The 128,079-nt window shown below is 48.5% G+C and overlaps 2 protein-coding genes across 2 annotated transcripts; one reads left to right on the top strand and one right to left on the bottom strand.

Annotated features, from left to right (window-relative positions):
• Nucleotides 1–7,923: 7,923 nt before the first annotated feature.
• Nucleotides 7,924–93,249, top strand: LOC144602743 (uncharacterized). Its single transcript, XM_078415881.1, has 31 exons — nucleotides 7,924–7,974; nucleotides 9,754–9,807; nucleotides 9,986–10,093; nucleotides 10,605–10,694; nucleotides 11,590–11,643; nucleotides 13,024–13,131; nucleotides 21,076–21,183; nucleotides 24,235–24,288; nucleotides 25,838–25,891; nucleotides 26,053–26,160; nucleotides 32,042–32,095; nucleotides 32,275–32,328; nucleotides 32,424–32,477; nucleotides 38,748–38,801; nucleotides 40,038–40,145; nucleotides 42,269–42,322; nucleotides 48,056–48,109; nucleotides 48,210–48,263; nucleotides 52,611–52,664; nucleotides 55,750–55,857; nucleotides 57,360–57,413; nucleotides 60,635–60,688; nucleotides 62,639–62,746; nucleotides 63,410–63,463; nucleotides 68,207–68,242; nucleotides 70,959–71,012; nucleotides 76,840–77,110; nucleotides 81,333–81,445; nucleotides 86,289–86,357; nucleotides 89,538–89,771; nucleotides 92,070–93,249. The coding sequence occupies exons 3-31, from the start codon at nucleotides 10,010–10,012 to the stop codon at nucleotides 92,214–92,216; spliced, it is 2,502 nt and encodes an 833-aa protein (XP_078272007.1). The 5' UTR covers nucleotides 7,924–7,974; nucleotides 9,754–9,807; nucleotides 9,986–10,009; the 3' UTR covers nucleotides 92,217–93,249.
• A 10,117-nt stretch (nucleotides 93,250–103,366) lies between these two features.
• On the bottom strand, nucleotides 103,367–117,422 carry LOC144602914 (zinc-binding protein A33-like). Its single transcript, XM_078416035.1, has 6 exons — nucleotides 117,012–117,422; nucleotides 111,576–111,671; nucleotides 107,195–107,425; nucleotides 106,341–106,363; nucleotides 106,137–106,246; nucleotides 103,367–103,911 (listed from the first exon to the last, which is right to left on the bottom strand). Exons 1-6 carry the CDS (start codon nucleotides 117,420–117,422, stop codon nucleotides 103,367–103,369), a joined length of 1,416 nt encoding a protein of 471 aa, XP_078272161.1.
• Between the last annotated feature and the right edge of the window lie 10,657 nt (nucleotides 117,423–128,079).

The raw sequence follows: 128,079 nt of genomic DNA, 5'->3' as shown, positions 1-128,079 counted from the left end.
GAAAGGAAGCATGCAGGTACAGCAGGCAGTGAAGAAATCCAACGGAATGTTGGCCTTCATAACAAGAGGAGTTGAGTATAGGAGCAAAGAGGTCCTTCTACAGTTGTACAGGGCCCTAGTGAGACCGCACCTGTAGTACTGTGTGCAGTTTTGGTCTCCAAATTTAAGGAAGGATGTTCTTGCTATGGAGGGCGTGCAGCGTAGGTTCACTAGGTTAATTCCCGGAATGGCGGGGACTGTCGTATGTTGAAAGGCTGGAGCGATTGGGCTTGTATACACTGGAATTTAGAAGGATGAGGGGGGATCTTATTGAAACATATAAGATAATTAGGGGATTGGACACATTAGAGGCAGGAAACATGTTCCCAATGTTGGGGGAGTCCAGAACAAGGGGCCACAGTTTAAGAATAAGGGGTAGGCCATTTAGAACGGAGATGAGGAAGAACTTTTTCAGTCAGAGAGTGGTGAAGGTGTGGAATTCTCTGCCTCAGAAGGCAGTGGAGGCCAGTTTGTTGGATGCTTTCAAGAGAGAGCTGGATAGAGCTCTTAGGGATAGCGGAGTGAGGGGGTATGGGGAGAAGGCAGGAATGGGGTACTGATTGAGAGTGATCAGCCATGATCGCATTGAATGGCGGTGCTGGCTCGAAGGGCTGAATGGCCTCCTCCTGCACCTATTGTCTATTGTCTATTGTCTATTGGCAGAGGTGTGGGTGACAGAGGTGTGGGTCACAGAGGAGGTGTGGGTGGCAGAGGTGTGGGTGGCAGAGGGGGTGTGGGTGACAGAGGAGATGTGGGTGACAGAGGTGTGGGTGGCAGAGGTGTGGGTGGCAGAGGAGATGTGGGTGACAGAGGTGTGGGTGACAGAGGAAGGCTACCAAAGAATCCGGCAGGATTTAGACTGCTAGGGCCAATGGGCAGAGAAATGGCAGATGTAGTTTAACGTGGACCAATGTGAGGCATTGACCTTTGGCAGTTCCAGATCAGTCTTGTTTATTGTCACGTGTACCGAGGTACAGTGTAAAGCTTTGGTAGCGTTCTATCCATTCAGCGGAAAGACAATGCATGATTGCAATCGAGCCGTTCACAGTGCTCGGATACGTGATAAGGGAGTAAAGTTAGTGCAAGGTAAAGCTAGCAAAGGATAGTCCAAGGGTCATCACAGAGGTAGATTGTAGTCCACATTCAAATGTTTGCAGTAAATGGCAGAGCCCTTAGGAGTACTGAGATACAGAGGGATCTTGGGTGTAGCTCTTTAAAAATGTTAACGCAAGTGGATATGGTGGTCAAGAAGGCTTGCTTTCATCGGTCATGGCTTTAGTTTAGTTTAGTTTAGAGATACAGCGCAGAAACAGGCCCTTCGGCCCAACGAGTCCGCACCGACCAGCGATCCCTGCACACTAACACTGCCCTACACACACCAGGGACAATCTCCAATTACACCAAGCCAATTAACCGACAAACCTGCACATCCTTGGAGTGTGGGAGGAAACCGGAGATCCTGGAGAAAACCCACGCAGGTCACGGGGAGAACGTACAAACTCCGTACAGACAGCGCCCGTAGACAGGATCGAACCCGGGTCTCTGGTGCTGTATGCAAACAGCTCCATCGCTGTAGAGTTGCTGCCTTACAGCGCCAGAGACCCGGGTTCAATCCTGACCACGGGTGCGGTCTGCGTACATTCTTCCCATGACCTGCGTGAGTTTTCTCCGGGCGCTCCAGTTCCCCCTCCACACTCAAGGACTTGCAGGTTTGTTGGTCGATTGGCTAGGTACAATTGTAAATTATCCCGAGTGTGCGTGGGTTAGTGTTAGTGTGCGGGGATCGCTGGTCGGCGCGGACTCGGTGGGCCGAAGGGCCTGTTTCCGCGCCGTATCTCTACGCTAAACTAAAACTCCTCATGTAGCAGGGAGTGGCCTGAGAGACATCAGTGGCTGACCAGTTAATAATGCTTCTCTCCTTTAACCTTTGCCAGGGACCGAGAGGTCAACGTGGACCAAGGGGAACGACTGGCAAACCGGGATCAAAGGTGAGGATGGTGGGGGGGGGGGGGGGGGGGGGGGGGGGGAGGGAGAAGGAGGTGGGGGGGGGGGAGGAGAGGGGATGGGGGGGGGGGAGGGAGAAGGAAGTGGGGGGGAGGGAGGGGAGGGGGTGTGTGTGCCTGTGTGCATATGTACGTGTGCGCACACCTGCGTGTGCACCATGTGTACGCGCGCATGTGTGTGTGTCATGTTATAATGGAGACAGAGTCATGTTATAATGGAGACAGACACAAAATGCCGGAGTAACTCAGCGGGTCAGGCAGCATCTCTGGAGAGAAGGAACGGGTGACGTTTCGGGTCGAGACCCTTCTTCACCCTGAGAGTCGGAGAGAGGGAGACACAGAGATAAGGAAGTGTACGATGTGAAAACGAGACATCAAAGGGGATTGTCAAGGAAAATGTAGAATAGATTGTTAGCTCGGAGAAGGTGGCACCAAAGCGTACAGAGATCAAATTTAATCAGGAGCACAGTCAGTCTGGTCGGAGAACTAGGAAGGAGGAGGGATGGAGAGGGAGGGAAAGCAAGGGCTACTTGAAGTTAGAAGTCAATGTTCATACCGCTGGGGTGTAAGCTGCCCAAGCGAAATATGAGGTGTTGTTCCTCCAATTTGCACTGGGCCTCACTCTGACAACGGAGGAGGCCCAGGACAGAGAGGTCAGTGTGGGAGTGGGGGGGGAGTTAAAGTGTTGAGCAACCTGGAGATCAGGTACGTTGAGACGGACTGGTAACGGGCGGCGCGGACACGATGGGCCGAAAGGCCTCTTTCTGTGCTGTAGGACTCTGTGACTCTGACTCTATGACTCTATGAGGTGTTGAGCGAAGCGATCACCGAGACTGCGCTTGGTCTCGTCGATATACAGTCCGCACCTGGAACAGCGGATTCAGTAGATGAGGAGTGTGTAATGTAACTGGGAGCTTTACTCCAGGGGTAAGACCAGTAACACTGGCATTCCCTGTGTTGGGATAGCATCCATGTGCCCAAGAGTAATAGCTGTGAGCATCATACTTGGCACAGTGCCTTAATGGTGAGATAATGGTGTGTATCAGCATGTAATAACTGTGGATCTGATCTGAGGTGACAAGTTGTAACAGTGTGCTTTGAGTGGAGATGTAATGGGTTGTTTTCATTAGCGACTTTAAACCGGTCAGTGGGAAGGATGGGACAGAAGGAACTGCAGATGCTGGTTTACAAAGAAAGGCACAAAGTGCTGGAGTAACTCAGCGGGTCGGGCATCATCTCCGGAGAATAGAAGGGCCCCGATCCGAAATGTCACCCATCCTTTTTCTCCGGAGATGCTGCCTGACCCGCTGAGTTACTCCAGCACTCTATGAAACGTTACCTATCCATGTTCTCCACAGATGCTGCCTGACCCGCTGAGTTACTCCAGCACTCTGTGAAACGTCACCTATCCATGTTCTCCACAGATGCTGCCTGACCCGCTGAGTTACTCCAGCACTCTGTGAAACGTCACCTGTCCATGTTCTCCACAGATGCTGCCTGACCCGCTGAGTTACTCCAGCACTTTGGGTCTATCTCTGCAAATGTGGATAGGTGACCTTTCGAGTTGGGACATTTCTTTAGTTGGGATGGAGGGAGGAATGGAAGGAGGGAGGGAGGGATGGGGGGAGGGAGGGTTGGAGGGAGGGATGGAGAGAGGGAGGGATGGAGGGAGGGATGGATGGAGGGAGGGGGGGATGGAAGGAGGGAGGGAGGGTTGAAGGGAGGGATGGAGGGAGGGATGGAGGGAGGGATTGGGGGGTGGAAGGAGGGATGGAGGGAGGGATGGAGGGAGGGAGGGAAGGAGGGATGGAGTGAGGGAGGGAGGGAAGGATGGAGGGGTGGAGGGAGGGAGGGAGGGATGGAGGGAGGGAGGGAGGGAGGGAAGGAGGGAGGGGTGGAGGGAGGGATGGAGGGAGGGAGGGGTGGTGTTACTGAGGTCCTACACTGGATGTGTAGCCCTGTGTCGTATCAGCAAAGACCCTGCAGCAGACCAACCCCAGGCCAGAATCTGTAGCCACTCACTTTGATCTTTCCTCTTCCAACAGGGAACCTCAGGGACTGATGGACCTCCTGGTCCTTCTGGAGAAAGGGTGAGTCCGTCTTCCTCCATCAGTTAATGCCAGCCGGTGCCGGCACATCGGGAAGGGGGCAGCGGTCCACTGTTGTCACAGCTACTCGGGCAGCACGGTGGCGCGGCGGGTAGAGCTGCTGCCTAACCTGGTTCAATCCTGTCCACGGGTGCTGTCTGTGTGGAGTTTGCACGTTCTCCCTGTGACTGCGTGGGTTTTCTCCTGGAGCCATACAGTGTGGAAACAGGCCCTTCGGCCCAACTTGCCAACACCAACCAACATGCCCCATCCACACCAGTCACACTTGCCTGCATTTTGCACGTATCCGACTAAACCTGTCCTATCCATGTACCTGTCTCACTGTTTCTTAAACGTTGGGATAGTCCCAGCCTCAACCACCTCCTCTGGCAGCTCATTCCATGCACCCATTTCTCTTTGTGTTACCCCTCAGGATCCTATTGAATCTCCAACCCCCCACCCGCTTACCTTAATCCTATGGTCCTCGATTCACCTACTCTGGGCAAGAGTGTGCATCTACCCGATCTATTCCTGTCATGATTTTGTGCACCTCCATATGATCACCCCCTCATCCTCCTGCGCTCCAAGGAGCAGAGACCCAACTTACTCAACCTCTCCCTGTAGCTCAGGCCCTCCAGTCCTGGCAACATCCTGGTAAATCTTCTCTGCACCCTTTCCAGCTTGACAACATCTTTCCATTAACATGGTGCACAGAACTGAACGCAATGCTCTCAATGTGGCCTCTTGACTGAATGAAAGAAATGAATGAGTGAATGAATGAGTGAATGAATGAATGAATGAATGAATGAATGAATGAATGAATGAATGAATGAGTGAATGAATGAATGAATGAATGAATGAATGAATCAATCAATCAATCAATCAATCAATCAATCAATGAGTGAATAAATGAATGAATGAATTAATGAATGAGTGAACGAGTGAATGAATGAATGAATGAATGAATGAATGAATGAATGAATGAATGAAGGAATGAATGAATGAAGGAAGGAAGGAAGGAAGGAAGGATGGAAGGAAGGAAGGAATGAATGAAGGAATGAATGAATGAATTACTGAATGAATGAATGAATGAATGAATGAATGAATGAATGAATGAATGAATGAATGAATGAAGGAAGGAAGGAAGGAAGGATGGAAGGAAGGAAGGAATGAATGAATGAATTACTGAATGAATTACTGAATGAATGAATGAGTGAATGAATGAGTGATGGAACGAGTGAATTAATCAATTAATTAACGAATCAATTAATTAATCAATTAATTGATCGATTAATTAATTGATTAATTGATTGATTAATTGAATAATTAATTAATTGATTAATAATTAATTAATGATTGAATGAAGGAATGAATGAGTGAATGAATGAGTGAATGAATGAATGAATGAATGAATGAATGAATGAATGAATACTTTGTTGTCACATGTGATGTCACAGTGAAATTCTTTGCTTGCCTGCCCAAGGTATGTAAATAGCCGCTACATAAAGGGCGCCGACAAAGTTACAAAGTACCCCCCGCACCTGGTCCCCCTTTATTCTCCACCACCTCCCTCACCCCCACCTCATGCCAGATCCTCCATTGCTCTCCCCCCCCCCCTCTCGGCGGACCCCCTTGCCAGGTCCTCCATTGTTGCTTCCCTCGGCCGCAGCGTCCGCGCTTCCACGTGTTCGTCCTCGTCCTTCGCCATGATCGACCGCCACACTGACCTCTCCACCATCGCCGCCGGCCCCAGCCGCGGGCTCCGACCCAGGACCCAGCCCTGTCGATCCGCAAGGCTCCAGCTCCGACCCGCGAGGCTCTTCAATGTCTCATGTAACTGCGGCCTGACATCCCAACTCCACCTGATCAACCTTTCCCTGTAGCCCAGCCCGTTCAACCTCTCCCTGCAGCCCAGGCCCTCGAGTCCTGGCAACATCCTCGTAAAAACCCCAGCCTAATCAACCTCTCCCTGTCGCTCAGGCCCTCTAGACCTGGCAACATCCTCATAAAAATGCCAGCCTAATCAACCTCTCCCTGCAGCTCAGGCCCTCTAGTCCTGGCAACTCCTTGTAAAAATGCCAGCCCACTCAACCTCTCCCTGCAGCTCAGGCTCTTGTGTCCTGGCAACATCCTGGTGAAGAGTTAATGTCCACGTTAGGTTTGAGGGTGGGCATGTGAGGGATTGGGTTGGGGGGTGGGTGGTCCTTGTGTCGGGTGGCTTTAGCTTGCTTCAAGGGGTGTCTGGGTGTTGGTGAGGCAGGTGGTTCTCACCGACTGTGTGTGTCTTGTTTTAAAGTTGTAATCCTCTTCTCCTCTGTCCGATTCCACACAGGGACTTCCTGGACCTCAAGGACCAACTGGATTCCCCGGACCTAAGGGACCACACGTGAGTGAATCACATCCGTGACCAGATCCTACCGTGTGCTACTCATGCCTGTGACACGCACACACACGCATGCATACACGCACATGAAAATGCACGTATGCACACGCACACACACACTGCGCACTTATACATGCACACACGCACGCACACACATGCATGCACACATTTTTGCACACACAGGCCTGTCCACTTATACATACACATATACGTACAAACACATACAGACCTGCATACTTATACATGCACACGCATGCACATTTTTGCACATACCTGCGCACATACGCGCGCACACACACACACACACACACACACACACACACACACACACACACACACACACACACACACACAATGAGGTGAAGGCAGGAGAATGGGGTTAGGAGGGAGGGATAGATCAGCCATGATTGAATGGCGGTGTAGATTTGATGGGCTGAATGGCCTAATTCTGCTTCTAACATTAATGAATCTTTGAACGTGTGTGTGTGTGTATGCGCATACTTGTTCTTTCACATTGACACGTAGGTATGTGTGGGCACAGATGCACATGTGCACATGCATGTCCATATTCTCTCTCGCACTCATGCACACACACACACACATAATACCACTCACATTCTCAAACACGGATACACACACTCTCGCACGCACCCTCTCACACACATACACACATGAGACGTGCAGGCAGAAGGCAAGGAGCAGCCCCTTTAGATATTGAAACAGGGGCTGCAACCTCACACACTCCATGTACACGTGGTACACAGACTCACACACTCCATTTACACGTGGTACACAGACTCACACACTCCATGTACACGTGGTACACAGACTCACACACTCCGTGTACACGTGGTACACAGACTCACACACTCCATGTACACGTGGTACACAGACTCACACACTCCATGTACACGTGGTACACAGACTCACACACTCCATGTACACGTGGTACACAGACTCACACACTCCGTGTACACGTGGAACACAGACTCACACACTCCATGTACACGTGGTACACAGACTCACACACTCCATGTACACGTGGTACACAGACTCACACACTCCATGTACACGTGGTACACAGACTCACACACTCCATGTACACGTGGTACACAGACTCTTCCAGCCCGCAAACATGGCAGGCGGCTGGCGAGTCTGTGAACCGCGAGAGACACAGGTTGCAGGGGACTATGGGTGGGACTGGTGGTGAGCACCCACCATTGTTTGGACGGCTCAGGAACCATTAGGGATGTCAGTATCACGCAGTTGCCTTTCAGTTTATTGTCACTTTCAGTGTAAAGCTTTTGTTGCGCGCTAGCCAGTCAGCGGAAAGACTAGACGTCAGTACCAGGGAGGGCTGGCCACACTCTGTCTGTCCCAGATTAACTCCGATCCCTTCCATCAACAGGGACCACCAGGAAAGGACGGACTACCAGGACACCCCGGGCAGAGAGGGGAAGTGGTGAGTAGATCCTGGATGCAGCGTTCCCGGGACCGGAGCAATGGGCTGGGAACTGGGTTGGTTCATGTGTTTCTTGGGACGTGGGTTGGTTCCTATTCAAATCAAAATAGGACGTACAGGGTAAATGGTAGGGAATTGAGGAATGCAGTGGAACAGAGGGATCTGGGAATAACTGTGCATTGTTCCCTGAAGGTGGAATCTCATGTGGATAGGGTGGTGAAGAAGGCGTTTGGTATGCTTGCCTTTATAAATCAGAGCATCGAATATAGAAGTTGGGATGTAATGTTGAAATTGTACAGGGCATTGGTGAGGCCGAATCTGGAGTATGGTGTGCAGTTCTGGTCGACAAAATGGGGAGGGTACAGAGGAGATTTACTAGAATGTTGCCTGGGTTTCAGCACTTAAGCTACAGAGAGAGATTGAACAGGTTGGGTCTTTATTCTTTGGAGCGTAGAAGGTTGAGGGGGGACTTGATAGAGGTTTTAAAAATTTTAAGAGGGACGGACAGAGTTGACGTGGGTAGGCTTTTCCCTTTGAGAGTGGGGAAGATTCCAACAAGGGGACATAACTTCAGAATTAAGGGACAAAAGTTTAGGGGTAACATGAGGGGTAACTTCTTTACTCAGAGGGTGGTGGCTGTATGGAATGGGCTTCCGGTGGAAGTGGTGGAGGCAGGCTCGATTTTATTATTTAAGAGTAAATTGGATAGGTATATGGATGGGAGGGGATTGGAGGGTTATGGTCTGAGAGCAGGTAGATGAGACTAGGTCAGAGAGAGTGGTCGGCGTGGACTGGTAGGGCCGAACGGGCCTGTTTCCGTGCTGTAATTGTTATATGGTTATATGGGTATATGTGTTTCTTGGATAGGGTGTTTCTTGGGACAGTTATTTACAATAGAGTAACATTTCATCAGGTTAGCTAAGATGCCGGGATTAGAGGATTTACCTTGGGTAGTAACAAACGGCTGGAGTAACTCAGCGGGTCAGGCAGCATCTCTGGAGAGAAGGAATGGGTGACGTTTCGGGTCGGGACCTTTCTTCAGATGTGAAAGGGAAACGAGAGATATAGAACCAATGAATGAAAGAAATGCAAAAAAAAAGTAACACTGGTAAAGGATGCAGGGCATTGTTAGCTGTGGGCTAGGTGAAAAACGAGTTACAGACAATGAGACTCAACAAGACGACTTTGAATGATGGCTCGGATGGGGAGGGGATGGAGAGTGAAGGAAAGGAAGGGTTAAGTGAAGTTAGAGAGGTCAATGTTCGTACCGCTGGGCTGTAAGCTGCCCGAGCGAAATATGAGGTGCTGTTCCTCCAATTTGAGCTGGGCTTCACTCTGACAATGGAGGAGGCCCAGGGCAGAGAGGTCAGTGTGGGAATGGGAGGGGGAGTTAAAGTGTTTGGCAGCATTCCCGGAATCTGGCATTGGGAAGCCATTGGGTTGTGAAGTGTGTACGTTCTCCCCGTGACCTGCATGGGTTTTCTCCGAGATCTTCGGTTTCCTCCCACACTCCAAAGACGTGCAGGTTTGTAGGTTAATTGGCTTGGTGTAAATGTAAAATTGTCCCTGGTGTGTGTCGGACGGTGTTAGTGTGCGGGGATCGCAGGTCGGCGCGGACTCGGTGGGCCGAAGGGCCTGTTTCCGCACTGTATCTCTAAACTATGGTAAAGCTGAGCGTACTGGGCTGGGATGGGTGGGATGTGTTGCTGGTTGTTACTAATGGCTGACTTCTCTCGTCCCCACATGTCCATGGGCAATGTCCACTGATGTGTTGTCCAGGGTTTCCAAGGCAAGACCGGCCCATCTGGGCCACCGGGCGTAGTGGGACCACAGGCAAGTGCAAGTCCCACCCTTCAACGTCGCTCTCCCTGTTCGCCGCGCTCCTCTCCCCCCTCCCCCCACCGTCCCACCCCTCCCTCCCCCTTCCCCCACCGTCCCACCCCTCCCTCCTCCTTCCCCCACCCCCGCCGAAGGTTTGGATGTTAATGCGACTTTTTGACTCTGAACACAGGGCTCCAGTGGGGAGTCGGGACAGATGGGGGAGAGAGGACATCCTGGGCCTCCTGGACCACCTGGAGAACAAGGACTATCCGGCCCGTCAGGGAAGGAAGGCACCAAGGTGAGCAACGTTGGGCCCCGTATCTGAGGAAGGACGTGCTGGCTCTGGAGAGGGTCCAGAGGAGGTTTACAAGAACGATCCCAGGAATGAGTGGGTTAACGTACGATGAGCGTTTGTCAGCACTGGGCCTGTACTCGCTGGAGTTTAGAAGAACGAAGGGGGATCTCATTGAAACTTACAGAATAGTGAGCGGCCTGGATAGAGTGGATGTGGAGAGGATGTTTCCACCGGTGGGAGAGTCTAGGACCAGAGGGCACAGCCTCAGAATTAAAGGACGTTCTTTCAGGACGAAGATGAGGGGGAGTTTCTTTAGCCAGAGGGTGGTGAATCTGTGGGATTCTTTGCCACAGATGGCTGTGGAGGCCAAGTCCGTGGATATTTTTAAGGCAGAGATAGATCGATTCGTGATCAGTTTGGGTGTCGGGGGTTATGGGGAGAAGGCAGGAGGATGGGGTTAGGGGGGAGAGATAGATTTGCCAGTCGGTGACTCCCTCCCTCTTGTCTCCCACAGGGTGACCCTGGACCGCCCGGGGGCCCCGGCAAAAATGGACCCCCTGGACTGAGAGGCTTCCCTGGTGAGACCGGATTGCCCGGAACGCCGGTGAGTAACGGTGGAGTCAACCGCGTCACGGTCGGGAATAGAGGTGGGAATGACACACAGAAGTCATGGCTCCTCCACCCCAACTCCCCCCCCCACAACTCTCTCCCCCCACATCTCCCCCCCCCCCCAACTCTCCCCCCCAACTCCCACGACCAACTCTCTCCCCCACAACTCTCTCCCCCAACTCGCTTCCCCCCAACTCTCCCCAACTCTCTCCCCAACTCTGCCTCCAACTCTTTCCTCCCAACTCTTTCCCCCCAACTCTCTCCCCCTAACTCTGCCCCCAACTCTCACCCCCAACTCTTTCCCTCCAACTCTCTCCCCAACTCTCACCCCCAACTCTCTCCCCCTAACTCTCCCCCCAACTCTCCCCCCAAATCTCCCCCTAAAACTGCACACAATACTCCAGATGTGGTCTCACCAGGGTCCTGTACAACTGCAGAAGGACCTCTTTGCTCCTATACTCAACTCCTCTTGTTATGAAGTCCAACATGCCATTAGCTTTCTTCACTGCCTGCTGTACCTGCATGTTTACTTTCAGTGACCGGTGTACAAGGACTCCAAGGTCTTGTTGCACTTCCCCTTTACCTAATCTGACACCATTGCGATAATAATCTGCCTCCTTGTTTTTGCCGCCAAAGTGGATAACCTCACATTTATCTACATTAAACTGCATCTGCCATGCATCTGCCCGCTCACTCAACCTGTCTAAGTCACCCTGCAACCTCCTAGCATCCTCTTCGCAGTTGTCATTGTAGTTGCCTGAACTTCTTCCTCGGTTCTATAAGGCTGGTGCATTTGACGTCCGATCACCAAAGTATGGTTTGCCCCCGTGGCTATAACCTGTGTGATTTTCCTACACTTCACCTTACTCTCTCTCTCTCCGCTCCTGCAGGGTGGCACTGGATTGAAAGGCAGCCAAGGACCCCCAGGCCCACCCGGATCGGCGGTAAGTACCCGACGTTGTCACCGGCCGCGGTGCCACGGTTAAACTCACCGCTCACGTAACCCAGAGACGTGGGTTCAAACCCCACGCTTGCTGAACCCCGAACAAGCTCTCAAACGCGCACAGACCAGACTCCCCGCCACTGACTCCATCTACACTTCATGCTGCCTCAAGAGCTAAGAGTGTTTTATTGTCATATGTTCCAGATAGAACAGTAACATTCTTATTTGCAGCAGCACAGCAGAAAATGCAAACATCATACACCGTAAACGCTGTAATAAATCAGATTTAAAAAGTTCAGTGTGTGTATACACACACACACGCACACACGCACAGACGCGCACACACACACACGCACACACACGCACACACACACACATGCACGCATGCACACATACACACACACGCACACACACGCACAGACACACACACACACACACAAGCACACACACATGCACACACTCACCCGTAAATGGTGTAATAAATTAGATTAATAAAGTTCAGTGTGTATGTAAACACACACACGCACGCACGCATGCATGCACGCACACACGCACACGCATGCTCGCACGCACGCACACACACACACGCGCACACACACACGCACACACACACACACGCGCACACACATACACACACGCACACACACACACACACACGCACACACACACACGCACACACACACACACACACACGCGCACACACACACGCGCACACGCACACACACACACACGCACGCACACACGCACACACACACACACGCACACACACACGCACACACACACACACACACGCACACACTCGCACACACACACGCGCACACATACACGCACACACACACACGCATTCGTACACATAAAAAACTAACAAACAATAATAGTGCAATAATACACTATTACCCATAATGCACCCAATCCAGATCTATCCTGTTTCAGAACAGCTTCTTCCCCACTTTTATCAGACTCCCGAAGAGACCTCTCAGAAGCTAAGGATGTATTTCCGATCTTCCAACCTACCACATTGCAGCCCTTGTGCTTTTAAAAGAAAAATCTGCACTTTCTCTGTAGTTGAGGCACCATATTCTGCAATCAGTTTATTTTCTCTTCTGCACAACCAGATGTACTCACCGATGGTCTGATCTACCAGGTTGATAGGCAAAAGTCTGTCGATGTTTCTCGGTCCACTTGACATTAATAAGCCAACACTAAGTGTCCCGTGTACGTCAGAACATCTGCATGAAGGCACAGCCATTGACCGTTCCTCTGTGCCCAACTGCAAGGGGAAGGATTGAAGGGTGCCGTTGCCCATTGCTCTGTCGCTGCCCCTACCCCATCCCCTCCTGCCTCCTCACCTCACCTCTCCCTCCTCCTTTGTTTCCACCAGGGCTCCCCAGGCATCCGTGGCAAGTCAGGTCCAGGTGGTCCCATCGGCCTGCCAGGACGTCCCGGACCCCAGGGGCCACCCGGGCCCGCCGGAGAGAAAGGAGTGCCGGTGAGTGTTCGTGTTGATTCCAGACATGGTCATCGGGGAGGGGCATAGCCATTGGTATGGTGGGTGGGTGCCCATTGGTATGGTGATGTGCCCATTGGTATGGTGCTGGGTGCCCATTGGTTTGGTGGTGGGTGCCCATTGGTATGGTGATGGGTGCCCATTGGTATGGCGATGGGTGCCCATTGATTTAATGCTTGGTGCCCGTTGGTTTGCTGGTGGGTGTCCATTGGTATGGTGATGCGTGCCCGTTGGTTTGGTGGTGGGTGCCCATTGGTATGGTGATGGGTGCCCGTTGGTTTGGTGATGGGTGCCCATTGGTATGGTGATGGGTGCCCATTGGCTTGGTGGTGGGTGCTCATATTTTTGTGGCGGGTGCCCATTAATTTGGTGGGGGGTGCCATTTGTTTGACGGTGTATGCCCATTGATTTGTTGGGTGTGTCCCCATGATTTGCTGTTGGGTGCTCATTGGTTAGTTGCATGTGTCCCCATGATTTGCTGTTGGGTGCTCATTGGTTAGTTGGGTGTGTTCCCATGATTTGGTGTTGGGTGCCCATTGGTTTGTTGGGTGTGTCCCTATGATTTGGTGTTGGGTGCCCATTGGTTTGTTGGGTGTGTTCCTATGATTTGGTGTTGGGTGCCCATTGGTTTGTTGGGTGTATGCCCATTGGTCTGGTGGGTGTGTGCCCATTCGTTTGGTGGTGGGTGCCCATTGGTCTGGTGGGTGGGTGCCCATTGGTCTGGTGGGTGTATGCCCATTGGTCTGGTGGGTGTGTGCCCATTCGTTTGGTGGTGGGTGCCCATTGGTCTGGTGGGTGGGTGCCCATTCGTTTGGTGGTGGGTGCCCATTGGTCTGGTGGGTGGGTGCCCATTGATCTGGTGGGTGTATGCCCATTGGTCTGGTGGGTGGGTGCCCATTCGTTTGGTGGTGGGTGCCCATTGGGTTAGCCCTGCACCCATGGAAATGGGGGGGGGGGGAAGGGGATGTGCCCATTTCTTTAGAGGAATGCACATATTGGTTTGGGCATGGATATTGGTGTAGGGTGCACCCATTGGTTTGTTGGTGGTGAACAGCCTCTGATGTGGGGGTGCATCCATTGGTTCAGTAGGAGCCCCTCGGTTTGCGGTTGGGGCATTCTCATTGGTTGGGTTGGTGCGTTCCTATTGGTTCGGTGGGAGGTGTGTTCCTATTGGTTCAGTGGGAAGTGCGTTCCTATTGGTTGAGTAGGGTGTGTTCCCATCGGTTCAGTGGGAGGTGTGTTCCTATTGGTTGAATGGGAGGTGTGTTCCTGTAGGTTGAGTGGGAAGTTTGTTCCTATTGGTTGAGTGGGGTGCGTTCCCATTGGTTCAGTGGAAGGTGTGTTCCTATTGGTTGAGTGTGGTGCGTTCCTATTGGTTAAGTGGGAGGTGTGTTCTACGGGTTGAGTGGGGTGTGTTCCCATTTGTTCAGTGGGAGGTGTGTTCCTATTGGTTGAGTGGGGTGCGTTCTCATTGCTTAAGTGGGGTGTGTTCTATTGGTTGAGTGGGGTGCATTCTCATTGGTTGAGTGAGGTGCGTTCCTATATGTTGAGTGGGAAGTGTTTCCATTGGTTGAGTGGGGTGCGTTTCTATTGGTTGAGTGGGGTGTGTTTCTATTGGTTGAGTGGGAAGTGTGTTTCTATTGGTTCAGTGGGAAGTGTGTTTCTATTGGTTGAGTGGGGTGCGTTCCTATTGGTTGAGTGGGAAGTGTGTTTCTATTGGTTGAGTGGGGTGCATTCCCATTGGATGGGTGGGAGGTATTTCCTTTGGTTGCGTGAGCGGTGTTCCTATTGGGTCTGATGGAGTTCCCCTTAGTTTGGTGGGGTGTGTTCCCATTGTTTCTTGGGAGGCTGAGCTTGGATCCCTTGGGCAGCTCACGGCCCAGCACCCAACACTGAAAGGAAGCATGCAGGTACAGCAGGCAGTGAAGAAAGCTCATGGCATTCGGGCCTTCATAACAAGAGCAGTTGAGTATAGGAGCAAAGATGTCCTTCTGCAGTTGTACAGGGCCCTGGTGAGACCGCACCTGGAGTACTGTGTGCAGTTTTGGCTCCAAATTTGAGGAAGGACATTCTTACTATTGAGGATGTGTGGCGTAGGTTCACCAGGTTAATTCCCGGGATGGCGAGACTGTCATATGTTGAAAGAATGGAGTGACTGGGTTTGTATACACTGGAATTTAGAAGGATGAGAGGGGATCTTATTGAAACATATAAGATTATTTAGGGATTGGACATTCTAGATGCAGGAAACATGTTCCCAATGTTGGGGGAGTCCAGAACCAGGGGCCACAGTTTAAGAATAAGGGGTAGGCCATTTAGCTCGGAGATGAGGAAAAACGTTTTCACCCAGAGAATTGTGAATCTGTGGAATTCTCTGCCTCAGAAGGCAGTGGAGGCCGATTCAAGAGATGCTTTCAAGAGATAGTTAGAAAGAGTTCTTAAAGATAGCGGAGTCAAGGGATATGGGGAGAAGGCAGGGGTATTGATTGTAGATGATCAACCATGATTACAGTGAATGGTGGTGCTGGCGCGAAGGGCCGAATGGCCTCGTCCTGCACCTATTGTCCTATTGTCTATTGTCTATAAACATAGACTTCTCTAACTTCAAGTAGCCCTTGCTTTCCCTCTGTCTCCGTCCTTCCCTTCCCAGTTCTCCCACCAGTCTGACTGTCTCTGACCACATTTTATCTCTGTTTGCTTTGTAGTTACCTTCTCCCAGCTAACAATGATCTTTTCTACATTTTCCTTGATCCCTATTCCCTTCGTCCTGTTTTCACATCTTCACACTTCTGTATCTATGCATCTCCCTCTCCCCTGACATCAGACTGAAGAAGGGTCTCGACCCGAAACATCACCCATTCCTTCTCTCCAGAGATGCTGCCTGTCCCGCTGAGTTACTCCAGCCTTTTGTGTCTATTTTCGTTTCATGGGAGATTTGGGGTTGGGGTGTTCTCAATGGTTGGGTGGTCATTGGTCTAGGGTGTTGCCTACTGGTTTGGTGAGGTCTTCCCATAGGCTTGGCGAAGGGGGTTAACTAGAGGTTTGGTGTAGGGGCAGGACATGGATACTGATTTGGAGTGCACCCATTGGTTTGGGGAAGGGGGCTAACCAGTGTTTAGTTTGGTTTAGTTTATTGATACAGGCCGGAAACAGGCCCTTCGGCCCACAGGGAGTGTGGCCGACCAGCGATCCCCACATATTAACCCTCTCCTGCACACACCAGCGACAAATTTTACATTTACCAAGCCAATTAACCTACAAACCTGTACGTCTTTGGAGTGTGGGAGGTAACCGAAGATCTCGGAGAAAACCCACGCAGGTCACGGGGAGAACGTACAAACTCCGTACGGACAGCACCCGTAGTCAGGATCGAAGCAGGTAACTGGGGCGGCAAGTGTTGCAAAGCAGCAACTCTACCACAGCGCCACCGTGCCGTGGTTTAGTATAGGGTTAGGACAAGGACATTGGTTTGGAGTATGCCCATGGGGGTGCTGGCGCCCACTGATGTGGGGGTGCACCCATTGGTTTGCTTGGGTGCCCATTGACTCAATTAAAGATGTTCCCATTGGTTCAGTGAAAGATGTTCCCATTGGTTCAGTGAAAGATGGTCCCATTGGTTCAGTGAAAGATGTTCCCATTGGTTCAGTGAAAGATGTTCCCATTGGTTCAGTGAAAGATGTTCCCATTGGTTCAATGGGAGGTGCGTTCCCATTGGCTGAGTGTGAGGCATTCCCATTGGTCTTGGGGTTCCCATTGGTTGGGAAAGGTGGGCACCCATTTATTTTGGAGCTATATCCACTGGCTTGGTTGGAGTGCACCCATTGGTTTGCTGGGCATTGACCAATGGTTGGTTCAGGGAAGAGCTATGGGTATTGAAGACAGACACAAATTGCTGGAGTAACTCAGCAATGTAGGTTAATTGGCTGGGTAAATGTAAAAATTGTCCCTAGTGGGTGTAGGATAGTGTTAATGTACGGGGATCACTGGGCAGCACGGACTTGGAGGGCCGAAAAGGCCTGTTTCCGGCTGTATATATATGATATGATATGATATGAACAGGCAGAATGTCTTGATCGATGGGAAGACGGTGGCTTTTCGGGTCGAGACCCTTCTTCAGACTGGGTATTGATTGGGGAAATTGCCCATTCATTGGGTGGGTTGCCCATTGTTTGGTTTGTGGGGAGTCTCCTGCCACTGTGGAGAGGAGACCTTTCTACGTGTCCATCATCCATGTTTCAAATGTAACATCACTGTCATCGTCCGGCCTGAAAAGGGCACAGGCTTCCGGCGACAATCAGCGGGAGCCATCACTTGTGCAGTAGATAGACAATAGACAATAGACAACAGGTGCAGGAGTAGGCCATTCGGCCCTTCGAGCCAGCACCGTCATTCAATGTGATCATGGCTGATCATTCTCAATCAGTACCCCGTTCCTGCCTTCTCCCCATACCCCCTGACTCCGCTATCCTTAAGAGCTCTATCTAGCTCTCTCTTGAATGTATTCAGAGAATTGGCCTCCACTGCCTTCTGAGGCAGAGAATTCCACAGATTCACAACTCTCTGACTGAAAATGTTTTTCCTCATCTCTGTTCTAAATGGCCTACCCCTTATTCTTAAACTGTGGCCCCTGGTTCTGGACTCCCCCAACATTGGGAACATGTTTCCTGCCTCTAATGTGTCCAACCCCTTAATAATCTTATAGGTTTCGATAGATGATGGTGGCAGCAGAATTAGCTCAGGGCACTTCCAGTTTCCAGCCCCGCGATGTGGACGCTTCTGCTATGGGGCCCCTACATTTGATTGCAAGCCCACGGCAGAGTCATGAGGTTGCGATGCTGAATGGGATGTTGATCTCAGGTGGAGCCTGGCTATCCAGTCTGCTGAGATCGGGTTAAATTCCACTACCTCATGGGTGTGGGATGGGTGGCGGGTGGTGACCTTGCCCCCGACAAAGAACTCCAGCTGTTTGCAGCTGTTCCGCGCACTGGGGGAGGTGAAGCCGGCAATATTGGTCCCCTTGCCAACAGCCAGTGTAGACGTAAGGAATCTCAGACGATGGAGTAACTCAGCGGGTCAGGCAGCATTTGTGAAGCACATGGGCAGGTGACGTTTCGGGTCGGGACTCTTAATTTACTTTAGAGAAACAGCGCAGAAACAGGCCCTTCAGCCCACCGAGTCCACGCCGACCAGTGATCGACGCACACTGACAGTATCCTACACACCCTCACTAGGGACAGTTTTACCAAGCCAATTAACCTACCAACCTGTGGGTGTTTGCAGTGTGGGAGGAAACCGGAGCACCCGGAGGAAACCCATGCAGGTCACGGGGAGAAGTTACAAACTCCATACAGAAAGCGCCCGTAGTTTGTACTGAGTTTGTACGTTCTCCGCGTGACCTGCGTGGGTTTTCTCTAAGATCTTCGGTTTCCGCCCACACTCCAAAGACGCACAGGTTTGTAGGTTAATTGGCTGGGCAAATGTAAAAATTGTCCCTCGTGGGTGTAGGATAGTGTTAGTGTGCAGGGATCGCTGGTTGGCGCGGATCCAGTGGGCCGAAGGGCCTGTTTCCGCGCTGTATCTCTAAACTAAACAAAACTAAACTAGTCAGGATTGAACCCGAGTCTCTGACGCTGTAAGGCAGCAACTCTACCGCTGTACCACCTTCTTCAGGCTGATTGTAGTTGGGGGGACAAAGCTGGAAGAGATGTGGGCAAAGATGAAACCTGGCAAGTGATGGGTGGATACAGAAGGGGGTTGATGATCAGATGGTCGGACAAAGGTGAGAAATGAAAAGATTAAAAGTGTGAGATATGGATAGGAGACCTGAAATGTGAAGCCAGAGAAGGAATGTAGGTGGAAGGGGCTGTGGAGAGTGGAGGGAAGGGGGAATGGAGAAATGGGTGCACATCCAGGTAGGACAGAGGGGGGGGGGGGGATATGTAAAGGATGGTGAAAGGAGAAGTTTGTGGAGGCCAAGTCAATGGATATTTTAAGGTGGAGATTGAAAGGTTATTGATTGGTACGGGTGTCAGGGGTTATGGGGAGAAGGCAGGAGAATGGGGTTGAGAGGGAAGGATAGATCAGCCATGATTGAATGGCAGAGTAGGCTAGATGGGCTGAATGGCCTAATTCAGCTCCTATAATTTCTGAACTTATACAGGATGGATGGTTTGTAGGTTAGAGAACTCAATAATCGGTGAATCTGAAGAAAGGGCCCCAACCAGAAATATCACCTATCCACGAGTTCCGGAATTGCTGCCTGACCCACGGAGTTACTCCAGCACTTTGTATCTTTTAAAAAAAACCAGCATCTGCAATTCCTTGTACCTCGACGTTCTTACCGCTGGGTCGTTTCACTGACCACCTCCGCTCGGTCCGCCTAAACCTACCTGGTCTCCCGGTTGCTCAGCACTTCAACTCCCCCTCCCACTCCCACACTGACCTTTCTGTCCTGGGCCTCCTCCAATGTCAGAGTGAGGCCCAGCGCAAATTGCAAGAACCACATCTCATATCTCGCTTGGGCAGCTTACACCACAGCGGTATATAAATATTGACTTCTCTAACTTCAAGTAAACCTTGCCTTCCCTCTCTCTTTGCATCCCTCCCCCCTTCCTAGTTCTCTGACTAGTCTGACTGTCCTTGTTTACATTTTACCTCTGTTTGCTTTGTTGTTACCTTCTCTGAGCTAGCAATGATCTATTCTAGTTTCCTTCATCTCCATCTCCTTTGTCTTGTTTTCACACCTTGCTCTTCATGCACTCTCTATCTCCCTCTGTCCTGACTCAGTCTGAAGAAGGGACTCGAAGCGAAACGTCACCGATTCCTTCTCTCCAGCGATGCTGCCTGTCCCGTTGAGTTACTCCGGCACTTTGTGTCTATCCGATGGGTTGTAAGCTACACAAGTGGAATTATGAGGCGTGTTCCCCCAGTTCCTCCAGTGGCCTCACTCTGGCAATGGAGAAGATCCACGACAGAGAGATGGTGTGGGAACCGAAAGGGGAGTTAAAGTAGGGGAGCAACAGTAAATGTCAGAACTCCAGCTGTGTTCAGGCAACTGAACCATCTTACCACAACTAGAGAGCAGTGCTGAACTACTATCTACCTCATTGGTGACCCTCGGACTATCCTTGATCGGACTTTGCTAGCTTTACCTTGCACTAAACGTCATTCCCTTATCATGTATCTATACACTGTAAATGGCTCGATTGTAATCATGTAAGGTATTCCTGCACGCAACAAAATGTTTCTTCACTGTACCTCGGTACACGTGACAATAAACTAAACATAGAAACATAGGAAATAGGTGCAGGAGGAGGCCATTTGGCCCTTCGAGCCAGCACCGCCATTCATTGTGATCATGCCTGATCATCCACAATCAGTAACCTGTGCCTGCCTTCTCCCCATATCCCTTGATTCCACTAGCCCCTAGAGCTCTATCCAACTCTCTTTTAAATTCATCCAGTGATTTGGCCTCCACTGCCCTCTGTGGCAGAGAATTCCACAAATTCACAACTCTCTGGGTGAAAAAGTTTTTTCTCATCCCAGTTTTAAATGGCCTCCCCTTTATTCTTGGATTGTGTGGCCCCTGGTTCTGGACTCCCCCAACATTGGAAACATTTTTCCTGCATCTAGCTTGTCCAGTCCTTTTATAATTTTATAGGTCTCTATAAGATCCCCTCTCATCCTTCTAAACTCCAGTGAATACAAGCCTAGTCTTTCCAATCTTTCTTCATGTGACAGTCCCGCCATCCCGGGGATTAACCTGGTGAACCTATGCTGCACTGCCTCAATAGCAAAGATGTCCTTCCTCTAGCTGATCTGGAACTCCACATTGCGGGATGCAGAATAAACTCTCTCTGCCCATCTTCCCAATATGAAACTAAGGCTTTACAACGTTTGTGAGTCATCTTTGCCGTTTGTTCACAGGGCGAGAAGGGGCCGATCGGACCCGCTGGTCGTGATGGTTCCCAAGGCCCAGCTGGTCTTCCTGGAGCCGCAGGGACTCCCGGAGGTCCCGGTGAGGACGGTGACAAGGTAAGACCCTCGTCAGAGCTCCCCCCCCCCCCCCAAATCCCCAAGACCACATCTCCACCAGGATCCCACCAGTGCTCCAGAGCACACAGGGCCATCCTGTGCTTGGTGGTAGCAGAACCATCCTGTGCTTGGTGGTCCTGTACGGGAGGATGCTCTTCGTGGTCGTGTGCCGGGGCAGCAGGGCGAAGGTCGCGGATGCCAACCGGATCAACGAACTCATCAGGAAGGCTGGCTCCGTCCTGGGGGCGGAGTTGGGTTCACGGGAGGGGGTCTTGGAGGGGAGGATGCTCGTCAAACTGCGGAGCATCCTGGACATTACAGCTCACATTGGCCAACCTGAGGAGCACCTTCAGCAACAGACTGGTCCCACCAAGATGCAGCACAGAACGCCACAGGAGATCCTTCTACCCTGTGGCTATCAAACTGTACAACTCCTCCCCCTTCTGTCGTGGGGTAGACTGAGACTGAGACTGACTCCCCTCCACCTCTCCCCCCCCCCTCCCCAATCCTTGCACATCCCCAAACCTTTCCACACATCACTTTAATGTCATGTTTCATATATCTTGTGTTTTATGACCGTTGGCAGATCAATTTCCCTCCTGGGATCAATAGAGTTGTATCGTATTGCATCGCATCGTATACTCGGCGATGGGCTGGCACCTTGGGCATTGAAGGAGGCTGATGGCTCATTCATAGTAGAGTAGAGTCTGCCCGGTTTAGTGCTGGCACCACACTGGGCTGGAGGTTAGGCTAAGAACACCTCAGACGTTCAGGGTCTGCTTGCTGATGTGCGTTGGGGGTGGGTTGCCTTGAGTTTATGGGGTGCAAGGCAGAGGGTTCCAGCCACGTTTTAAATTTTTATTAATCAGAAATATTTATTCAAATATTAAAATAATAATGCAATACAATAAAACCGAAACAGAACCCATCGCCATAATGCAAGACCGGCAATGAACTATTATACAACCATCTTACACATCTTGTCCACGATGCATTCCACCCCCCACGGTCCCGGAAACCCCCCAGGGTGCCCGTGGACAGCACGTAGTCCCTCTCGAACACCACCCGGGCGCAGATGTAACGACGGAAAAGGGGTAGGCAGCCGGCTCGGGCAGAGCCCTCTACCGCCTGGCGCCGTGACTCGCGGATGGCCAGCTTGGCCCGGCCCAGGAGCAACCCAACCAGGACATCTTTGGCCCCACCCTTTCCCCTACGCACAGGGGGTCCAAATATGAGGGCGGTGGGTGAGAAGTGCAGCCAAAAAGCAAGGAGCAGCCCCTTTAGATGTTGAAACAGGGGCTGCAACCTCACACACTCCGTGTACACGTGGAACACAGACTCACATACTCTATGTACACGTGGTACACAGACTCACACACTCCATGTACACGTGGTACACAGACTCACACACTCCATGTACACGTGGTACACAGACTCACACACTCCATGTACACGTGGTACACAGACTCACACACTCCTTGTACACATGGAACACAGACTCACACACTCCATGTACACGTGGTACACAAACTCACACACCCCATATACACGTGGAACACAGACTCACACACTCCATGTACACGTGGTACACAGACTCACTCACTCCATGTACACGTGGTACACAGACTCACACACTCCATGTACACGTGGAACACAGACTCACGTACTCCATGTACACGTGGTACACATACTCTTCCAGCCCGCAAACGTGGCAGGCGGCTGGCGAGTCTGTGAACCGCGAAGAGTACCAGGCACTGGTTGGGTTGTGAGCTGCCTGGTGGAAACCAGCCTTGCCCAGAGTCCTGGGGAAACTGAATAGGCATTGCACTCCCAGCCCAGCGAGGACAAAATGTGATGAAGGAGGACTTGAATATACAAAAACATTTATTTCTGGAGGACTTGAATATACAAAAACAGGGATGTAATGCTGAGGCTTCACGAGGTGCTGGTCAGACTGCATTTGGAGTATTGTCAGCAAGTCTGGGCCCCATAATCTGAGGAAAAATGTGCTGGCACTGGAGAGGATCCAGAGGTGAATGATCACAGGAATGAGTGGGTTAACATACGATGAGCGTTTGAAGGCACTGGGCCTGTACTCGCAGGAGTTTAGAAGGGTGAGGTGGGGGGAACCTCAGTGAAACTTACCGCATAGTGAAAGGCCTGGATAGAGTGGATGTGGAGAGGACGTTTCCACTATTGGGAGAGTCTAGGACCAGAGAGCACAGCCTCCGAATAAAAGAACGTACCTTACATCCCCAAGGTATGCGAATAGTCACACATGAAGGGCGCTGACAAAGTTACAGAGTATCTGCGCCAGGTCCTCCTTTGTATCCCCCTGGTGGTCCCTCCACGCCAGGTCCTCCATTGTCCATTGTTCTCCCCCCTCCCTCAGAATGCCCCCCCACACCAGGCCTCCATTGTCCATTGGTCTTCCCCCTCACTGCGGCCCTCCACGCCAGGTCCTCCATTGTCCATTGTTCTCCCCCCTCCCTCAGAATGCCCCCCCACTCCAGGCCTCCATTGTTCATTGTCCTCCCCCCTCCCTCACAGTGCCCCCCCCCCCCCGCCGGGCCTCCATTGTGGGCAGAGTTGTACACATCGCACACAATGCCCTGTGAGATTGCAGTTGTGTAGTTTAGTTCAGAGATACTGCGCGGAAACAGGCCCTTCGGCCCACCGTGTCTGCGCCGACCAGCGATCCCTGCACATTAACACTATCCCACACACACTAGGGACAATTTTTACATTTATTAAACCAATTAACCTACAAACCTGTACGTCTTTGGAGTGTGGAAGGAAACCAAAGATCTCAGCAAAAACCCACGCAGGTCACGGGGAGAACGTACAAACTCCGTACAGACAGCACCCGTAGTCGGGATCGAACCCGGGTCTCCGGCGCTGCATTCGCTGCAAGGCAGCAACTCTACCGCTGCGCCACCGTGCCACCCAAAGCAGAGTATTCACACACCTTGATGTCCGAGCAAAACTGATGGGTTGATTGTTCCCACCATCATTGGGAACTGACGTCTTTGTCTCTGTCTTCTTTCTCAGGGTGAAGTCGGGGAATCAGGACACAAAGGAAGGAGGGGCGATAAAGGTGAACATGTGAGTATCTATCTATCTCAACCCTACTTCATTACCCAGACGGTCACTTCAAGTATCAACTACCCGTGGGACTGGATGCAGATGGGACACTGTAACCATTGTCACTGGAAAGGGCGCAGAGAAGATTTACAAGCATTTTGCCAGGGTTAGAGGGACTGAGCTGTGGGGAGAGGTTGAGTAGGCTGGGACTTTATTCCTTGGAGCGCAGGAGGATGAGGGGTGATCTTATAGAGGTGCATAAAATCATGAGAAGAATAGATCGGGTAGATGCACAGAGTCCCTTGATCAGTGTAGGGGAATCGAGGACCAGAGGACACAGGTTTAAGGTGAAGGGGAAAAGATTTAATGGGAATCTGAGAATTCACACAAAGGGTGGTGGGTGTATGGAACAAGCTGCCAGAGGAGGTAGTTGAGGCAGGGACTATCCCAACGTTTAAGAAACAGTTAGACAGGTACGTGGATATGACAGGTTTGGAGGGATGTGGACCAAACGTGGGCAGGTGGTACTAGTGTAGCTGGGACATGTTGGCCGGTGTGGGCAAGTTGTGCCGTAGGGCCTGTTTCCACACTGTATCATTCTATGACTAGTGTAGATGGGACATGTTGGCCGGTGTGGGCAAGTCGTGCTGAAGGGCCTGTTTCCACACTGTATCACTCTATGACTCTATTGTCATTAACGTAAAGTCATACAGCGCAGACACAGAAGTGCTTCGGCCCGCCAAGTCTGGGCCAACCATCAACTCCCCCCAGATTCTACCACAAGCCTGGACATTCAGGGCAATTTCTAGCGGCCAATTAGCCTCCAAACCCTGCTCATCTTTGGGATGAAGGAGGGAACCGGAGCACCCGGGGCAAACCCGCGCGGTCACAGGGAGAACGGGCAAACTCCAGCTGCGAGCTGCCGGAGGAGGTAGTTGAGGCAGGGACTGTCGCAACGTTTAAAAAGCATGGATAGATCAGGTTTGGAGGGATGTGGGCCAAACGCGGGCAGGTGGGACTAGTGCAGATGGGACATGTTGGTTGGTGTGGGAAAGTTGGGCCGCAGGGCCTGTTCCCATGCTGTACGACCCAATAACAGTCGATCTAAATGAAATTATATCAACAAAAAATGGAAAACTGGGTCTTGGATAAAAGAAATGTCAATGTGCATAATGGGCGAGATACTTAGGTGGCTGTGATTAGTTTAGAGATACAACGCGGAAATAGGCCCTTTTGGCCCTCCTGATCCGCGCTGACTGGCGATCCCTGCACATTAACACTATCCTACACCCACTAGGGACAATTTTTAAAAAACATTTACCAACCCAATTAACCTACGTACCTGTACGTCTTTGGAGTGTGGGAGGAAACCGAAGATCTCGGAGAAAACCCACGCAGGTCACGGGGAGAACGTACAAACTCCGTACAGGCGGCGCCCGCAGCCGGGATGGAACCCGGGTCTCCGGCGCTGCAACTCTACCGCTGCGCCACCGTTGTTGAAGTTTGTGCTCTCAGTGTTGAAGTTATTTGTTTGGTCGTGACGGTTTTGTGTTTTTGTGATCCTCTGCAGGGTCCGCCTGGACCTCCTGGTCCCATCGGTCCTGTTGGCCAACCCGGTCCCGGTGTAAGTATTGTCTCCGTGGAGTCCGCACGACACAATCTCCCCCTTCGCTCGCCTGTCCACTGTGCCGAGTTGGGAGGGATTTCCGAGCTGGCGGGGTAGGGGGTGATAACTGGGTTCCAGCATTGAACGTCGCCTCACCGTTGCTTGTGGTCTTTCCACAGGGGGCAGACGGTGAAACCGGAGCCAGAGGCCAACAAGGTCACTTTGGGCAGAAGGGAGATGAAGGTCCACGAGGCTTCCCGGGTTCACCTGGTCCAATTGGCCTGCAGGTGAGTGTGTCCGACCTGCGCGGTCTACGGCCGGCGATCCTCGACGCCGGCGCTCCCGGGGCCGGGGTGACGGGAGTGGGAATGTGGTGAAGTTGGATTGCGATGGGGATCTATGCTGAGTTGGTGGAGGAGGTGGGTTTGACGAGGGCAGACTGGGTGAGGACCCAGAGCTAAATTGGAGCAAGACTCTAAACAGGAGATTGGGGAGGTGAGATAGCGACTGGGTGGTGCAGGAGAGGAGACAGGATGTACTCCAAAGACAAAATGAAGAAATGTTCACAGTCCATAAGTGATAGGAACAGAATTAGGCCATTCGGCCCATCAAGTCTTCTCTGCCATTCAACCATGGCCGATCTCTTTCCCTCTCTACCCCATTCTCCTGCCTTCTCCCCATAACCCCTGACTCGTGTCAGATTTGGAAGGGAAACGGATGTACCGGCAAAGCTGGGAAGGGGGAGTGGGATCGGAGACCCTCTGGGGAGGGAAAAGGTTGATAAGGACTGTGAGGAAGTAAGTGAGTCTTCCTGAAGGCAAAATACCTAGATGTTAGATGGGAAAAGGTGGATTGAGTGTTGAACCCATAACTTGCAGTGTCTGTCCTCTGTCTGATGGTCAGTTCTTTTATTTAAGGGTTAGATTTATTATTGTCACATGTACCGAGGTGCAGTGAAAAGTTTTGATTTGCATGCTCTCCACACAGATCAGATATGCCAAATGTAAATACAGTAAACCTCTTTTGGTTATAGTAAGAGTATAGGCTGTTAATTACACTGCGGAGGCTATTGAAATTGTCCAGGCATTGGAATTGGCAAGGCATTGAAATTAACAAGGCATAGAAATTGACAAGGGATTGAAATTGACAAGGCATTGAAATTGACAAGGCATTGAAATTGTCACGGGATTGAAATTGACAAGGTATTTAAATTGACAAGGGTTTGAAATTGTCACATTGACAAGGGATTGAAATTGGCAAGGCATTGAAATTGACAAGGCGTAGAAATTGAGAAGGTGTTGGAATTGACAGGGCATTGAAATTGACATGGCATTGAAATTGACATGGCATTGAAATTGACAACACATTGAAATTCACAAGGGTTTGAAATTGTCACATTGACAAGGGATTGAAATTGGCAAGGCATTGAAATTGAAAAGGAATTGAAATTGACAAGGCATTGAAATTGTCGAGGAATTGAAATTGACAAGGTATTGAAATTGACAAGGCATTGAAATGGACAAGGCATTGAAATGGACAAGGCATTGAAATGGACAAGGCATTGAAATTGACAAGGCATTGGAATTGACAAGTCTTTGGAATTGACAAGCAATCGCTTTGGTCAACACTTAACTCTGTTAAACAATGTAACAAGCCTTCAGTATTTTTAGCTTGCAGTGACAAAAATACATTTTTAGCTTTTAAGAAAGAACTTTGTAATTGAAAACAACTAATTTCACAGAGTGACTGCCAGGTGGGCCAAATGGCCTAATTCTACTCCTATCACATAAACTTATCCATGAATGACATGGATAAGTGACGTTTGGGTTGAAAACATTCTTCAGACTGGACCCCACCTGAAAAGTTGGACCCGGAAGGTCATTTATCCATGATCTCCATGGATGCTGCCCAACTAAGCTGAATTACTCCAGCACTTTGTGTCTTTCCTTGTTATACCACCATCCGCTGTTCCTTGTTGCTACCTACCAACTAATCTACTTCATCCAGCAGCCTGGGACTGTGCTGCAAGGTGTCAGGGAGGAGAAACGAAGGGGTAAATATTTCACACATAGAATAGCTGTCGGCTGGAATGAGCTGCCAGAGGAGGCGGTACGATTAGGCTTGTATCCACTGGAATTTAGAAGGATGATAGGGGATCTTATCGAAACGTATAAGATTATTAAGGGGTTGGACACATTAGAGGCAGGAAACGTGTTCCCAATGTTGGGGGAGTCCAGAACAAGGGGCCACAGTTTAAGAATAAGGGGTAGGCCATTTAGCTCGGAGATGAGGAAAAACTTTTTCCTCAACCCAGAGAGTTGTGAATCTGTGGAATTCTCTGCCTCAGAGGGCAGTGGAGGCCAATTCTCTGAATACATTCAAGAGAGAGCTGGATAGAGCTCTTAAGGATAGCGGAGTCAGGGGGTATGGGGAGAAGGCAGGAACGGGGTACTGATTGAGAATGATCAGCCATGATCACATTGAATGACGGTGCGTACAGGCTCGAAGGGCCGAATGGCCTCCTCCTGCACCTATTGTCTATTGTCTATTGATACGATACGGTAGGATATGATAGAACTTTATTCATCCCTGGAGGGAAATTGCTCTGCAAACAGTCACAACACACAAACAACGCAAACTTGAAATTACAATTAAATTAAAAGTGAAAACAAAAGAAAAAGACAAGCGAGTTGGCTGGCTGCCGTGTGCACAGCGCCTGAACCGGAACAAACGATCAAACAAACGCAGGCTTATCCTCTGGGCAGAGAATTCTAAAACTAGAGTACAGCAGGAAGAGTAACAACATCTGAGAGGCATCGGGACAGCAACTTGAATGAGTAGGGGCAGAGGGATTCGGAATTAATGCAGGCTAGTGGAATTAGTAGGTCAACGTGATGGTCAACATGCACATAGAAAAAAATAGGTGCAGGAGTAGGCCATTCGGCCCTTCGAGCCTGCACTGCCATTGAATATGATCATGGCTGATCATCCAGCTCAGTAACCTGTACATAGAAACATAGAAACATAGAAACATAGAAAATATGTGCAGAAGTAGGCCATTCGGCCCTTTGAGCCTGCACCGCCATTCAATATGATCATGGCTGATCATCCAGCTCAGTAACCTGCACCTGCCTTCTCTCCATACCCCCTGATCCCTTTAGCCACAAGGGCCACATCTAACTCCCTCTTAAATATAGCCAATGAACTGGCCTCAACTACCTTCTGTGGCAGAGAATTCCACAGACTCTCCACTCTCTTTGTGAAGAAATGTTTTCTCATCTCGGTCCTAAAAGACTTCCCCCTTATCCTTAAGCTGTGACCCCTGGTTCTGGACTTCCCCAACATCGGGAACAATATTCCCGCATCTAGCCTCTCCAACCCCTTAAGAATTTTATATGTTTCTATAAGATCCCCCCTCAGTCTTCTAAATTCCAGCGAGTATAAGCCTAGTCTATCCAGTCTTTCTTCATATGAAAGTCCTGCCATCCCAGGGATCAATCTAGCGAACCTTCTCTTTACTCCCTCTAAGGCAAGAATGTCTTTCCTCAGATTAGGAGACCAAAACTGTACACAATACTCCAGGTGCGGTCTCACCAAGGCTCTGTACAACTGCAGCAGAACCTCCCTGCTCCTATACTCAAATCCTCTTGCTATGAATGCTAACATACCATTCGCTTTCTTCACTGCCTGCTGCACCAGCACGCTTGCTTTCAATGACTGGTGCACCATGACACCCAGGTCACGTTGCATCTCCCCTTCTCCCATTCGGTCACCATTCAGGTAATACTCTGCTTTCCTGTTCTTGCCGCCAAAGTGGATAACCTCACATTTATCCACATTATATTGCATCTGCCATGCATTTGCCCACTCGCCTAATCTATCCAAGTCACCTATCCATGTTCTCCAGAGATGCTGCCTGACCCGCTGAGTTACTCCAGCACTCTGTGAAACGTCACCTATCCATGTTCTCCACAGATGCTGCCTGACCCGCTGAGTTACTCCAGCACTCTGTGAAACGCCACCTATCCATGTTCTCCACAGATGCTGCCTGACCCGCTGAGTTACTCCAGCACTCTGTGAAACGTCACCTATCCATGTTCTCCACAGATGCTACCTTCTTCCCGATGGTAGCAGTGAGATGAGAGCGTGGTCAGGGTGGTGTGGGTCTCTGATGATGCTGGCTGCCTGTAGTTCCCTTCGATGGTGGGGAGGTCAGCACCAATGATGGACTGGGCAGTATCTACCACTCACTTCGTGCCTGGGTGCTAAGGTGGTGGAGAGGGCACTAATTAACTGGGCTGTTTTGTCCTGGCTATTGGTGCATGCCATTTGATTAGGTTTAGACTTACGAGCCTTGGAGTCAAATGCTTCTGATGCTGAGCTACTACAGCATTCTGTGTCTATTTACTTCTGATGATACATCCCTTCACACAAAGGGTGGTGGGTGCATGGAACAAGCTGCCAGAGGAGGTAGTTGAGGCAGGGACTATCCCAATGTTTCAGAAACAGTTCGAGAGGTACATGGATAGGACAAGCTTAGAGGGATATGGGCCAAACGCAGGCAGGTGGGACTAGTGCAGCTGGGACATGTTGGCTGGTGTGGGCAGGTTGGGCCGAAGGGCCTGTTTCCACACTGTATCACTCTGTGACTAGTGTAGCTGGGACATGTTGGCCGGTATGGGCAAGTTGGGCTGAAGGGCCTGTTTCCACACTGTATCACTCTGTGACTAGTGTAGCTGGGACATGTTGGCCAGTGTGGGTAAGTTGGGCTGAAGGGCCTGCTTCCACACTGTATCACTCTATGACTAGTGTGGCTGGGACATGTTGGCCAGTGTGGGCAAGTTGGGCTGAAGGGCCTGTTTCCACACTGTATCACTGTATGACTCTATCTGGCCCAATGCCAGCATATAGGATCAGTGTGGATGAGATGGAACATAAGGGCCGTGACTATGCTGTATCATTCTATGACTATATGGCCTCCATCACCCTGGCTGGGAGGGGGTGCAGAGAATTCCAGAGATTCACTGCCCCCTGTGAGAATAAACATTGCAGGAAGCTAGCAACTTGAAGTAAAAATTCTGGACACAAAGTGCTGCAATAACTCAGCGGGTCAGGCAGCATCTGTGGAGAACATGGATAGGTGACGTTTCACAGAGTGCTGGAGTAACTCAGCGGGTCAGGCAGCATCTGTGGGGAACATGGATAGGTGACGTTTCACAGAGTGCTGGAGTAACTCAGCGGGTCAGGCAGCATCTCTGGAGAACATGGATAGGTGACGTTTCACAGAGTGCTGGAGTAACTCAGCGGGACAGGCAGCATCTGTGGAGAACATGGATAGGTGACGTTTCACAGAGTGCTGGATTAACTCAGCAGGTCAGGCAGCATCTGTGGAGAACATGGATAGGTGACGTTTCGCTCGGCACCCTCCTGCAGACCTACTGTGGTTGGGTTTGGTGTGGAGGGACGAAAGCTGGGGCAGTACAAAGCCTGGCGAGTGATAGGTGGATACAGGTTGTTGATGGGCAGAGAGTTGGACAGAGATGAAAAGACAAAAGGTGTGAGAGATAAGGATGGAAGAGGTGAGAATTGTGAAGCCAGAGGAAGGAATATCAGAGGAAGGAGAGGAAAATGTGTGAGTCCAGGTTGAGCATGAGGAAGGATTGGGAGGGAGGAGCAGGGGGAGAAGGCAGGGCAGGAATTGTGCTTTTAGGTCAGTTACCTAGAATTGGCAAATTTAATATTAGTACCATTATGTTGTAAGCTGATACGGTTTGTAGCTGACGAGGCCTGTGTACAATTGCTCCTTGTGGGTAGGGAGTGTGTTGGTTGACACAATGGTGCAGTTGGCACATCAGCTGCCTCACGGCGCCAGAGACCTGGGTTCGATCCTGACCTCGGGTGCTGCCTGTGAACAGTTTGAACGTTCTCCCCGTGACCCGCGAGGGTTTCCTCCGGGTGCTCCGGTTTCCTCCCACACTCCCAAGGACGCGTGGGGTTTTTGTGTGTTAATTGGCCCTCTGTAAATTACGTCTAGTGTGTAGGGAGTGGATGATAAAAGTGGGATAACGTAGAACTATTGCGAATGGGTCGGCGTGGACATGGTGGGCCGAAGGGCCTGTCTCCGTGATGCATCTGTCAGCCATAGTCAATGCGTGCTTTGTGTTGCAGGGAATGCCTGGACCATCAGGGGAGAAGGGTGAAACGGGTGACGTCGGCCCCATGGTGAGTATCTTCGTTGCCGCACTGGTGAGATTTGGGATCTGACCCCCACTGTCAAACACCATGTGGTCAGAGCATCGGTTATGTTGAAGGTACGGGCTTTAGATGCCCTGCTAACCTTCGAGCGCACTGCCCTGAGTGATTGTCCATTGACTTCTCTTTCTTCTTCTTCTTCTTCACAGGGTCCACCAGGTCCTCCAGGACCGAGAGGTCCAGCCGGTCCATCAGGAGCAGACGTGAGCTCAGCTTCTCTTCATTATCTTCAATTGAACTTGCCACTCCCTCAACCCCCCACCCCCCAAACTCATGCTTCCCATGTTTTCTCTTGCAGGGTCCCCAAGGTGGTCCTGGGGGGGTCGGAAACCCGGGGTCCATCGGCGAGAAGGTGAGCTATCAGCAAACGGAGTTCAGTGATGGCACAGACCAACGTTCTCACTTGTAGACATAGACCATCAAACCGTACAGCACAGCAACAGGCCCTTCAGCCCAACTTGCCCACAAAGTCCAGAGGGAGGTTGAGCAGGCAGGGACTCTATTCCTTGGAGCGCAGGAGGTTGAGGGGTGATCTTATGGAGGTGTACAAAATCATGAAAGGAATAGATCAGGTAGAGGCTCTTGCCCAGAGTGAGCGAATCGAGGACCAGAGGACATATGAGCATAATTAAAACGTATAAATTGTGCATAAAATCACGAGAGGAATGGATTGGGGAGATGCAAAGAGTCTCTTGCCACAGTGTAGGGGAATCGAGGACCAGAGGACATAGATTTAAGGTTAAGGGAGGAAGATTTAATAGGAATCTGAGGGGTAACTTTCTCACACAAAGGGTGGTGGGTGTATGGAACAAGCTGCCAGATGAGGTAGTTGAGGCTGGGACTATTCCAATGTTTAAGATACTGTTAGACGGGTACATGATTAGGACAGGTTTGGAGGGATGTGGGCCAAACGTGGGCAAGTGGGACTAGTGTGGCTGGGACATGTTGGCCGGTGTGGGCAAGATGGGCCGAAGGGCCTGTTTCCACATTGTATGACTATGACTCCATGCCAAACATGATGTCAAGATAACCGATCTCCTTTTCCTGCACCTGATCCACATTCCCCCATTCCCTGCATGTCCATGTGCCGATCTAAAAGCCTCTTCAAACATCATCATCGTACCTGCCTCCACCGCCAACCTTGTGGAAAGCTTTTATTCCTCCGTGCTAACCAGTCAGAGGACGGGATGGAACTGAGACCACTGGTGCTGGGTGGAAGCGGTGTGAAATGCCAAGCCATGGATGGTATTCAACTTAGACAATAAGTAGGAACAGGAGAAGGCCATTCTCCCCCAATCTCTTGCTCCACCATTCATTAGGGACATGACTGATCTCCCATCACTCGCCCAGCCTATCCATAGATTCCCTCACTGATTGGAAACCCACCTCTCTGAGACTTAACGTACCCATAGGCCTACCCTGCCCCACATCCCCCCTCCCCTCCCCCCCCTCCCCCTCCCCTCCCACCCCTCCCCCCCTCCTCCACCCCCTCACTGCTCTCCTTGTCATAGAATTCCAAAGACCGTCAAACTCTTGAGAGGAAGAATCGTTCCTCAAGGAGAGACTGGGCAGACTGGGGTTGTTTTCCCTGGAGCAGAGAAGGCTGAGAGGGGACATGATCGAGGTGTACAAGATCATGAGGGGCATAGATAAGGTAGATGGCGGGGAACTTCTTCCACTGGTGGAAGGTTCAACAACGAGGGGACATAGATACAGGGTAAGGGGAGGGAGGTTTCGGGGGGATGTGAGAAAGAACTTTTTCACCCAGATGGTGGTTGGAGTCTGGAACTCACTGCCTGGGGTGGTGGTGGAGGCGGGAACACTCACAACGTTTAAGAGGCATTTGGATGGGCACTTGAAATGCTACAACATTCAGGGCTACGGTCCAAATGCGGGAAAATGGGATTAAAATTAGACTGTGTTTGGTAACGGGCGGCACGGACACGATGGGCCGAAGGGCCTCTTTCTGTGCTGTAGGACTCTATGATTCTATGATTCTATGCCAAGAGAGGCACGGTGGCGCAGCGGGTAGAGCTGCTGCCTGACAGTGCCAGAGACCCGGGTTTGATCCAGACTATGTGTGCTGTCTGCACGGAGTTTGTGCATTCTCCCCATGACCTGCGTGGGTTTTCTCCGGGTGCTCCGGTTTGCTCCCACGCTCTAAAGACGAATGGCTTTGTAGGCTAATTGGCTTTGGTAAAATTGTAAATTGTTCCCAGTGTGTGTAGGATAGTGTTAGTGTACAGACTCAGTGGTAAATGGGCCTGTTTCTGTGCTGTATCACGAAATTAAACTAAACCCAACTAAAAGAAATGAAATTAAACTAAACCACACTAAACTCAATTTAATTAAACTAAACGACACTATACTGTACTGTACTACACTACATTACAGTACACTACACTACACTATACTACACTACACTACACTACACTACACTACACTACACTACACCACACTACACTACACTACACTACACTACACTACACTACCCTACACTACACTACACTACACCACACTACACTACACTACACTACCCTACACTACACTACACCACACTACACTACACTACACTACACTACACTACACCACACTGCACTACACTACACTACACTGCACTGCACTACACTACACTACACTGCACTGCACTGCACTACACCACACTACACTACACTACACTACACTACACCACACTACACCACTCTACACTACACTACACTACACTACACTGCGCTACACTACACTACACTGCACTACACTACACCACACTACACTACACTACACTACACCACACTACACTACACTACACTACACTACACTACACTACCCTACACTACACTACACTACACCACACTACACTACACTACACTACCCTACACTACACTACACCACACCACACTACACTACACTACACTACACTACACCACACTACACTACACACTATACTACACTGCACTACACTACACTGCACTGCACTGCACTACACTACACTACACTGCACTGCACTGCACTACACTACACTACACTACACTACAGTACACTACACTGCACTGCACTACACACTATACTACACTACACTGCATTACACCACACTACACTACACCACACTACACTACACTACACTACACCACACTACATTACACCACACTACACTACACGACACTACACTGCACTACACTACACTACACTGCACTACACTACACTACACTGCACTACACTGCACTACACCACACGACACTACACCACACTACACTACACCACACTACACTACACTACACTGCACTACACTACACTGCACTGCACTACACCACACTACACTACACTACACTACACTGCACTGCACTACACTACACCACACCACAGTACACTGCACTACACACTACACTACACACTACACCACACTACACCACACTACACTGCACTACACTGCACCACACTATACTGCACCACACTACACTACACTACACTACACTACACTACACTACACTACACTACACTGCACACTATACTACACACTACACCACACTACACTACACTACACTACACTGCACCACACTACACCACACTACACTACATTACACTACACCACACTACACTACACTACACTCCACTACACTACACTACACTACACTACACTACACTACACTACACACTACACTACACTACACTACACCACACCACACTACACCACACACTACACCACACTACACTACACTACACTACACTACACTACACTACACTACACTACACTACACTACACTACACTACACTACACACTACACTATACTACACTACACCACACCACACTACACTACACACTACACCACACTACACTACACTACACTACACCACACTACACTGCACACTATACTACACACTACACCACACTACACTACACACTACACCACACTACACTACACTACACTACACCACACTACACTACACTACACTCCACTACACTACACCACACTACACCACACTACACTACACTACACTACACTACACTACACTACACTGCACACTACACTACACACTACACCACACTACACTACACTACACTACACTACACTACACTGCACACTATACTACACACTACACCACACTACACTACACACTACACCACACTACACTACACTACACTACACCACACTACACTACACTACACTCCACTACACTACACTACACTACACTACACTACACTACACACTACACTACACTACACCACACCACACTACACCACACACTACACCACACTACACTACACTACACTACACTACACTACACTACACTACACTACACTACACTACACTACACTACACTACACTACACACTACACTACACTACACTACACCACACCACACTACACTACACACTACACCACACTACACTACACTACACTACACTACACTACACTACACTACACCACACTACACTACACTACACTCCACTACACTACACCACACTACACCACACTACACTACACTACACTACACTACACTACACTACACTACACTGCACACTACACTACACACTACACCACACTACACTACACTACACTACACTACACTGCACACTATACTACACACTACACCACACTACACTACACACTACACCACACTACACTACACTACACTACACCACACTACACTACACTACACTCCACTACACTACACTACACTACACTACACTACACTACACACTACACTACACTACACCACACCACACTACACCACACACTACACCACACTACACTACACTACACTACACTACACTACACTACACTACACTACACTACACTACACTACACTACACTACACTACACTACACACTACACTACACTACACTACACCACACCACACTACACTACACACTACACCACACTACACTACACTACACTACACTACACTACACTGCACACTATACTACACACTACACCACACTACACTACACACTACACCACACTACACTACACTACACTACACCACACTACACTACACTACACTACACTACACTACACTACACTACACTACACTACACTACACTACACTACACTACACTACACCACACTACACTACACTACACTACACTGCACACTATACTACACACTACACCACACTACACTACACACTACACCACACTACACTACACTACACTACACCACACTACACTACACTACACTACACTACACTACACTACACTACACTACACCACACCACACTACACTACACTACACTACACCACACTACACTACACCACACTACACTACACTACACTACACCACACTACACTACACTACACTACACTACACTACTACACTACACTACACCACACTACACTACACTACACTACACTACACTACACTACACTACACCACACTACACTACACTACACCACACTACACCACACTACACTACACTACTACACTACACCACACTACACCACACTACACTACACTACACTACACCACACTACACTACACTACACTACACTACACCACACTACACCACACTACACCACACTACACCACACTACACCACACCACACCACACTACACCACACTACACCACACTACACTACACTATACTACACCACACTACACTACACTACACTACACTACACTACACCACACTACACTACACCACACTACACTACACTACACTACACTACACTACACTACACTACACTACACTACACTACACCACACTACACTACTCTACACCACACTACACTACACTACACTACACTACACTACACACTACACTACACTACACCACACCACACTACACTACACACTACACCACACTACACTACACTACACTACACTACACTACACTACACTACACTACACTACACTACACTACACCACACTACACTACACCACACTACACTACACTACACTGCACTACACTACACACTACACTACACTACACCACACCACACTACACTACACACTACACCACACTACACTACACTACACTACACTACACTACACTACACTACACTACACTACACTACACGTCACTACACTGCACTACACTGCACTACACTACACCACACCACACCACCCACTACACTGCACTACACTGCACCACACTACACTGCACTACATTACACTACACTACACTGCACTGCACTACATTACACTACAGCACATTACACGACACTACACTACACTACACCATACTACAGCACATTACATGACACCACACTACACTGCACTGCACTGCACTGCACTACACCGCATTACACTGCACTGCACACTACACCGCACTACACTGCACTAGACTACACTACACACTGCACGACACAACACTACACTACACTACACAAAGCCGGGCTTTGGGTCTCACGAGGCTGGGGTCTCGGAGCAGTGTCTCAGTGACTTGGAGCTCGAGTTTATGGGTAAGCAGCTCCATGGACAGTCATGTGTTGACGGGGTTTGGGGGCTGGGCTTTGGGTTTTGCGAGGCTGGGGCTTGGTGTGGGGCCCTGGTGACGTGGAGCTCAGGGTTAAGGGTAAGGAGCTCCATGGTCTTGGTCATGTATTGACGGGGGTTTTGGGGCTGGTATCGTTGACGGGCTGGTGTAATTCTTGCTCTCCTCACCCTTCCCCTTCCTTCCAGGGTGAGTCTGGTGAATCCGGTGCTCCGGGGATCCAAGGCATTTCAGGCGGCAGGGTGAGTATAAGGCCCGGAATTTCATCCAGTCATCCGATACTGGCGCGCGGAAACGATGGAGGAATAGATTTAGATGCCGGTTGATCGCCAGCTCAGTCTAATTTATTTCAGTTCAGTTTTGTTTATTTTTGTTTATCACAATTATCAAGGCATCTGTAAATTTCCCCGGTGTGGGACAATTAAAGGGATATATTATTATTATTATTATTATTATTATTATTATTATTATTATTATTATTATTGTTATTATCCACTGAATACAGATAAGTGATAAGGGGAATAACATGAATAACGTTTAGTGTAAGATAAACTCCAGTGAAGTCTGATCAAATATAGTCTGAGGGTCTCCAATAAGATAGATAATAGTTCAGGACCCCTCTCTAGTTGTTGGTAGGATGGTTCAGTTGCCTGATAACAGCCGGGAAGAAACAGTCCCTGAATCTGGAGGTGTGCGTTTTCACACTTCTGTACCTCTTGCCCGATGGGAGAGGGGAGAAGAGGGAGTGGCCGGGGTGAGACTGGTCCTTGACAATAGACCATAGGTGCAGGAGTAGGCCATTCGACCCTTTGAGCCAGCACCACCATTCAATGTGATCATGTCTGATCATTCTCAATCAGGAAGTACCCTGTTCCTGCCTTCTCCCCAGACCCCCTGACTCCGCTATCCTTAAGAGCTCTATCTAGCTCTCTCTTGAATGCATTATGCTGCTGGCCTTGCCGAGGCAGCGTGAGGTGTAGATGGAGTCAATGGAAGGGAGATTGGTTTGTGTGTTGGTCTGGGTTGCGTCCACAATTCACTGCAATTTCTTGCCAATAGAGGCAGCTTTTGATTTGATCGCTTTACTACTTTGTATGTTTGTTTTTGTTTTGGCATAAAGTATTTGTAAATAAAAACAATTATTTAAAAAAAAGAAAACTCCTTTCCCAACACAATGAACCTTGACCAAGTCGTTCTGACTTCCCTTGGTGTCATTTCTCCCTCCGGATATGTTGCTCGGAAGGTAATTTTAAAGGCCATTTCAAGGTTGAAATCCTGTCCCGCTCATTCCACCGGGAAACCTGCTTCCCAATCCCGGGAAGGCACAGGTGGCTGGGCAAGTGCCCGTTGGTCCCGTAAACCGGCAACTGGGGTCCTCACAAGAAGAGAGACAAATACTCTGAAGCTAAAGTGAGAATGTGAGACTGTCACGGTGCGATAAGCTGCCCGCTCATATATTTTCTTTTAAAAATAAACAGGGTCCAAAAGGTGAAAGAGGGGAGAGAGGAGAGACCGGGCAACCAGGCGCCGCTGGGCCGCCTGGAACCAAAGGACCCACTGGAGACGATGGACCCAAAGGCAATCCTGTAAGTAGTCTGCAAATCTGCCCGATTGTTTTAATTTCAATTTATTTCAGGGACGGTATATTTAATTCACAAAATGCTGGAGTAACTCAGCAGGTCAGGCAGCATCTCAGGAGAGAAGGAATGGGTGACGTTTCGGGTCGAGACCCTTCTTCAGACTGATGTCAGGGGGGCGGGACAAAGGAAGCTTTTTGGGTAGGAGGTAGAATCAGGCCGTGTGGGGCTGGGGAACTATAAGTTTGGATTTTAGGGTAGGAGGTAGAATAATTCAATCAGTACCATACCAACTCAAAGCATAGAGAGATAACATTTAGTCAGGGGGACAGTCAGACTGGTCGGAGAACTAGGAAGGGGGAAGGAGATTAATGTTATGTCTGTATGCTTTGTTGCCACTTTCTAGCTAACAATGATCTATTCTACATTTTCCTTGAACGGCATCCCATTTGATGTCTCATTTTTACACCTTACACTTCCTTATCTCCGTGTCTCTTTCTCTCCTGACTCTCAGTCTGAAGAAGGGTTCCGACCCGAAAGGTCATCCATTTCTTCTATCCAGAGATGCTGCCTAGGGTTTCCAACTGTCCCGTATTAGCCGGGACATCCTGTATTTTGGACTAAATTGGTTTGTCCCGTACGGGACCGCCCTTGTCCCATATTAGAACCGGACAGCATTGTAGGCCCGGACACTGCAGGCCCGGACACTGCAGGCCCGGACACTGCAGGCCCGGACACTGTAGGCCCGGACACTGTAGGCACGGACACTGTAGGCCCGGACACTGTAGGCACGGACACTGTAGGCCCGGACACTGTAGGCCCGGACACTGTAGGCCAAGGGTGCGGCCGTAGTCCCGGACAGTGTAGGCCCGGACACTGTAGGCCAAGGGTGCGGCCATAGTCCCGGACAGTGTAGGCCCGGACACTGTAGGCCCGGACACTGTAGTCCCGGACACTGTAGTCCCGGACACTGTAGTCCCGGACACTGTAGGTCCGGACACTGTAGGCCCGGACACTCTAGGCCCGGGGGTGGCTGTCGTCCCGGACAGTGTAGGCGTGGACACGAGAGGCCCAGACACTGTAGTCCCGGACAGTGTAGGCCTGGATAGTACAGGCCCAGACACTGTAGGCCCGGACACTGTAGGCCCGGACACTGTAGGGCTGGACACTGTGGGCCCGGGGGCCGCTGTAGTCCCGGACAGTGTAGGTCAGGTTGCCGCCTAATGGAGGTTGCGTAGCAACCCGCCTCCGGGCGGCCGCCATTGGTGGAGCTGGAGCACATGGCCACTGGTTGGGTGAGGTCACGTGGGGCGCGGGGTAGTGACGTCACCTTGTCCCTTATTTGGCAGTGAGGAAGTTGGTGCCTGACCCGTTGATTAACTCCAGCATTTTGTGTCCATCTTCGGTGTAAACCAGCATCTGCAGTTCCTTCCTCCACATAATACCTGGTTTGTCTAGTGAGGTTGGGTTGGACAGGGTGGACTTGCATCTTCTGGACTCTCTCGACCAGTAACACGGCCTTGGGTGAAGAGCAGAGCATCGCTGACCAATCTGAGCCGCAGATAGGACAGAGAGCTGACGGTTGGTTAATGCACAAGATGCAAACAAAATGGCGTTCTTTGTGCATATCATCCTCCCCACACTGGGCAGCATTCAATAACACTGGGCCTGTATGGGCTAGAGTTTAGAAAGATAAAGGGGGGCCTCATTGAAACTTACCGAATAGTGAAAGGCCTGGATAGAGTGGATGTGCAGAGGATGTCTCCACTAGTGGGAGAGTCCAGGACCTGAGGGCGCAGCCTCACAATAAAAGGACGTACCTTTAGAAAGGAGATGAGGAGGAATTTCTTTAGTCAGGGGGTGGTGAAACTATGGAATTGTTTGCCACAGAAGGCTGTGGAGGGCAAAGTCATTAGGTATTTTAAGGCAGGGATAGATAGATTCTTGATTAGTACGGGGCATGAGGAGTTTTGGGGAGAAGGCAGGAGAATGAGTTTGAGAGGGAAAGATGGATTGAATGGCGTAGTGGGCTTGATGGGCCTCTTGGGCTAATTATTCTCCTACAACTGATGAACGTATGCAGATGATGTTGCTGGTTTGCTGACCTGCTCGTTGTTCTTCTTGTCCCCTAGGGTCCAGTTGGCTTCCCCGGCGATCCAGGGCCTGCTGGCGAAGTCGGCCCACGTGTGAGTATTAGCGGCCTTTACCAAAACCTGCTCCTGTTACTGTTCGTCGGCACGTTGCTAACCTTTCCCCTTCCTGCAACGAGCATCGCAAGCATGGATCATTCACCGCTCAGCTCTTCTTCGGGAAGCTTTCATACTCATGCTCAAACTCTATTAGCCAAGTATGTTTTGCAACATACGAGGAATTTGATTTGCCATACAGTCAGACCAATTAAAAGCAACAGAACACACAAAATACATTTTAACACGAACATCCACCAAAGTGACTCCTCCACATTCCTCACTGTGATGGAAGGCGGAAAAAAAAAGTCCAATCTCTTCCCTGCTTTGTTCTTCTGCGGTCGGGGGCCTCGAGCCGGCGGTCGGGCCCTCCGCATTGGGGCGATCAAGCTCCTGCATGGGGGGGATCTCAGCTCCCCCACACCGGGCGATCGGACCCCGGGCCGGGGCTAGTCGGAACCTTCTGCGGCTGGAGCTACCCGACATCAGTCTCTACCCGAGACTGTGAGCTCCTCGATATTGAAATCCGCAGGCCGCAGTTGGAGCGTCGATCCCAGGCAAGGGATCGCAGGCTCCCATTGTAAATCCATGGCCCCCGCGGTGGGGCTCAAAATCAGTCCCGGGCAAGGCCGCCAGCTCCGTGATGTTAGGCCGCAGAGCGACCGGAGATACGATCCGGAAAACAATCACATCTCCGGCAAGGTAAGAGATTGAGAAAAAGTTTCCCAGACCCACCCCCACATAAAACAAACCAGAGAACATTCACACAAACTTTTAAACCACACTAAAAATAACAAAAAAGACGAAACAACAGACAGTTGGCGAGGCTGCCATCGCTGACGGCGCCACCCGGTGGAGAATGATGCTCCCATACTGAACACCCTGGGAGATGTGGTGGTTGCATTATGTAAGACTTCAAGCCAGTTGTGATGAAGAAATGGCCATACGTGCATTTTAGTTTAGTTCATTGTCACGTGTACCGAGATACGGTGAAAAGCTTTTTGTTGCGTGCTAACCACTTTAGACTTTAGACTTTCGAGCTACAGCGCGGAAACAGGCCCCTCGGCCCAGCGGATCCTTGCCGAACAGCCATCACCCCGTACGCTAGCACTATCCTACACGCACCAGGGACAATTTGCAATTTACAGAAGCCAATTAACCTGCAAACCCACACGTCATTGGAGCGTGGGAGGAAACCGGGGCACCCGGAGAAAACCCACGCAGGTCACAGGGAGAACGTACAAAAATTTACATATGGATAAATATATTATGGATAATGGATAATATATAGAGTCATAGATTCATAAAGAGATACAGGGTGGAAACAGGCCCTTCAGCCCAACTTACCCACACCGGTCAAAATGTCCCAGCTACACTATTCCCACCTGCCCGCATTTGGCCCATCACCTGTCATCCAAGACCCATCACCTGTCATCCAAGACCCATCACCTGTCATCCAAGACCCATCACCTGTATACCGGCACATAACCCGGCAAGGTGGTGCAGTGCAGAGTTGCTGCCTTACAGCGTTTGCAGCACCAGACACCCGGGTTCGATCCCGACAACGGGTGCTGTCTGTACGGAGTTTGTACGTTCTCCCCGTGACCGTGTGGGGTTTTTCCGAGATCTTCGGTTTCCTCCCACACTCCAAAGAGGTACACGTTAATAGGTTAATTGGCTTGGTGAAATTGTAAATTGTCCCTAGTGTGTGTAGGATAGTGTTAGTGTGCGGGGATCGCTGGTTGGCCCGGACTTGGTGGGATGAAGGTCCTGTTTCTGCGCTGTATGTCTAATCTAAACTACATTAGTGGGAGAGTCTAGGACCAGAGGGCCCAGTCTTAGAATAAAAGTACGCTCCTTTGGAATGGAGATGGGGAAGAGTTTCTTTAGCCAGAGAGTGTTCGTGTACACGGATCATTGGTCGGCTCGGACTCGGTGGGCCAAAAGGCCTGTTTCTGTGCTGTATCTAAATTACACTAAACTAAACTAAACCTATTCACATAGATAGACATAGACATAGAAAATAGGTGCAGGAGGAGGCCATTTGGCCCTTCGAGCCAGCACCGCCATTCATTCGATCATGGCTGATCATCCACAATCAGTAACCCGTGCCTGCCTTCTCCCCATATCCCTTGATTCCACTAGCCCCTAGAGCTCTATCTAACTCTCTTTTAAATTCATCCAGTGAATTGGCCTCCACTGCCCTCTGCGGCAGAGAAGTCCACAAATTCACAACTCTCTGGGTGAAAAGGTTTTTTCTCACCAGTTTTAAATGGCCTCCCCTTTATTCTTAGACTGTGTCCCCTGGTTCTGGACTCCCCCAACATTGGGAACATTTTTCCTGCATCTCGTTTGTCCAGTCCTTTCACAATTTTAAACATCTCTATAAGAATATATACCCTGCATATCCACGTGTCTATCCAAAAGGCAGATCTCGGGTGGTCTTTGGAGAGGGACTACGGGCTGTCCAAAAGGCAGATCTGTTAATGGCATCCTCAGTGTAAACAGAACAAGCCTTTAAACTTTGCCCCTCTCACCTCAGAACTGTAATGCTGCCTGTTATAAGCAGAGCTTTGTCCTGCACCACAGCGCCATTTATCGCCTGTGCCCCATCTATCTTCACTGTTCGCTATTGATTAGTTCTAGCATGGTGAGAGATATTGATCCCTTTTAAAAAAATATGTAATCAAAACATAATTTATTCAAAATTACGATACGATAGGAAACAAAACCGTGGTAACACACCCACACCACCACAGTACAAAATCACCAAATTATCTAAGATACAAAATTTTCAAATAACTATAATACAGTCCTTATTGAGGATACATTCCACCCCCCCGTCCCCCCCACCCCCACAATGCCCAACGGTCCCTGAAATCCCCCAGGGTGCCTGTGGACAGCCCGTAGTCCCTCTCTAAAGACCACCCGGGCACGGACGTAACCCCGGAAAAGGGGCAAAATATATTGATCCCTTCTCACCTGGAAAGGAGTCAGATTGTTTTGGATGAGAGCATTCCCATGAAGGTAGACACAGAGTGCTGGAGTAACTCAGCGGGTCTGGCAGCATCTCGGGAGAGAAGGAATGGGTGACATTTCGGGTCGAGACCCTTCTTCAGTCTGAAGAAGGGTCTCAACCCAAAACGTCATCCATTCCTTCTCTCCCGAGATGCAGCCTGACCCACTGAGTTACTCCAGTATTTTCTGTCTACCTTCGATGGAAAGCAGCATCTGCAGTTTTTCCTCCTTCCCATAAAGCTGCTGGGTGGGGTAATCTGCCATTCATAGACAGTGTTTATTCACAAAGTGCTGGAGTAACTCAGCAGGTCGGGCAGCATCTCGGGAGATTCACAAAGTGCTGGAGTAACTCAGCAGGTTATGCCAGAGATGCTGCCCGACCTGCTGAGTTACTCCAGCACTTTGTGAATAAATACCTTCGATTTGTACCAGCATCTGCAGCTATTTTCTTATATATTCATGGACAGTGTTTAGATACAGCGCAGAAACAGGCGCCTTGGCCCACCGAGTCCGTGCCGACCAGCGATCTCCGCACACTAACACTACCCTAAGGACAGGGACAATTTTACATTTATACCAAGCCCTATAAATGGGCTGGGCGGTGTAATGTGCCATTTACGACAGCATTCTGGTTGAGCATTTCTCGTACAAACCTGTGCATCTTTGGAGTGTGGGAGGAAACCGAAAATCTCGGAGAAAACCGGGGAGAACGTGTAAACGCCATCCAGACAGCAGCCTTAGTCGGGAGTCTCTTGCGCTGTGAGACAGTAGTTCTACTGCTACGCCACCGTGCCGCCCTTAAATGAATGAATGAATGAATGAATGAATGAATAAGTTTATTGGCCAAGTATGTGCATATACAAGGAATGTGCCTTGGTGCTCCGCTCACAAATGACAACACAAACATACAGTTAACAATTAAGAACAAAGCATAACCACTTCAAAACAATAAGGGTACAACATTACGGTCTAAACATGTGGGTGAAAATAAAGCAGAGCAAAAAAGAGACTACAGACTTAAAACTGGGAGATTTAAGCGTGGTCCTCTTCACTAGAAGTTCCTGCAACATTACGTTATTTATTGTGCACATCTCCTTTAAACTTTGCCCCTCTCACCTTAGTGCTGCACTGCTGTCTGTTATAAGCAGAGCTATGATAGACACAAAATGCTGGAGTAACTCAGCGGGACAGGCAGCATCTATGGAGAGAAGGAATGGGCGACGTTTCGGGTCGAGAGCCGTTCTTCGTCTTCCAGTCTGAAGAATGGGTCTTGACCCGAAACGTCCCCCATTCCTTCTCTACAGAGATGCTGCCTGTCCCGCTGAGTTACTCCAGCACTTTGTGTCTATCTTTGGTTGAAACCAGCATCTGCAGTTCCTTCCTAGACATAAGCAGAGCGATGTCCTGCACCACAGCGCCATCTATCGCCTGAGCCGTGTCTATCCCCACTATAAGCTATTGATTAGTTCCAGCACTGTGAGAGATATTGATCCCTTCTCTCCTGGCATGCAGTCAGACTGTTTTGGATGAACACAGGCCTGTAAATGGCCTGGGCGGGATAATGTGCCAGCATTCTGACTGAGAATTCCACGCACAGATTCCTCACCCCCATTCCTGCCCAATTTAAACAGCTTTCTGAGTTATTATTTCCTCCTCCCAGGCCAATATTCCACCTGCCCATCATGGTCCCATGGTTCAATGTTCCTAGCTCTCCAGGTTCCCTCCATGACGGAGTCATAGAGCTTACACAGCATGGAAGCAGGCCCTTCGGCCCATTTTGTCCATGCCAAACAAGGTGGCACTCTGGGTTAGTCCCATTTGTCTGAATTTGGTCAACAGCCCTCTAGAAACATAGAAACATAGAAAATAGGTGCAGGAATAGGCCATTCGGCCCTTCGAGCCAGCACCGCCATTCAATGTGATCATAGAAACATAGAAACATAGAAAATAGTTGCAGGAGTAGGCCATTCGGCCCTTCGAGCCTGCACCGCCATTCAATATGATCATGGTTGATCATCCAACTCAGTATCCCGTACCTGCCTTCTCTCCATACCCCCTGATCCCTTTAGCCACAAGGGCTACATCTAACTCCCTCTTAAATATAGCCACTGAACTGGCCTCAACTACCTTCTGTGGCAGAGAATTCCACAGACTCACCACTCTCTGTGTGAAGAAATGTTTTCTCATCTCGGTCCTAAAAGACTTCCCCCTTATCCTTAAACTGTGACCCCTTGTTCTGGACTTCCCCAACATCGGGAACAATCTTCCTGCATCCAGCCTGTCCAACCCCTTAAGAATTTTGTAAGTTTCTATAAAATCCCCCTCAATCTTCTAAATTCCAGCGAGTCATGGCTGATCATCCAAAATCAGTGCCCCATTCCTGCTTTCTCCCCATATCCCTTGATTCCGTTAGCCCGAAGAGCTATATCTAACTCTCTCTTGAAAACATCAAGTGAATTGGCCTCCACTGCCTTCTGTGGCAGAGAATTTCACAGATTCACAACTCTCTGGGGGAAAAAGCGTTTCCTCATCTCAGTCCTAAATGGCCGACCCCTTATTCTAAAACTCTGACCCCTGGTTCTGGACTCCCGCAACATCGGGAACATTTTTCTTGCATCTAGCCTGTCCGATCCCTTAAGAATTTTATATGTTTCTATAAGATCCCCATTGTTCGTTTTTAAACCAACGTGTTTTTTTTCTCCTCCCTTGTTTTAGGGTCACGATGGTGCCAAAGGTGAACGAGGAGAAGACGGAGAGCAAGGGCAACCTGTAAGTGGCGATGGAAGGGGTGTTGGGTGCCTGTTGGGTTGGGGTTGCCTTGTTCAACGATTGACCTCTTTCTCTCTCCCACTTTTGTCTGACCACACAGGGATCTCCAGGTCCTACCGGTGAAGTGGGCCCACCAGGTCCTCCTGGGAAGAGGGTAAGTCAGCGTTTATTCCAACTTCGTTCACCGGCTGCATGGCCTCATGTGAAACTGGGGACTGGGAGCAGTGTGCATCAGTGCAAGGGCCGTAACGAGGCAGATTTGGAGATCAATAGACAATAGACAATAGGTGCAGGAGGAGGCCATTCGGCCCTTCACGCCAGCACCGCCATCCACTGTGATCATGGCTGATCATCCACAATCACTACCCCGTTCCTGCCTTCACCCAATATCCCTTGACTCCGCTATCTTTAAGAGCTCTATCTAACTCTCTCTGGAAAGCATCCAGAGAATTGGCATGGTCGACTGCCTTCTGTGGCAGAGAATTCCACAGATTCACAACTCTCTGACTGAAAAAGTTCTTCCTTACCTCAGTTCTAAATGGTCTACCCCTTATTCTTAAACTGTTGCCCCTGGTTCTGGACCCCCCCAACATCGGGAACATGTTTCCTGCCTCTAACGTGTCCAAGCCCTTAATAATCTTATATGTTTCAATAAGATGCCCTCTCATCCTTCTAAATTCCAGTGTATACAAGCCCAGTCGCTCCAGTCTTTCAACATATGACAGTCCGGCCATCCCGGGAAATTAACCTGGTGAACCTACGCTGCACGCCCTCAAGACCAAGCATGTCCTTCCTCAAATTTGGAGACCAAAACTGCACACAATACCCCAGGACCCCTAGTTTGTTCTCGAGTCTGATAACAGCAGGGAAACAAGCCGTTCTTGAGTCTGGTGATGGTTGCTCCATGGTTTTGTACCTTCTCTCTGATGGGAATGAAGAGGGGTGTGAGCGGTAATTGATTATGTTGGCTGCTTTCCCGAGGCAGCGTGATGTGTAGATGGAGTCGAAAGAAGGGTGGCTGGAGTTTATTGTCATGTGTACCGAAGGCACAGTGAAAAGCTTTTGTTGCGAGCTAGCCAGTCAGCGGAAAGACTATACGTGATTACAATCAAACCATCCACAGTGTACAAATACAGGATAAAGGGAATAACATGACTAACGTTTTGAGCAAGATAAGGTCCAGGAAAGTCCGATTGATGATGGTCTGGGTGTGTCCACAATTTTAGACTTTATACACACAGCGTGGAAACAGGGCCGTCGGCCCACCGAGACCTACTGGCGATCACCCTGTACACTAACACTATCCTACACACACTAGGGACAATTTACGATCTTACCAAAGCCAATTCACTTATAAACCTGCACGTCTTTGGAGTGTGGGTGGAAGCCGGAGCAGGTGGGGAAAACCCACGGGGAGAACGCACAAATTCCGTGCAGGCAGCACCCGTATTCGGGATCGAACCCGGGTCTCTGGCGCTGTAAAGCAGCAACTCAACACATAAAGGGTGGTGGGTGTATGGAACAGGCTGCCAGAGGAGATAGTTGAGGCAGGGACTATCCCAACGTTTAAGAAACAGTCAGACAGGTACATGGATAGGACAGGTTTGGAGGGATATGGACCAAACGCAGGCAGGTGGGACTAGTGTAGCTGGGACATGTTGGCCGGTATGGGCAAGTTGGGCTGAAGGGCCTGTTTCCACACAGTATCACTCTATGACTCTATGACTGCCATCTGATACTGAGTTGGATGATCAGCCATGATCATATTGAATGGCGGTGCAGGCTCGAAGGGCCGAATGGCCTACTCCTGCACCTATTTTCTATGTTTCTATGTTTCTATCCCTAGAGGGTTGAGACCCTTCTTCCGACTGATGACGGAGAGAGGTGAGGGGGGTGGGGGGGGAAGGTTTGCAGAACTCTCTGCAATTTCTTGCGGTATTGGCCAGAATAGTTGGCAAATCAAGTTGTGATGAATCCCAATAGGATGCTTTCAGCGGTGCATGTGTAAAAATTGATAAGAGTCGTTTGAGACAGGCCGAATTTCATGAATTTCTGAGGAAGTAGAGGCATTTCCCTGGTGTGGGACGAACAAAGGAATATATTATTGATGTGCGTCCTTGGCCCGAGGCTAATGTGGTAAGTCCAGGACAAATTGTTGGTGATAGTTATGAGCAGGAACTTGAAGCTCTTGACCGAGTGACTGAGAGTCAAGAGTCTTTTATTGCCAAGTGTCCCAGATAGAGCAATGAAATTCTTACTTGCAGCAGCACAGCAGAATATGTAAACATCGTACTCTGTAAACAATATAATAAATGTCCAAGTGGTCCAGTGCGGTGTGGAGAGCCAGTGAGATCGCAACCTCCTCCTCTTATAAAAACATATAAGATTATTAAGGGGTTGGACACGTTAGAGGCAGGAAACATGTTCCCAGTGTTAGGGGAGTCCAGAACAAGGGGCCACAGTTTAAGAATAAGGGGTAGGCCATTTAAAAGGGAGACGAGGAAAAACTTTTTCAGTCAGAGAGTTGTGAATCTGTGGAATTCTCTGCCTCAGAAGGCAGGAACGGGATACTGATTGAGAATGACCAGCCATGATCACATTGAATGGTGGTGCTGGCTCGAAGGGCCGAATGGCCTCCTCCTGCACCTATTGTCTATTGTCTATTGACCTGTTGTGACGGTAGGCAAACTGTAGTGGGTCGAGCGAGGTTGTTGTTGGGGTAGGAGTTGATACACACCACAACCAACCTCTCAAAGCACTTCATCACCAGGGACGTCAGTGCCACTGGTCGATGGTCAATGGTCGTCACCTTAGTCTTCTTGGGCTCCGGTATTATTGATGCCCTCTTAAAGCAGGTGGGAACCTCAGACCTCAGTAATGAGAGGTTGAAAATGTCCGCAAAAACTCCAGCCAGTTGGTCTGCACGGGTTTTGAGAACTCGACCGGGAATACCATGAGGTATATCACATTAGATGGAGCTCTAGGGGCTAGTGGAGTCAAGGGGTATGGGGAGAAGGCAGGCATGGGTTACTGATTGTGGATGATCAGCCATGATCACAATGAATGGCGGTGCTGGCTCAAAAGGCCAAATGGCCTCCTCCTGCACCTATTGTCTATGTTTACCATCAGGAGAACAAAAAGAGATACGGAGTGGGGAGGAAGGAGGGGGGGGAGGGGGAGGGGGGGGAGGGGAGAGAGCAGAAAGAGCACAGGGATGATTGGGACTGCATTGAACACTGTGTAACTTTGTTGGTGCCCTTTATGTGGCGACTCTTTGCATACCTTGTATATGTTAGAAACATAGAAATATAGAAAATAGGTGCAGGAGGAGGCCATCCGGCCTTTCGAGCCTGTACGCACCGCCATTCATTGTGATCATGCCTGATCATCCAACTCAGTATCCTGTACCTGCCTTCTCGCCATACCCCCTGATCCCTTTAGCCACAAGGGCCACATCTAACTCCCTCTTAAATATAGCCAATGAACTGGCCTCAACTACCCTCTGTGGCAGAGAATCACCACTTGTGCAAAACAAAGAGTTTCACTGTGGCATGTCACATGTGATAATAAAGTATGAATCAATCTATCAACACTCAAGAGAGAGTTAGACTTAGCTCATATGGTTAACGGAATCAAGGGATATGGGGAAAAAGCAGGAACGGGACACTGATTATGGATGATCAGCCATGATCATATTGCATGGCGGAGCTGGCTCGAAGGGCCGAATGGCCTCCTCCTGCACCTATTTTTTAATGTTTCCACTGCAGCACCGTTGCACAGACTGGTTCAGTGTAGTTGCTGCTAGTGAGAATGTGGAGTGCTGTACCGATCCACCGATAGGAGTAAAGAGGTTCTTCTGCACTTGTATAGGGCCCTGGTGAGACCGCATTGTATACAGTTTTGGTCTCCTAATTTGAGGAAGGACATCCTTGTAATTGAGGCAGTGCAGCGTAGGTTGCACAAGATTGATCCCTGGGATGGCGGGACTGTCATATGAGGAAAGATTGAAAAGACTAGGCTTGTATTCACTGGAGTTTAGAAGGATGAGAGGGGATCTTTTAGAGACATAAAATTATAAAAGGACTGGACAAGCTAGATGCAGGAAAAATGTTTCCAATGTTGGGGGAGTCCGGAACCAGGCCATTTAAAACTGAGGTGAGAAGGAACTTTTTCACCCAGAGAGTTGTGAATTTGAGGAATTCTCTGCCACAGAAGGCAGTGGAGGCCAATTCACTGGATGAACTTAAAAGAGAGTTAGATAGAGCTCCAGGGGCCAGTGGAATCAAGGGATATGGGGAGAAGGCAGGTACGGGTTACTGATTGTGGATGATCAGCCAAGATCACAATGAATGGCGGTGCTGGCTCGAAGGGCCCTATTTTCTATATTTCCATGTTTCTATTACTGGGTCAACACTGTCCTCAGAAAGGCTGGGACTGGGAGCTGTCCCAACTCAACAGTCTGCAGTTTTAACATCCCGTTCTCTCCGTTGTCCTCCCACAGGGTCCAGCCGGAACACGAGGTCCCGAGGGGCGAGAGGGAGACAAAGGCAAGAAGGTAAAGAGTTTGGTTTACGATGCTATGCGACGCGAGATAACGTTCTTTATCCCAGCAGAGAAATGCCGTGGAAACAGCCTCTTCAGCCCATCCCACCGAGTCCACGCCAACCAGCGTACGCAAGTCCTATCCTACACCATCAGGGCAATTTACACAAGCCAATTAACCCACAAATCATGTTCCCCAGCCAACAATGGGCCATTGTGGGCTCCACCCTTCCTTGTTCATCTGTTGCCGGTCCTGATTCGTTCTGGCTTCCTCTTACCTCCAGTCTCCCCACCCCCACCACTCTATTTTCAGTCTGTAGAAGGGTCTCGACCCAAAACGTCACCTATTCCTTTTCCCCAGAGATGCTGCCTGGCCCGCTGAGTTACTGCAGCGTTTTGCGTCTATCTTTGCCATAAACCAGCATCCACAGTTGCTTTTTTATTACATTATGTAAACGTGGTACCCTGTAAACATCATAGTCAACAACAAAAAGAGGTTGAATATATACAAAGCATCCAACAATATAATGCAAAGCCCAAAGCAATGCCCTCCAAGCCCCGAGTGCAATCAAGGTGGTTTGTAGTTTAGACATTAGTTGCAGTTTATGGTTCCACCTCTTCACCAGCCAACAATGGACCATTGTGGGCTCTGCCTTTCCTGAGTCTGATTTCCTCCATAGCCTTTCTTACCTCTAGTTTCCCTCCCCCCCACTCTCACTCTGAACCCAAAACGTCACCTTTTCCTTCTCTTCAGAGATGCTGCCTGACCCGCTGAATTACTCCAGCTTTTTGTGTCTGTCTTCTTGCTTCAATAAGCCTGTTGGTTTAGCTTACTTTAGTTTGGAGATAACGCGCGGAAACAGGCCCTTTCGGCCCACCGAGTCCGCCCCAACCAGTGATCCCCGCACACTAACACTACCCTGCACACACGATAGGGACAATTCTGCATTTACACCAAGCCTATTCACCTGCAAATCTGCACGGAGTGTGGGAGGAAACCGAAGATCTCGGAGAAAACTGGGTCATCGAATGTAAAAGTAGGGGGGTAATGATGGAATTGTACAGAACACTGGTGAGGCCACAGCTGGAGTATTGTGTACAGTTCTGGTCACCACATTATAGAAAGGACCACATCAAAGGACCCAAACATTCTTTCCAGGTGAGACAGAGGTTCACCTGCACCTCCTCCAACCTCATCTATTGCATCCGCTGCTCTAGATGTCAACTCATCTATATCGGCGAAACCAAGCGCAGGCTCGGCGATCGCTTCGCTGAACACCTGCGCTCGGTCCGCATTAACGCAACTGATCTCCCGGTGGCCCAGCACTTTAACTCCCCCTCCCATTCCCAGTCTGACCTCTCTGTCATGGGCCTCCTCCAGTGCCATAGTGAGGCCCGCCGGAAATTGGAGGAGCAGCACCTCATATTTCGCCTGGGCAGTTTGCGGCCCGGTGGTATGAACGTCGACTTCTCCAACTTCAGATAGTTCCTCTGTCCCTCCCCTCCCCTCCTCCTTCCCAGATCTCCCTCTATCTTCCTGTCTCCACCTATATCCTTCCTTTGTCCCACCCCCGACATCAGTCTGAAGAAGGGTCTCGACCCGAAACGTCACCCATTCCTTCTCTCCCGAGATGCTGCCTGACCTGCTGAGTTACTCCAGCATTTTGTGAATAAATCGATTTGTACCAGCATCTGCAGTTATTTTCTTATAGAAAGGATGTGATAGCTTTGGAGAGGGTGCAGAGGAGATTCACCAGGATGCTGCCAGGGATGAAGGGCCTCGGCTATGAGGAGAGACTGAGCAGACTGGGGTTGTTTTCCCTGGAGCAGAGAAGGCTGAGAGGGGACATGATCGAGGTGTACAAGATCATGAGGGGCATAGATAAGGTATATGGCGGGGAACTTCTTCCACTGGTGGAAGGTTCAACAACGAGGGGACATAGATACAGGGTAAGGGGAGGGAGGTTTCGGGGGATGTGAGAAATAACTTTTTCACTCTGAGGGTGGTTGGAGTCTGGAACTCACTGCCTGGGGTGGTGGTGGAGGCGGGAACACTCACAACGTTTAAGAGGCATTTGGATGGGCACTTGAAATGCTACAACATTCAGGGCTACGGTCCAAATGCGGGAAAATGGGATTAAAATTAGACTGTGTTTGGTAACGGGCGGCGCGGACACGATGGGCCGAAGGGCCTCTTTCTGTGCTGTAGGACTCTGTGACTCTATAAAAACCCGCGCAGGTCACGGGGAGAACGTGCAAACCCCGTAAAGACAGAACCCGGGTCTCCGGCGCTGTCTGGCAGCAACTCTACAGCTGCGCCACCGTTGTTGGGAAGACGCTGCTTGTGAAGCTGGATGTTAACGGTTTTCAGGCTGCACCTTCGTCCAAGTCAAGTCAAGTCAATTTTATTTGTATAGCACATTTAAAAACAACCCACATTGACCAAACTGCTGAACATCAGTTCAGGTACTAAGAAACGAACATACAATGGCACACAAACATAACAGCACATACATAAACAGTTCACAGCGCCCCCTCAGAGGGCCTCGAAACACCGTGTGCTTAGAGGAGAGGGTAGGGGCGAAGATGTCCTGGTCGGGTTGCTCCTGGGCTTGGCCAAGCTGGCCATCTGCGAGTCACGGCGCCAGGCGGAAGAGGGCTGTGCCCGAGCCGGCTGCCTGCCCCTTTTCCGGGGTTATGCCCGCGCCCGGGTGGTGTTAGAGAGGGACCACCGGCTGTCCACGGGCACCCTGGGGGGTTTCCGGGACCCCTGGGCACCGCTGGGGATTGGATGTATCCTGGATGGGGATTGTAATATAATTGCATAATAGTTCCAATTGGTATATTTCTTTGTATAGTATTCCGGTGGTGGTTTCTGTTTTGGTTTATTGTATTGTATATATTATTTTAATATTTGAATAAATATTTTTGATTTTTTTAAAAACCAGAGGGCCTCAAACGCTAGGGAGTAGAAATAGGTTTTGAGCCTGGACTTAAAGGAGTGGATGGAGGGGGCAGTTCTGATGGGGAGAGGGATGCTGTTCCACAGTCTCGGAGTGGGAGCCAGCTGTTCACCTGCTCTTCCCTCTTCATTCCAGGGAGAATCCGGAGCAGTGGGACCTCACGGGAAGACTGGACCTGTTGGACCCCAGGGTCCCGGAGGGAAGCAAGGTCCCGATGGACTCCGCGGAATTCCCGGAGCAGTGGTAAGTCCAGTAGGATCGCACCGAGAAAAGCCACAGGGTCCTTTCCTCTCGACTGCAGATTAGTGGAGGCCGACATCCTGAAATTTCTCCTTTGTTCTTAGTTTTAGTTTTCTCGTTTTAGTGATACAGGGCAGCCCCAGGCCCTTCGGCCCACCCACTAACACTACCCCACACACGCTGGAGACAATATCACCGAACCTACAAACCTGTGTGGGGGGAAACCAGGGCACCCGGAGAAAATCCACGCTGTCACAGGGAGAACGAACGAACTCCGCACAGACAGCACCAGACGTCAAGACCAAATCCAGGTCGCTGGCGCTGTGAGGCAGCAACTCTACCACGGCACCACCTCTCTTCCTTTACAGATTCCTGATTAGTACAGGTGTCAGGGGTTATGGGGAGAAGGCAGGAGAATGGGGTTGAGGGGGAAGATAGATTAGCCATGATCGAATGGCGGGGTAGACTGGAATCGCCGAATTCTGCTCTTATAACTTCTGAACTTTCTCTGAAGATCAATGTTAACATAGAACAGGCCTTTAACATAGGACTGTATGTTAATATAGAACAGTGCAACACCGTTAACAGGCCCTTCGGCCAACAATGTCAGTGCTGAACATGATGCAAAGTTAAACTAATCTTCTCTACCAGCATGTGATCCATATCTCTCCATCCGCTGCATATCCATGGCACTAAATGCCACTATGGTGTGGGCCTCCATCACCACCCCTGGCAGTGCCTTCCATATGTTCACCACCCTACAGGCCATAGATTGAAGGTGGGGGGTGGGTGGGGGGGGGAGGGGGGGGAGATTGACTAGGTCCCCAAGGGGAATCTTTTTTACACTAAGGGTGGTGGGCATTTAGAACGAGCGGCTGGAGGAGGTAGTTGAGGTAGGTACTATCATAACGTTTGAGACATTTGATTTAGATTTAGAGATACAGCGCGGAAACAGGCCCTTCGGCCCACCAAGTCCGCGCCGCCCAGCGATCCCCGCACACTAACACTATCCTACACACACTAGGGACAATTTTTCACATTTTACCCAGTCAACTAACCTACATACCTGCACGTCTTTGGAGTGTGGGAGGAAACCGAAGTTCTCGGAGAAAACCCACGCAGGTCACGGGGAGAACGTACAAACTCCGTACAGACGGCGACCGTAGTCAGGATCGAACCTGAGTCTCCGGCGCTGCATTCGCTGTAAGGCAGCAACTCTACCGCTGCGCCACCGTGCCGCATTTGGACAGGTACATGTATAGGATAGGTTTAGAGAGATATGGGCCAAGCGCAGGCAGGTGGGGCTGGTGTAGATGGGGCATGCTGGGAAAGTTGTGCTCTGTTTTTGTGCTGTATGACTTTATGAGGGCAGACCCAGAGCCATCAAACACGCTTCATACGTTAACCCAACCTTACCGTACCTCAATATGTTGACCCAGTCACACCGTGTTGTACACAGTGATCTCCAGATGATGATGCTGTCTCCTTGTCTCTCTCTCCTACAGGGCGAACAAGGAACCCCCGGAGTCCCAGGACAGGTCGGCCCACCTGGCCCAATGGTAGGTGCATCTTGGTGCCTTCCCCGCTCTGTCTCTCCTTGGCTGGAGATGAGATCTGATCCGACAGGAGCCGTCCGACAGTCAATCCCTGCTGCTGAGTGAAACGTAACATGAAGGCCTCCAGCCCACCGAGACCCTGCAACCTTTGAGGCCCTTCCTAATCAACAACCTATCCATCTCCGCTTTAAAAACACCCACTGACTTGGCCTCCACAGCCTGTTGCAACAAATTCCACAGATTCACCACCCTCTGGCTAAAGAAATTCCTCCTCATCTCCATTCTAAAGGAAAGGTCTTTTATTCTGAGACTGTGCCCTCTGGTCCTGGACTCTCCTGCTAGTTTAGTTTAGAGATACAGGCTTTTGGCCCACAGAGTCCGCACCGACCATTGATACCTGTGCACGAACACTAGCCTACACACACTAGGGACCAAAGATACTAGAGGAACAAGATGGACCACTACGTTGATATCGCCTATACTGAAGTGTAGTACGCAAAGGAGCGTAACGTCCGCCATTTTAGTAAGCAAAGTTCGCTCTGCCTCTCGCAGAGTAATCAGTGTTTTGGGGGAACAGTATGTGTGATGATACCATAAAAATGCAGAATTTCTCTCATCTTTCAATTTACAGATTTTTGTTATTTTTCTTTTAAAATGTTTCTGCAAGTTTCTGCCTACTAAAATGGCGCCATGACGTACTACGGTTTTTAGGGTCGAGTGGTCTATCTTGTTCCTCTAGTATCTTTGTTAGGGAACCTCTGGCTGAATAAATTCTTCCTCATCTCCATTCCAGAGGAATGTCCTTTTATTCAGAGACTGTGCCCTCTGGTCCTAGACTCTCACGCTAGTTTAGTTTACTTTAGAGATGCAGCGCGGAAACAGGCCCTTCGGCCCACCAGGTCTGCGCCGACCTGCGATCCCCGCACACGAACACTATCCTACACACACTCGGGACAACTTACAATTTTATCAAGCCAATTCGCCTACTGGTCTTTGGAGTGTAGGAGGAAACTGGAGCAAATGGAGAGAATGTACAAACTCCGTACAGACAGTACCCGTAGTCAGGATCGAACCCGGGTCTCCGGTGCTGAAAGGCAACAACTCTACTGTTGCGCCACCTACTGGAAACACCCTCTCCACATCCACCTTATCTCGGCCTTCCATTATTTGGTAGATTTAAATGAGTTCCAACGGTATGCAGTCTCCTCTTTCTAATACGGAGAGACCCAGACAACCCAATAGCACCAGTGTACACTGCTCCCCTTCCACCCCACTCCCACCTCCATAGCTCCAAGCCTTTCAGCACTAATCAAGGACCAGTCGCACCCTGGCCACTCCCTCGTCTCCCTCTCTCATCGGGCAAAAGGTATCGAAGTGTGAAAATGCACACCTCCAGATTCAGGGTCAGTTTCTTCCCATCTGTTATCAGGCAACTGAACCATCCTACCACAAGCACAGAGCAGTCCTGAACTACTATCTACCTCATTGGAGACCCTCAGACTATCTTAGATTGGACTTTACTGGACTTTATCTTGCACTAAAAGTTATTCATGCTATTCCCTTTATCATGTATATCAGTAAACAGTGGACGACTCGATTGTAATCGTGTATTGTCTTTCCGTTGACTGGTTAGCACGCAACCAAAGCTTTTCTCTGTACCTCAGTACAAGTCAAGTCAAGTCAAGTCAAGTCAAATTTATTTGTCACATACACATACACGATGTGCAGTGAAATGAAAGTGGCAATGCCTGTGGGTTGTGCACAAAAAAGAATTACAGTTACAGCATATAAATAAAGTTAATAAGTTACTATTAGTGTCGACAAAAATTTAGTCCCTGGGGTTATAAAAGTTGACAGTCCTGATGGCCTGTGGGAAGAAGCTCCGTCTCATCCTCTCCGTTTTCGCAGCGTGACAGCGGAGGCGTTTGCCTGATTGTAGCATCTGGAACAGTCCGTTACTGGGGTGGCAGAGGTCCCTCATGATCTTGCTTGCTCTGGATCTGCACCTCCTGATGTATAGGTCCTGCAGGGGGGCGAGTGTAGTTCCCATGGTGCGTTCTGCCGAACGCACTACTCTCTGCAGGGCCACCCTGTCCTGGGCAGAGCTGTTCCCAAACCAGACTGTAATGTTGCCGGACAGGATGCTCTCTACAGCCCCAGAGTAGAAGCAATGAAGGATCCTCAGAGACACTCTGAATTTCCTCAATTGTCTAATTGTCTACACGTGACAATCAGCCTCCGGATGCTCCCAACTCACTGTAGTCCCTCCGATTTCGAAGACCCAACACCAGCACCCTGAAAACTCACTGGTAATGAACCTCGATCTCCTGACAACCTTGAACCACCCTGGTTCCCACTAAAGGCAGACACAAAATGCTGGAGGAACTCAGCGGGACAGGCAACATCTCCGGTGAGAAGGAATGCGTGACGTTTCGGGTCAAGACCCTTCTTCAGACGCACGAAACGTCACCCATTCCTTCTCTCCAGAGATGCTGCCTGTCCCGCTGAGTTACTCCAGCATTCTGCGTCTATTGAGCAAAGGTTGGCGGGACTAATGAGAGAATTTCGGAGTAAGGGGGTAAGAGGTTTAGATTTATTCATACAATGCATGCTGGGAGGAGGCTTCAGGTCCAACGTTGATTGTTTGCGAGGGTATCAGTGGCATAGACGGTTGGACAGAGACCCACTGATAACCTAACAACCAGCTCTGAAGAAGGGCCTTGACCCGAGACGTCACCCATTCCCTCTCTCCAGAGACGTCACCCATTCCCTCTCTCCAGAGATGCTGCCTGACCCGCCCAGACACTCGCATCTTGTGTCGTATCTTCAGCTCTACCAGCTGCACCACTGACTCTCATTGACAATATTGCCCTTGTACCATTCTCTCTCCACATATACCATATTTGATGTGCCTGGGATTTGTAATCAACCCTGTTTGCTGCCTTATTGACCCTGCTCTGACTCTCTGCAGATTTGCCCTTTCGTCTCTCCATAAGACTATAGACACACAGGAGCAGAATCAGGCCATTCGGCCCATTGAGTCTGCTTCACCATTCGGCAGCGGTCTACCCCTGAAGCCACAATCTGCCGGTTGTACGGTTCGGCTGCTGAAGGCCCGAAGCCTTCTGCGAGAGTCCTGCACAGGGCATGCCCACGCTGTTTCACTGTGAGCCGTGCACTGCTCTGACAACGTTAATCTTAACTCTTTACTCCTCTGTCTACAGGGTCCCCCTGGTTTGCCTGGATTGAAGGGAGATGGCGGGGTCAAGGGAGAGAAGGTAAGACTGACCATACCATACCACACTATACCATACAATACCACACTATACCATATCATACCACACTATACCATACCACACTACCCCATACCATGCCACAGTATACCATACCATACCACACTATACCATACCACACTATACCATACCACACTATACCATACCACGCTACACCATACCATACCATACCATATCATGCCACACTATACCACACCATACCATACCACACTATACCATACCACACCACACTATACCACACCATACCACACTATACCATACCATGCCATACCACACCACACTATACCACACCACACCACACTATACCAAAGCATACCACACTACACTATACCATTCCACACTATACCATACCATGCCATACCACACCACACTATACCACACCACACTATACCATACCATACCGCACTATACCATACCATACCACACTATACCATACCATACCACACCACACTAAACCATACCACACCACAATAACCATACCACACCATACCATACCACACCACACCATACCATGTCACCATACCATACCACACCACACTACACTGCACTACACTACACCACACTACACTACACTGCACTACACTACACACTACACTGAAGAAGGGTCTCGACCCGAAACGTCACCCATTCCTTCTCTCCCGAGATGCTGCCCGACCTGCTGAGTTACTCCAGCATTTTGTGAATAAATCGATTTGTACCAGCATCTGCAGTTATTTCCTTACACTACACTACACTACACTACACTACACTACACTACACTACACTACACTACACTACACTACACTACACTACACTACACTAAACTACACTACACACTACACTACACTACAGTACGCTACACTACACTACACTACAATACACCATACCATACGATATGATAGAACTCTACTCATCCTAGGAGGGAAATTTGTCTGCCAACAGTCGTAAAAACAGAGAATCAAATAATATAGGTGTAAGAGTAGGCCATTCGGCCCTTTGAGTCATCAACGCCATTCAATATGATCACGCCTGATCACCCAAAATTAATACCCCTTTCCAGCTTTCTCCCCATTTTCCTTGATTCCATTAGCCCTAAGAGCTACATCTAACTCTCTCTTGAAAACATCCTGTGAATCGGCCTCCACTGCCTTCTGTGGCAGAGAATTCCACAGATTCACAACTCTCTGGTTGAAAAGGTTTTTCCTCATCTCAGTCCTAACTGGCCTAGGCCTTATTCTTAAACTGTGACCCCTGGTTCTGGACTCCCCCCAACATCGGAAATATCTTTCCTGCATCTAGCCTGTCCAATCCCTTAAGAATTTTATATGTTTCTACAAGATCTCCTCTCATCCTTCTAAATTCCAGTGAATCCCAGATGATCTATTCTTCTTTCATCATATGAAGTGATGAAATTAACCTGGGAATTAACCTGGTTAAACACCACAAGATACATAAAACATGAAATTGAAGTGACAAGTGGAAAGTTCAGGATCGGGGATGTGCAAAGTCTTCCCAAGGTTTAGTTTAGTTTACAGACACAGTGTGGACACAGGCCCTTCAGCCCACCGAGTCCGCACCGACCAGTGATCCCCGCACATTATCACTATCCTACACACACCAGAGACAATATTTTAAAAACAATTACACCAAGGCAATTAGTGTACAAACCTACACATCTTTGGAGTGTGAGAGGAAACCGAAGATCCCGGAGAAAACCCATGTGGTCACGGAGGGAACGTACAAACCCTGTACAGACAAGCACCACGGTCAGGATCAAATCACAAGACCATAACACACAGGAGCAGAATCAGGCCATTTGGCCCATTGAGTCGGCTCTGCCATTCAATCCTGGCTGATCTATTTTTCCCTCTCAATCCCATTCTCTTGCCACCTCCCTTCAACCCTTGACGTCCTCACTAATCTCGCGTGTTTCTCTCCTCTGTGTTTCTCCTTTAGGGTCACCCTGGTCTCATTGGGTTGATCGGACCACCGGGTGAACAAGGCGAGAAGGGAGATCGAGGAGCTTCTGGTCGGTCGGGGCAAGGAGGTGTCAAAGGCGACGACGTAATTACCTGCAACCTTTACTCTTTGCAACGTCTCAGCAGTGGGGTCAACCACTGATGGAGTCAGCCTTGTGAAGTTGCTCCCACACGCTGTGTTCCAACTTCCATCCGAACCCGTACCATAGAAACATAGAAACATGGACAATAGGTGCAGGAGGAGGCCATTCGGCCCTTCGAGCCAGCATCGCCATTCAATATGATCACGGCTGATCATCCAAAATCAGTACCCCGTTCCTGCCTTCTCCCCATATCCCTTGATTCCGTTAGCCCTAAGAGTTAAATCTAGCTCTCTCTTGAAAACATCCAGTGAATTGGCCTCCACTGCCTTCTGTGGCAGAGAATTCCACAGATACACAACTGTCTGGCTAAATAAGGTTTTCCTCATCTCAGTCCGAAATGGCCTACCCCTTATTCTTAAACAGTGACCCCTGGTTCTGGACTCCCCCAACACCAGGAACCTCCCGAGGCAGAGTGTGTCATACCCACTTGCCACCAGACGCAAGGGCAATGAAATACATTGATTACAATGTTTGTGTTTATTTGCTTGGATCCACAAGCAGAATTGAAATGAATGGAGATATGTTTGAAAGGTGACTCCATCAGTGGACTAACAGAAGTGTACACACACACACAGATTTTCTCATTATCTTCTCTTTGCCCCTAGGGTATTGCTGGTGGAACCGGTCCCATCGGCCCAGGAGGCCCACCAGGTTTACCGGTAAGCTTCACCGCCGGTGAAAGGCGGTCATTGATGCATCCAAACCCCAACCCTCCCAGTTCCTGCTATCTGAAGGGGGGGGGGGGAGGCGTGGGTGGGGTGGAGCGTGTGTTGGGTTGGGGCATGTGTTGGGTTGGGTGCACGCTGAGATGGGACCTTTGCTGAGGTAGTTTTCTCTTTGACATACCTTGAGGCGGTTTCGCTTTGCCATGCATTTGGGTCATCTAAGGACCTGCCCCTCCCCCAACCTCATGTATTGTATCCGCTGTTCCAGCTGTCAACCTCTCCACATCTACGATCCCCGCACACTAACACGGTCCTGCACATACCAGGGGCAATTTGCAATTTTGCCAAGCCATTTAACCTACGAACCTGTACGTCTATGGAGTGTGGGAGGAAACCGGAGATCCCAGAGAAAACCCACATAGGTCACGGGGAGAACGTACAAACTCCGATTAGACAGCACCCGTGGCCAGGTTCGATCCCAGGTCTTTGTCACTGCAAGGCAGTAGCTCTAATGCTGTGCCCATTAATTCCCATCTTTAGGTTAGGCACTATATTCCCTCTCTTCCCCTCCCCCTTCCCAGATCTCCCACTGTCTTCCTGTCTCCACCTATATCCTTCCTTTGTCCCGCCCCCCTGACATCAGTCTGAAGAAGGGTCTCGACCCGAAACGTCACCCATTCCTTCTCTCCCGAGATGCTGCTGAGTTACTCCAGCATTTTGTGAATAAATACCTTCGATTTGTACCAGCATCTGCAGTTATTTTCTTACATATTCCTTTAACAAATTCTTGCTGGCTTTGCAGTTTATTTAATCTATTATTTAATTTAATTATTTAATAAGCTATTAGATCTACCGAATTCACTCTTCAAGTGACTGCATTCTGTCGCTCGATATACTAAACAAGGTTATACCTCGATATTTCAGTTTATAAAGTGAACTAAACTCAACTATTGATGTTTGACTTAGCATTGATCTCCTGTTAATCCTAGAAAATATAGAAACATAGAAAATAGGTGCAGGAGGAGGCCATTCGGCCCTTCGAGCCAGCACCGCCATTCATTGTGATCATGGCTGATCATCCCCAATCAGTAACCTGTGCCTGCCTTCTCCCCATATCCCTTGATCCCACTAGCCTCGAGAGCTCTATCTAACTCTCTTTTAAATTCATCCAGTGATTTGGCCTCCACTGCCTTCTGTGGCAGAGAATTCCACAAATTCAAAACTCTCTGGATGAAAAAGTTTCTTCTCACCTCAGTTCTAAATGGCCTCCCCTTTATTCTCAGACTGTGGTCCCTGGTTCTGGACTCCCCCAACATTAGGGACATTTTTCCTGCGATCCTTCGGGAGAAATGCCATCTTCAGAAAGGCCAGCATGAGCTCAAGAACTCAATGAAATGGGAGCAGGAATAGGAATTTTGAGTTTCTTAAAAAAAAAACTTCTTCCTCAACATTAATCGCACAATGCTGGAGTAACTCAACGGGTCAGGTGCCATCTCTGGAGAGAAGGAATAATGTTTCGGGTCAAGACCCTTCGTCAGACTGATGTCAGGGGAGTGGGTCTCGTCATTCTGAAGAAGGGTCTCGACCCGAAACGTCACCCATTCCTTCTCTCCAGAGATGCTGCCTGACCTGCTGAGTTACTCCAGCATTTTGTGACCTTCTTCGATTTAAACCAGAATCTGCAGTTCCTTCCCACACTCCTCAATATTAATATGTTTCATCTCATCAAATATCCATTTTGATGTCCATGTATATTAAATCAACTCACACTTCCATATTCAACCTTCCCTGTTCATTGTTAATTCTTATCTGTAGGTTAGACATGATATTCCTTTAACATCATCTGCCTCCACTTTAATAGACAATAGACAATAGGTGCAGGATGAGGCCATTCGGCCCTTCGATGTGATCATGGCTGATCATTCTCAATCAGTACCCCGTTCCTGCCTTCTCCCCATACCCCCTGACTCCGCTATCCTTAAGAGCTCTATCTAGCTCTCTCTTGAATGCATTCAGAGAATTGGCCTCCACTGCCTTCTGAGGCAGAGAATTCCACAGATTCACAACTCTCTGACTGAAAAAGTTTTTCCTCGTCTAAGTTCTAAATGGCCTACCCCTTATTCTTAAACTGTGGGACCTTGTTCTGGACTCCCCCAACATTGTGAACATGTTTCCTGCCTCTAACGTGTCCAACCCCTTGATAATCTTATACGTTTCGATAAGATCTCATCCTTCTAAATTCCAGTGTATACAAGCCTATGATTTGGAAACACTTCCAATGATTTGGACTCCGCAAGTCTCTGGGGTAGCGAACACCAGAGGTTCATCAGCAGTGTTAGAACTTTATGCACGTCACAGTGTTAACTTATCAAGTAATCAGTTCTATTGACATGTGTAGCAATACTCCATTAAGCGATGGGACATACAGCCTTAGATAGTTGTAGCTTTTAGTCGCAAAAATAGATTAAAAACACCTTTGTTATTGTGAGAGTGAAATGTTCGAACCCTCATCCCCCTTTCCCCCTCATCCCCCTTTGATGTATTTGACTTAGTGTCATAGAGCCTTACATAGAAAACATAGAAAATAGGTGCAGGGGTAGGCCATTCGGCCCTTCGAGCCTGCACTGCAATTCAATATGATCATGGCTGATCATCCAGCTCAGTATCCTGTACCTGCCTTCTCTCCATACCCCCTGATCCCTTTAGCCACAAGGGCCACATCTAACTCCCTCTTAAATATAGCCAATGAACTGGCCTCAACTACCTTCTGTGGCAGAGAATTCCACAGACTCACCACTCTCTGTGTGAAGAAATGTTTTCTCATCTCGGTCCTAAAAGACTTCCCCCTTATCCTTAAGCTGTGACCCCTGGTTCTGGACTTCCCCAACATCGGGAACAATCTTCCCGCATCTAGCCTCTCCAACCCCTTAAGAATTTTATATGTTTCTATAAGATCCCCCCTCAGTCTTCTAAATTCCAGCGAGTATAAGCCTAGTCTATCCAGTCTTTCTTCATATGAAAGTCCTGGTATCCCAGGGATCAATCGGGTGAATCTTCACTGTACTCCCACTAAGGTTAGGATGTCTTTCCTCAGATTAGGAGACCAAAACTATACACAATACTCCAGGTGCGGTCTCACCAAGGCCCTGTACAACTACATCAGAACCTCCCTGCTCCTATACTCAAATCCTCTTGCTATGAAACAGGCTCTTCGGCGCAACTTTCACATGCCGACCAACATACCCCATCTACACTAGTTCACCTGCCTGCGTTTGGCCCATATCCCTCTAAACCTGCCCTATTCATGTACCTGTCTAAATGTTTTTTAAAAAGTTGCGAAAGTCCCAGCCTCAACTACCTCCTCTGGCAGCTTGTTCCATACACCCACCATGCTTGGTGTAGAAAAGTTGCCGCTCAAGTTCCTATTAAATCTTCCCCCTCCCCCCCATACCATAAACCTATGCCCTCAGGTTCTCAAATTCCCTATTCTGCAGCAAAAGGCTGCGTTTGCTGGATTTTCTCCTCGTTATTTGATACACCTTGTGAGATCATCTGTGCACCAAGGAATAAAATCCTAGCCTACTCGACCTCTCCCGATAGCCCAGGCCCTCGTGTCCTGACAACGTTATCTTCAAACTTCTCTGCACCCTTTCCAGCTTGACATATTTCCTATAACATGGTGACTAAACCTGAACCAATTCTCTAAACGTGGCCTCGCCAACGTCTTATATAACTGCAGCATGACAATAGACAATAGACAATAGGTGCAGGAGGAGGCCATTCGGCCCTTCGAGTCAGCACTGCCATTCAATGTGATCATGGCTGATCATTCTCAATCAGTACCCCATTCATGCCTTCTCCCCATACCCCTGACTCCGCTATCCTTAAGAGCTCTATCTAGCTTCCCAGCTTCTTCACTTGTTGACTTTACAATGTAATTTTCTAAAGTGCAAGTTTTATTTTGAGTGCAATTATCACTTTATAGCAGAACTACCTGTAATGGCATTCTTTGAAACGTCAAGATTCAAGAGTGTTTTATTGTCATATGTCCCAGGTAGAACAATAAAATTCTTACTTGTAGCAGCACAAGAGAATATGCTAACATAGTTATTATAAACAATATAATAAATGATTGGAAAAAAAAGTACAGTGTGTATATATATATATACACATACTCACAAGTACACATATATATAGATCATATACATATGCATATATATACATGCACACATACGTACGCACAAAAAATCAAACAATAACAGTGCAATAACAACAATAATACTCTATGTAGTTCAGAGTTTGTTTGAGGTTATAGTGTTTAATAGACTAATGGCTGCAGGGAAGAAAACTGTTCCTGAACCTAGACGTTACAGTTTTCAGGCTCCTGTACCTTCTTCCCGATGGCAGGGGTGAAATGAGTGTGTGGCCAGGGTGGTGTGGGTCTCTGATGATGCTGGCTGCCTTTTCGAGGCAGTGACTCTGGTAAATCCCTTCGATGGTAGGGAGGTCAGAGTCAGTGATGGACTGGGCAGTGTTCATAACTTTTTGCAGTCTTCTTAGCTCCTGGGCATTCAAGTTGCTGAACTAGGCTGTGATGCAACCAGTCAATATGCTCTCCACTGGACACCTGTAGAAGTTCAAGCAAATCCTCTGTGACATGTGCCCATGGGAGGAGGGGTTGCAAACTTTATCTGCACCATCTTAATACTCTTTGCTTTTGCTCTCTTTCTCTTCCAGGGCTCCCCTGGTCCAAAAGGATCCAAAGGTTCTATGGTGAGTTAACCTATTTCATAGTTACGATACGATGCGATACGAAACGATACGATACGATGCGATACAATAGAACCTTATTCATCCCCGGGGGAAAATTGGTCTGCCACCAGCCAGAACACGCAAGCTATATGGAAACTTGAAATGAAAATTAAATCAAAGGTGAAAACCGAAGGCAAGCAGCCGTTGGCTGGCTGCCATGTACACAGCGCCTTCACTGGAACAAACAAACAAACAAACAAACAGACAAACGTGGGCTTATCCCTTGGCAGAGGACTTTAAAACTAGAGTGCCCCCCCCCCCTCCCCCACTTTGTTCTCCCACCGTCCCTCACGCCGGTCGCCCCACGCCAGGTTCCTCCATTGTTCTTCACGGTGGTCGCCTCACGCCGGGTCCTCATTGTCCCCCCTCTCCTCACGGTCATCGACCTCAACGCCCTGAGCCAGATGTGGGAAGTAGAAACAAACCACAAAAGTGTCAAGAGCAAACTCTAAAAGAGAGGATGCATTGTTCAGGGATAACTGTTGGAAGCCTGTATCTCCTTCCATGAGATATTGGGCGTCCAGAACAAAGAGCAAACGAGTTGGAGACACAAGATGCTGGAGTTTAGAGCATAACGAGAGGCACTGCTGGAGGAACTCAGCGGGTCAGGCAGCATCTCAGTTGTAGAGATACAGCGTGGAAACAGGCCCTTCGGCCCACTGAGTCAACTACGACCAGCGATCACCCGTATACGTGTTCCATGTTATCCCACACACCCAAGGGGCAATTTACAGAAGCCAATTAGCCTACAATCCCGCAAGTCTTTGGAATGTGGGAGGAAACCAGGGCACCCGGAGGAAACCCACGCAGGTCACAGGGAGAACGTACAAACTCCGTACAGACAGCATCGACAGTCAGGATCAAACCCGGGTCTCTAGCGCTGTGAGGCAGCAACTCTACTGCTGCGCCCCTAACATTCGAGGCTTCCACAGATGCTGCCTGACCCACTGAATAATGCAGTTTAGTGCAGTTTAGGCAGCAGCTCTACCGCTGTGCCACCGTGCTGCCCCGATACCTGTTGGGGAGAGTGTGAAGTGAAGCTTCTAACAATAATGTTGCTCTGGATCCCTGTCTTTTGCTGCGAATAGTTGGTTGGCTAAGTATCTTAAACAAGCCCCCATTACATATAAAGCTGAGAGGCCTCCAGTTCAGTCAATGCTTCCTCTTCTATCCTGTAGGCATTAATTGGCCTTTGTCGGCATCTAAAAGGCAGTGTGGTGGCTTTAGTTTAGTTTAGTTTAGTTTGGTTTAGTTTAGAGATACAGCACAGAAACAGGCCCTTTGGCCAACCCATGTCCGCACCGACCTGCGATCCTCGCACATTAACACCATCCTACACCCACTAGGGACAATTTTTACATTTACCAAGCCAATTAACCTACAATCCTGCACGTCTTTGGAGTGTGGGAGGAAACCGAAGATCTCGGAGAAAACCCACGCAGGTCACGGGGAGAACGTACAAACTCCGTACAGACAGCGCCCGTAGTCAGGATCGAACCTGGGTCTCCGGCGCTGCATTCGCTGTAAGGCGGCAACTCTACTGCTGCGCCACTGTGGCGTGGTGGCTCACAGCACCAGAGACACGGGTTCGATCCTGACCTCAGGCGCTGTTTCTGCGTGTGTGGAGTATCCACGTTCTCCCCGTGACCGTGTGGGTTTGCTCCGGTTACCTCCCACATCCCAAAGACTTAACAATATAACAATATAACAACTACAGCATGGAAACAGGCCTGTCCGGCCCTACCAGTCCACGCCGACCATTCTCCCTGACCTAGTCTCATCTACCTGCACTCAGACCATAACCCTCTAATCCCCTCTTATCCATATACCTATTCAATTTACTCTTAAATAATAAAATCGAGCCAGCCTCCACCACTTCCACCGGAAGCCCATTTCATACAGCCACCACCCTCTGAGTAAAGAAGTTCCCCCTCATGTTACCCCTAAACCTTTGTCCCTCAATTCTGAAGCTATGTCCCCTTGTTGGAATCTTCCCCACTCTCAAAGGGAAAAGCCTACCCACGTCAACTCTGTCCGTCCCTCTCAAAATTTAAAAAACCTCTATCAAGTCCCCCCTCAACCTTCTACTTGCGGGCTTGTAGGTCGATTGGCAGTCTGTGAAATTGCCCTTCGTCTGTGGAGAGTGGATGAAAAGTTGGGGTCACACGGAACTCCATGTGTTGGGGTGATCAATGGTCAGCGTGGACCCTGCGGGTCGAGGGGCCTGTTTCCGTGCTGTATCGTTCAATGAATCAATGTGCCTGATTATGTCCCACAAAGTGTTTTGGATCATTAAAGATGCTACTTAAATGCAAGTTTTAGTTTAGGTAAGGTTAGAGATACAGCGCGGAAACTGGCCCTTCGGCCCACCGAGTCCGCACCGACCAGTGTTCCCCGCACATTAACGCTGCCCTACATCCACTAGGGACAATTTACACACACGCCAAGCCCAATTAACCTACAAACCTGCACATCTTTGGAGTGTGGGAGGAAATCGAAGATCCTGGAGTAAACTCACGCGGTCACGGGGAGAACGTACAAACTCCGTACAGACAGCACCCGTGGTGGGGATGGAACCCGGGTCTCCAGCGCTGTCAGGCAGTGACTCCACCGCTGCGCCATCGTGGCCGTTGTTGCTGATGTGTTTAACTAACTTCTTCCCATCTGATTCTCGCAGGGCACGGCCGGTACTAAAGGACAACGAGGTGTTCCTGGCCCTGCTGGCGCTACTGTAAGTAGTACTTCATTACAATCTTATACGTCCACAAGCGAAGGGAGCAGGATTAGGCCACTCGGCCCATCAAGTCATCTTCAATTGTTAATCAGACCCTATATTGCCAGCTAAGGCATCGTTGTTTGTGACAAACTACACAGGTTTGTGACGAACAACACTGGTCCTTGTGATCATATGTAAGAGGAGCAGAATTAGGCCATTCGACCCAGCAAGTCTACTCAGCCATTCAATCACGGCTGATCTATCTCTCCCTCCTCATTCCATCCTCCTGCCTTCCCCCCATAACCCCTGACACCCATCCTAATCAAGAATCTGTCTTCTCTGCCTTAAAAATATCTACTGACTTGGCCTCCTCTGGCAAAGAATTCCACAGATTCACCATCTTCTGACTAAAGAAATTCCTGCTCATCTCCTTCCTAAGGGAACGTCCTTTAATTCTGAGGCTGTGCCCTCTGGTCCTGGACTCTCCCACTAGTGGAAACATCCTCTCCACATCCAGGCCTTTCACTATTCACAATCTCTCACCTTCCCTCCCTGCACTGAGACACACTGCGGTCACACTGAGCTCAGTGAAGAGGTGAGGTCTCTGTCACACTCGGTCCTGGTCAAGAGTGGCCCTCAGGTTGTCCACTCTGGCCCCTTTGCCTGACAAACCAAGTCTCTGGCCTCACCAAGCTCGCACTGACCTCTGGGGAGTGTATGAGACAGGACAGTGTAGAGGGAGCTTCACTCTGTGTCTGACTCTGGGGAGTGTGTGATGGGTCAAGTCAAGTCAAGTCAAGTCAAGTCAAGTCAATTTTATTTGTATAGCACATTTAAAAACAACCCACGTTGACCAAAGTGCTGTACATCTGATTAGGTACTAAGGAAAAAAAAATGAAACATACAGCAGCACGCAAACACAACAGCACATACATAAACAGTTCACAGCGCCTCCTCAATGAGCCTCAAACGCTAGGGAGTAGAAATAGGTTTTGAGCCTGGACTTAAAGGAGTGGATGGAGGGGGCAGTTCTGATGGGGAGAGGGATGCTGTTCCACAGTCCAGGAGCTGCAACCGCAAAAGCGCGGTCACCCCTGAGCTTAAGCCTAGACCGCGGGATAGTGAGTAACCCCAAGTCGGCCGACCTGAGGGACCTGGAGTTAGAGAGGGGGGTTAGAAGATTTTTGATGTAGGGGGGGGAATGTCCATTTAGGGCTTTATACGTGAATAGGAGGAGCTTGAAGTTGATTCTGTACCGTACAGGGAGCCAGTGGAGAGAGGCCAGAATCGGGGTGATGTGGTCCCTTTTACGGGTACCCGTCAGGAGTCTCGCTGCGGCGTTTTGGACCAGTTGCAGGCGGGACAGGGAAGATTGGCTGATCCCAGAGTTGCAGTAGTCTAGGCAGTGTAGAGGGAGCTTCACTCTGTGTTTGACCCCGGGGAGTGTGAGAAGGGACAGTTAGAGGGAGCTTCACTCTGTGTCTGACCCTGGGGAGTGTGTGATGGGACAGTGTAGAGGGAGCTTCACTCTGTATAAGAAAATAACTGCAGATGCTGGTACAAATCGATTTATTCACAAAATGCTGGAGTAACTCAGCAGGTCAGGCAGCATCTCAGGAGAGAAGGAATGGGTGACGTTTCGGGTCGAGACCCTTCTTCAGACTGATGTCAGGGGGGGCGGGACAAAGGAAGGATATAGGTGGAGACAGGAAGATAGAGGGAGATCTGGGAAGGGGGAGGGGAAGGGAGGGACAGAGGAACTATCTAAAGTTGGAGAAGTCGATGTTCATACCACTGGGCTGCAAACTGCCAAGGCGAAATATGAGGTGCTGTTCCTCCAATTTCCGGTGGGCCTCACTATGGCACTGGAGGAGGCCCATGACAGAAAGGTCAGACTGGGAGTGGGAGGGGGAGTTGAAGTGCTCGGCCACCGGGAGATCTCTGTGTCTGCTCCTGAGTAGTGTGTGATGGGACAGTGTAGAGGGAGCCTCACTCTGTGTCTGCTTCTGAGGAGTGTTAGACGGGACAGTGTAGAGGGAGCTTCACTCTGTGTCTGACCCTGGGGAGTGTTAGACGGGACAGTGTAGAGGGAGCTTCACTCTGTGTCTGACCCTGGGGAGTGTTAGACGGGACAGTGTAGAGGGAGCTTCACTCTGTGTCTGACCCTGGGGAGTGTTAGACGGGACAGTGTAGAGGGAGCTTCACTCTGTGTCTGACCCTGGGGAGTGTTAGACGGGACAGTGTAGAGGGAGCTTCACTCTGTGTCTGACCCTGGGGAGTGTTAGACGGGACAGTGTAGAGGGAGCTTCACTCTGTGTCTGAACCTAGGATGTGGGGAGAGCTATCGTTTCTGACCCTTTTTTAAAAATTTACAAATACTTTCATTCAGAAAACAAAAACAAACGTGCAAAACACGATCGAAACTGCCTTTTCTGGCAGTTTACAAAACAACAGTCAGCAATTTTAAAATAACGTCAGGAGCATCAGTATTACATTTGACCTGCCGCGGTGACCTGCGTTCACGGAAGGCCTCCATAGAAACATAGACATAGAAAATAGGTGCAGGAGTAGGCCATTCGGCCCTTCGAGCCTGTACGCACCGCCATTCAATATGATCATGGCTGATCATCCAACTCAGTATCCCGTACCTGCCTTCTCTCCATACCCCCTGATCCCTTTAGCCACAAGGGCCACATCTAACTCCCTCCTAAATATAGCCAATGAACTGGCCCCAACTACCTTCTGTGCCAGAGAATTCCACAGATTCACCACTCTCTGTGTGAAACAAAACATTCTCATCTCGGTCCTAAAAGACTTCCCCCTTATCCTCAAACTGTGACCCCTTGTTCTGAACTTCCCCAACATCAGGAACAATCTTCCTGCATCTAGCCTCTCCAACCCCTTAAGAATTTTGTAAGTTTCTATAAGATCCCCCCTCAATCTTCTAAATTCCAGCGAGTATAAGCCTAATCTATCCAGTCTTTCTTCATATGAAAGTCCTGCCATCCCAGGAATCAATCTGGTGAACCTTCTCTGTACTCCCTCTATGGCAAGAATGTCTTTCCACCGTGTTCCGTCTCCAGGGACACCCGGGCATGGACCCAGGGCCGGAAAAGGGGCAGGCAGCCGACCCCGGTGTGGCCATCGACTGCCCGCTGCCTGGACCCGCAAATGGCCATCTTGGCCTGTTTCTGACCCTGTGTGAGCGGACAGAGTAGAGGCAGCTTCATCCTGATGGGATGGCGTAAAATGAGATTCAGTCTGAGTTCAACAGTTGTCCTTGTTAACTGGGATGGGATAGTGCAGCCTGTGTCTGACCCATGTGCCTGACAATAGACAATAGACAATAGGTGCAGGAAGAGGCCATTCGGCCCTTCGAGCCTGTACGCACCGCCATTCAATGTGATCATGGCTGATCATTCTCAATCAGTACCTCGTTCCTGCCTTCTCCCCGTACCCCCTGACTCCGCTATCCTTAAGAGCTCTATCCAGCTCTCTCTTGAATGCACTGCCCTGCACTGGGAGTGTGTGATGGGATGGCGTGGAGGGAGCTTCATTTAAAGATGGAAGATGTGCAAAATGTGAAGCCAGAAGATAGAATATAGGAGGAAGGGGATGGAGGGAGGGGGAAGGGGAGAAATTAATGCAAATCCAGATGGGGCACAGAAAAGATCGGGTGAAAAAAGTGGGGGGGGGGGGGGGGGGGGAGAAAGGGGGGGAGTATAAGATAGTTTGTAGGATGTTTATCTAAAATTGGAGAGTTTCAGTGCTTGTAAGCTGGGTTGTAAGCTGCCCAAGCCTAATGCACTTGTTCCTGTATAGAAACATAGAAACTAGGTGCAGGATGAGGCCATTTGGCCCTTCGAGCCATTCATTGTGATCATGGCTGATCATCCACAATCAGTAACCCGTGCCTGCCTTCTCCCCATATCCCTTGATTCCAATAGCCCCTAGAGCTCTAGCTAACTCTCTTTCAAATTCATCCAGTGAATTGGCCTCCGCTGCCCTCTGTGGCAGAGAATTCCACAAATTCACGACTCTGGGTGAAAAAGCTTCTTCTCACCTCAGTTATCCATGTGGTCCAGTGCAGAATGGGGAGCCAGTGAGATTGTATCAGCTATTGGTATGTTGTGGGAGTAGGTGAAATAGTGTGGTTCCAGATCATTACTGAGGCATTCTAAGCAATCACGTCAAGCTCTTCATCGTAATGGATGGTGATCGTTCCGGCACGTCACCTTGGTGCGATGGCCAAGTGTCTCTTGAGAGAGGTCATGTGATTGAAGAAAGGAATTCCTTGAATTAGCCAAAGCACTGAGCCTTAAGCAGAGATAGATAGACAGATTCTTGATTACTACTGGTGTCAGAGGTTATGGGAAGAAGGCACGAGACTGGGTTAGGTGGGAGAGATAGTTCAGCCATGTTTGAATGGCGGAGTAGACGATGGGCTGAATGGTCTAATTCTACTCCTATCTCTTGAACTTTTTCACTTTTTCACCCAGAGAGTTGTGAATCTGTGGAACTCTCTGCCTCAGAAGGCAGTGGAGGCCGATTCCCTGGATGCTTTCAAGAGAGAGCTAGGTAGAGCTGTTTAAAGATAGCGGAGTCAAGGGATATGGGGAGAAGGCAGGCACAGGGGTACTGGTTGTGAATGATCAGCCATGATCACAGGGAATGTGTGATGGGATGGCGTCATCTAAAGATGGAAGATGTGCAAAATGTGAAGCCAGAAGATAGAATATAGGAGGAAGGGGATTGAGGGAGGGGGAAGGGGAGAAATTAATACAAATCCAGATGGGGCACAGAAAAGATCGGGTGAAAAAAGTGGGGAGGGGGAGAAGGGGGGTCCTTCTCGTAGGGCCGAATGGCCTCCTCCTGCACGTATTGTCTATTGTCTATTGATCTTATGATCTTAGTGGAATATGAGGTGCTGTTCTTCCAGTTTGCGTGTGGCCTCTCTCTGGCAATGTTGGAGGCCTAGGACAGAAAGGTCAGGGTGGGAATGGGAAGAGGTTTAAAATGGTTCGCAACCGGGAGATCCAGTGGGATTTGGTTGCCGAGTGCAAGTGTTGGGCAAAATGGTTGTTGGGCCTGAGCCTGGTCTTGCCGATGTAAAGGAGGCCACGTCGGGTGCAGTAGATGGGGTTGGTGGAGGTGCCGGCCCCACCGGCACCTGTGAGACCGCACCTGGAGTATTGTGTACAGTTTTGGTCTCCTAATCTGAGGAAAGACATTCTAGCCTTAGAGGGAGTACAGAGAAGGTTCACCAGATTGATCCCTGGGATGGCAGGACTTTCATATGAAGAAAGACTGGATAGACTGGGCTTATACTCGCTGGAATTTAGAAGACTGAGGGGGGGATCTTATAGAAACATATAAAATTCTTAAGGGGTTGGACAGGCTAGATGCAGGAAGATTGTTCCCGATGTTGGGGAAGTCCAGAACCAGGGGTCACAGCTTAAGGATAAGGGGGAAGTCTTTTAGGACCGAGATGAGAAAGTTTTTTTTCACACAGAGAGTGGTGAATCTGTGGAATTCTCTGCCACAGAAGGTAGTTGAGGCCAGTTCATTGGCTATATTTAAGAGGGAGTTAGATGTGGCCCTTATGGCTAAAGGGATCAGGGGGTATGGAGAGAAGGCAGGTGCAGGTTACTGAGTTGGATGATCAGCCATGATCATATTGAATGGCGGTGCGTACAGGCTCGAAGGGCCGAATGGCCTCCTCCTGCACCTATTTTCTATGTTTCTATATTTCTATGACTGCTGGGGCCCCAGGGGGGGTTTTGGCTAAGGGTTGGCTGCAGCCACTGCTGATCTCCACGCATCTCCTCCCTGGCCTCCCTAGGGTCCTCCAGGTGAAGTCATTCAGCCGCTGCCCATCCAGAGGCGCAGGAAGAGCAAGCGGTCGGTGCCCATCGACGGGAGCCAGATCCTGCCGGACGAGAGGATGATGGACGACGAGATGCTGGACTATGCCGACGGCATGGAGGAGATCTTCGGCTCGCTGAACTCGCTGAAGACAGAGATCGAGCAGATGAAGCACCCGGTCGGCACCAAGGAACACCCCGCCCGGACCTGCAGAGACCTCCAGCTGTGTCACGAGGAGTACACGGACGGTGAGTGGCGTGTCCCGTGTGTTAACTACATGACAGTTCCAGGATCTTAACTCCATGACAGTGGGCCGAAGGGCCTGATCCTGTGCTGTACCGTTCTGTGTTCCACAATAACATCAATTATTCTAAGTACACTAGTTTAGAGATACAGCGCGGAAACAGGCCCTTCAGCCCACCGGGTCCACACCGACCAGCGATCCCCGCACACTAACACTATCCTACAATACAATACAATACAATATATCTTTATTGTCATTGTACAGGGGTACAACGAGATTGGGAATGCGCCTCCCATACGATGCAATAATTTAATTAGCTAGTCAGTATTAATTTAAACAACAACGAAACAAATTAGAACAGTATTAAATCAGAATAAAGTGCAAGTAGATCTGTGCCGGTTCACTGTGCGATGTGACCATCCGGCTCAGCAGGACCGGTTCATGGCAGCTATGGCCCTGGGGATGAAGCTGTTCCTGAGTCTGGAGGTGCGGGCGTAGAAGGCCTTGTATCGTCTGCCCGATGGAAGGAGTTCGAACAGACTGTTGCAGGGGTGTGAAGAGTCTTTGTGGATGCTGGTGGCTCTTCTGTGGCATCGTGTGTTGTAGATGCCCTCCAAGTCTGGTAGCTGTGTTCCGATGGTCCTCTGAGCTCTATGGCCTACCCGCTGAAGAGCTTTCCTCTGCCTCCGTGCAGCTGGGATACCACACAGGGATGCCATGTGTTAGGATGCTCTCTATAGTGCAGCAGTAGAATGTCGTCACACACTAGGGACAATTTACACATACACCAAGCCAATTAACCTACAAACCTGTATGTCTTTGGAGTGTGGGAGGAAACCAAAGATCTTGGAGAAAACCCAGGCGGTCACGGGGAGAACGTACAAACTCCGTACAGACAGCACCCGTAGTTGGGATTGAACCCGGGTCTCCGACAACTCTACCACTGCGCCACCGTGCCACCCCAGAACTTGACAGAAAATAGGTGCAGGAGGTGGCCATTTGGCCCTTGGAGCCAGCACCGCAAAAATACAGTGCAGAAAAGCAAAAGAGATAGTGCCAGAAACAAAGAGGTCTGTAACTCGCTGGATTTCCAGCCTCTGACCTGATGTTGCCAACGGCTGGAACGGTTTTCCTTGTGTAGGAAGGAACTGCAGAGGCTGGGTTCAACCCGAAGATAGACACAAAGAGCTGGAGTAACTCAACGGGACAGGCAGCATCTCTGGGGAACAAGAATGGGTGACTTTTTGGGTCGAGACCCTTCTTCAGACTGTGAAGAGGTCTGAAGAATGGTCCCAACAAGAAACGTTTCGGGTTAGGACCCTGCTTCAGATATTCCGACCCAAAATGTCACCCATCTTTTTTCTGCACAGATGCTGCCTGACCCGCTGAGTTACTCCAGTACCATGCGTCTATCTTCACCATTGATCAATGTCTCTGCAGCCTTTACATCTTTCTTTCTCACCAAAGTTACCTTCAGGCTCCTGTTTCCCAATACTGGAAATCCATTCTTCCATTTATCCAACAAATGTGTGCAATAAACGTCACCTCTATTTCACAAGTTGACAAGTTCACAAGTCTTAGGAGTAGAATTAGGCCATTCGGTCCATCGAGTCTACATTCAACCATGACTGATCTCTGCCTCCCAATTCCATTTTCCTGCCTTCTCCCCGTAACCCTTGACACCCGTTCTAATCAAAAATTTGTCTTAAAAATATGGCCGCTGTGGCAATGAGTTCCACAGACCAACTACTCTCTGACTAAAGAAGTTCCTCCTCACCTTTCTAAAAGAGTGCCCTTTAATTGGGCGGCACGGTAGCGCAGCGGTAGAGTTGCTGCTTTACAGCGAATGCAGCGCCGGAGACACAGGTTCGATCCTGACTACGGGTGCTGCACTGTAAGGAGTTTGTACGTTCTCCCCGTGACCTGCGTGGGTTTTCTCCGAGATCTTCGGTTTCCTCCCACACTCCAAAGACGTACAGGTATGTAGGTTAATTGGCTGGGTAAATGTAAAAATTGTCCCTAGTGGGTGTAGGATAGTGTTAATGTACGGGGATCACTGGGCGGCACGGACTTGGAGGGCCGAAAAGGCCTGTTTCCGGCTGTAGATATATGATATGATATGATATGAATTCTGAGCTCTGGTCCGAGACTCTCCCACCAGTGGAAACATCCTCTCCACATCCACTCTATCTATGCCTTTCATTATTCTGTAAGTTTCAATGAGGTCCCCCCTCAACCTTCTAAACTCCAGCGAGTACAGGCCCAGTGCTGACAAACGCTCATCATATGCTAACCCACTCATTCCTGGGATCATTCTGGTAAACCTCCTCCGTACCCTCTCCAGAGCCAGCACGTCCTTCCTCAGATATGGGGCCCATATATGCTCACAGTACTGCAAATGTGACCTGACCAGCGCCTTTTCCAGCCTCACAATTCCATCTTTTTGTATGTATTCCAAATCAGTTCTATTGTCCCCAGCTCAGTTTAGGATCCTCAATGATTAGAGGGCCTGTTGCACTTAGGCGATTTTAAGGCGACTGCCGGTGACTAGGCTGTCGCCAACAGTTCGCCGGGGTGTCGCGGACATGATCGTGAGGAGTCTTCCAAGTATTGTAGTGGATCTCAGCGAGTCACTGAGAAATCAACCGGAGTGAAATTTCTCGCTGACAGCTGGCTTGTCGCCAGGTATCGTAGCTTAATGCGGGCACTGTCGCATGCTGTCCACAGGTTTGCTAGGTTGTCTTAGATGCATTTAGAAGCACGTTATATTAAATTAAGTAAAGTCATTTGAAGATACCATAAAATATCATATCATATCATCATCATATCATATATATACAGCGCGGAAACAGGCCTTTTCGGCCCACCAAGTCCGCGCCGCCCAGCGATCCCCGCACACTAACACTATTAACACTATCCTACACACACTAGGGACAATTTTTACATTTACCCAGCCAATTAACCTACATACCTGTACGTCTTTGGAGTGTGGGAGGAAACCGAAGATCTCGGAGAAAACCCACGCAGGTCACGGGGAGAACGTATAAACTCCTTACAGTACAGCACCCGTAGTCAGGATCGAACCTGAGTCTCCGGCGCTGCATTCGGTGTAAAGCAGCAACTCTACCGCTGTGCTACCGTGCCGCCCTTGTGTTTAACCAATTTATTTACCGTCAAGACATTTGACAGGTAGAGTGGAGGCGACAGTTTGACGGTCAGGTAAACGTGGGAATTTTCGCATTGTTTATGGCCATCAGCGATTACATTTAAAGTAGGCTCCCAACCCAGATATGCATCCCAGAAACCAGATATGCATCTCCCGTACATTTTCAAAGAAAGCCCACACACTTTTCACAAAAATCCATTTTACCACTTTTAAAATTAAATGTCTTAATACTGCTATTAGTAAACTGGAAGTCAATCCAGTTTATGCCTTGTTACCGTGAAGCTTGGTTTTCAAGTAACCCGGGCAAGATGTTATATTTCAAAACACTTAAAGTACTTAACGACTTGTCAGTGATTTCAGCGAAAATTAGGACACCGGAGAAGCATTGACAGCGTGGGAATTTCACGATGTTTCCGAAGACGGTGTAATCTCGACGTGACTCGGCATTGTTGTGGTCATTGTCGTTCGATAAAGGGAAATTTCGGCGATCTGCTACGACTTTGACAGTCGCCAGCAGTCGCCTAAACAATCGCCTGAGTGGGACAGGCCCTTATTTTTGCATTAGTTCTCTCTGCCATGGAATCTAAACACTGATGAATCTATTTATTTCTTCTCCAAAATATCCTTACGTTCCTCTCACTATGTTGGCACCATTCCTCATCGTGCTTTCCCAGTGCATTAGCTCTTGGGTCAAACATATTACAAACTGCTCATCTTTCTTATAATTTTCAGATTTTCGTATCATAATTGTTCACAGACTTCGATCACCTCAGTTGGGCCCTGTGCAGTTTAGTTTAATTTCATTTTAGAGATACAGCGCGGAAACAGGCCCTTCGGCCCACCGAGTCCGTACCGACCAGTGTTCCTTGCACACTAACATGGTCCTGCACACATTAGGGACAATTTACATTTATACCAAGTTAACTAACCTACAATCCTGTAGCTCTTTGGAGTGTGGCAGCAAACCGACGATCTGGAAGGAGCTGTACCCACTGCACCACCCACTCTACCCTTATTGTATGCGGCTTATTTACACCTGTCTTTCTCCTCCTCCACTCAGGTGAATATTGGGTCGACCCCAACCAGGGCTGTGCGGCTGATGCCTTCAAGGTTTACTGTAACTTCACCGCCGGAGGAGAGACATGCATCTTCCCAGACAGAAAATCCTCAGGGGTGAGTGGAGAGACGGGATGGTCTGGGGCAATCCTTGGCATCAGTTTCAGTTGCAGTTTAGAAACATAGAAACATAGAAAACAAGTGCAGGAGTAGGCCATTCGGCCTTTCAAACCAGCACCGCCATTCAATATGATCATGGCTGATCATCCTAAATCAGTACCCATTCCTGCGTTCTCCTCATATCCCTAGATTCCGTTAGACTTAAGAGCTATATCTAACTCTCTCTTGTAAACATCCAGTGAATTGGCCTCCACTGCCTTCTGTGTCAGAGAATTCCACAGATTCACAACTTTCTGGGTGAAAAAGCTTTTCCTCATCTCAGTTTTAAATGGCCTCCCCTTTATTCTTAAACTGTGACCCCTGGTTCTGGACTCCTCCAACATCAGGAACATTTTTCGTGCATCAAGCCTGTCCAATCCCTTAAGAATTTTATATGTTTCTATGTTTCTATATGTTTCTATAAGACCCTATAAGTTTAGTTTAGTATCACCTGTAAGGAGGTACAGTGAAAAGCTTTCTATAAGAAAATAACTGCAGATGCTGGTACAAATCGATTTATTCACAAAATGCTGGAGTAACTCAGCAGGTCAGGCAGCATCTCGGGAGAGAAGGAATGGGTGACGTTTCGGGTCGAGACCCTTCTACAGACTGAAGAAGGGTCTCGACCCGAAACATCACCCATTCCTTCTCTCCCGAGGTGCTGCCTGACCTGCTGAGTTACTCCAGCATTTTGTGAATAAGTGAAAAGCTTTCGTTGCGTGCTACTCAGTTAGCGGGAAGACAATACATGATTGCAATCGAGCCATTTACAGTCTATAGATGCATGGTAAGGGAATAATGTTCCGTAGAAGGCAAAGACAGGAAAGTCCAATCAAGGATAGGCCGAAGGTCATCACAGAGGTAGATGATAATTCAGGACTGCTTTCTGGTTGGGGTAGGATGGTTCAGTTGCCTGATAACAGCTGGGAAGAAACTGTCCCTGAATCTGGAGGTGTGTGTTTTCATGCTTCTGTACCTCTTGCCTGATGGGAGAGGGGGAGAAGATGGAGTGGCCGGGGTGAGACTGGTCCTTGATTATGCTGCTGGCCTTGCCCTCACTACATGCACACACGTGAGAAGCTCCAGAACAAGGCGTGTGGAGGGGGGGGGGGGGGGGGTCACTGTGGACAATGAGGGACCCGATGTGGGGGAGCTACCGAGAGAACAAAGAGGGCCAGGAAAGCACAGTGGGCAGCCAACAGCTTCCCTGCCTCACAGCCCCAGAGACCCAGTGGATCCTGACCTCCAGAGCTCTCTGTGGTGAGTTTGCAGTATTCAGTTTAGTTTAGCTTAGAGATAAAGCGCCGAAACAGGCCCTTTGGCCCACCAAGCCCGTGCCAACCAGCGATCCCCGCACACTAACAGTTGCAGTCACAGTTTAGTTTATCATATCATATCATATCATATATATACAGCCGGAAACAGGCCTTTTCGGCCCTCCAAGTCCGTGCCGCCCAGTTTAGAGTGACGTGTACTGAGGTACAGTGAAGAGCTTTTGATGCGTGCTATCTAGTCAGCGGAGGGACTGTACACGATTACAATCGAGCCATTTACAGTGAATGGATGCAAGATAAAGTAAGAAATGTTGCTGAATGAGTAGAGATTTAAGAGTGTGAAGCGATTGTAATATGGGATTGTAGATCTGCTTATGGAGCCAGCACACAAATACTCGCCTGGGTTGGGCGCCATCTTGAAATCCAACACACAATGTTACCAAACCAATTACCTTACAATTATTTTATTCACAAAATGCTGGAGTAACTCAGCAGGTCAGGCAGCATCTCGGGAGAGAAGGAATGGGTGACGTTTCGGGTCGAGACCCTTCTTCAGACTGATGTCAAGGGGGCGGGACAAAGGAAGGATATAGGTGGAGACAGGAAGATAGAGGGAGATCTGGGAAGGAGGAGGGGAAGGGAGGGACAGAGGAGCTATCTGAAGTTGGAGAAGTCGATGTTCATACCACCGGGCTGCAAACTGCCCAGGCGAAATATGAGGTGCTGCTCCTCCAATTTCCGGCGGGCCTCACTATGGCACTGGAGGAGGCCCATGACAGAGACCTTACAATTATGTACGGTTTTGGAGTGTGGGAGGAAACCGGAGCACCCGGGGAAAACCCAAGTGGCCACGGGGAGAACGTTTATACTCCGTACAGGCAGGACCCATTGTCAGGATGGAACCCGGGTCTCTTGCACTGCAAGGCAGCAACTCTACCTCTGCACCACCGTGCCCAGGACAATAGACAATAGACAATAGGTGCAGGAGGAGGCCATTCGGCCCTTCGAGCCTGTACGCACCGCCATTCAATGTGATCACGGCTGATCATTCTCAATCAGTACCCCGTTCCTGCCTTCTCCCCATACCCCCTGACTCCGCTATCCTTAAGAGCTCTATCTAGCTCTCTCTTGAATGCATTCAGAGAATTGGCCTCCACTGCCTTCTGAGGCAGAGAATTCCACAGATTCACAACTCTCTGACTGAAAAAGTTTTTCCTCATCTCCGTTCTAAATGGCCGACCCCTTATTCTTAAACTATGGCCCCTGGTTCTGGGCTCCCCCAACATTGGGAACATGTTTCCTGCCTCTAACGTGTCCAACCCCTTAATAATCTTATACGTTTCGATAAGATCTCCTCTCATCCTTCTAATGCTCATCCAGGAGCATTGGGCGTGCCAGTTTCCTCCTACATACAGATGGCCAATGGATTTATGAAGTATTCAATGTGGTCCCCAATGGCCCCTCTTTGTTCATGGGGGCCCCCTCTTTGTACTCTCGGTCCCTCTTTAGTCTGAGGGTGTTGAATCTACAGTATTTCATCGCCACAGACGGCTGTGGAGGCCAAGTCAGCGGATATTTTTAAGGCAGAGATAGATAGATTCCTGATTAGTACAGGTGTCAGGGGTTACGGAGAGAAGGCAGGAGAATGGGGTCAGGAGGGAGAGATAGATCAGCCATGATTGAATGGCGGAGTAGATTTGCTGGGCCGAATAGCCTAACTCTGCTCCTATCACTTATGACCTTATGGATCAGTTTGTTAATTATCCCCGGTATATTTCCCCTGGTAGGCACTAAAATGCTGGAGTAACTCAGCGGGACAGGCAGCATCTCTGGAGAGAAGGAATGGGCGACGTTTCGGGTCGAGACCCTTAGACAATAGACAATAGACAATAGGTGCAGGAGGAGGCCATTCGGCCCTTTGAGCCAGCACCGCCATTCAATGTGATCATGGCTGATCATTCTTAATTCGTACCCCGTTCCTGCCTTCTCCCCTTCCCCCCTGACTCCGCTATCCTTAAGAGCTCTATCTAGCTCTCTCTTTTTGTGTCTATCTTTGGTTTAAACGAGCATCTGCAGTTCCTTCCGACACATTTCCCCTGGTGTTTCAATGAGTCGTGGAGTCAGGAGGGAGTTGAAGGGAATGTGGGAATCGTGTGGTGTAATGTGAGCATAGCTGATGGCATGGACTTGGTGACCTGTTTCTGCACTGAATCTCTACAATTCTATGTTCTTGCCACATTGGCCTTCACCGGTCAGAGTATTGAGTATAGAAGTTAGGAGGTCATGTTGCAATTTTATAGGACGTCGGTGAGGCCACATTTAGTATTCTGATCATTTCTGGGCACCATTTTATAGGAAAGATATTGTCAAGCTTGAAAGAGTTCAGAGAAGATTCACGAGGATGTTGCCAGGACTAGAGGGTCTGAGCTACAGGGAGAGGTTGAGTAGGCTGGGTTTGTATTCCTTGGAGCACACAGGAAGATTAGGGGTGAAACATAGAAACATAGAAACATAGAAAATAGGTGTAGGAGTAGGCCATTCAGCCCTTTGAGCCTGCACCGCCATTCAATATGATCATGGCTGATCATCCAAGTCAGTATCCTGTACCTGCCTTCTCTCCATACCTCCTGATCTCTTTAGGCACAAGGGCCACAACTAACTCCCTCTTAAATATAGCCAATGAACTGGCCTCAACTACCTTCTGTGGCAGAGAATTCCACAGATTCACCACTCTCTGTGTGAAAAAAAACTTTCTCATCTCGGTCCTAAAAGACTTCCCCCTTATTCTTAAACTGTGACCCCTTGTTCTGGACTTCCCCAACATCGGGAACAATCTTCCTGCATCTAGCCTGTCCAACCCCTTAAGAATTTTGTAAGTTTCTATAAGATCCCCCCTCAATCTTCTAAATTCCAGCGAGTGATCTTATAGAGGTGTACAAAATCATGAGAGGAATAAATTAGGTAGATGTACAGGGTCTCTTGCCCAGAGTACGGGAATCGAGGACCAGAGGACACAGGTTCAAGGTGAAGGGGAAAAGATTTAATAGGAATCTGAGGGGTAACTTTTTCACACAAAGGGTGGTGGGTGTATGGAACAAGCCGCCAGAGGAGGTAGTTGAGGCTAGGACTATCCCAACGTTTAAGAAACAGTTGGACAGGTACATGGATAGGACAGGTTTGGAGGGATATGGACCAAATGCAGGCAGGTGGGACTAATGTACAGTAGCTGGGACATGTTGGCCGGTGTGGGCAAGTTGGGCTGAAGGGCCTGTTTCCACACTGTATCTCTCTGTGACTCTAGTGTAGCTGGGACATGTTGGCCGGTGTGGGCAAGTTGGGCCGACAGGCCTGTTTCCACACTGTATCACTCTATGACTGTAAGTAGGGGCATGGAGGCAGGGAATGTCTGGGCTTGGGGGGAATGTGTCCAGATGTTGTGGGGCCTGCAGTGCCGGGGTGTGAGAGCGCTGACCTTCGGTATAGAGTGTAATGTGGGCAGTGACCTTATCTGATGGTGTGACCCACAGGTGAAGATGTCCTCGTGGAACAACGAGTACCCCGGCGCCTGGTTCAGTGAGTTCAAGCGAGGAGCGCAGGTAAGATTCAGGAACTGAACTCATCGCCACCGGTACTCTGGCTGAGTGGAACCAGCCGAGTGGGAGTGTGTGTGTGTGTGTGTGTGTGTGTGTGTGTGTGTGTGTGTGTGTGTGTGTGTGTGTGTGTATGTGTGTGTGTGTGTGTGTGCGCGTGCGTGTGAGTGTGTGTGTGCGTGCGTGTGTGTGTGAGTGTGTGTGTGTGCGTGTGTATGCGTGTGTGTGTGTGAGTGTGTGTGTGCGTGCGTGTGTGTGTGTGCGCATTTCTGTGTGTGTGAGTGTATTTCAGTATGTGTGTGTGTGTGTGCATATGTGTGGATGTGTGTATGTGTGGTTGTGTGTATGTGGTTGTGTATGCGGCTATGTGTTTATGTATATATAGTTGTGTTTACATGTGTATATGGTTATGTATACAGGTGTATGTGGTTGCGTGTATGCGTGTTTCTGTGTGTATGGTTGCGTGTACATGTGGTTGTGTGTCAATGCGGATGTATGTATATGTGGGTGTGTGTACATGTGATTGTGTGTTTGTGGATATGTGTTTGTGTGTATATGTTTGTGTCTGTGGTTGTATGTATGTTCGTTGGTGTATATATGGTTATGTATACATGTGTGTTTCTGTGTGCATGTGTTTATATAAGTATGTGCTTGTGTGTGTGTGTGTATTTCAGTGTGCATGTGTGAATGTGGTTGTGGTTTGCGTGCTTGTATGTCGTGTATGTATGCCTTGTGTGCATGTATGTGTGTGTTTGCATATATGTGTGTGCATTTGTATGCACGCGTCTGCTTGAGTGCATATGTTATACAGTCAACCACATATACACTCAGTCACAGACAAACACAAGTACACACTACCATAAATACACAAACGCACACACACAACCTCCTATGCACAAACACACAACTACAAACGATATAGAATAGTGAAAGGCGTGGATAGAGTGGATGTGGTGAAAAAAGTTTCCAGTAGTGGAAGAGTCTGGGACCAAAGGTCATAACCTCAGAATTTGTTCCTTTAAGAAGGAGATGCGGAGGAATTTCTTTAGTCAGAGGGTGATGAATCTGTGGAACTCTTAGCCATAGGAGGCTGTGGAGGCCGTCAGCAGATATTTTTAAGGCAAAGATAGAGCTAGATTGGTACAGGTGTTAGGGGTTATGGGGTTAGGAGGGAGAGATAGATCAGCCATGATTGAATGGCGGAGTAGACGTGTTGGGCCGAATGGCTCCTATCACATGAAAATATGACCTATAGGAGGTTTTTTCCTTGGAGCGCAAGAGGATGAGGAGTGATCTTACAAAGGTGTATAAGGTCATGAGTGGAACAGATAAGGTAAATGTACAGAGCAGGGGAATCAAGAACCAGAGGACTTAGGTTTGAGGTGAAAGATTTAATAGGAACCTTTTTACACATAGGGTGGTAGGTATATGGACCGAGCTGCCAGAGGAGGGTCTATCACAACGTTTTAAAAACTTTTTGACAGGTACATGGATAGGGTCGCTTTAGAGGGACATTGTCCAAACACAAGCCAGTGGGACTAGTGTAGATGGGGCATGTAGGTCAGCGTGGGCAAGTTGGGCTGAAAGGCCGGTTACCATTCTGCATGGCTCTATCACTCTTTGATGTATGAGGGTTTAGACCAAGTGTGGTAAATGGGATGAGTAGAGGTGGGTAGTACACATGGACATGTTGCGTTGAAGGATCTGTTTCTCTGCTGTAGGAATCTGTGACTCGATGAAGTAGTGGGCCACAGACCAAGCATGGGAAATGGGATGAGTGGAGGTAGATAGTCTACATGGACATGGTGTTCAGCTTCAGTTCAATTCAGTTTATTGTCACGTGTACCGGGGTAAAATGTAGAGCTTTTGTTGCGTGCTAACCAGCCTGCAGAAGGACGATAGGCAGTGGACAATAGAGGTACAGCAGGCAGTGAAGAAAGCCAATGGAATGTTGGCCTTCATAACAGGAGGAGTTGAGTATAGGAGCAAAGAGGTCCTTCTGCAGTTGTACAGGGCCCGAGTGAGACCGCACCTGGAGTACTGTGTGCAGTTTTGGTCTCCAAATTTGAGGAAGGATATTCTTGCTATTGAGGGAAGTTTACAAGGTTAATTCTCGGAATGGCGGGACTGTCATATGTTCAAAGACTGGAGCGACTAGGCTTGTATACACTGGAATTTAGAAGGATGAGAGGGGATCTTATCGAAACGTATAAGATTATTAAGTGGTTGGACACGTTAGAGGCAGGAAACATGTTCCCCATGTTGGGGGAGTCCAGAACAAGGGGCCACAGTTTGAGAATAAGGGGTAGGCCATTTAGAACGGAGATGAGGAAAAACTTTTTCAGTCAGAGAGTTGTGAATCTGTGGAATTCTCTGCCTCAGAAGGCAGTGGAGGCCAATTCTCTGAATGCATTCAAGAAAGAGCTAGATAGAGCTCTTCAAGATAGCAGAGTCAGGGGGTATGGGGAGAAGGCAGGAACGGGGTACTGATTGAGAATGATCAGCCATGATCACATTGAATGGCGGTGCGTACAGGCTCGAAGGGCCGAATGGCCTCCTCCTGCACCTATTGTCTATTGTCTATTGTCTATTGTATATTGTCTATTGTCTAATACATGATTACAATCGAACCATTCACAGTGTTTGGATACATGATAAGGGAATAACATTTAGTGCAGGTGAAGCCAATAAAGTCCGATTAAAGCTAGTCTGAGGGTCTCCAGTGAGGTAGCTAGTAGTTCAGCACTGCTCTCTGGTTGTGGTAGGATGGTTCAGTTGCTGGGAAGAAACTGTCCGTGAGTCTGGAGGTGTGCGTTTTCACTCTTCTATACCTTTTGCCCGATGGGAGAGGGGAGGCGGGGGTGGCCAAGATGCGACTCATCCTTGATTATGCTGCTGGCCTTGCCGAGGCAGCGTGGGGTGTCAATGGGAGGGAAGTCGGTTTGCGTGATGGTCTGGGCTGCGTCCACAATTTGCAATTCCGTGCGGCCTTGGATGGAGCTCATGGGCTGTTACCGTGCTGCAGGATTCTGAGTCGGGAACATCACGTACGACCGTTATTGCAATCGCAGCTTGGAAGAGGATTTGTGCCAGTTTGGGCTGCTGTCTCATGCTTCGTTGCCTGAGGGGGGGCTTTGGGGGAGTCCCGTGGTGCGCTCTAAACGCAACCCCTTGTCTCCCTTGCAGTTGTCCTACGTGGACTCGGACAATAACCCCATCGCTGTGGTGCAGATGACCTTCCTGCGGTTACTGAGTGTGGCGGCACGCCAGAACTTCACCTACCACTGCCACCGCTCGGTCGCCTGGCACCACATGGCAGCCGACAACTACAACAAGGCCATGCGCTTCCTGGGAGCCAACGATGAGGAGATGTCCTTCGATAACAACCCATACATCAAGGCCATCGTGGATGGCTGTGCAGTAAGTCCGAGTCCTCCACCTTACCCACCTGATGCCAATGGGGATACTTTATTGTCCAACATACCCAAGCAATATATCTCTCGTTTCCCTTATCCCTAACCTGTCTGAAGACCCGAAACCTCACCCATTCTCCTCTCCAAAGATGCTGCCTGTCCCGCTGAGTTACTCCAGCATTTTGTGCCTATCTTTGGTTTAAACCAGCATCTGCAGTTCCTTCTTACATGCAAAGTAACCAAAGGGTCCGACAAAGTAATAAAACGATTCAATATAACCCTGTTACAGGGACCCACCCCACTCTGTACATATAAAAAATGAACTTAGAGTCATAGAGTGATACAGTGTGGAAACAGGCCCTTCAGCCCAACTTACCCACACCGGCCAACATGTCCCAGCTACACTAGTCATAGAGTGATACAGTGTGGAAACAGGCCCTTCAGCCCAACTTGCCCACACCGGCTAACATGTCCCAGTCACACTAGCCCCACCTGCCTGCGTAAAGGTCATATCCCTCCAAACCTGTCCTATCCATGTACCTGTCTGTTTCTTAAGCGTTGGGATAGTCCCAGCCTCAACTACCTCCTCTGGCAGCTTGTTCCATAAACACCCACCACCCTTTGTGAGAAAAAGTTACCCCTCAGACTCCTATTAAATCTTTCCCCTTCACATTAAACCTGTGTCTTATCGTCCCTGTTTCACCTACTCTTGGCAAGAGATTCTGAATCTACTTGATCTATTCCTCTCATGAATCTATACACCTCTATAAGGTCACCCCCTCATCCTCCTGCGCTCCAAGGAAGAGTCCCAGCCTAATCAAACTCTCCCGAAAGGTCAGTCCCTTTAGTCCTGGCAACATCCTCATAAATCTTATCAGCATGCTTTCCAGCTTGACATCTTTCCTATATCCTGGTGCCCAGAACTGAACACTATTCTCTAAATGCGGCCTCACCAACGTCTTACATAACTGAAACATGACCTCCCAACTTCTATATTCAACTTGACCAGCACCTCTCCTTTAAACATTCCCCCTCTGATGTTAAAGCCATGCCGTTTTGTCTCTGACAGTTCCATCCTGGAAAATAGCTGCTGAATGTCTACCCTATCTGTGCCTTTCCGCCTCTCATCATTTTATTTACTTCTATCAGTTCCATTCAATATTCAATGTTCCAGAGAAAACAATGCAAGTTAGGTTGAAAGACTGGAGCGACCGGGCTTGTATACACTGGAATTTAGAAGGATGAGAGGGGATCTTATTGAAACATATAAGATTATCAAGGGATTAGACGCGCTAGAGGCAGGGAACATGTTCCCAATGTTGGGGGAGTCCAGAACCAGGGGCCACAGTTTAAGAATAAGGGGTAGGCCATTTAGAACTGAGATGAGGAAAATCTTTTTCAGTCAGAGAGTTGTGAATCTGTGGAATTCTCTGCCTCAGAAGGCAGTGGAGGCCAATTCACTGAATGCATTCAAGAGAGAGCTCTTAAGGATAGCGGAGTCAGGGAGTATGGGGAGAAGGCAGGAACGGGGTACTGATTGAGAATGATCAGCCATGATCACATTGAATGGCGGTGCTGGCTCGAGGGGGTGAATGGCCTCCTCCTGCACCTATTGTCTATTATCTATTATAAGTCTGTCCATCCTCTCCTGATAGTGAATACCCTCTATTCCGGACAGCATCCTGATAAATCTCTGCTTCACCCACTCCAAAGCCTCCCACATGGGTTTGTAACAGAGGACAGTACACCACAGGAACGGGACCACAATGTGGAAGATGAAGACAAGATAAACTAATCTCCAGTCCCTGTATCTCCATTCCTCACATATCAGTGTACCTAACCCTACTGCATATCCTTGTGTCTGTTCCTACTGCACATCCATCTGCCTATTCCTACTGAAGATAGACACAAATGCTGGAGTAACTCAGTGGGACAGGCAGAATATCTGGAGAGAAGGAATGAGTGACATTTCGGGTCGAGGCCCTTCTTATGACTGAAAGTCACGGGAAAGTGAAAGGAGAGATATAGACGACGATGGGAAGAGATACAGAAGAACGAGTGAAAGATGTGCAAAAAAGTAACGATGATAAAGGAAAGAGGCAACACCTGTTTGTTGGGTGAGAACGAGAAGCTGGTGCGACTTGGGTGGGGGAGGGATGGAGAGAGAGGGGATGCTGGGGTTACTTGAAGTTAGAGAAATCAAAGATCACGCAGCTGGGTTGTAAGCTGCCCAAGCAAAGTCTCAGATGCTGTTGCTGGTGCTTTGCTCTGAATTAAGGTGTGTCTCTTTCTTCCCTTCTTCCAGCTGAGGAAAGGCAGTGACAAGACAGTTCTGGAGATCAACACTCCGCAGGTCGAACAGATGCCCTTCGTGGACGTGCTGTTCACCGACTTCGCCGAGCCCAACCAGAAGTTTGGCTTCGATGTGGGACCTGTTTGTTTCCAGGGCTAAAACTCAGCCGCCCAATGCCCCCCCCCCACACTCAACCCCAACCACCATGACTAGTGTCACTATCGCCCGCTGACTCCCCCACCCCCACCCTCCCTCCTCTCAGCCCTGTTCGCCCGAGCAACGACTCGAGAGAGAGAGAGAGAGACGGACTTCCTCCCAAGGCTCGCTTTGCTCACCTTACAGAAGACCAGAAGAACAGTTACTTACGTGAAGCAAAGCGCAACAAGGCAAAGATGACCTGTTGTACCATCAAGTGCATCACCCTCCCCTCATCCTGCATCACCTTCACGACCAGTTCCCCTCTGGAGGTAGTGGCCTGGTTTGTCGCTGAGTGTTATATTTTTATTAAGGAAAGCAGCCAGAGAGAAATATTTCTTTTTTTTAATTAAAAATGTTCTCCATAGATTGTAATATAAAAAAAAACCACAGCAGAAAAGAGAGAGACGATATTATTTAATTCGTTCACCTGCCATAAAATTGAACCAAACAGCAAATAAAAGAATAATTAAGTCTGTGAAGCTTTACTAGTAAATATGGTGCTCCAAAATTGTATTTACTCTCCTTTTTTAAAAAATGAAAAGGTGCTCAGAGTGTTATTATATGTTTGTAAGTATTTTTTATTTCTAATGTAAAATATATCTATAAATTGCTGCTTGTCGTGTTAATTTTCTGTATAGGAAGGTGGCTGGTGCCTTCTCTCTCTCTCTGTTTCTCGCGATCATCTGCTTCCTTCTCTCTTTCCATTGACGCACTCTCACTGCTGCATGCTCTCCCTCCATCCTGAAGTCACCTTCCCTCCCTCCCTCCCTCCCTCTCTCCCTCTCCCTCTCCCTCACCTGCTCCCGCTCCCGCCCCTCCTCTCGCCCACCCTTCTTCTCCTCTCTGGCATTTTTAGTTCTTTGCACAACCCCGCATTTACAGAATCCAGATCCTTGGCCACTGTTGCGGATCTGCATGCAATGTCCCCCCACCCCCCTCCTCTCCCCTCCCCTGCCTGCCCGTCCCCCCGAGGTTATCTGTAGTTTGTTGCGTGTCAGGGCTCTCACTGTACTGTACTGTTTCTGTCTCAGTGAAGCGAATCTTTGAATAGATGGAAAATCACCAACTTCGCACTGCCTGCCTCTCTTTCTTTGTCAGTTTTCGTTTGTTATTTCCAAGCAGTGGAGGTGAAAAGCGGTAGAGTTGCTGCCTCGCAGCGCCAGAGACCCAGGTGCAATCCTGACTGCGGGTGCTGTCCGTGACCGCGTGGGATTTCTCCGAGATCTTCAGTTTCCTCCCGCACTCCAGGCTAATTGGCTTGTCATAAATGTAAACTGTCCCTGGCGTGTGCGGGATAGTGCTAGTGTACAGTGTGATCGCTGGTGGGCACGGACTCGGTTGGCCGAAGGTCCTGTTTCCGCGCTGTATCTCTAAACCAAACTGCAGATGGTGGAAACCTGAAATTTAAACAAAATGAAACTGCTGGAAAGACTCGGTAGGTCAGGCAGCATCTGCGGCGAGAAAGAGCAATCAGCATCTTGGGTCTGTGACTTTGGCCGGATCAGAATGTAGGATCACAGACACAAAACGTTACCTCTGTTCAGCTTTCCACAGATGCTGCCTGATCTGCCGAGTTTTACCTCTATTTTCTGTTTTCAGTATCATGTTTCGATCTCCCTGTAATATAGAAACATAGAAAACAGGTGCAGGAGAAGACCATTCGGCCGTTCGAGCCAGCACCGCCATTCAATATGATCATGGCTGATCATCCAAAATCAGTACCCTGTTCCTGCTTTCCCCCATATCCCTTGTTTCCGTTAGTCCGAAGAGCTAGTTCTAGCTCTCTCTTGAATACATCCAATGAATTGGCCTCCACTGCCTTCTGCGGCAAAGAATTCCACAGATTCACAACTCTCTGGGTGAAAAAGTTTTTCCTCATCTCAGTCCTAAATGGCCTCGCCCTTATTCTTAAACTGTGACCCCTGGTTCTGGACTCCCCAACATCGGGAACAACTTTCTTGCATCAAGCCTGCCCAATCCCTTGGGAATTTTCTATGTTTCTGTAGATCCTATTAATCAATACTAGTAAACATTTATGCCATCATACTGCAGGGCGCAGATCTGTGTGTAAACCAGCCACGCTTACCTTTTTAACCAGACAACATTGGCAACACTGCAGGAGTAATGAACCTACATTGGGTTGACTTGTGGACTGAACAGGTGCAATACAAATAACTTCCTTCTTCCACCAGTTCACAACACTTTCTTTAGATTATTTTTTGGCGTTTATGTCTCCTGCGTCTTTAGAAATAAGACTAATTTATTGAATGTTTCTTTCAACTGTTATGCATTAAAAAATAATTATATATGCAGTAATAAATAAAGGCATGATTTCTCCCTGCAGATTTAAAACAAGAGAGTTCTTCTTGCTAGATGTGCTGGACAGGGTAGATGTTTTAAGGGACACTTTCCTCCCCTGGAAGGTGCCTTTTTATTCTCTCTCTGACCCGCTGTGCCCGATTAGGATTTAAGTGGCTCACAATAATTTCCGTGCTGCTGTTTAATCATAAGGTTATTAGGTCATAAGGAGTAGGGGCAGAATTAGGCCATTCGCCCATCAAGTCAACTCCGCCATTCAATCATCTCTTCCTCCTAATCCCATTCTCCTGCCTTCTCCCCGTAACCTCTGACACCCGTACTAATCAAGAATAAATCGATCTCTGCCCTAAATATATCCACTGATGGCCTCCACAGCATTCTGTGGCAAAGAATTCCACAGATTCACCACCCTCTGACTAAAGAAATTTCTCCTTGTCTCCTTCCGAAAAGAACGTCCTTTAATACTGAGGCTGTGCCCTCTGGTCCTAGACTCTCCCACTAGTGGAAACATCCTCTCCACATCCACTCTATCCGAGCCTTTCACTGTTCCGTATGTTTCAATGAGGTCTCCCCTCATTCTTCTAAACACCAGCGAGTGAAGGCTCAGTGCCAAGGTTAACCTATTAATTCCTGATCGTTCTTGTAAACCGCCAGGATCGTTCTTGTAAACATCCTCTGGGCCCTCTCCAGAGCCAGCACATCCTTCCTCAGATATGGGGCCCCAAGATTATTTAGATTGAGAGCTTGTATTGTTTGAGAGATGGAGTTAGGGACCAGAATGGATCCAGAGGTAAACTGCCCTTGGATTGTCAGCCAACATAGGAAGTTCAGTTCAATTCAGTTTAGTTTATTGTCATGTGTTACCGAGGTACAGTGAAAAGCTTTTGTTGCGTGCTATGCATTCAGCAGAAATACAAGACATGATTACAATCGAGCCATTTATTGTGTATAGATACATGATAAGGGAATAACATTTAGTGCAAGGTAAAGCCAGCAAAATCTGATCAAGGGTTAAAATAGAAGCATAGAAAATAGGTACAGGAGTAGGCCATTCAGCCCTTTGAGCCAGCACCGCCATTCAATATGAAAATGGATGATCACCCAAACTCAGTACCTACTTTCTTTGCATATCCCTTGATTCCGTTAGCCCTAAGAGCTATATCTAACTCTCTTGGCATTGCAAAGGGACGTGGGAGTGCTGCTGCAGTATTCCCAAGAGGTTCATCTCCACGTCCAATCGGTAATAAATAAATCAAACACAATGCTTGCATTTATTTCACGAGGGATTGTATACAAAAACAGAGATGCAATGCTGCTGTAAAAAGGCGCTGGTCAGGCCGCATTTGGAATATTGTGAGCAATTGTGGGCACCATATCTGAGTATGTGTTGGCTCGGATATAAACCAGAGGAGGTTTACGAGAATGATACCAGGAATGAGTGGGCTAACATATGATGAGCGTTTGTCGGCACTGGGCCTGTACTCGCTGGAGTTTAGAAGAACGAGGGGGAACCTCATTGAAACTTACAGAACAGACAAAGGCCTGGATTTAGAGGATGTGGAGAGGATGTTTCCACTAATGGGAGAGACTAGGACCAGAGCCTCAGATTTAAAGGACATTCCTTTAGGAAGGAAATGAGGCGGAAATTCTTTAGTCAGAGGGTGGTGAATCTGTGGAATTCTTTGCCACAGAAGGCTGTGGAGGCCGTCATTGGATATTTTTAAGGCAGTGATAAATAGATTCTTGATTAGTGTGGGTGTCAGAGGTTGTGGGGAGAAGGCAGGAGAAAGGGGTTTGGAGGGAGAGATAGATCAGCCATGATTGAATGGAGTAGACCTGGTGGGCCGAATGGCCTAATTCTGCTCCTATCAATTATGATCTTCTGACCTTATAAGGGTCATCAATGGGGTAGATAGTAGTTCAGGACTGCTCTCTGGTTGTGGTACGAGGGTGCATTTGCCTGATAACAGCTGGGAAGAAACTTTGTCTGAATCTGGAGGCGTGCATTTTCACATTTCTACCTTTTGCCTGATGGGACTGGGGAGAAGAGGGAGCGGCCAGGCTGCATCTCATCCTTGATTATGCTGCTGGCCTTGCCGGGGCAGCGTGAGGTATAAATTGAATTAATAGAAGGGAGGCTAGTTTATGTGACAGTCTGGGCTGTGTCCGCAATTCGCTGCAATTTCTTGCGGTCTTGGATGGTGCCGTTCCCAAACTAAGCTGTGTGATGCATCCCGATAAAATGCTTTCTATAATGGATCTGTAGAAGTTAGAGTCACAGAGTGATACAGTTTGGAAACAGGCCCTTCGGCCTAACTTGCCCACACCGGCCAACATGTCCCAGCTACACTAGTCACACTTGCCTGCACTTGGTCCATATCCCTCCAAACCTGTCCTATCCATGTACCTGCCTAATTGTTTCTTAAACGATGGGATTGTCCCAGCCTCAACTACCTCCTGTGGCAGAATGATCCATACACCCACCACCCTTTGTGTGAAAGACTCACCCCTCGGATTCCTATAAAATCTTCTCCCCTTCACCTTTAACCTATGTCCTCTAGTCCTCGATTCCCCTACTTTGGGTATCTCCCCGATCTATTCCTCTCGTGATTCTGCGTACCTCTGTTAGATCACCCCTCATCCTCCTGTGCTCCATGGAATAGAAACCCAGCCTACTCAACCTCTCCCTATAGCTCACACCCTCTAGTCCTGGCAACATCCTCATCAATATTTTCTGAACCCTTTCAAGCTTGACAATATCTTTCCTACAACACGGTGCCCAGAACTGAACGCAATAGTCTAAATGCGGCCTCACCAACGTCTTATACAACTGCAACATGCCATTCCAACTTCTATACAATACTCTGACTGATGAAGGCCAAAGCGCCAAAAGCCTTTTTGACCACCTTATCTACCTGCGACTCGACCTTCAAGGAACCATGCACCTGTACTCCTAGATCTCTCTGCTCTACAATACTACCCAGAGGCCGACCATTTACTGTGTAGGTCCTGCCCTTGTTCGACATCCCAAAATGCAACACCTCACATTTCTCTGTATTAATTTCCATAAACCATTCCTCCGCCCACCTGGCCAATCGATCCAGATCCTACTACAATCGCTCACAACCATGTTCACTATCTGCAAAACCACTCACTTTTGTATCATCAGTAAATCTGCTAATCTTGCCCTGTAGATGTAGATGACAAACAGTAATGGGCCCAGCAGTGAACCCCACTAGTCACAGGCCTCCAGTCCGATAAGCCACCTTCCACCATCACCCTCTGCTTCCTTCCATGGAGCCAATTTGCTATCCATTCAGCTATCTCACCTTGGATCCCATGCGATCTAACCTTCCAGAGCAGCCTACTCTGCGGAACCTTGTCGAACGCCTTACTGAAGTCCATGTACACAACATCTACAGCTCTGCCCTCATCAATCTTTTTGGTCACGTCTTCAAAAAAATCAAAGAGATTTGTGAGACACGAGTTCCCACGTACAAAACCACGCTGACTATCCCCAATCAGCCCTTGCCCATCCAAATGCCTGTATATACCATCCCTTAGAATACTCTCCAGTAACTTACCAACTACAGATGTTAAGCTCACCGGCCTATAGTTCCCAACATTTTCCCTGCAGCCCTTCTTGAATAGAGGCACAACATTTGCCACCCTCCAGTCTTCCGGCACCTCTCCTATTTTTAAGGATGACTCGAAAATTTCAACCAGGGCTCCTGCAAATTCATCTCTAGTTCCCCACAATGTCCTCAGATATATCAGATCAGGCCCTGGAGATTTGTCTACCTTCATACACGACAGTACCTTTAGTGCCTCTTCGACAGTAACCCTGACTGCTCTCAACAAACTTCCAGTGACTGCTCCAATTTCCTCCGTCCTACTGTCTTTCTCCTCGGTAAATACAGAGGAGAAATATTGATTTAGAACCTTGCCCATCTCCTGTGGCTCCACACAGAGGAGACTGCTTTGATTCCTGAGAGGTCCCACTGTCTCTTTAGTTACCTTTTTCCCCCTTATGTATTTATAAAATCTTTTGGGATTGTCCTTAATGCTACTCACCAGAGCCATCTCCTTGCCCCTTTTTTGCCCATCTGATTTCCTTTGATAGTTTATTCCTTAGTTCCCGAAACTCCTCTAGGGATGCACTTGATCGCAGCTGCCTATACCTGTCCCAGGCATCCTTCTTGTTTTTGACTAGCGTCTCAATTTCCCTCGTCAGCCAGGCTTCCTTACATTTGCCTGCTTTTCCCCTCACTCTAATGGGGACGTACTCATCCCGAGTTCTCTTCAGTACACTTCAAAACATCCCACTTGGCCGACGTTCCTTTCCCCCCTAATAACCTGCTCCAGTCAACTTAAGCGAGACCTTCTCTCATACCCTCAAAGTTGGCCTTACCCCAGTTGATCATTTTAACACGTGGACCATCTCCGTCCCTATCCATAACCTCTTAAACCTAATTGAACTGTTGTCACTGGTCCCAAAAGATTCCACCACACACACTTCATTAACTTGCCCTTCCCAATTCTAGATCCAGTGTTGCCCTCTCACGTGTGGGGCTCCACATATTGCTTAAGAAAACTCTTCGGAACACTTTTGAAGAATTGCACCCCATCTAAACCCTTCACACTATGATTTCCCAGTGTATATTGGGAAAGTTAAAATCCCCTAAAACAACAACCTTATTTGACCTGCAGCTGTCTGCAATCTCCCAGCTCATTTATTGTTCTAATTCCCGTTGGCTATTTGGGGGTCTGGAGAACATCCCCAACAACGTGATCATCCCTTTCTTGTTCCACAGCTCCATCCATATAGCCACGAACCATCCATAAGGCCACCTCTGAACACAGCCGTGACATCTTCCTGAACCAACAATGCAACCCCTCCTCCTCTTGTTCCCTCACCCCTGTCTTTCCTGAAGCTTCTGTACCCGTTGGTGAGAGCTCTAGGGGACATGCCAAACTTCCTAATCTTTCTGAGAAAGTAGAGGCGTTAGTGTGCTTTCTAGGTCGTTGTTTCAATATGGGAGGTCCAGCAGTAGTTGTCGATATAGATAGATACATAAAGCTGGAGTAACTCAGTGGGACAGGAAGCACCTCTGGTGAGAAGGAATGGGTGACGTTTCGGGTCGAGACCCTTCTTCGTGATTGTTGTTGTCGGTGATATTGACTCCAAGGAAGTTGAAGTCTTCAACCATCTCTACCTTGGCGCCATCAATGCAAACTGGTGTATGTGTACTGCTTTGCTCCCTGAAGTCGACCACTAACCTCTTTGTCTTGCTGACATTGAGAGAAAGGTTGATGCCTCGACACCAGGACACGAGGTTCTCCACCTCCTTCCTGCATAACGCCTCATCACTATTTGATATCTGGCCCGCAATGGTGGGGTCGTCTGCGAATTGGAACATTGGGTTACATTTGTACATGGCTGCATAGTCCGGTGTGCACAAGGAGTAAAGAAGGGGGCTGAGAACACATCCTTGTGGAGCCCCAGTGTTGAGGATTATCGGAGAGGATGATTTATGGAGAACGATTTGTGGCTTATTGTAATTAGAGTCACGCAGCATGAAGACAGGCCTTTTAACTCAACTCGTCCCTGCCGACCTAATTTAGACACCCCATCTGCAGATGGTCCCATTTGCCCACGTTTGGTCCAATGTGATTTTTATTTTGTCATATGTCCCAAAACAGAATAATGAAATCCATACTTGCAGCAGCACAACAGATATGTAAACATAGTACTCTGTAAAACCCCTAATACACAAAAGAGTTCAGCATATATAAACAAAGCAAAGAAATAGAAAGATAAATGTGAGGTTATCCACTTTGGCGGCAGGAACAAGGAGGCAGATTATTATCTCAATGGTGTCAAATTAGGAAAAAGTGAAAAGCAACAAGACCTGGGTGTCCTTGTACACCAGTCACTGAATGTAAACATGCAGGTACAGCAGGCAGTGAAGAAAGCCAAGGCCTTCATAATGAGAGGATTTGAGTCTCGGAGTAAAGAGGTCCTTCTGCAATTGTACAGGGCCCTGGTGAGACCACATCTGGAGTACGTGTGCAGTTTTGGTCTCCTGATTTAAGGAAGGACATCCTTGCTATTGAGGCAGTGCAACGTAGGTTCATGAGGTTAATCCCTGAGATGGCGGGACTGTCATATGAGGAAAGATTGGAAAGACGAGGCTTGTATTCACTGGAGTTTAGAACGATGAGAGGGGATCTTATCGAGATCTATAAAATTATAAAAGGACTATACAAGCTAGATGCAGGAAAAATGTTCCCACTGTTCAGGGAGTCCAGAACCAGGGGTCACAATCTAAGAATAAAGGGGAGGCCATTTAAAACCGAGATGAGAAAAACATTTACCGAGAGAGTTGTGAATTTGTGGAATTCTCTGCCACAGAAGGCAGTGGAGGCCAATTCACTGGATGAATTTAAAAGAGAGTTAGATAGGGCTCCAGGGCTGGCAGAATCAAGGGATATGGGAAGAAGGCAGGCACGGGTTGCTGATTGTGGATGATCAACCGAGATCACAATGAATGGCGGTGCTGGCTCGAAGGGCCAAATGGCCTCCTCCTGCACCTATTTTCTGTTTCTATGTCCCACAGCTCCACTCTTCCTACCCCTCCCCCCATTCGTAAGAGGGACATAATCCCCCTTGTCCTCACCTTCCACCCAATCAGCCGTCTCATACAGCATATAATCCTCCAACACTTTCACCACCTCCAAAGGGATTCCATCAATAGCCACATCTTCCCATCGTCACCCCTTCCTGCAGAGAACGTTCTGTCCGTAACTCCCTGGTCAACTCATCCCTTCCCACCCAAACCTCCACCTCCCAGGTACTTTTGCCTGCAACCACAAGAGACCACCCGTCCCTTTACCTCTCCCCTCGACTCCATCCAAGGAGCCAGACATTATTTCCAGGTGAGGCATAGGTACACTTGCACCTCCTCCAACCTCATCTGCTATATCCGCTGCTACAGATGTCAACTTCTCAACATCGGCGAGACCAAGCGCAGGCTCAGCGATCGTTTCACTGAACACCTCCTCTCAGTCCAACTAAACCTACCTGATCTCCTGGTTGCTCAATACTAACTCCCCCTCCCATTGTATTGCCACGCTGGTCTTTCGGTCTTGGGCCTCCTACATTGTCAGAGTGAGTCCTAGAAGTCCCAAACAAGATGCCACCACCTCCACTTTGTTCGACCGCAGAGATATGACACAGAGAAAATCTCATCTCCGTCGAGGAAAGAAATATGAAGTCCCACACCCCCCCCCCCCCCCCCCATACAAAACTAAAGATGCATTTTACAACAAACTAGAAACACAAAGGAAAAAGACTACGACAGCCCGTTGGCCAGGCAGCCATCGCGCGGCGCCCTCGAGAAAGTGTCTTCAGACTTGAGATATAATGTGGAAATGGGCCCTTTGGCCCACTGAGTCCACACTACCAGCGATCACTTCGTACACTAACACTGTCCTGCACAATGGAGACAACTCACAATTTACAGAAGCCAATTAAACTACAAACCCGCACGTCTTTGGACTGTCCGAGGAAACCGGAGCACCCGGAGAAAACCCACGCTTTCACAGCGAGCAGGTGGTGCAGCGGTAGAGTTGCTGCATCACAGCGCCAGAGTTGCTGCATCACAGCGCCAGAGTGCCAGGTTCGATCCTGACTACGGGTGCTGTCTGCGCAAAGTCTCTCTGTTCCCCCTGTGACCGTGTGGGTTTTCTCTGGGATCTCCGGTTTCCTCCTGCACGGTCGTTCAAAGCTCATTCCTCACCTCACACCAATTATCCTTCTGGGCAACGTGTTTAATACAGATATTATGATGTGATCAGATCTTTGGCAGCCAATTAATGGAACACTTCTATTGAGGGGAGCACTGTTGAGAGGCAGTCACGGTGGCGCAGCGGTAGAGTTGCTGCCTGACAAAGAATGTAGCGCTGGACACCCGGGTTCGATCCTGACTACGGGTGCTGCCTGTACGGAGTTTATACGTTCTCCCCGTGACCTGCGTGTGGGTTTTCTCCGAGATCTTTGGTTTCCTTCCAACTACAGGTTTGTAGGTTAAATGTAAAAATTGTCCCTAGTGAGGTGTAGGATAGTGTTAATGTGCAGGGAATGCTGGTTGGCGCGGACTCGGTGGGCCGAAGGGCCTGTTTTCGCGCTGTATCTCCAAACTGTTGTCTCCAGTGTCATTCAAGCAGGGCCAAATGGGCTGGTTGGATTAGAAAAATGTAAATTGTCCCCAGTGTGTGTAGGAGTGTCAGTGTACACGGATCACCATTCGCCGCTGACTAGCCGGGCCGAAGAGCCTGTCTCCTCATTGCATCTCTAAACTAAACATACAAAGTCTGCACAAACAGCACCCGTAGTCAGGATGGAACCCGGGTCTCTGGCGTTGTAAGCCACCAACTGTCGGTCAGCTGTTACAACTCTTGTCAATTTCCAATTCTTGGCAGGCAACTATTCTGCTACTAGATAACTGATTGAATCACAATTGGGCTGTGAGGCCGAGTGTCTGAAGAATTGGAAGAGATAAACAAAGAAGTTGCTGTTTGTCCAACACACAATTTATTAACACATTATGGGACTCATCCCACACAAGTAGACAACAGTTTTGTTGGACAAATCTTCAAAAACCATTGAACAAGCCACAAGAGGTTAGATCAGGACACTTCAAACCACATCCGTCTCCTCACAGCCATCATCATTTCAGGCACTGTGTTGGATACAGACATTTTGATCGGATCAGATCTTTAGCAGCCAGTTAATGGAATGCTCTTATGGAGAGTGGAGCACTGTTGTCTCCAGTGTCATTCAAACAGGGACAAAAGAAAGGAAATATCCTCTCTGTAAAAGTCTCTGCGAAGGTGTAAAGGTGGGACAGGTTACCAGCATCATAAAAGGACACTTGACCTCCCTTGTAATCCAGGTAGACTCCAATCCTGTTTGGTTGCTCCATTATGGGCAGTGGGATGGGGTTTGGGGAGGCGAGAGCACAGTACTCGTTCCCATTGCTCAGAGACAGGACCAGGTATCCATTCTCTGGCTTCGGGACAATGTCACCCTTCCTGCAGATAGACTCCCTGGCCACTCCCACATCCCATTTGGACTTGCCCGCCACCTCCACCTCCCAATAGTGTGTCCCGTCCACAAACCCTTCTGCGGCCAAGACAGAGACGCACACATCGAACCTTGCCGGGTCATCAGGGACAACTTGGTTGTCCTCCACAACCATCACGCTGGCCAAGTCCTCGGACAGCAGGAGCCAAGGGTTTGCCGTTCGAGGATCCAGTGTCAGGGCAGCAGGAGCTGAAATAGAGTTCATAAGTTGACAAGGTTAGAATATCGGGCACTTACAGAGTCTTACCCAGAGTGGGGGAATCGAGGACCAGAGGACAAAGGGTTAAGGTGAAGGTAGAAAGATTTAATAGGAATCTGAGGGGTAACATTTCACACAGAGGGTGGTGGATGTATGGAATGAGCTGCCAGAGGAGGTAGTTGAGGCTGGTACTATTGCAACATTTCAGAAACATTTGGACAGGTACATGGATAGGACAAGTTGAGGGATATGGACCAAACACAAGCAGGTGGGACTAGTGTAGCTGGGACATGCTGTGTGGGTAAATTGGGCTGAAGGGCCTGTTTCCACACTGTTATCCCTCTAGGTACATAAATTGCATGAGCAGAATTAGGCCATTGAGCCCATCATGCCTACTCCGCCATTCAATCATGGCTGATCTATCTTTCCCTCTCAACCCCATTCTCCTGCCTTTTCCCTGTAACCCCTGACACCCGCACTAATCTAGAGTCCATCAATCTTCACAAAAGTATCCATTGACTTGGCCTCCACAACCTTTGAGATAATGAATTCCACAGATTTACCACCCCCCAACTAAAGAAATCCCTCCTCATCTTTCTAAAGGTACGTCCTTTTATTCTGAGTAATGTGTGCCATAGAACAGGCCATTCAGCCAATAATGCATGTGCCGAATATAATGCCAAGCCCAACTCTTACCAGCCTGCATATTATCCAAGTCCCTCTTTATTCGTGTACCTACCTAAAGGTCTTCAATGCCAGCAAGGTGGTGCAGCGGTAGAGTTCGTGCCTTGCAGCACCAGAGACGCGACTTCAATGCTGACTACGGGTGCAGTCCATATGGAGTTTGGACGTTCTCCCTGTGATATCTGGGTTTTCTACAGAAGCCCTGGTTTCTGCCCATACTCGAAAGACATACAGGTTTGCAAGTTAATTGGCCTGGTTAAATTGTCCCTTGTTGCAGTTACAGTTTAGTTTATTGTCACATGTACTGAGGTACAGGGGAAAGCTTTTGTCGCGTGCTCGCCGATGTGTGTGGGATAGTGTCAATGTGTGAGGATCACAGACTCGATGGGCTGAAGGGCCTGTGTCTGTGCTATATCTCTACAAGCCACCATCCTCTGCCTCCACTGCCACTGCTAGCATGCTCCAGGCACTGACCATGTAAAAAATCTCCTTTAACTTTAGTTTAGAGATACAGCGTGGAAACAGACCCTTCAGTCCACAGCGACCAGCAATCCCCGCACACTAACATTATCCGATACACACTAGCGACAATTCACACTTATACCAAGGCAATTAACCTGCACACCTGTACGTCTTAAGCTTTGCCCCTCTCTGAATAAAACAGTGTCCTCTGGCATTTGAAATTTCCATCCTGTAGAAGAAAAGGTTCTGACTGTCTACTGCATCTTTGACTCATTTCGTGTTGGGCCTGCCTAACAGCGTAACCATTCATACCCAAAACAAACACAGATCCTCCAAATTTCATTAATTTGCCATCTCTCTTCATGTACATGACAATCCACACAAGTACAACGACTGGGGTGGGGGTGGGGAGGGTGGGAAGGGGATGCAAAGGTTACTTGAACTTAGAGAAATCAACATTCATACCACCGGGTTGAAAGTTAATTTGTGCTTGGGTTCTGGGGATGCAGGCAAGGCACTAAACGTGCACTTTGCTTCTGCTTAATGAAGAGGACAAGGAGGACAGTGAGACCAGTGTGGACAATACTAATATGCAAGGATGGTTTGGGATGAAGATGGTATTGAAACTCTTGAAGAGCATTCAGGTGGATAAATCCCCAGGACCTGGTGGGATTTATCCTGAGTTATTTACAGGGGCCAGAGAGGAGCTTGCAGGAGGCTTGATAATGCCCTTTGCACCTTCTCCCTCCACACGCAAAGTCCCAAAGGACTGAGTAAATGATTCTGTTCCTTTTTTAAAAAAGAAGAACGTGGAGAGAATCGAGGGAATTATAGGGCAGTGAACCTCACGTCAGATGAAAGGATGCTATGAGAGAGAATAGGATTTACTCCCATTTCAAAGAGAATGCATTATTTATGGAAAGTTAAGTTTTGTATATTTTACGGTATAATTTTGGAACAGTGGTAGAGTTTCCACAGTTGACCGCCAGAGACACTGGTTCGATCCCAACTACGGGTGCTGCCTGTACGGAGTTTGTATGTTTGTACAAGGAAAATATCTTTCATTTACCTGGCCGGATGAAATTCTGCATTTCCCTCCATAGTTTGTATTGTAAAGGTCCCTTGAATGTTCCGAGGCAGATGTTCCTTGATACAGCAGCTGGAATTTCTGCAGGGAACCTGCGGATCATAACGATGTTAACAATCCATTGTACTCAGACCTCTGACGCAGGAATGGAGAACTATTACAATGGTCTAATACTCAAATGCTTACCGGTCCCTGCAACAGGTGATCTCCTGGAAGAGCAAGGAACTACGTGAGGTTTTCGTGCAGCAAGAGGGCAGACAAAGACCAGGGAGAGTTAGAGTCAGAGTGATACAGTGCGGAAACAGGCCCTTCGGCCCAACTTTCCCACACCGGCCAACATGTCCCAGCTACATTGGTCCCATCTCCCCACGTTTGGTCCACATCCCTCCAAACCTGTCCCATCCTTGTACCTGTCCACCTGTTTCTTAAATGTTGAGAGAGTCCCTGCCTCAATTACCTCCTCTGGCAGCGTGTTCTACCCTACTAGGAGCAATCTTTGCAGAAGCCAATTAACCTATAAACCTGGATGTCTTTGGGTGGTGGAAGGAAACAAGGGCATCTGGAGGAAACCCACAGGGTCGCAGGGAGAACTTGCAAACACCAGAAATTCAGCACCCGCGGTCAGGAATGAACCCGGATCCCCGCCACTGCAAGGCAGCAGCCCCGCCACTATGTTCTAACCCAAGGGTCTGTGAAAAGGTCCCGACCCCCTCGCCTATCCATACCCTCCAGAGATGCTGCCCCCGGCGCACCGAGTTACTGCAACACTGTGTTTTGTAAACCGGCATCTGCAGTCCGTTGCATTTCCATGGCAAGGACACAGTATCTGGAGGAAGATAGACACATAAAGCTGGGGTAACTCAGTGGGACGGGCAGTATCTCTGGAGAGAAGGAGTGGGCAACGTTTCTGGACAAGTCCCTTTTTCAGACGCGGAAAGTTACCCAGAGATGCTACCCCTGACCCCCTGAGTTACTCCAGCATTGTGCTTTGCAAACGAGCATCCGCAGTCCCTTGAGTTTCCAAAGCAAGGACACGGTACCTGGAGAGCGGTGATATCACTTTGCTCCAGCTTGGTCTCGATGTTGGTGACGTCCCTCTCCATGGAGAGGAGGGAGGCTCGCATGCCGGCCAGGTTTCTATCCATAGCCGCCAGGTTGATTTCCACCTGAACCTCCAGCTTCCTCGTCAGCTGCTGCTCGCCTTCATTGAGAAACTGGTGCAGATCGGTGAACTGCTGCGTAACGTGGCAGATCAGGTCGCAGCCCATTTCCTCAACGGAACAAAACACACAAGTTAGGATTCAGCCCGCCTGAACCGAGCTGATCTCCGGGTTACAGAACACTTCAATTCCCCTTCCCACACTGACATTTCTGTCCTAGGACTCTTCCATTGTCAGAGTGTTGCCAAACACAAATTGTCAGAACAGCACCTCATATTTCGCTTGGGCAGTGGTAGACAAAATGCTGGGGTAACTCAGCCGGTCAGGCAGCATCTCGGGAGGGAAGGAATGGGTGATGTTTCGGGTCAAGACCCTTCTTCAGTCTGACGGGTCTCGACCCTAAATGTCATCCATTCCTTCTCTCCCGAGATGCTGCCTGACCCGCTCAGTTACTCCAGCATTTTGTGTCTACCTTCGATTTAAGCCAGCATCTGCAGTTTTTCTCCAACATATTGCAGCCCAGTGATATGAATGTTGATTTCTCCAACTTCAAATAACCCCGGCATTCCCTCTCTCTCTATCCCTCCCCCATCCAAGTCGTACCAGCATCTCGTTTTCACCCAACAATCAGCTAACAATGGCCTGGTTGTTACTTTTGTGCACATCTTTAAGTCATCGTTCTTTATCTTTCTACATCATCTATATCTCGTTTCCCTAATCCCCAACTAATCTGAAGAAGGGTCTCGACCTGAAAAGTCACCCATTCCTCCTTTCCAGTGATACTGCCTGTCCCGCTGAGTTACTCCTGCTTTTTATGTCTATCTGCCCGAATTCTGAGATGGACACAAGAATCTGGAGCAATTCAGTGGGACAGGTAGCATCGCTGGAGAGAAGGAATGGGTGATGTTTCGGGTAGGCACCCTTCTTCAGACTTTATACATTCAGGCCCGACCCGAAATGTCACATTCTTTCCCTCCAGAGCTGCTGCCTGTCCCACTGAGTTACTCCAGCATTTTGTGTCTATCTTCAGTTTAAACCGGCATCTGCAGTTCCTTCGGACACACAGAATTCAGGCAAGTAAGCTCCTGGTGAAATGTCAAAAAATACACTGTAGGAAGGAACTGCAGATGCTGGTTTACACCGCAGACAGACAAAATGCTGGAGTAACTCAACGGGACGGGCAACATTTCTAAAGAAGTGTCTCGACCCGAAGAATCACCCTTTCCTTCTGTCCAGAGATGCTACCTGTCCCACTCAGTTATTCCTGCATTCTGTGTCTATCTACAGCTCTACCATCAGTCTGGAGAAGAGTCCCAGCTCAAAGCGTCACCCATCGCTTCTATCCAGAGATGGTGCCTGGTCCATTGAGTTACTCCAGCATGTTGGGCTATCGTCCGTCAAAAAATACACCCTCAGCTTGGTACATTTTCAAGTCCAGTTTATTTTCAACCTCAAGTCAACTCCTACCCCCGAAGTCTCCAGTCCGAAGTGTCCCGACCAAAAACATCACCTGATTCTTTTTCTGCAGATGCCGCCTGACCAGCTAGGTTTGGAGAAGGTTAACTCATTAGATAATCGGACAAAACGTTGGCAAGTGCAGTCTAATGTGGACATCAACCATTTTGTAAGGATGAGACAAAACAAAGTGTACCAAATCGACAGAAAGTTGCAGGATGATGATTGGGATGCTGTTGGAATGAACAGATGGGTAAATTGGGATGCAATTGAAATGGTACATTTTCTTCCAAGAAATGTGGAATGTGGCAAAGAGGTCCTTCTGCAGTTGTACAGGGCCCTGGTGAGACCACACCTGGAGTATTGTGTGCAGTTTTGGTCTCTTAATTTGAGGAAGACACAAGTACTAGGATGTTTCAATTTTATATACATTTTGAATAATTTTAATTTTTGAAAAAAGTTATGCTTTACTACAGCTGTTACAAACCACAGCATCAAATGAACAACGACCCGTTTTAGTCTCCTTGTACCAGAACGGGAAATTTGTATTTAGATTGCAGTGCTTAGTACCTTAGAAATAGCAGATATATGGTTTAGTTTCAATGGTTTAGGGAAAGTAAATGAAACTGCATCTTCCGGAAAACCAAAATGGTAACAGGAAGTACTACACATGCTTAGATCAGGCAGCGAGCCATAGACTCAGTCAGACGGGGCGGAAACAGGCCTGTTGGCCCAACTTGCCCACACCAACCAACATGTTCAGTTCAGTGAAAATATTTCGTTGTGTGCTAACCAGTCAACGGAAAGACAATACATGATTACAATCGAGCCATTGTTACATGACAAGCCAATAACGTTTATTGCGAGATAAAGCCAGCAAAGTCCGGTCAAGGATAGTCCGAGGCTCACCAAAGAGGTAGATAGTAGTTCAGGACTGCACTCTGATTGTGATAGGATAGAAACATAGGAAATAGGTGCAGGAGTAGGCCATTCGGCCCTTCGAGCCTGTACGCACCGCCATTCAATATGATCATGGCTGATCATCCAACTCAGTATCCCGTACCTGCCTTCTCTGCATACCCCCTGATCCCTTTAGCCACAAGGGCCACATCTAACTCCCTCTTAAATATAGCCAATGAACTGGCCTCAACTACCTTCTGTGGCAGAGAATTCCACAGATTCACCACTCTCTGTGTGGAAAAAAAACTTTCTCATCTCAGTCCTAAAAGACCCCCCTTATCCTTAAACTGTGACCCCTTGTTCTGGACTTCCCGAACATCGGGAACAATCTGCCTGCATCTAGCCTGTCCAACCCCTTAAGAATTCTGTAAGTTTCTATAAGATCCCCCCTCAATCTTCTAAATTCCAGCGAGTACAAGCTGAGTCTATCCAGTCTTTCTTCATATAAAAGTCCTTCCATCCCAGGAATCAATCTGGTGAACCTTCTCTGTACTCCATCTATGGCAAGAATGTCTTTCCTCAGATTAGGAGACCCAAACTGTATGCAATACTCCAGGTGTGGTCTCACCAATGCCCAGTGATGATTCAGTTGCCTGATAACAGCTGGGAAGAAACTGTCCCTGAATCTGGAGGTGTGCGTTTTCACTTCTGTACTTTTTACCCGATTGGAGAGGGGAGAAGAGGGAGTGGCCGGGCTGCGACTCGTCCTTGATTATGCTGCTGGCCTTGCTGAGGCAGCGCGAGGTGTAGATGGAGCGAACAGAAAGTAAATTGGTTTGCGTGATGATCTGGGCTGCGTCCACAATTTACTGTAAGCATGTCCCATCTACACTTGCCTGCGTTTGCCCCCTAACCCTCTTAACCTGCCCTTTCCATGTACCTGTCCAATTGCTTCTTAAACCACGATAGCCCCTGCCTGAACGACCTCCTCCGGCAGCTCGTTCCACCCACCACCCTTTGTTGAAAAGGTTACCCCTCGGATTCCTGTAAAATCTTTCCACCTTCACCATAACCCGTGCCCTCTGGTTCTCGATTTCCTCACTCTGGGCAAGAGACTCTGTGCGTCCATCCGATATATTCGTCTCACGATTTTACCCACCGTTATAAGATCATCCCTCATCCTCGTGCGCTCCAGTGAATAGAGTCCTAGTCTACTCAACCGCTCTATCAACAGCTCAGGCCTTCGACTACAGGCAACATCCTTGTAAATTTTCAATGCACCCTTTCCAACTTAACATCTTTCCTATAAAATGGCGCCCAGAACTGAACATAATGGTCACAATGCGGCCTCACGAACATCTTGCATAACTGCAACATGACTTCCGAACTTCTATGTGTAGGAAGGAACTGCAAATGCTGGTTTAAATCACAGATGGACCTAAAATGCCCGAGTAACTCAGCAGGACAGGCAGCATATCTGGAGAGAAGGAATAGGTGAAGTTTCGAGCCTCAACTCATTCATTCTCTCCAGAGATGTTGCCTGTCCCACTGAGTTACTCCAGCTTTTTGTGTCTCTCTCCCAACTTCTATACTCAGAGGGAGAAACAAACAACTCTTCAGGTCAAGGACCCTTCATTAACACTGGACCGGCAAGACTATAAACTCTCTCCACAGACACTGCCTGACCAGAGTGTTTCCAACAATTCAGTTTCATGCAGCACAAGGAATTGCAAATGCTGGAATCTTGACCAAAGCAAAGTGCTGGAAGAACTCAGCGGGTCAGGCAGCATCTGTGGAAGGAATGGGTAGAAGACGTTTCATGTCAGGACCAGGTTTGGATTTGTGCACTGAACAGTTGCTGCAGACTACAGGCCTTCTAGTGGATGGGCAGATCGGACTCATTTACCTTTGTTCCAGAAACCTCGAGTTCTTGCTTCTCCACAGCTGTTTTCAAAGCTTCTATCTTCTGATTCAGCGAGTTCAGGAGAGCAGCACCTTTGGCCTGTTGGGGACAGGGAGAATGGGAGTGAGCAGTCAAGAGCGGAAGGGAATACCACACAGCACGGCACAACGGAGACCCAAGTTCGATCCTGATTACGGCTACTGTCTGCACCGACTTTGTACGTTCTCCCCGTTCCCGCATGGGCTTTCTCCGAGAATTTCAGTTTCATCCCACATTCCAAAGACGTACAGATTGTAGGGTTAATATGCTTGGTATTATTGTAAATTATCCCTAGTGTGTAGTATCATGTTAGTGTTCGGGGATCGCTGGTCGGTGCGGACTCGGTGGGCCGAAGGGCCCGTTTCCGCATTTTTTCTCTAAAGTAAATTAAACAACAGTGGTTTCATTATGGCCTGATCCAGCAACTCGAATGCCCGTGAATAAAGGAGATTACAGAATGGTAGACACTGCCTTGCCCATCTTGGCTGCTGAATTAGAGGGATCTGTAAGCGGCACTGGCTCAAACAGCAGTCAATATCAAAGGCCTACACCACCCTGGCCATGCTTTCTTTCGCTTCTACCATCCAGAAAATGATATAGGATTGAAAACCATGATCACCAAGTTCAAAGACACAAAACAATAACAATGAATGATGGGCTAACTTTGGCTGAACTAAGGATTTCTGATTTTTTTGCACTAGTAATGGGGTTATCTACAGTGTATACATTATTGTACTATGTATAGCGTGCTCCATATCCTACCATTCCCAGCATATTCCCTTTCAAAAAGCCTCTGAAAATATCACTATTGGGCCATTCTTTGGAAAGTGAACCAAAATGTCACACATGTGACCAGATATCATCACATTAGTGGTGGAATTCTCTGCCTCAGAAGGCAGTGGAGGCCAATTCCCTGAATGCATTCAAGAGAGAGCTAGATAGAGCTCTTAAGGATAGCGGAGTCCGAGGAGAAGGCAGGAACGGGGTACTGATTGAGAATGATCCGCCATGATCACATTGAATGGCGGTGCTGGCTCGAAGGGCCGAACCTCCTCCTGCACCTATTGTCTATAAATTAATACGTTAAAAAAATTATTGTAAGAGATTAATCTTATTCATTGGTATTGTCCTGCATGCGGAACTACAATGCATGTCTTTTTAAAAAGACTTTGCAAGATAAAACTGAGTTATGAAAAAATGCTTCCGTGTGAGGTCACACATGTGGCCAGTCATATTTGACCTCTGACACTAAACAAACATTGTCAGCATATCTTATAAAAATTTCACTTAATAAACTTTGACATATACAAGTCATATATACAGTACGAGAGAGTATACCTGAATTGGAAGAGATGTATTCCACAATGTTTCATATTTTTGGTCACACACGTGACTAAGAATGTCCCTAATGTATTTGCTTCCACCAGCCCCTCCCCATCATCTACATCACGATATCCTTAAACATTCACATCTACTTTCTGCAAATGTTGTGTATCATTGGCAGAATTGTTTATCAGAGCCTATGTTGTCATCCAAGTCATCATTGCACGTGACCAACAATCTGACACTGATCATTCCGATCATAAGGTCATTGGTAATAGGAGCGGAATTAGGCCATTCGGGCCATCAAATCTACTACACCACTCAATCGTGGCTGATCTATCTCTACCTCCTCAGCCCGTTCACTTGTCTTCTCCCCAGACCTTCCGACACCTGTACTAATCAAGAATCTATCTCTCTCTGCATTATAAATATCCACTTACTGGGCCTCCACAGCCTTCTGTGGCAACGAATTCCACTGATTCACCACTGTCTGACAAAGAAATTTTCTCCTCATCTCCTTCCTAAAAGAACCTCCTTTATTTCTGAGGCTATGACCTACAGTCCTCGAGTCTCCCACTGGTGGAAGCATCCTCTCCACATCCATTCCATCGAAGCCTTTCACTATTCTGTACGTTTCAATGCGGTTCCCCCTCATCCTTCTAAACTCCAGCGAGTACCGGCCCAGTGCGACAAACGCTCATCATAGGTTAACCCACTCATTCCTGGGATCGTTCTTGTAAACTGTGACGCGCCACTACTCACAAATCTCCAGTCAGATAAAGAGCCCTCCACCACTGCCCTCTGCCTCCTGTCGCCGAATCAGTTTTGCCTCTAGTTTGCCAAAACAACTTGGATCCCTTGTGCCTCAAAAGAAACATATAAAATAGGTGCAGGAGTAGGCCATTCGGCCCTTCGAGACAGCACCGCCATTCAATATGATCAAGGCTGATCATCCAAAATTAGTACCCCGTTCCTGCTTTCTCCCCATATCCCTTGATTCCGTTAGTCCAAAGAGCTATATCTAATTCTCTCTTGAATGTATCTAGCATTGGCCACTGCGTTTTGTGATGGATAATTCCACAGATTCACAGCTCCTGGGTGTAAAGGTTTTTCGTCATCCGAGTCCTAAATGGCCTACCCCTTACTTTTTTTATAAAGCTTAGTTTACAGATGCCCACCGAGTCCGCACCAATCAGCGATCCCAGCACACGAACACTATCCTACACACAGTATGGACAATCTAATCTCCAGGGCCAGATCAGATATATCTGAGGACATTGTGGGAAACTAGAAGGGAATTTGCTGGAGCCCTGGGTGAAAATTACTAGTCGCCTTTAAACACAGGAGAGACTGGAGGGTAACAAATGCTGTGCTTCTAATCAAGAAGGGCTGTAGGGACAACGCTGGGTACTATAGAGGTCGTGTCCCACAAATCTGATTTGCGCTTTTTTGAAGACGTGAACAAAGAGGTCGAGGAAGACTGAGCTGTAGATGTTGTATGCATGGACATTAACAAGAGCATTCATCAAGGTTCATCAAGGTTCCGCATGGAAGGCTGCCCTGGCGTGGTGGGTCGCAGGGGATCCAGGGAGAGACACAGTAGCTGAAAAGAGAGAAAATTGGCTTAATGGAAGGAAGGGAAGAGTGATGGTGGAACGTTGCTTCTCCGACAAGATGCTCGTGACTGGTGGTGTGCCTCAGGGGTCGGTGCTGGGCCCGTTACTGTTCGACATCTATATCAAATATTTGGATGAGAACGAACATGGGAAGATCAGCAAGTTTGCAGATTATACAAATATATGTGGTTTTGCAGATAGCGAAGAATTCTAGCAGAATCTTGATCGCTTGGGCAAGCGGGCTGAGGAATGGGTGATGGAATTTAATGCAGAGAAATGTGGGGTGTTTCATTTTCGGAAGTTTAACATGGGCAGGACCTACACAGTGGATGGTTGGGCTCTAACATTAGTGTTGTAGAACAGAGCGATCTAGAAGTGTCGCTGTATGGTTCATTTAAGGTGGAGTCGCAGGTAGATTGGGTGCTCAAAAAGGCTGTTGGCACAGTGGCCTTCATTCGTCAGCATTGAATACAGAAATTGGAGGTCATGTTGCAGTTGTACAAGATGTTGGCGAGACCGCATTTAGAACACTGTTCAGTTCTGGGCACCGTGTTATAGGAAATATGTTGTCAAGTTGGAAAGGGTACAGAGAAGGTTTACAAGTATGTTGCCAGGGCTAGGGGGTCTGAGGTATAGGAAGAGGTTGAGGAGGCTGGGACTCTATTCCTTAGAGTGCATGTGGATGAGGGGCGATGTTATTGAGGAACACAAGATCATGAAATGAATAGATTAGATAGATACACAGAGCCTCTTGCCCAGAGTAGGCGAATAGAGAAGTTGAATGAATGAATAAGTTTATTGGCCAAGTATCCATATACAAGGAATGTGCCTTGGTGCTCCGCTCACAAATGACATCACAAACATACAGTTAACAATTAGGAATAAAGCATAACCACATCAAAACAATAAGGATACAAAATTACGGTCTAAACATGTGGGTAAAAATAAACCAGAGCACAAAAGAGACTACAGACTTTGGTTATTGAGTAGAACTATCACTCGTGGAAAAAAACTGTTTTTATGTCTGGCTGTGGCTGCTCTGACAGTCCGGAGTCGCCTTCCAGAGGGAAGTGCTTCGAAGAGTTTGTGGCCAGGGTGAGTGGGGTCAGAGATGATCTTGCCCGCTCGCTTCCTGGCCCTTGCAGTGTACAGTTCGTCAATGGGGGGAAGGTTGCAGCCAACAACCTTCTCAGCTGTGCGAACGATCCGTTGCAGCCTCTAGATGTCGTGCTTGGTGGCTGAGCCAAACCAGACCATGATGGAGAAGGTGAGGACGGACTCAATGATAGCAGTATAGAATTGGACCATCATTGCCTGTGGCAGATTTTGTTTCTTCAGTTGCCTCAGGAAGTACATCCTCTGTTGGGCCTTTTTGACTGTGGAGTCAATTGTGGCCCCCTATTTAAGGTCCCTGATGTCCAGAGAACACAAGTTTGAGGTGAGGAGGAAAAGATTTAATAAAAATCGGAGGGGTAATGTTTACACACGAAGGGTGGTGGGTGTATAGAAACATAGAAAATAGGTGCAGGAGTAGGCCATTCGGCCCTTCGAGCCTGCACCGCCATTCAATATGATCATGGCTGATCATCCAACTCTATCCCGTACCTGCCTTCTCTCCATACCCCCTGATCCCTTTAGCTTCAAGGGCCACATCTAACTCCCTCTTAAATATAGCCAATGAACTGGCCTCAACTACCTTCTGTGGCAGAGAATTCCACAGATTCACCACTCTGTGTGAAAAAAAACGTTCTCATCTCGGTCCTAAAAGACTTCCCCCTTATCCTCAAACTGTGACCCCTTGTTCTGGACTTCCCCAACATCGGGAACAATCTTCCTGCACCTAGCCTGTCCAACCCCTTAAGAATTTTGTAAGTTTCTATAAGATCCCCCCTCAATCTTCTAAATTCCAGCGAGTACAAGCCGAGTCTATCCAGTCTTTCTTTATATGAACGTCCTGCCATCCCAGGAATCAATCTGGTGAACCTTCTCTGTACTCCCTCTATGGCAAGAATGTCTTTCCTCAGATTAGGAGACCAAAACTGTACGAAATACTCCAGGTGTGGTCTCACCAATGCCATGTACAACTGCAGCAGAACCTCCCTGCTCCTATACTCAAATCCCTTCGCTATGAATGCCAACATACCATTCGCTTTCTTCACTGCCTGCTGCACCTGCATGCCTACTGGTGTACCACGACACCCAAGTCTCGTTGCATCTCCCCTACTCCTAATCGGCCACCATTCAGGTATGGAACGAGCTGCCAGATGAGGGACTAACCCAACATTTAATAAACAGTTAGACAGGTACATGAATAGACAGGTTTGGAGGGACATGGATCAAATGTGGGCAGGTTAGACTAGTTGCCTCAAGTTGGGCCGAAAGGCCCGTTTCTTGACTCTATGCCGAGCCAAATCCATTCCGAGCACAACCGCCACTCGTTGTTTTCGGTTGGCCTCCTTACCTTACAGGTCGCAATGAACTCGCTGCGCTGCCTGAACTTGTGATCTTTGTGCAACTTGGAGTCGCGGCACACGGGGCAAACCAACATCCCGTCCGTCTCGCACACCAGGCTCTGCCTCTCCCCGTGGTGGCCGCACACATTTGCCCGCTCCCCCTCGTCCTCCTCGACCAGCCTCCGCACCTTCTCGGCCACATTCCTCAGAACCCGGTTGGACTGCAGGCCCAGATCGAGCGTGTCCTGGGCACACTCCGGACAACAGAGCGACCCCCGCTCGGCTTGCCGGTAGGAGACGATGCAACTCCGGCAGAAGTTACGGTCGCACTGGACAAGGACTGGGTCGACAAACAGCCCCACGCAAATGGGACAGACGAGGACGGCCAGTTCGTCCCCATTGCCTTCGGAGTGGGCCATCGGAGCACGTTACATCAGCCCGCCTCCCACTCTTTAAATACATCCGCATTCACCCATTGCAGCAATCTAGTTCATTTATTTCACCTGTTATAGCGTGTGCCGACGTGTTTTTTGCCTGTTAACTGAGTTTAATTAGTTGTGTAATTAATTCTGTAATTAATTAACTCTTGGTTATTACGGTGTCAGAGGTTCAAGATCAAGAGATCAAGGTTAAGAGATCAAGATATCTTTATTTGTCATCCAAAAAAACAAGTTTTTTGGAGGAAATTTAGTCACCCACTGTCCAATAATAAAAGCAATAAAACAAGCAAATTACACAACCCCAACCAACACACAAAAAAAAAGAAACATCCATCACAGTGAGTCTCCTCCAGTCCCCTCCTCACTGTGATGGAAGGCCAGAATGTCTTCTCCCGCGGTCAGGCTGGTGGGGAGAATGGGGTTTGGAGAGAAAGACAGATCAGCTATGATTAAATGGCGGAGTAGATTTGATGGGCCGAATGGCCTAATTCCGCTCCTAGAACATATGCAGTTGTTGTTGTTGAATCTGAACCTTTCTTTGTTACATGGTCCTCGAATGGCAATTCAACTCAATTCACTTGTGTGATAAGAATCATTAGACTTAATTAGGCATCAGCGACTGGTCAGTGTTCGGCCTGAAGGCTTCGAGCAGTACGCACTGCTTGATTCTCCAGTATCTCTGAGCGGCAGCGGTAGAGTTGTTGCCTTACAGCGCCAGAGACCCGGGTTCCATCCTCCTATACAGAGTTTCTACGTTTTCCCTGCGACCGCGTGATTTTTGTCCCGGTGCTCTGGTTTCCCCCCACATTCCAAAGACGTGCGGGGGTTGTAGCCTAATTAACCTGAGTAGTAGATCAACAGTTTCAGTAACTGCGCGGCGATAGAGTTGCTGTCTCACAAGGCGAGAGACGCGGGTTCGATCGTGACTACGGGTGTTGTTTGTGCGGAGTTTGTACTTTCTCGGTGTGGCCGCGTGAGTTTCTCCGGTTTTCTCCCAGGTTAATTGGCTTCCGTGAAATTGTAAATTGTCACTAGTGTGTAGGATAGAGCCAGTGTACAGAGTGTGTGGTGGTCCGCGCGGATTCGATGGGCAGAAGGGCTGGTTTCCGCGCTGTGACTCTAAAGTCTTAACGCCTATGTCATTTGGGGACGGACTCTGTCTATGGAACTATAAGAAAATAACTGCAGATGCTGATACAAATCGAAGGTATTTATTCACAAAATGCTGGAGTAACTCAGCAGGTCAGGGAGCATCTCTGGAGAGAAGGAATGGGTGACTTTTTGGACCCGAAACGTCACCCATTCCTTCTCTCCAGAGATGCTGCCTGACCTGCTGAGTTACTCCAGTATTTTGTGAATAAATACTGTCTATGGAACTGATGCGCTGAAATGCTGAGAACCATATTTTACATTATGTGCCTTTCTATTCGCTCGCTATTGTAATGACATTTGGTTTGATTTATGCATAGTATTGACAGATTTTGATGGGATAACATGTAAAAGACCACTTTCCGCTGTAACTCTGCACACGTGACAATAATGAGCCTAAACCTCAATTGGCGCCAATCTTCGATGTTGTTTAATTAACTGCACCACTTGAGTTCCGTCCGTGTTTCACGCACACTGGCTAAAGTGGATCACCCGCACTGAAATGGTGTGAGAGTCACGTGGACAGAAACAGACCCTTCGGCCCACCTTCACTATGCTGACATATCAAAGACCTATCCACACTATCCCCATTCGCCCGCTCTGGGCGAGTGGCCTTCTATACATTGGGGTTTGAAGTGATTGTACAGATAGTCCTTAAATACTGTGATGGTTTGTGTCTCCACCATCCTGACGGGCAGTATTGAAATGAATTGAATTTCTTTATTTGTCATTCAAAAACAGGGTTGACCGAAATTTAGTTATGTTTAGTATGATCCAGATTGTAACCAGCCTTTGTGGGAATAATTGTTCTTTAAATCGCCTTTAAAGCAACGACCACTTGCCCTAACCCATATCATCAAGTTTTCATCAAGTTTGCTGATGACACTGTGGTGGTGGGCCTGATCTCCGATAACGATGAGAAGGCCTACTGGGAGGAAGTGGCTGATCTGGCACTCTGGTGTCAGGATAACAGCCTCCTCTTGAATGTTACAAAAACTGAGGAGCTGATTGTAGACGTTAGAATGGCTCAAAATCCGAGGACGTACACGCCACTGGAGATAAATGGGATTACTGTGGATAGGGGGAGCAGCTTTAAATACCTGGAAATCCACATCACACAGGATCTGACATGGATAACACACATTGCCGCACTGGTGAGTAAGGCAAGGCAGCGCCTTTACCACCTATCAGGAGATTTAGAGTCTCTCTGAGGATCCTTCAGTGCTTCTACTCTGGGGCTGTAGAAACCATCACAATCTGGTTTGGGAACAGCTGTGCCCAGGACAGGAAGGCCATGCAGAGAGTAGTGCGTTCGGTTGAACGCACCATGGGAACTACACTCGTCCCCCTGCAGGACCTATACATCAGGAGGTGCAGATCCAGAGCCAGCAACATTATAGGGGACCCCTACCACCCCGGCAACGGGCTGTTCCAGCTGCTACGGTCAGGCAAACGACTCCGCTGTCACGCTGTGAAAACAGAGAGGATGAGACGGAGTTTCTTCCCACAGGCCATCAGGACTGTTAACTCTCGTATCACCAGGGACTAATTTAATTTACTGTATTAAAAAAAAAATTGTGTTTAAAAAAAAAAAATTCTATTGTGTTTTGTAGTTTAGCACAATCCGCAGACGTTGCCACTTTCATTTCACTGCACATCACTTATATATATGTGACAAATAAACTTGACTTGACTTGATCTCGTTTAAGATTGGGCTTGTATACATTGGAATTTAGAAGGATGAGAGTGGATCTTATTGAAACATATAAGATTATTAAGGGGTTGGACACGTTAGAGGCAGGATATATGTTCCCGATGTTGGGGGAGTCCAGAACCAGGGGCCACAGTTTAAGAATAAGGGGTAGGCCATTTAGAACGAAGATGAGGAAAAGCTTTTTTACTCAGAGTTGTAAATCTGTGGAATTGTCTTCCCGAGAAGGCCAATTCTCTGGATGCTTTCAAGAGAGAGTTAGAGAAGGCTCTTAATGATAGCGGAGTCAGGGGGTGTGGGGAGAGGGCAGGAACGGGGTACTGATTGTGAATGTTCATCCATGTTCACATTGAATGGCAGTGCTGGCTCGAACGGCTGAATGGCCTCCTCCTGCACCTATTGTCTATTGTCTATAAAACACACCTGGCATGTGAGTCCATTGAACATAGAGCAATATAATATAGGGACGGGCATGTGTGCCAACAATGTCTGTGTCGAACATGATGCTGTGTTAATGTAACCTCCTCTGCCTGCATGTGACCCATATCCATCCACGTCTCAGCTGGCCTTTAAACGACAGCGAATAGGAGCTGACCATTTACCCAATGGATAACAGCTCCAAATCTACCTTCCCTTGTTCCTGCCGAGTGACCTTGTCACCTGGTTTGTCCCAATTTAGTACCACCACCACCATCCAGGCCTATTCCTATTATAAACAATCTTAAAACGTTTATTATGAGCACTATCGTGGAAAAAACTCTGTCACCGCAACATGTCACATGTTTTCCAATACAAGCGGTCAGTGTGGCCCCTCCTCGAGTCGGATTATCAAAATTCTTTTCAGGAATTCTTCTCAGATACACTTAATCAACTAAGTTTAGTTCAGTGATACCGTGCGGAAACAGGCCCTTCGGCTCACCTGGTACGCGCCTACCAGCGATCCCCGCAAATTAACACTCTCCTACACCCATCAGGGACAATATTTACATTTACCAAGCCAACTAACCTACAAACCTGTAAGCCGTTGGAGTGTGGGAGGAAACAGATGATCTCGGAGAAAACCCACGGAGGACACGGGGAAAACGTACAAACAGACAATACTCGTAGTTGGGATCGAAGCCGGGTCACCGGCGCTACCATCGCTGTAAGGGCCGAATGGCCTATTCCTGCACCTATTTTCTATTATTTTCTATGTAAGGCAGCAACTCTACCGCTGCCTCGCCCAGCCGCGCTGCGTCGTCCAACCCCCTTGCACCGAATAAGCTCTAGTCTATATTCGGAAAGTTAAAGTCACCCTCTGCAACAACACTGTGGATCGTGTATCCTTCTGTAATATGTCTACATGTCTGATCCTCTCTGAGTTAAGGGTTCAGTGAGTTAAGGGTTCGGTGAGTTAAGGGTTCAGTGAGTTAAGGGTTCAGTGAGTTAAGGGTTCAGTGAGTTAAGGGTTTGGTAAGTTAAGGTTCGGTGAGTTAAGGGTTCGGTGAGTTAAGGGTTCGGTAAGTTAAGGTTCGGTGAGTTAAGGGTTCGGTAAGTTAAGGTTCGGTGAGTTAAGGGTTCGGTGAGTTAAGGGTTCGGTGAGTTAAGGGTTCAGTGAGTTAAGGGTTCAGTGAGTAAAGGGTTCGGTGAGTTAAGGGTTCGGTGAGTTATGGGTTCGGTGAGTTAAGGGTTCGGTGAGTTAAGGGTTCGGTTAGTTAAGGGTTCGGTGAGTTAAGGGTTCGGTGAGTTAAGGGTTCGGTGAGTTAAGGGTACAGTGCTTTTTAGTAAAGGTACAGTTTACAAGATTAAGAGGGAGTTGATTTAATTTGGGGGTAAGACATGTCAGGTGAGATCGTCCCCGTGGAATGCTCATCTTGCAACATGTGGGAGATCAGGGATATTGTCGGTGTCCCTGATGACTACGTGTGCAGGAAGTGTGTCCAGCTGCAGCTCCTGGCAGACCGCATTGAACGGTTGGAGCTGCGGTTGGATTCATACTGGCGCATCCACGATGCTGAGAAGGTCGTGAATAGCACGTACAGTGAGTTGGCCACACCGCAGGTAAAAGATAAGCGGACAGAAAGGAAACGGGTGGCCACTAGCCAGCGTAGCAGTAGGCAGGTAGTGCAGGAGTCCCCCGCGGTCATCTCCCTCCTAAACAGATATGCCATTTTGGATACTGTTGGGGGAGATGGCTCATCAGGGGAAGGCAGCAGCAGCCAAGTTCATGGCACCGTGGGTGGCTCTGCGGCAAAAGAGGGGAGGAAAAAGAGTGGAAGGGCTATAGTAATAGGGGATTCATTTGTAAGGGGAATAGATAGGCGTTTCTGCAGCCGCAAACGGGACTCCACGATGGTATGTTGCCTCCCTGGTGCAAGGGTCAGGGATGTCTCTGTGCAGCTGCAGAACATTCTGGAGGGGGAGGGTGAACAGCCAGTTGTCGTGGTGCACATTGGCACCAACGATATAGGTAAAAAACGGGATGAGGTCCTACAAGGTGAATTTAGGGAGCTAGGAGATAAACTTAAAAGTAGGACCTCAAAGGTAATAATCTCTGGATTACTACCAGTGCCACGTGCTAGTCAGAGTAGAAATAGGAGGATATTTCAGATGAATACGTGGCTTGAAAAATGGTGCAAGGGGGAGGGATTCAAATTTCTAGGACATTGGAACCAGTTCTGGGGGAGGTGGGACCAGTACAAACAGGACGGTCTGCACCTGAGCTGGAATGGAACCAATGTCCTTGGGGGAGTGTTTGCTAGAGCTGTCGGGGAGGATTTAAACTAATGTGGCAGGGGGATGGGAGCATGAGCAGAGAGACAGAGGGGTGTAAAATGACGGTAGAAGCAATAGTAAAAGAGGCAGGCAGACAAATCCAGGGCAAAAATCAAAAAGGGCCACTTTTCAACATAATTGTATAAGGGGTAAGAGTGTTGTAAAAACAAGCCTGAAGGCTTTGTGTCTCAATGCAAGGAGCATTCGGAACAAGGTGGATGAGTTGAATGTGCAGATAGTTACTAATGAATATGATATTGTTGGGATTACGGAGACATGGCTCCAAGATGACCAAGGCTGGGAGCTGAACATCCAGGGATATTCAATATTCAGGAGGGATAGACAGAAAGGAAAGGAGGTGGGTAGCGTTGCTGGTTAGAGAGGAGATTAACGCAATAGAATGGAAGGACATTAGGATGTGGAATCGATATGGGCAGAGCTGCGAAACACTAACGGGCAGAAAACGCTAGTGGGAGTTGTGTACAGGCCACCTAACAGTAGTAGTAGAGTTGGGGATGGCATCAAACAGGGTATTAGAAATGCGTGCAACAAAGGTAAAACAGTTATAATGGGTGACTTCAATCTACATATAGATTGGGTGAATCAAATTGGCAGAGGTGCTGAGGAAGAGGATTTATTGGAATGTATACGGGATAGTTTTCTAAGCCAACATGCAGAGGAACCAACGAGAGAGCAGGCTATTCTAGACTGGGTATTGAGTAATGAGGAAGGATTAGTTAGCAGTCTTGATGTGCGTGGCCCCTTGGGCAAGAGTGACCATAATATGGTTGAGTTCTTCATTAGGATGGAGAGTGACTTAGTTAATTCAGAAACAACGGTTCTGAACTTAAGGAAAGGTAACATTGAGGGCATGAGACGTGAATTGGCCAAGATAGACTGGCAATTGATTCTTAAAGGGTTGACGGTGGATATGCAATGGAAGGCATTTAAAGTCCGCATGGATGAACTACAACAATTGTTCATCACAGTTTGGCAAAAGATTAAATCAGCGAAGGTAGTGCATCCATGGCTAACAAGGGAGATTAGGGATAGTATCAAAACAAAAGATGAAGCGTACAAATTAGCAAGAAAAAGCAGCCTACCAGAGGACTGGGAGAAATTCAGAGTCCAGCAGAGGAGGACAAATGGCTTAATTAGGAAAGGGAAAATAGATTATGAAAGAAAATGGGCGGCACGGTAGCGCAGCGGTAGAGTTGCTGCTTTACAGCGAATGCAGCGCCGGAGACTCAGGTTCGATCCTGACTACGGGTGCTGCACTGTAAGGAGTTTGTACGTTCTCCCCGTGACCTGCGTGGGTTTACTCCGAGATCTTCGGTTTCCTCCCACACTCCAAAGACGTACAGGTATGTAGGTTAATTGGCTGGGTAAATGTAAAAATTGTCCCTAGTGGGTGTAGGATAATGTTAATGTACGGGGATCACTGGGCGGGATCACTGGGCGGCACGGACTTGGAGGGCCGAAAAGGCCTGTTTCCGGCTGTATGTATATGATATGATATGATATGAAAACTGGCAGGGAACATAAAAACTGACTGCAAAAGCTTTTATAGATATGTGAAGAGAAAAGATTAGTTAAAACAAATGTGGGTTCCTTGCAGTCAGAAACAGTTGAATTGATCATGGGGAACAAGGACATGGCACACCAATTGAATAACTACTTTGGTTCTGTCTTCACCAAGGAAGACATAAAGAATCTGCTGGAAATAGCAGGGGACCGGGGGTCAAATGAGATGGAGGAACTGAGTGAAATCCAGGTTAGTCGGGAAGTAGTGTTAAGTAAATTGAATGGATTAAAGGCCGATAAATCCCCAGGGCCAGATAGGCTGCATCCCAGAGTGCTTAAGGAGGTAGCCCCAGAAATAGTGGATGCATTAGTGGATGAAGGGCCTCGGATATGAGGAGAGACTGAGCAGACTGGGGTTGTTTTCCCTGGAGCAGAGAAGGCTGAGAGGGGACATGATCGAGGTGTACAAGATCATGAGGGGCATAGATAAGGTAGATGGCGGGGAACTTCTTCCACTGGTGGAAGGTTCAACAACGAGGGGACATAGATACAGGGTAAGGGGAGGGAGGTTTCGGGGGGATGTGAGAAATAACTTTTTCACCCTGAGGGTGGTTGGAGTCTGGAACTCACTGCCTGGGGTGGTGGTGGAGGCGGGAACACTCACAACGTTTAAGAGGCATTTGGATGGGCACTTGAAGTGCTACAACATTCAGGGCTACGGTCCAAATGCGGGAAAAAGGGATTAAAATTAGACTGTGTTTGGTAACGGGCGGCACGGACACGATGGGCCGAAGGGCCTCTTTCTGTGCTGTAGGACTCTATGACTCTATGACTCTATTAGTGATAATTTTTCAAAACTCTTTGGATTCTGGAGTAGTTCCTGAGGATTGGAAGGTAGCTAATGTAACCCCACTTTTCAAAAAGGGAGGGAGAGAGAAAACGGGGAATTACACACCAGTTAGTCTAACATCGGTAGTGGGGAAAATGCTAGAGTCAGTTATTAAAGATGGGATGGCAGCAGATTTGGAAAGTGGTCAAATCATTGGACAAAGTCAGCATGGATTTATGAAAGGTAAATCATGTCTGACGATTCTTATAGAATTTTTCGAGGATGTAACTAGTAGAGTGGATAAGGGAGAACCAGTGGATGTGTTATATCTGGACTTCCAGAAGGCTTTCGACAAGGTCCCACATAAGAGATTAGTATGCAAACTTAAAGCACACGTATTACAGTTCAGTATTGATGTGGATAGAGAACTGGCTGGCAGACAGGAAGCATAGAGTAGGAATAAACGGGTCCTGTTCAGAATGGCAGGCAGTGACTAGTGGGGTACCGCAAGGCTCAGTGCTGGGACCCCAGCTATTTACAATATATATTAATGATTTGGACGAGGGAATTGAATGCAACATCTCCAAGTTTGCGGATGACACGAATCTGGGGGCAGTGTTAGCTGTGAGGAGGATGCTAGGAGGCTGCAACGTGACTTGGATAGGTTAGGTGAGTGGGCAAAGGCATGGCAGATGCAGTATAATGTGCATAAATGTGAGGTTATCCACTGGCAAGAACAGGAAAGCAGACTATTATCTGAATGGTAGCCTATTAGGAGAAGGGGAGATGCAACGAGACCTGGGTGTCGTGGTGCACCTGTCATTGAAAGTAGGCATGCAGGTGCAGCAGGCAGTGATGAAAGCGAATGGTATGTTGGCATTCATAGCGAGGGGATTTGAGTATAGCAGCAGGGAGGTTCTGCTGCAGTTGTACAGGGCATTGGTGAGACCACACCTGGAGTATTGCGTACAGTTTTAGTCTCCTAATCTGAGGAAATACATTCTTGCCATAGAGGGAGTACAGAGAAGGTTCACCAGATTGATTCATGGAATGGCAGGACTTTCATATGAAGATAGACTCGGCTTGTACTCGTTGGAATTTAGAAGATTGAGGGGGATCTTATAGAAACTTACAAAATTCTTAAGGGGTTAGACAGGCTAGATGCAGGAAGATTGTTCCCGATGTTTGGGAAGTCCAGAACAAGGGGTCACAGTTTAAGGATAAGGGGGAACTCTTTTAGGACCGAGATGAGAACGTTTTTTTTCACACAGAGTGGTGAATCTGTGGATTTCTCTGCCACGGAAGGTAGTTGAGGCCAGTTCATTAGCTACATTTAAGAGGGAGTTAGATGTGACCCTTGTGGCTAAAGGGATCTGGGGGTATGGAGAGAAGTCAGGTACGGGATACTGAGCTCGATGATCAGCCATGATCATATTGAATGGCGGTGCAGGCTCGAAGGGCCGAATGGCCTACTCCTGCACCTATTTTCTATGTTTTCTATGTTTCTATGTAATCGATCACCAATTCACATCAGTTGTGTGCTGCAGTACTTCCGCATCCGCCCTTCAACCCTGACTCGAACATGATGGCAACATAAACCAATCTCGTGTCGATGAACATGATCCATACCTCTCCATTCCTCACATGTCCATGTGGTTTTCCAAAAGCACCTTCAATGCCACGTTGCCATCTGCCTCCACCATCACCTCTGGTACCCACTACCCTCAGGTATGTATATATTGTTTAGAAAACTATTTAGAAAACTATGTCCATGTATATGTGAAAAGGATCGGTACTGGCGACCTTATTGCTTTTACGCTTTCCATATGAGGATTGGGGGATATGATCAGTAATTCTACAGGTTTCTACAAAAATGATGGCATGGTTTACAGTGAGGAATATAATAATTAGTTTCAGGATGATATTGATTAGTTGGTAAAATGGCTGAACAATGGTAGGTAGTAGACAATTGTGAGGTGGTGTACTATGGAAGGACTAAAAAGCATAGGGCGCTCAAAATTTGCATCTGTCCGTATAATTGTGGGAGGTACAGGGATGATGGGGAGGCATTTAGGAGGGCGCAGGGGAAATTTGGCAGAATTCTGCCCGGATTGGAGGTTATGAGCGACAGGAGTTTTGAAGGAATTGTCTCTTTAAACTGTAACCAAAACCTCACTTTCACCTGCGACCCACTTGCGCTCTTCATGACAGCGCAGAATGGCAGACAGCAAAATTCGTCTCAACGAGCAGTGTTAAGTTTATCAAAGAAGTCCGAAGAAGAGTCTAGACCCGAAACGTCACCCATTCCTTCTCTCCTGAGATGCTGCCTGGCCCGCTGCGTTACTCCAACATTTTGTGAAATAAACACCTTCGATTTGTACCGGCATCTGCAGTTATTTTCTTACACTATCAAAGAAGTCCGCTACTTCAAGGCCTCAACAGTGCAAACTGTGAAACGCAGAGTACCAGGCGTGTATACTGATTTATTGCACCTATAGATTTTATATATCCCGTGACACAATGGCTACACGCGGATTGTTTATAATAATGTATCAACGTCTTCTGGTATTCTTCCTGTATTGACCGCTGCCATCCCACCAGAGTAATATGTAATCATCCCCATCGTTATCTTTTTTCTTCGAAAATAACCCAGTGCCATTTTTTCAAAG

Source organism: Rhinoraja longicauda, chromosome 19 (assembly GCF_053455715.1).
Source record: "Rhinoraja longicauda isolate Sanriku21f chromosome 19, sRhiLon1.1, whole genome shotgun sequence".
Lineage (NCBI taxonomy): Eukaryota > Metazoa > Chordata > Chondrichthyes > Rajiformes > Arhynchobatidae > Rhinoraja > Rhinoraja longicauda.
The sequence above is the reverse complement of the archived record's forward strand: the minus strand, read 5'-3'. Positions and strand labels throughout refer to the sequence as shown.

What these genes read in the sequence shown, in the direction of transcription:
- LOC144602743 (XM_078415881.1), top strand. Translation starts at nt 10,010, where the DNA reads ATGGGGGAGAGAGGACATCCTGGGCCTCCTGGACCACCTGGAGAACAA. An exon ending in CCGGTCCATCAGGAGCAGAC is followed by an intron (nt 32,329 to 32,423) that starts GTGAGCTCAGCT and finishes TTTCTCTTGCAG; the next exon opens with GGTCCCCAAGGTGGTCCTGG. An exon ending in CTGGCCCTGCTGGCGCTACT is followed by an intron (nt 71,013 to 76,839) that starts GTAAGTAGTACT and finishes TGGCCTCCCTAG; the next exon opens with GGTCCTCCAGGTGAAGTCAT.
- LOC144602914 (XM_078416035.1), bottom strand. Translation starts at nt 117,422, where the DNA reads ATGGCCCACTCCGAAGGCAATGGGGACGAACTGGCCGTCCTCGTCTGT. An exon ending in TCGAGGTTTCTGGAACAAAG is followed by an intron (nt 107,426 to 111,575) that starts GTAAATGAGTCC and finishes TGTTCCGTTGAG; the next exon opens with GAAATGGGCTGCGACCTGAT. An exon ending in ATCACCTGTTGCAGGGACCG is followed by an intron (nt 106,247 to 106,340) that starts GTAAGCATTTGA and finishes TATGATCCGCAG; the next exon opens with GTTCCCTGCAGAAATTCCAG.